This window comes from Dendrobium catenatum, unplaced genomic scaffold, assembly GCF_001605985.2.
Source record: "Dendrobium catenatum unplaced genomic scaffold, ASM160598v2 fragScaff_scaffold_1449, whole genome shotgun sequence".
Classification (NCBI taxonomy): domain Eukaryota; kingdom Viridiplantae; phylum Streptophyta; class Magnoliopsida; order Asparagales; family Orchidaceae; genus Dendrobium; species Dendrobium catenatum.
Window position 1 is genome coordinate 1,446,896 of NW_021319911.1, and position 140,288 is coordinate 1,587,183.

General features: G+C 36.1%; 13 protein-coding genes and 1 pseudogene across 16 annotated transcripts; 6 read left to right on the forward strand and 8 right to left on the reverse strand.

The window, feature by feature from the left end:
- Window positions 1-545: 545 nt before the first annotated feature.
- On the reverse strand, window positions 546-10,879 carry LOC110115646 (protein UXT homolog). 3 transcript variants are annotated; one of them, XM_028700114.1, is made up of 8 exons: window positions 10,551-10,877; window positions 10,344-10,467; window positions 10,222-10,251; window positions 10,018-10,119; window positions 8,421-8,528; window positions 6,248-6,302; window positions 697-788; window positions 546-577 (listed from the first exon to the last, which is right to left on the reverse strand). In XM_028700114.1, exons 2-7 carry the CDS (start codon window positions 10,439-10,441, stop codon window positions 744-746), a joined length of 438 nt encoding a protein of 145 aa, XP_028555947.1. In that variant the 5' UTR covers window positions 10,442-10,467; window positions 10,551-10,877; the 3' UTR covers window positions 546-577; window positions 697-743. The 3 variants fall into 3 exon arrangements, 2 of the variants coding, with proteins under 2 accessions (XP_028555947.1, XP_020704598.2); XM_020848939.2 differs by lacking the exon at window positions 546-577 and having other exon boundaries at window positions 614-788; window positions 10,551-10,876; XR_002305367.2 differs by lacking the exon at window positions 546-577 and having other exon boundaries at window positions 751-788; window positions 6,248-6,327; window positions 10,551-10,879.
- A 6,145-nt stretch (window positions 10,880-17,024) lies between these two features.
- LOC110115672 (transcription factor bHLH113) lies at window positions 17,025-18,298 on the forward strand. Its single transcript, XM_020848975.2, has 4 exons — window positions 17,025-17,531; window positions 17,628-17,693; window positions 17,824-17,889; window positions 18,065-18,298. Exons 1-4 carry the CDS (start codon window positions 17,025-17,027, stop codon window positions 18,296-18,298), a joined length of 873 nt encoding a protein of 290 aa, XP_020704634.2.
- A 3,996-nt stretch (window positions 18,299-22,294) lies between these two features.
- Window positions 22,295-23,731, forward strand: LOC110115662 (AAA-ATPase At3g50940). The gene has a single exon (XM_028700105.1). The coding sequence runs from the start codon at window positions 22,295-22,297 to the stop codon at window positions 23,729-23,731; it is 1,437 nt and encodes a 478-aa protein (XP_028555938.1).
- A 763-nt stretch (window positions 23,732-24,494) lies between these two features.
- On the reverse strand, window positions 24,495-35,671 carry LOC110115661 (isoflavone 2'-hydroxylase-like). Its single transcript, XM_020848964.2, has 2 exons — window positions 34,787-35,671; window positions 24,495-25,324 (listed from the first exon to the last, which is right to left on the reverse strand). The coding sequence occupies exons 1-2, from the start codon at window positions 35,669-35,671 to the stop codon at window positions 24,707-24,709; spliced, it is 1,503 nt and encodes a 500-aa protein (XP_020704623.1). The 3' UTR covers window positions 24,495-24,706.
- Window positions 35,672-39,451: 3,780 nt separating this feature from the next.
- Window positions 39,452-45,130, reverse strand: LOC110115676 (isoflavone 2'-hydroxylase). Its single transcript, XM_020848983.2, has 2 exons — window positions 44,216-45,130; window positions 39,452-40,291 (listed from the first exon to the last, which is right to left on the reverse strand). Exons 1-2 carry the CDS (start codon window positions 45,098-45,100, stop codon window positions 39,674-39,676), a joined length of 1,503 nt encoding a protein of 500 aa, XP_020704642.1. The 5' UTR covers window positions 45,101-45,130; the 3' UTR covers window positions 39,452-39,673.
- A 4,403-nt stretch (window positions 45,131-49,533) lies between these two features.
- On the forward strand, window positions 49,534-54,442 carry LOC110115660. The gene is made up of 4 exons (XM_020848963.1): window positions 49,534-50,856; window positions 50,969-51,983; window positions 52,275-52,889; window positions 54,342-54,442. Exons 1-4 carry the CDS (start codon window positions 49,534-49,536, stop codon window positions 54,440-54,442), a joined length of 3,054 nt encoding a protein of 1,017 aa, XP_020704622.1.
- Window positions 54,443-56,607: 2,165 nt separating this feature from the next.
- Window positions 56,608-58,773, reverse strand: LOC110115642. The gene is made up of 2 exons (XM_020848930.2): window positions 58,096-58,773; window positions 56,608-58,032 (listed from the first exon to the last, which is right to left on the reverse strand). The coding sequence occupies exons 1-2, from the start codon at window positions 58,702-58,704 to the stop codon at window positions 57,184-57,186; spliced, it is 1,458 nt and encodes a 485-aa protein (XP_020704589.1). The 5' UTR covers window positions 58,705-58,773; the 3' UTR covers window positions 56,608-57,183.
- An 11,238-nt stretch (window positions 58,774-70,011) lies between these two features.
- LOC110115641 lies at window positions 70,012-72,056 on the forward strand. Its single transcript, XM_020848929.2, has 4 exons — window positions 70,012-70,225; window positions 70,296-70,797; window positions 70,886-71,227; window positions 71,322-72,056. Exons 1-4 carry the CDS (start codon window positions 70,200-70,202, stop codon window positions 71,832-71,834), a joined length of 1,383 nt encoding a protein of 460 aa, XP_020704588.1. The 5' UTR covers window positions 70,012-70,199; the 3' UTR covers window positions 71,835-72,056.
- Window positions 72,057-82,654: 10,598 nt separating this feature from the next.
- On the reverse strand, window positions 82,655-83,964 carry LOC110115669 (3-oxo-Delta(4,5)-steroid 5-beta-reductase). The gene has a single exon (XM_020848973.2). The coding sequence runs from the start codon at window positions 83,870-83,872 to the stop codon at window positions 82,679-82,681; it is 1,194 nt and encodes a 397-aa protein (XP_020704632.2). The 5' UTR covers window positions 83,873-83,964; the 3' UTR covers window positions 82,655-82,678.
- A 1,479-nt stretch (window positions 83,965-85,443) lies between these two features.
- Window positions 85,444-90,213, reverse strand: LOC110115659 (pentatricopeptide repeat-containing protein At4g11690-like). The gene is made up of 2 exons (XM_020848961.2): window positions 90,025-90,213; window positions 85,444-86,691 (listed from the first exon to the last, which is right to left on the reverse strand). The coding sequence occupies exons 1-2, from the start codon at window positions 90,211-90,213 to the stop codon at window positions 85,444-85,446; spliced, it is 1,437 nt and encodes a 478-aa protein (XP_020704620.2).
- Window positions 90,214-91,315: 1,102 nt separating this feature from the next.
- LOC110115673 (protein TRIGALACTOSYLDIACYLGLYCEROL 5, chloroplastic) lies at window positions 91,316-98,690 on the forward strand. 2 transcript variants are annotated; one of them, XM_020848977.2, is made up of 5 exons: window positions 91,316-91,483; window positions 96,610-96,674; window positions 96,763-96,807; window positions 98,204-98,236; window positions 98,323-98,690. In XM_020848977.2, the coding sequence occupies exons 2-5, from the start codon at window positions 96,635-96,637 to the stop codon at window positions 98,484-98,486; spliced, it is 282 nt and encodes a 93-aa protein (XP_020704636.1). In that variant the 5' UTR covers window positions 91,316-91,483; window positions 96,610-96,634; the 3' UTR covers window positions 98,487-98,690. The 2 variants fall into 2 exon arrangements, with proteins under 2 accessions (XP_020704636.1, XP_020704635.1); XM_020848976.2 differs by having other exon boundaries at window positions 96,617-96,674.
- Window positions 98,691-101,249: 2,559 nt separating this feature from the next.
- LOC110115658 (probable esterase D14L) lies at window positions 101,250-107,180 on the reverse strand. Its single transcript, XM_020848960.1, has 2 exons — window positions 107,037-107,180; window positions 101,250-101,864 (listed from the first exon to the last, which is right to left on the reverse strand). The coding sequence occupies exons 1-2, from the start codon at window positions 107,178-107,180 to the stop codon at window positions 101,406-101,408; spliced, it is 603 nt and encodes a 200-aa protein (XP_020704619.1). The 3' UTR covers window positions 101,250-101,405.
- Window positions 107,181-107,282: 102 nt separating this feature from the next.
- On the forward strand, window positions 107,283-107,621 carry LOC110115657 (uncharacterized mitochondrial protein AtMg00860-like). Its single transcript, XM_020848959.1, has one exon. The coding sequence runs from the start codon at window positions 107,283-107,285 to the stop codon at window positions 107,619-107,621; it is 339 nt and encodes a 112-aa protein (XP_020704618.1).
- Window positions 107,622-133,292: 25,671 nt separating this feature from the next.
- LOC110115675 lies at window positions 133,293-135,869 on the reverse strand (annotated as a pseudogene).
- Window positions 135,870-140,288: the final 4,419 nt, after the last annotated feature.

Here is a 140,288-nt window from a genome sequence, read left to right on the forward strand (position 1 = left end):
TTAGATTTGATTGAGTGGTTCTCTTTAACTTTGTTTGTCTTAGTCAGTCTTGGTATTATTGTAAGTCTTTTTATTCCTTTTTTATCCTAATAAAATGGGCTTTGCCCCGGTTCATCCAAAAAAAAAAAATTAAAAAAAAAATTAATTAAGCAATTTAATGCCCCTTACATATACCGCATACTAAAATAATTTTATTTATTTAAAAATTATCCCGGCCTTTCATTTCATTCATTTAAACGCATGACATTTTTTTCATTTATTTAGATTAAGTGTATTTAAATGAGAGCCAATTGTTGCATTTAATTGCATTTATTTTTATGTTCAACTAGGGTTAATTAATTAATTTGTTGTCATTATTTTTTAATTAATACCTATCCTAGCAATTAATAATATAATTTTTTTTTTGGGGACATTTAGGCCATCTAAGGCAAACTCACACACACAACGCATACACATGGACTCGAACCTTGGACCTCTTAGTTGGAAGCCTAAGCTCTCAACCAATAGGCCAAGGGGAGTTGTGTTGGGTTGCCCATTAGATCGACCGGAATTTTCACTGACCTAAGGACAATGATTACTCGTGACAAAAAAAAAAAAAAAAAGAAAAAAAAAAAAAAAAAAAAGACACAGTAAAGATCTCCAGAAGTGAGAACCGTATTTAGGTGTTGTTGCATTAATGAGGAAATGAAGCAGCACCTGCAGTGTCAGAATTAGCAAACAGCACAGCGTAACACGGCTTTCTGTCACTCTGCTGGTATCTGAAGCAGCTCGCGTATGCCTTCACAAACCTGAAAACGAAGGATTGTTAATGCCATTATGACTATTAAGTTTCATAGCTAGGACCACTAATCATATCAAATAGCCCATTAAAACCCCTACAATAACGGTCATTTTAATCTAACTCGATTAAAGTTGATGCATCTTTCTTTCCTTATTGGTTAAATCTGAGGATTTATAGATGATTGCCCTTCTTAATGTCTGTTTATTTCATCTATTCTTACTTGTTCGGTGTTATTTTTGATCAGGTACTAGTTAGTATGCAGAGGCCAGCTCCCATTCACACTAAGGTTTCGTTTGGGACGACTTTTTTACTGCTTCTTAAAGCGGCTTTTTAGAAGCAGTAAAAAAGCTGCTTTAAAAAACAGTAAAAAGCCATCCAAACGAAGCATAAAGCAGTAAGCAGAAGCAGCAGCAGCAGCAACAATGTATTTATCCCAATACGTGGGGGTTGCCTACAAGAATCCTTTTTTCTCCCTTGATGTGGTACTAGCACAAGGAGTTCAGTTCAGGTGTCAAAACATACAACAACAAAAAGTGAATTACAATTACATTACTATGAAAGCTCCTAATTCTAATTATATGTTAATCCTTAAAAAATCTATTATAGTTTATATACAATATTAAGTTATATTTGCACTTTTTAAGATATGTCCTAGGTACTCGCATCCAAAAGCCAGAAAATTAATAAGAATATTTAAGAAGAGAGTTATTTCAATCAGACTCGAAGTATTAGAGGATTAGTAAATATTTAATTGTTGCCAGTCCTTTTCTGTACCTGCTCTTGGGGGCTGATTTGTAGGTGAGTAATTAAAAAATGTTTTTTATCTAAAGAAGACAGATTTGGGAGGGAATTAAAGGAGGGTTGTTTGAGTATTTGTCAATTATTGTATGCTTTAAGTAGAGGGATTTTCATAGGGTTAAGGTTATGTGTTGTTTGCTGAATTAGATTGTTCTTATTAGAGTGTTTGGGCTCTAGCTAACAGCTAGAGATTTGAGAGAGTCAGATCTTCATCTCCAATTGAAGATCCACTTATATCTTGTATTTTCTTTCATAAAACTTTCAATAAAAAAAGAGTTTTTGTGTGTTCTATTCATGATTTTCTTGTTGTTGGTTTTCTAAAATTGCTGAAATAAGATTTCAGCCAAGACTCTTTCTAAATTTTTTCAAGCACTTTGTATCATAATATTAGCAGGATAAGAGTGAAGAGAGTACTGGAGTAATGGGTTACGGATCCCATCCAACCCAGTAATGCCATAAAACTCATTCTGTCTCATCTTAAACCATTTAAATCATGTAAAAAATTCTCATTCAAATGCAAGACAAATACTGATACTTTAATCATATTGATCAACAATTAGGACCTAGGTTCTCTGATATATATTAATCAAGCCTAACACAGCTTAATAAAAGGAATTGATAAAGCAAATGATGTCCTAACTTCAAATTAGACTTTGGGCTTTAAGCAAAGGTTAATTGAGTCCCGACTTTAAAATTGAGGACTTAAATGTAATCTGATTTGAATCTTTAAGATTTTGATCAAGTTAATCAATATTTTAGATAAACATAATTAATCCAATTTTCAGGTAAACAAAAGGCAACTCAATCTTTGACTCCATATTAAAAGGAAGGTCTTCATCTTATCTCCATCATAGGGTCTCAAGTTCTCTCTTGATGTATTCTACTCTGCAAGTTGCTGTTTCCTAGAGGATGTCTCGACAATCAGCGATGAAGCAAATAATGGTGGCAATGTAGATGTGCCTTAGTAGCAAGAGCTTCAAGGCCATTTTATCATCCATCTACTTGGCCATTTATTCCTTCATGCTGTGAGAGACTCTTCAATTATTTCAAATCTCTCTGTATAGTCACAGATCACAAGTTACATAGAATTACAAATAAATAGGGCTGCAAATGAACCGAGCCGAGCCAAGTATGTTTGTGTTCATTTAATATCAGGTTGTTCAAGTTTGGTTCACGTTTGTTCAAGTTTTATTGTTTATGTTCATGTTTGGTTCATTTAAATTAATGAGTGTTCATGTTCGGTTCAAGTTCAGGTCATGTTCATTCGTTTAGTGCTTATCGAGCTTTAAACAAACAAACATGAACGAGCTATAAACGAGCTCTACTTTTAGATGTTCATGAACTTAGCAAACGAGCTTTATCGAGCTTCCTAACAAACGATTACATCAAGCATGTCCGCGAACATATCTAAATTTTTTTTTTTAACTATCAAACAAATACTTTCATGAACATATCTATGAACAAATATATTTATAATAAAAGGAATTGTCTATGGTGGATGCTCTTGCTCTTTCTCATTCTTCCCCAATGCAACCTTCTCCTATCTCTTCTAAAGTTATTATCAAAAATAGTAAATTTAAGACTCTTTGCTCAGTGGAGACTCAACCTTCCTCTGATAAATTCCCTCCCCTAAAGGTTATTATGCAACATTACAAGAAAGAAGCCAAAAGAACTAATGGAAGTAATATTTGAAGCCAAAACTTATCGTCAACACGAGCTTCAGCATTGTCGGGGCGTTGTCGGGGAGAAGGATGAGCGGAGAAATGAGAAAATTCGTTAGAGTGCCTCGACGAGAAAATAGGAAAGAAAGAAAACCTAGTTCGTTAAACAAACAAACTTGAACAAATACATTTATATTATTTATATTTAATAATTATATAATCAAATATTAATTATTTTTATCGAGCTTATTCACGAGTTTAAAATCGAACACGAATCAAACTTCTTATCGAGCTTAATTTCGAGCTTGTTCACGAACTTCAAATGATGTTGTTCGCGAACATAAATGAGTCGAACGCATTAGTGTTCAAGTTTGTTTATTTAAGAATCGAGTATCTAAAATATTGTTCAAGTTTGTTTGTTTAGTTTATTAAACGATCACAAACGAGCTTTAATCGAATCGAACAATGAGTAGCTCGTCGAACGTTAGGTTCGCTTGCAGCCCTACAAATAAAATCCTTCCAAACTTCATAATCTAGCCAAGAAAAATTTCCTACATGTTAGAATTGCAGCTCTATGCTAAAAAATATCAAGAATTGCAGTGCGGAAAACTTATTGTTTTAAAGTCCAATATGAAAATAACTAAGTCAATAAAATAGATTTATTATGGACGAATTAAGAAAGATTGGATTGATTTACTAATCTAGCAAATAGTGGAAAGACGGGGAAACCACCTTGGAATTCATGCCTAAGAGTTTGGACATGCCATTAAAGAAAGAGAGAAAAAGGACTGGGGTGGAGCCTTGGCTAAAAATTGGAGAGAGTGGCGAGGACTATACGTGATTTTAGAGGAGGAAAAATTCTACTTTGCTTCAAGTTCAATCATTTTTCTCTAAGGTCACATAAAATTATATTTATTGTCTTTTGATAAGTAAAACCCTAGATATTTATGAGGTGTTGGATAAGACACTCTTTATATCTCAATGATTATCATAATTTAATTGAAAATAAGGATACTAGAATCATATGAACAACCCCTAAATTTCCTCATTATCTCAATGCCTTTAATATGAAAATGAAGAAATCATAAATTAAATTAAGCGAACATTCCTTTGAATCTCTCCTATGTTCTAAGTTGTTCGACCACTAAGAATCAAAAGGATAAATTGGTGAAATGGACATTGAGCAGTTTTTTGTATTCTCTCCACTTGTATTTATCTCCTCCCTACTTAGCCATCACCCTCTCATTTTGAATTTAAAAATATAAATTTGCAATTTAGTCCCTTCTCTTTTAATAATTGTACTGAAAACCTCAAGACTTTTTTTTCTAAACCCAAAATTCGCAATAGCTTCTTAAACCACTCAGAAATTACAAATGCAATATTAAAAAGAGTAAGTGCATCCAGATATATTTTAAATAGAAGATTGTAGCTAGGAGAACCATAAGGTTATTAGAGTACCCTTTGATTTAAAAATTAACCAAGCTACTAAATTTTTATCAATCATAAGAGCCTCGTAGACCACTCGTGGATTTTATAATTCAATATAAAAAAGTAAGCAAATCCAAATGGATTTCAAAAAGGAGACTCGTAAACTTCTTTCAATAGCAACAACAACAACATCAAGTCTTTATCCCACTATGTGGGTCGGCGACATGAATCCTTTTTCTCCATTGTGTTTTTGTTAAATCTCAAATTCTCATTTAAATCTAATAAAGAAAAGTCGTTTCTAATATTTTCTAACCAAGTTTTTTTAAGTCTACCTCTACCTTTCTTAATAGGCCAAAATCTAATACATCTACTCTCCTAACAGGGTCATCTAAAGGCTACCGTTTTACATGACCAAACTATCTAAGGCGACACTCTCTAATCTTATATGTAACTGGAGCTAATTATCTAATTCTTTGTGTAGCCTTTGATATAAAAATTATCTAATGCTAATTACATTCAGCAATCACATCATTCATCAGTTTGTGCATAATTGAGCTCTTATTAAGATGGAAGTTTATAGATGTGTAAGAGTGCAAGGAAGCCACTCATATTTGATCTAGCCAATAGTAGTCATCTCATATATGGTATGGACATCTAAACATAAAATCCATATCAGAAAAGAAAAGAGTTCACAGGTCACATGGCATTTAAGTGAATGGAAAGATAATCTCAAAAGGATTCAAAACTAACCCAATAATCAACACCAATATGTAAAAAATAGCACAGAACATAAGACATAACAGGCGTTAAACTATTAAAAAGTCAAAATAGTGCATATCGAGTCTCAAAACACCAAAAGGTTTTTGTACCATCTGTATCTGCCACTTCTCTCTTTATTTGTGTATATGCGAGACCATATACACCATGTAAATTTTAATATTTACCACCATAATTTTTTAACACACTATAATATATCTTTAAAAGAAATGCAATTAAAAATGGCCTAAATATCACATTATGAATGATTAAAATATTTTTATTTAATTTGAATACTATCGCATCATAGCTCCTAGATTATAAAATTGCTAAATCATTCATCCATCTAGACCATTCATTAAGATGTTAGCTTCCCATGTTTGATGCATAGCTAAATCATCTCCAATATTAAAAAGTATTACTGATACTTTATTTTATGGTATAAATTTAATATAATAAGTTTTGATTTTAATATAAAATGCTGCATGTTGAAAAATACATTAAAATAAAAATTTATGAAAAAAAATGTCTTTATCTTATAGAAGGATGTTTCCAGCATATTAGAATGTCATGAATAAAAAGAAAAAGATTCGGCCATGACATGCATTATGGGTACTAAAAGTTCATAATGAAGTGAGTTTATCAGCAGACATTCAGAACAAGATCTGTTGCCTCCTAACGATATCTTAATGTTATAGGATTCAACATTAACAGCAAGAGATGTACTGACTGAAAATAACAACAAAACATAAAATTGAAATGGAACCGACTTGGCAAGGTAGCAATATATTAATGAAAACTACCAAGTCAAGAGCAAACATACCAATTTGATTTGGGCTTTCACTGTAGCAATTAGGTGGGTATACTCTTCTATTTGCCTGTTAAAAATAGAGCGGCAATGAGCTACAACAAAAAAACAAAGATATAAGTAAGATTTTCTGAATGCCAGAGAACTATAAAAAAAAGAACCTTCTAGCGAGCAGCTAATGCAAAGTTAAGGTTAGCCTGTGTTGAACACTTGCGTTAGAATACATATATAAGCATGCTGAAAAGTCCATTATTGATATCTATTTGAGTTCCAAATTTTGGCAGCAGAGCAAGTCATGGTTTAGGGTAGATCAACCCGGTTCAAAGCCCTGAAAGAGGGTCCTTATCAATGATCTTGGGAGTGATTCTGGGCCACCAAGTTCCTACACATGCCAAAAGCCCCTCCTTGTCAGACAGCCCAAAAATAGACCCCCATGATAAACTACCAAGATCTTTTCTTTTTAAAAGACTGCAATGGAATGCAAGTCAACATGCAATATGTGGGCAAACCCACATCATATTACCCCCCCCTCTAAAACAATATTGGGCAGGCTCGGTAAACTTTTTCTTATTTGAAGTATGACAATAGCAGGACTCACACCTCCACATCAATCAAAATAGCTAATAAACCAATTTACCCGTTGCCTCCTCATGTGGATTAGTCCCACATTGAGTGGGATGCTTCCCCAAATACAAAGAATTGTACTCCATTCCAAAATAAACAAAACAAAAAATCCCAATTGGACAACAAAGTGCTGACAATTTTGTTCTCGGACTACTCAAAACAGTGAACTTCAAACTCCTATTCAGTTTTCCACTTTCTGTCTCGTTTGTTGCCATCTTGACGTTGCAACAACTCATAAGAGCATGCATCATGTCTTCCCATAAAGATGAGGTTGGTGGTGCTACCTAAGCTCACCTTTCTTAGAGTGAGCAAAGAGATTTCATGAAGGTGCGTCAAGCATCACTTAAGCTTGCCTTTCCTGGCTATCTTTAGAAGGTCAACACATAGCATAGGCAGTCATACGCCACCATACGAACTTTTTTGGCATAGTTGCGATTGCTTCCCGCTTCATAAAGGTGACAAGCAAGGTTTGTTGAAATTTTCGATGAAATGCCACTTGGATGAAATGCAATGAAAACAAGAGCTATGTGCCACTCTAAATGATACAAACACGATAACATATCACTTAAGTTTGTTCCTCAAATATGAGGAACGTAATTTACCCTCCTAATTTTTCCATGCATATCTTAGCATTCTCATGTCCTCCACACTCAATTTAGTTATCAATAATTTATTAATGTTGAAACTCAAATTCATGTGTCACTTATTAATTGCAATTTTATAAAATCTAAAATTTAAGCTCCATGATATTCTCTTATTATATAATATTTCTAACACTTCCTCATTTCAACCAACAAATCTAATCTCCAAAAGTTACATTCTCTTTTATATAATAGATCTAAGATAAATCTATTGCACCTTAATATCACTTTATGTTTCAATAATATAAATTGATGCTTATTAATATCACATTAACAAACATTGCAAAGAATATACTCAATTTTTTCTACAAACTCTAAGGTCTCCATCTTCTAAATAATTTCTTTCTTATGCTAACTTCCCACCAATTTTAGTAGATGTCTCACAAATTATAATTATGTCATCTAAAAAATGTATACAACAAGATACCTCAGTTTGAATATCTTTTATAAGCACCCCCATCGATACTATAAAAAGATATGGACTCAATATTAATCATTGGTATAATCTATATTATAATTGAAGACCATTTGGTATCCAAATAAAGTACATCCACAACCAAAGGAGAGATAAGATAGCCCGATCAACTAATTTTTCTAGCCAGATTGTCTATTTAGAATAAAGGTCCTAGTTCAAATAAAACGACATTTGTGACCTATGAAAACAAATATAAATCGTATTTAAATAGACAAAATTTTCCTGATTTTGAATTGCAGATATATACAGAAATCCCACATGGATGGGATTATTTAGTATTTACCATCCCAGGGAAAAATACTTTATTTGATTTGAATATAAATATGGATGCACATTATCCCTAACCACAAACATTCTCACTTGGTTCATGCTTCAAAAACAGATTTAAATGATTGGGAAAAAAATTGAATAAAAAATTAAGTAATGTAGTCATAATTTGCATAAATACTTGGCTAATCTTGATTCTCTCACTGAAATGAATTCCAAGGCTTCAGACCAAGTAAATTCCACATGAAACCCCATTCCAATGTCAACAAAAATATGTCGTGTATCAGGCCTGCATAAATATATAATAATTAATTTAGGAAAAAAAAGTAAAACTGAGAAAAGAATATAAGACAAGAAATAGCAAGTAAAGGAAAGAATGTAGATGTAGCACGTTCTCTTTAACATATTACATCGAACAAACAATCAAATCGCTACGAAGATTGCAACTGTTGATATGTTGCAATGGTTTTGAATCTGATAAGGGGAAACTTACATGTTGCAATATTATGTGTTCCCTCAAAAAGAAAAAAAAAAGCATAAATCAATCTGATTATCAGGGCTTATTAAGATTAAAAAAACTTACTTACTATCTCCCTATGGAACACATATTTAAGGAAAAACTGAATAAATAGCATGTGCATATCTAGTAAATGACCCACAACTCAGATAATATTTAAGCTAGAACTACTAAAGAAAGGGTGTGAAAAGTTATCTAGACTCCCATCATTATGGGGACTTGGAAAATGTTAACGCACGCAATCCTGCCCCTGCAAAGTAGAGTGGCAAAATCTATGTTTGTGCCGGTGACCTACATGCCACACCAGGTAACCTAATAACTATGCAAAGGTTTATGCTAAAGCTAGATAGAGCCACCAAATGATGCTAAAACATACCATGCATGTAGTAGTAGTTTACATAAAGTTAGTTTCTCTACAGAAAAGGATGCCATATACAATTACTAACTTAAATTGAATAAACTTGATAAATAGGATTGAATAGCTACAATGAAGGTTAAACATGTGATTGTGGGTTACATTTGATACTTTCATTCTGTTAAAATGTGTTCTGTTGCAATCGAATAATCATTATTAATCTCATCAAGAGCAGAGGCTCCTTCAAGTGTGCTTCTCATGATCATTAAGAAGTGAATGTACAGTGTAGGTTTTTTTATGGCAATAAATAAAAATTGTGGCAAGCACGTTGTATGAAAACAAACACAAAATAAAAATATCACAAAATGAAGCATTAACTCACTGGTGTAAATAACATAATGAACATTTTTCCAAGATAAATGAAGCATTGATAGTTGCTTTCTAAAAGAAAGAGAAGGAAATTACATAAAGAATAAATAGGATAGAATGAGAAAGAGACTCCTGGCTCTTCTAATAAAATCATGTTGTGTAAAGTAACGCAAGGAATGTAGTTGTTTGAACAAAAATATTGTGACACAAAACTGTGTTGATTGAATGATCAAAATATATATAGCATAATTTTTAAATAATTATAACAAAATATTTGAAATGTATTTAGAATATAGTTAGATTAATTAATTAATTGATAAGCTCAAAAAGAAAAAACTATTATAAATTTTTTTCTAGGAAGCTAGCCAAAGTTTTGGTTCTTAGAAGCTATTCTTCATCTTTCATACAACTGATATTCTTCTCACAGATATTACACAAAATTAGAAAGCCATAAATAGGCACCAAAAAGCTATAGCAATGATTGTAAACCTAAGGAGATAAAATGTGGAAGAGCAATAAATCAGAACTGGTGCTTACACATCAGCTTGCATGAAAACTTCAGACCCAAGATTAACCATGGTACGGAGGGAAGTCACGCCGTTCTTCTCAAGGTACTGTATGTTCCTCCTGAGATCTTGGCTAGTGGCGGGAAGTCAAGTAACAAAACAGAAAGGACGCTCAAGGTAAAATGGAAGATAAAGAGGCGACAAAGAAACCCGAAGAAGAATTGCAGAAGGATACAAGACTTTCTGCTGCTGGAAAACCTTATCCCTGCCACAGCAAAAAAAAAAAGAAGGAAAAAATGTTGAAGTCATAAATAGTGAAGATGGGTAACTGATGCACATAAGGAGGAGAACACCTACCGCTGAGCGACAGCTTTTACAAGGTCCGGCTTGAGGCGGCGATCCACGAATTCCTCGAACTTACGCACCTTCTCTTCCCGGGAAGCGATTTCGTCCATGTCACTCACCCCTGATCAACAGTAATCTTGATAGCGTTGAACAAATTTGGCGTTAGAGCGTCTAATGTTATAGAAACAAGTAATATAGATGAAGGAGTGAACTTAATACCTATAGCCGGCCAGTTTGGTGCTCGAGAGGTGGAAGAAGCAACAATAGTTAGATCTTATACAGTGGTTTTCGAACCTAGGTCTCGTTAATTTCTGAAAAGGAGCAACTAAACGCTAGGTCCCGTTTACCACAGACAAAAATGGCACGATCTCTCTTGAGCAAACTACAGAGAGAGGAGACACGTTCATAAACAGTAAAAAGGAAGCGAAGAAATCTTCGTGAAAAACATCAGAGAGCGTTTGCCATTCCTGCTCTGGCCGCCGGCGGCCTGTCTCGCTGGGATAATGGTGTTTGAACGGGGCCACGGAGTTTTCAGGGGCTGTTTGGAACAAGTAGGTTTTAACTTGAATAATATTTACTAAATTTTGTATATTCGGATTTAGTAAATTTGTAGAAAGTTAAATATCAAAAATTATTTAAGCATTGTAATCTACGATTTAAAGCAGTTGGTTCATTTAAAAATTAAATTTAATATATTTTGAATTTAATTTGCTAGTTTATAATGATTTACTTATCAACTTAAATTTTATTTACATTTAATAAATTTAGGGTTATTTAATATAAATAAAATTAGCTTAATTATTATTAATTATTTATGTGAATTATCAAATTAGAAACTAGCTTAATTAAACCGAATTAATGAAATATTTAAGTATTAAACTAATTAAATAACAATTATAATACTAATAAATATAATAACTTCACTTATAAATATGAATTAAATTAATTTAATGATAATTATACTATTATTTAAGTTAAGTGTGGCAGAGATGAGGATGCTCAGGAGGATGAGTGGCTTTACCCTTACAGATAGGATACAAAATGAGCATATACGTGAAAAGGTTGGAGTACCTTCAGTAGAAGATAAGATTTGAGAAAGTCGCCTTAGATGGTTTGGTCGCATAAGACGGCGGCCTTGCGATGACCCGGTTAGGAGAGTAGAGGTATTAGATTTGACTTATGTTAAGAAAGGTAGGGGTAGACCTAAAAAGACTTGGTTAGAAAAATATTAGGAATGACCTTTCTTTATTAGATTTAAATGAGAATTTGACTTTAATTGGAAACAATGTAGAAAAAGGATTCATGTAGCCGACCCCACGTAGTGGGATAAAGGCTTGATGTTGTTGTTGTTGTTGTTGTTGTTGTATAATTATACTATTATTTATCATTGATACGGCATCACAAAATTATCTCGATCGGGAACGAATCTCGAGGCAAAAGCTAGTTGGAAACTTCGAAAATTAATTTTCTGAGCACCCAAAACTCCGATTTCGGCGAGCTTACTGTCAAACTGAGCGTGTCGGAAATACGAACCCAACGACACCAAATTCGACCCAATCCGAGCCCAAATGAGTCCGGATCAAGGACCCGAAGTGCTGTTGGAAGCTTCAAACCACAATTTGAGTTACCAAATGGTCTCCGATTTTGACGAGCTTATACTCGAATCGAACGGCTCGACGAGACGAATCCAACGAGCCTAAGACTGCCGAATTCCAACATCATTAAGACCTTCAAATGCCCAACGAACGGTGCATGATCAAAGGATTCGATATCGACCATCCATTCAAAACACTCCCAATTCGCCCCTGATCTCACGCCTATTTACGGGCTATGCCACTCCAGAAAAATTATAAATATAGCCCTCATTCTACACCAAGGGGGGTCAAGTGAAGAGAGAGAAGAAGAAGAGAAGAAGGAAGAAGCTCCTCCTCGACTACCGCCGGAGCTCTTCCCACAGCCCGAACACGCCTAGGGGTGTCAATCCGGGTCAACCCGTCGGGTTCGGGTCGAACCCGACCCGACCCGTATATAAACGGGAAGTTAAATATCAAAAATTATTTAAGCATTGTAATCTACGATTTAAAGCAGTTGGTTCATTTAAAAATTAAATTTAATATATTTTGAATTTAATTTGCTAGTTTATAATGATTTACTTATCAACTTAAATTTTATTTACATTTAATAAATTTAGGGTTATTTAATATAAATAAAATTAGCTTAATTATTATTAATTATTTATGTGAATTATCAAATTAGAAACTAGCTTAATTAAACCGAATTAATGAAATATTTAAGTATTAAACTAATTAAATACCAATTATAATACTAATAAATATAATAACATCACTTATAAATATGAATTAAATTAATTTAATGATAATTATACTATTATTTATCATATTAATTAAACTAATTAAAGTATTATCTAATTAAAATTTTAAGAATTAATAATATAATACTTTCCTCTTTTTTTTTCAAAAAGTCATTTTCCTATTTCTTCATTGCTTTTTGTGCAAGGAAGAGGCTTCTTTGGCTCGTGCAAGGTAGAGGCTTTGCTGGTTTGCGTGAGGTAGGGGTCTAGTTGGTTTGCATGAGGCACAGCTTCGAACAGTCGCTTGCCATTGTTTGTTTAGGATTTGCTTTTCCTTTTATGAATTTCTTCGTTGTTGTTCTGCTTTGTGAGAAGTTGAGTTCTGCAAGTATCAAAACATCTCAACCTCCTATGAAGATGTTGTTTCCATTGGATTGGAAGTTCATTGGATTTACGTAGATGTGGTAATCGGAACTATGGGGGCCTTAAAATCGGTAGGAGTGGACAAAGAAAGTGTGGGTACCTTCGATAGAAGGGTGTGGAGATGATTGAGATCGCATTGTAAAGGAATGGTGCGGTAGCAACTTAACGCTAGGAGCCACCAGGTATTCCAACTATCCTCTGTTCGCTCTCGCACTCCCCCTACCACACGATAAAATGTTAAATCCACTGAATTGTAGGATTTAGTAAATCAGGGATTTACCGCAAAAATGATGAGACAGAGGATTTATTCCGCCTTAAATCATGTTTGGCAGCAACTTCCAACGACGCCATAAAATCATGTTGGTAGGATTTAGCGTAAAACCCTGCTCGAATTGGGCATAAATTTCGTTGCCAAGCAGCCCCTTAAAGTGGAATTTTTATTCCGTCAGCTTACCTGATGTAGCTCTACGTCAGGTAGTCAATAATATGTCGCTACGTGCTCTTATTTTTTACCGCGCGGACCGACAACCCGACCCGGAACGGACCCGGGAGTTTGCGTATAGCTCGGTATTGGTCGATTTTGCTCGACAAAAATGAAAAGTATCATTATGTGAAGAGCAATACCGAGCAATATCGAGTTCTTTTAGGTATTACTCGGTATTGCTCGGTATTGCCAAGCAATACCGACTAATACCTAGCAATATCAAGCAAATACCGAGCAATACGCGAACATAGTAATCCCGGATTCGGTCTGAGTCGGGTCGTCGGGCCGCGTGGTAAAGAGTAAGAGCACGTGGCGACATATTATTGGCTACTTGACGTAGAGCTACATCAGGTAACTTGACAGAATAAAAATTCCTTAAAGTGGGGCTAGGTCTCTTTTTTGGTCACATTAATTCATTATTTTATTATTACCCGTTATTTAACATTAATTATTGTTGTATGATAAAAAATTTACAACATTGTGGAGAATATTCAACATCTTAACTATATGTGAAGATTTAGGATTCATATAAAATTATGTTATAAGAAATATCAAAATATTTACATAAACGATTTAGAAATATAAAAATCAAAGGATATGATTCTAATGAAATATTTCAATATATAAGTAGATGTGATATGTCATCAAAAAATTATCTTGATTGGGCACGAATCCGAGCCCAAATGGGTTTGAATTGAAGAACCGAAGCACTGTTGGAAGGTTCAAACCATAATTTGGGTTACCAAACGGTTTCCAAACTTGACATGCTTATAGTCGAATCAAGTGGCTCGACGAGACAAATCCAACGAGCCCAAGATCGTCGAATTCTGATATCATTAAGACCTTCAAGTGTCTGACGAACGGTTTACGATCAAGGGATTCAATATCGGTCGTCCATGCAAAACACTACATATTTGTCCTTGATCCTCCTCCTATTTACGGGTCATGCTATCCTCAAAAAACTATAAATAGCCCATCATTTCTCTTAAGAGGGGGACCCAAGCAAGAAGAAGAAGATTATATTTCCTTTTCTAAAAAAATTATAAATATATTATATTTATGCACATTTAAGGAAGATTCTAGAGACTAGGCTTATGAGACTCATTTAGTTTCATATTTGAACCTAATGTTTAGTCTATATAGTAGAATTATTTCAAGTAGGTCATGCATTGTGATTTCGCCCTTCTTATTGTTTGCATATAAAAGTTATGCGCTCTTGTAAGCCCTAATCCATTCATTAATCCAATTTCAATGGTAGTTGGGGGAAGATGTCGATTTCATATTATTAGTCTCATATTAGATCAATTATTTTTTGTTTTATGTTTCATTAATTGTTGCATGCTTTTATAGTTATATTCATAATGATAGTAATTGAATGATTACATACAAACAGTTCATACTGCCTTGAATTGATTTCAGTTGTAACTTACTGAGTTGTTAGCTTACTTTGTGATTTAGGATCCACTAGAGTGAAGCAAATATGAAAATCAAGTTTTATTTTGTTTTTATATATTTTTAGTTTTATTAGTCTGTAGTCAAGAGCTAAAAAATAGACTGGTGAATGCATTGATTAAACTCTTGACTAATGTAGATAAATTTTGGAGGATAAATATAATTTTATATTTTGATGTATATAATTTTTAGTTGCTTTTGCTTGATTGATTTATATTGATGAATTCAAAGAAGATCTGGTTGATTAATTAAGAGATTAAAATAGACAATTCTTTAAAAAAAAATTGATCTTGTGGTGTTACATAGATGGTAGATAAATCATCAAGTAAAGATTACAAGGTTGGGATAAGTGAATAATGGTAACAAATGGATTAGAAAGCCATTAAGGACATGAGCAACACAAGCTTACCATAGGTGTAGTCGCAACACATGAGATGGTTCCAAGTGATGATGGTGGAAGCAAGAGGTTATTGATAGAGCGTAAAAGCCGATGATAAGCCGGTTCAACAACCGACATTATATATTGATTTAAGTCTAAAAATATAATCAATGACAAACTGAAAATGTTGAGATTAACACAAGACTAAATGGATCATGAGATGATCTAGTACATACAACATCGAGCTTGAATACTTGAAATGTTATGTTAAAACTAAATTTATGAGATTTAACCTTGAGAAGATAATAAAAGAGTAAAATCGAGGGGAAATGGTGAACTCCATTTAGCTCATTTAATTTTGAGCTATTTTGATAAATTTTATTTAGTTTGGTCTTTTTGTATAATTGGATAATAATTTTAAAAATAGTAATTAAAGATAATAATTTACTTTATTTAAAAAAAAAACTCAAATTGAAATTATGTGAGAGTTTTTTGAAATCATTTATAAAACAACATTTTACTATTATATTTTACTAAGCAACTATTTCTTATTGTGATAGTAATATTATGAATTTTGATATAAGATTAGGCTAATTATTTTTTATTTAAAAATCAAATAACATGAGGTTTTATATAAATCTATTAAGAATTCTCACATCCTCAATCCTCAATAAAAAAAATGGTTGGTAGTTTCCATTAGCTTACAATAAAATTAAGTATATCAATGTGAGCCATAATGGTTGCATTTACATTAGGGATGTAAATGAACCAAGCATTCGACAAGCTACTCGTTGTACGATTTGATTAAAGTTTGTTTGCGATCGTTTAATTAACTAAACAAACAAATTAAAAGTGAATAGGATATATTGAAAGAGTTTACTTTCCAAACTCGTTGTCTCACACCACTGGCATTGAAGATGTATAGTACTTTCTTCTTCGCTAAAGGGAATGTCAAACCTACAAACAGAAGACGTGTACTCATTGCTTGACTCTTCTTTTGACTTATATCGTGTCACATATTCCCAAAAGTACGGCTTTCTTATTGCTTCTTAAAACATCTTTTTAGTATAAAAATTAAAATTTGTGTACTAAAAAATTACTTAAATAATCAATAAAAAGGTTATCCCAAATAAAATATTAGTTTTATTTGGGAAGACTTTTTTATGCTTCTTAAATAAATTTTGTAATATAAATTTTTAATTTTTATATTAAAAAATTATTTTAAGAAACAATAAAAAAAAATCAGCACAAATAAAATCTTAATCTATAACGATGAAAGAATTTCTTTTGAAAGCCAACCAACCAAATAGTCTTCCTAATTCCCATTTCCATGCAGATAAACAAGGCATTATTGGGCTGGGTCAGCGGCTTTGACCGGTCCGGAGAACGGCCCACCCGTACAAAGCCCATCGACCGTCCCACTCATACGATTTGAAAGGAGCGTCGGGGAAGCCTTGATCATGACAATCAATTCCTTCATCAACGGCTACCCCGTCCTCGATAAAATCGCAAATTTTATCAGCTTCGAGGCAGAAGAACAAGATAAAAACGCAGGAAAAGTAGCCGTACTTCACTCTCCGTTTCCTACCGAGATTTCCGAAGCTCGCGAGTTAACGTCGAATCAGTGCCCTCCATTCTGATTCAATGGCTAATGAAAAAATGGAGAAATGCATCGCTAGAGACGGAGGAAGAGAATCTGAGGATGCCGAAGAATTTAAAGGCAGTTTCATGGAGTTATTAATTGAGGAAGATGATAACGGAGAGGTCGTAAGCGGCAAAGCAGAGGAGTCTGGCTTTGTCTTCTTTCCGCCTAATCGTTTTCTTCCTGTTTCTTCTTCATCATCAACCGTTCGAATGCTCTGTTTTGGTGGAGAAGAAGAAGTCTGTGACAATGGAGGGGTACTTTCCATTTCGCCTACCCCGATTGATGAGAACTGCAAGCCCAGAAACAGAAGGGTATGTTCTTCTGCTGCTTCCCTTCAATTGAAAAGTTTGCTAATTTTTGTTATTGTGCAAGAGAAGAAACCAATGTCAGCCATCGAGATCGGAAGAGGAGGAGGAAGGTGTGGGAGGGTTGGTTCTGCTGTTTCGGCTTGTAGCAAGCGCAAGAAGGCAGAGTCAGAGGCTTCCCCTGTTTCCAGAGCTGTTCAGGCGAGCTTCAATTTTCTGTTTTAATTGAATTTTTAGAATACATTACTCTTGAGGAGAAAATTATCTTATTGAATGAAATGCGGAGATTGTTATCAGATGGGGAGGGAGAAGCTGGGGTCGCAGGTCAGAGCTCTGCAGCAACTTGTCTCTCCTATGGGCAAGGTGCGTGGTTTTTCATCTGCGTATTGGAAGAATTAAAAAAAAAAAATGTAATTTTTTCCTCTCTAGAGGCACAAAGATTGGAACTTTAAGCAGTACATGTTCTTAACCTTTTTTTTTTCTCTGATTTCAGTCAGATACGGCTTCTGTACTTCAGGAAACTTTCGGATACATCAGGTTTCTTCATGACCAAGTGCAGGTCTAGCTCCTTCTCTCCCTCTATCTCTGTTTCGATTCACCAGTTACTTGGCACTGTCAAGAACTAGAATAAAATAAACGAGTCCATTTAAAACGGATTCTCAATCATTCTAAAAAAAAAGTTTGTTTTGGAAGGAAATAGTCATCCGTTTCATGCTTCATGTTTTCATTGACAGCTGCTGAGCTCTGCGTACATGGAAGCAGAGACAGATTCAGCAATGGAGCCTGATTCGAGAGGAGGAGAAGGGCATTTAAGAAAGAGAGGACTTTGTTTAGTTCCTGTTTCGATCACAGTAACAATAGCGGAAAGCAACGGCGCTGACATGTGGGCACCCGCCATTTCCTTCAACACGGCTATAGCGCCGCCATATCTCCGGCGAGCTCCAAGCCCTAAGCTTCTTACAGGCTAATATTAGAACTCCCGGCCTGATCTCTTTTTTTGCCCCTCTCTGCCTCTCTCTCTCTCTCTCTCTCTCCCGTATGTGTTTTTGTTTATCTCTCGAGCTTGCATAAGCTAAAGTGCAGAGAGGTCTTCGACGGCTTCGGTTATATATAGGGGGAAGCTGCAATAGCAGACTTGTGTAAGATTATGAGTACATCAATCAGGTTTCTCTTTTTTTGTTTTAATTTGTTATTATGAGAAGATTAATAGCGGCTGGCAATTGCTTTGGATAATTTTATAAAAAAGCAAAATTTACTAAAAATAAAATTTCAAATAGTCACAATTTTTTTTTACAGCGCATATAGAGGTGTAAACGAGTCCAACTGACTCATGAGTCTGCTCAAATACGATTAGGTAACGAGTTCACTAGCTGAGTTTATCGAGTGTTGAGCTCGTTGAGTAATCAATCTCAAGTTCGATTGAGTTGTTGCTGGACTCGTTGACTCATCAAGCGGCTCGAATAGGCAGAAGGCGGAACCGCGGAAGGCAGAACCGCGAAAGCGGAAGGCGGAATCATGTCGGCCCGTTCTTCTTATGACTCACATGCTGACTTGTGAGCTCGCATCTATTGGCACGAGTTGAGCTTGAGCAGGAGCTCGCGATTTGGCCTACAACTCGAGCTTGAGTTAAGCATAACTTAATCTCAACTCGACTCGTTTAAACCTCTAAGCGGATGTAAGGATATGCTTTGACATTAATGAGACTTTCATTGTCATTGATGACTATCATGATTGTCGATGTGAGCTATCATGTAGAGGTTTAACTGAAATTTAGTGGTTGAGATTATTTTTTAATGGGAATATTATAAAATGTTATTTTAAATTATGAAATTGATGCATCCTTAAATTTTGACCCGATTAGGCCCGCTGATTATGGTTCCTCCGGCCTGCATCACCTTTTGACTACGATCCCTCTAACATTCGCCACCCGTCGACTATAGTCCTTCAGAATTCTATCGCTTGTTGACTGCGGTCCCTCTGACCACTGTCGTCTTTCACTGTCGTCTTTCGACTACGATCCTTCCGACCACCATCTCATGCCGACTATGGAACCTTTGACCTCCGTCGCCCGATGACTACGGTCACTCCAACCACCGCCGCCCTTCGAGTACGATCTCTCCAATCACTATCGCCCGTCGACTATAGTCTTTCTGTTCTCCATACATGCCTACCAACCAAATGATCATGCCAACGTTCTCTTAAAAATGGCTTCCTTATCATTAGATTCTTTCAACCCTAACAATGTAATATGCTCAATATGATACTTTGAGCCCATGCCTTCCCGTTGCGGAAGGGCACAATTTATAATCGACTACAAACACTAGTGTAATCATTTTAACTGGGTTAAATCCTACGGTTCTTCCCTTTTTCAAAATTTTTCACATAAAAATCATAGCGTGTCTTATGACTCTCACACTCCTCTCTCTTATTTGTCTGTGTTGTATATTCGTACAAAACTTGGGACGCTAAACTCTATATCTCTCTACCGCCGTAAATGTTCTAGTTCGCAACAGAAATAAAGATGATTATTTAGTTTTATTGATATCACCATACTCATGAAATTTGATGGAGTCTCGGCATTAGAAAGTTATGATAAGCTAATCAAGAACTTTCATTTAAAATAGATTTCAAAAATAGATGGCATGCAAGAGTGTTGACCGAAGAGGTGGATAATAGCTTCACTGACGAGGTGTAGTTAGGGGATCGTAGCTTCTTCTAACACCGAAGAGCTAATTTGGAGATTGTATCATAGATTGTTAGTTTTGGCATTAAAAATTTTTACATTAAAAAAAGCGCCTAATCTTGTAGAAATAATTCATAACTTAAGCAAGATCAAACAAATTCATTTTCCTTAATTCAGAGAAGTTGGGATTACAATGTTGTAAACCCTAACTTAGGGTTGCAAACGAACCGAGCCGAGCTGAGTATGTGAGTGTTCATGTTTGTGTTCATTTAATATCAGCTTGTTCAAGTTTGGTTCATGTTTGTTCGAGCTTTATTGTTTGTGTTCATGTTTGGTTCATTTAAATTAATGAGTGTTCATGTTCGGTTCATGTTCAGTTCATGTTCGTTCGTTTAGTGCTTATCGAGCTTGTTCGCGAACATATTTAACGAATTTTTTTAACTATCAAACAAATATGTTCATTAACATATTTATGAACAAACACATTTATAATAAAAGCAATAGTCTATGTAACAAAGGCAATGCTTATTTATATTTATTAATTATATAGTCAAATATTAATTAGTTTTATCGAGCTTATTCACTAGTTCAAAATCGAACATGAATCGAGCTTAATGACGAGCTTGTTCACGAACTTCAAATGATGTTGTTCGCGAAAATAAATGAGCCGAACGCATTCATGTTCAAGTTTGTTTATTTAAGAATCGAGTATTTAAAATATTGTTCAAGTTTGTTTGTTTAGTTAATTAAACGATCACAAATGAGCTTTGATCGAACCGAACAACGAGTAGCTCGTCGAACGTTTGGTTCGCTTGCAGCCCTATAACTTGATCTCGTGTGCATACAATAGAGATTGCCAGAAAGATGGTGGATGGGGATGAAGGTGGTTATGAGACGTCGACTATGCAATGATAGTTGGGTGACGGTATTGAGAAGATAGTAGTTGGATGATGGGGTGGGAGGGCATTGGTCGTTGTCAGTGATTGTTGACGTCGGAAATTACAAAGGGCTCTAGAATTATTCAGTACTCAAAACTCTTCAATTTCAAGTCAAGATTCAAGTCTTTCCCTCTTACGAACAAATAGATCCACCAGATAAATTACATATCATAATTATTGAGTTATATATAAATATAATAGTGAGAAATCAAACATTTGGAACAATGAACAGAGAATTAAAAAAAAAAAAAAAGAATAGACGACCTAATAATATAAATTACTAGCTTAGGCATAAATGAAGTGTAAGTGAGTTAAGCTGACTCATGAGTCCGATCGAGTTCCATTAGATAAATGGCTCTTGCTTGAGCCAACCCTAAAATGTTGATTTAAAACAAAGCAAATATATTAGCATTCTTAATTTTAAGTACATAATTATTAAAAATATTGAAAAATAATATCTCATTTTTTTAATACTAAGTGATTCTTTATTTTTTTATTCTATTTATTATTATTATTATCATTTTATTATAATAATTATTCTCTCACTTTTATAATATACAAGCTGAATCGTGAGCCGACTCAAACTCATAAAATAAAGCTCGAGCTCAAAATCGTTTAATTAATCAAGATCAAGTTAGAGTCATGGGTGACTCGAGCTCGACTTGATTTATTTGCACCTCTTAATAGACCCATTAACATTAGATTCGTTAATAAATCAAGCTTAAATATTACATAAAAAAAAAATAAAAAAAGCTTAAATATTACATGTTATTTTAACCTTTTCTTTAATAACCCAATAAAAAACTACTGTACAGATAAACACCGTGCTGAACAAGCAAAACTAAAATTTTATTCGTGCATGACTGAAGACTTTCTACGCCTTCAGAAATAAGCTTAGTCATTAAGAACATTAAAAGTCTTTGCACGAGACTTAGAAAAAGAAAAAAAGGGTATTGACTCATTAACGAAGCTTAGAAAAACGGAAGCCATCGGAAATTGAGAGAGCGAGAGAAGGGGGAAGACAACTCTCCTTGGCCTATTGGTTAAGAGCTTTGGCTTTCAACTAAGAGGTTCAGGGTTCGAGTCTATGTGTATGCGTTGTGTGTGTGAGTTTGTCTTAAATGACCTAAATGTCCAAAAAAAAAAAGAGAAGGGGGAAGGGCGAGGAGAGAGAAGATGAAGAGTACATGAATGGTAGTTTCCTCTGTAAATTGAGAGTGAAAGACCAGAGAGAGAGAGAGAGAGAATTCAGTTGATAACAATTACGAACTATATTGTGAAGTTTTGGTCGAACCTCTTCTTTGCTTCGGCATTCAAAATTTTCAGGGAAAAAAAAAGTTGAAATGGAATCCCAAACGAAAGCAAACGCAACATCACGCAGTTTCCTCACCATCGCTTCCTCCGTGGCGGCCTCTGCCATGATCGCCCGCACCTTCGTCAGCACCTTCTTTCCCCGCCAACTACAAACTCGAATCTCCTCTTCTCTCCTCACCCTCCGCTCCGCTCTTTCCACCGACCAAACCATCCTCATCCTCGAATCCGAACCCCATCTCTTCCTCGCATGCAAAACCTACCTCAGCTCAATCATCTCCTCCTGCACCTCCAAATTTAAAGCCACCAAACACAGAGACGCCACTACCATCACCCTCTCCCTCGTAAACGAACAGGAATTTCTCGACGTCTTCAATGGCATCGAGTTCCGGTGGCGCCTCCTTAGCCGGAACAATTTCCACACCGTCTACTTCGACGGGCAGCCGAAGCGAGTTCCTCAAAAAATCCAATTTTTCGAACTCTGTTTCCACAAGAATCACAAAAACACGGCTTTGAACTCCTATCTCCGTTATATACTGGACGAGTCCGAACGCATTCGAGCGGCTGATCGATCGCTGAAGATCTACACCAACAAAGGCTGCTACTGGCTTCTTCCGCCGGAGGAGCTGCTTCACCCTGCGACATTCGAAACATTAGCCATGGATTCTGAGTTGAAGCAGAGGATAGTGGAGGACCTCTCCAGGTTTTCGAAGAGTAAGGAGTGGTATAAAGAGAAGGGAAAGCCATGGACGCGAAGCTACTTGCTTTATGGTCCGTCTGGGACCGGTAAATCAAGCATGATTGCCGCCATGGCGAAGTTTCTCCGGCTGGACATCTATGATTTGAACATAAAGGAGCTGCAGTGGAATTCAGGGATCAAGCTGCTATTGCTGGGGATGTCAAGCCGATCAATGCTTGTTGTGGAGGACATAGATTGTTTCAGAAAACCGAGTGGTAAAGATGGCGACTTTTCTCTGTCCTGGTTTCTGGGATTTGTGGATTGGATGTGGGCGAGCACAGGGGAGGACCGGGTGCTCGTTTTCACGGCGAAGAAGAAGGACCGGGTCGACTCTGTCCTCCTTCAACCGGGCCGAGTCGACATGTGTCTGCCGATGGGCTACTGCAGGGCTTCGGGGTTCAAGATTCTGGCTTGGAACCACCATGAAATTAATGAGCATTGGAGATTTAGGGAAATTGAAGGATTATTGGAGGAGGTGAAGGTGACGCCGGCGGAAGTTGGGGAGGAGCTGATGAGAAGTGAGGATGTAGATGTGGCGTTGGATAGTTTGGTTCAGTTTTTGCATAGAAAGGGAACAGTGGAAAGTGGGGTAGAGAATGGTGGTGGGTTCTCCGGAGAGGGGAATCGGCAGCGAACGCCGTCGATGGGGGGTGGGCGAGGGGGACGGTCGTTTGGCGGGTTGCGATATGGGAGGCGGGGCGGGCGGGGCAACATCGTCCCTCAGTATTAGATGCATGGTTAATATTTTTTTTTTTTTTAATTTTTTTTCAATAAAAAGGATAGCTCTTGCAGCAATTTTAGAAGCATTGTTTGTGTTTTTTAAACTGTTGTTAGAAATTGTTGGCCTTAGGCTTCGGTTCTAAAATAATTTTTAGTAGAAAACTTTTTAGTTCAAGAAATAAATTTTAGTGCTAATTTTTTTTTTAAAAGCATAAGAAAAGCTGTCCCAAATGTAGGCTATATTTTCATTAGTTGATTTATTTGAGTTTATAAAAATCTAATATGTATTATATTATTTTAGGAATAATTTTATTACAAATGTCAAATATTCTAATTAAATCTTTTATAATTTGATATAGCAATGATTAAGATAATTTGCACATGAAACTAAAGGCAATTAAGCATCATCCATCAGATCAAACAACAGGAATAATCAGAATTACTCTTCAATAAACCCACGGTCATATCCTAATAAGGCTATAAGTAGATCAAGCAGCGTCCATCCAAATAATAAAAAGGCTTCGTTTGGGATGGATTTCTTATCACTTTTTAAAGTAGATTTCTAAAAAGCTGTTTTATGGAATAATAAGAAAATCTTCCCAAATAAAATCTCAATATTTCATCACACAACAAGAACAATAATAAGGGCAATTATTAGCTAGCTCAACCCAGCAAAAATACATGATCTTACAACCTCCTGTTTTACATTTTTCATGTTTAGAAGCTGGAACACACTTTCTTATGAAGTTCTAAAGAAGCCAACCGTAAGAAACAACTGAGTTATAGCATAAAAACATAGAAACGCAGTATTTGTTTATGATCTCATGCATAACTCCATACAATCAACACACTTAGGCTTCGTTTGGTAAGAAGCAGTAAGAAAACCGTCCCAAACAAAATCTTACACACTAGCTAGCTATCAATAAAGCTATATAGTTTATGAACACATGCATATATATGTATATTCGTCATGGAAGCTGATCGATCAAAGTTGTGATAGAACATTCATCATAACCTCCCGAGGCTTATACTTCAATTCCAAAGGAACTAACTTAGGTAGAGTAAGCCCTTCTCCTTCAGTCAAATCAACCATTTCTTCCCCAACTCTCTCCCACTCGAAACACTGAACTAGAGCTCCCAATGTCAAGCCCATCATTCTATTTGCCATAACTTCTCCCGGGCACTTTCTTCTTCCCGAACCAAATGGAAAGAATTGAAAACCTTCTGATCCTTCTCCTTCATCGAATCTCTCGGGTTTGAAACTTTCTGCTTCGTTCCATAGCTTTGGATCTCTCTGAATCGCATAAACATTTATCAGCAACATGGTTCCACTTGCAATGTTGTAGCCTTCTACAGTGCAATCTGCTGATGACTGATGCGGGATTAAGAGAGGACCAGCTGGATATAGTCTAAGTGTTTCCTTAATTATGTTTTGGAGATAGTGAAGATGAGGAAGATCTGAATCTGCGATCAAACGGTCATGGCCTACATGAAAGTCTATCTCGTCTCTTGCATTTTGTAATGTTTTGGGATGATTTAGGAGAAGGGACAGTGCCCATTCCATTGCTCCAGATGAAGAGTCAGTTCCAGCTGCAATTAGGACCTATACAAAAAATGATATAGTTAATATATAAATATTATCTTAGTGGAAAAATGAATATTATATATGTTCATAGGACAACAATCTTAAAAAAAAGAAATTCATATAAAACTATGAGAACTTTTATTTCTCTCTTAAATTCCTGAAAGTGACTTTCTGTATCCATTAGCTTTAGCTGTTTTTTTTTTTTGTAGAAAGTGAAACCATATAAATTGCAATTATTGTCTTTTGTCTGATGTGGGACTATGTGAAATTCAATATTATAGAAATTGTTTGCCTAACTTGGTGCAAGCATCATTTTCACAGAAACATTTTTCGCGTTATAAATTAGTTTTATACTGTAGAAAAAGAAATCTTCCAGCATAATCATAATTATGGGTGCTGTTCTCAATTATTATGATCTACTCTTTAGAATTTTGGGATTAGATAGAGGCTGTGATAGCTTAGTTCACAATGCTGTATTCCATTCAAGTTTCTGCTAGTCGTGATTGAAGTTGAGTGTATATAGGTGTGAATGAGTCAAGACAGTGTAATGATCATTTCTATAGCGTTAAATCTATCTGTGATGACCCGAATTGAACCAGGGAAGAACTATGGGTTCATTGAGTGCATGATAAATTCTACAAATTATATATATGTTTAGTTAGTCATGGAAGGCCGTGGTTTAAATTTGAAAGGAATATGCTAATTCGAAAAATTCCCCCTAGCAACACTGTAGTTGTAATTTTGTGGGATTGCTTTCTTTATTAGTCTATGAGCAGTGGGGAGTGCTATGGCACTGAATAGTTGGTGTTGCGACGCTGAAGTGTCTATTTGGCATTGAAATTTTATTTGGGAGCACTGTGACGCTAAGCTTTCTATCTGGGTGTTTGGAAACTTCTAGTGCGAATGCTGAAGTACTTAAAAAGGTAGCACTATGATGTTGGGTCTATAAATATCAAAATCCATTTACGAAAGTTTATTTCTCATTTTGAGGATGCCAGTTAGAGAGAGGAGAGGAATTTTAAATATATCAAGTTGAATTTGAAGGTCTTAGAGCCAATTTCGTGCGATGGGCTAGTTAAGAAAATTTTCCGACTCTAGATAGGTTACCTATATCCTACTTTAGAATTTTGTTTCATTGCTTTTGGGGTTATTTTTGTTATTTTATTTGATTTGGGTTTACACAAACACAAACTAATGAGGGTTTAGGAAGTTTCACGCTGTTACTTTTGCTATGTGATATAATATATTATTTTACTTATATTGACAAGAAAGATATAAATTTTCATCGAATATGTTAAGCTATGCATCATTTTTAAGTATTTATGTGAGTCTATTGACATTTATAAAAATTTCTACATAACAATAAATATTTTAAAATGATATTATGATTATTATTCATAAATGATTTTCTAATTTGTCATTGTTGAGTGTGTATATAAGTTTATCCCATATGCGCTACTATTTTATTGTACCTGTGAAATTTCATATACTCTTGTATCAGGTTAAATATTGCAATTACATGTTGAATACGTTGATGTTTTTATGTTCATGCGATGAGACTGATATGTTAAGTTTATTTGTTGGAGGATACATTGAGGATGAGAGGAAAGGAGGAAGTATATATAATAGTTGTACATATTTATGAGTAATATAAGCAGAGTTATAAGAATCAGGGCACACATATAATTCCTCCATCTTTGCGTTGATACGCTTGAATGGATGTGAGATGATTGAGTGGAGGTATAAATAGGAGTGGAGTCATAGAGGGCTTTGGAAAAATATGTACACGTCAATGCATATGAAGACATATGAAAAATGGGAGATATAGGTGGAATTTGAGGTATAATGAGGCATTAGGAAAATGTTAAACTATTTTGCATTAATATGTTAAATTTTATGTTATGTTATGTAGGTTATTTTTTTTATCATCTTCAAGTGAATACTCATTTTATCTTTCCTGATACATTCTTATTGTGATTTAACATATGACATAATTAGTTGTATTAATATAATTTTATTAGTGTTGCGCCCTTGAACATTCGCTGCACTAGAGAAAATAGATTTTAGCGTCCAAGTATTATATGAAGATCGCATATAGACATATAAGAGAGAGTAATATAAGAGTCATAAGAGATACAAAAATTTTTACGTGAAAAGTCCTGAAAAGGAAAATAAGCATGAGGCCTGATCCAGTTAAAATAATTTTACTAGTGTTTATAGTCGATTAAAATATACACCATATAGAGCACATTACACGATAGGAGTTAGAAAAATCAAGTGAGATTTATTACCGTTTTCCTCCCTCTCCCCTCTCCCTCCTCCTCCTCTTTCAATATCCATGAGGAAGTGCTTCTTCCTCAAGTGAAGGATCTAACATCTGGTATCAGAGCCACGGTGGTGGTGATCTCGAGGCGGAGGAGAGAAGGTTTCTTGTCTAAAGAAACGGAAGGAGGTAACATCGGCGGTGGCTTGGTGCCGTGATCGGAGGCGACTTCGGCTCGGCGTTGAGGTCGGGATCGGGTCGGAGAGTCCGATCGGATTTTTTTTGGCTCGACGAAGGGAGCGCATCCGACGGGGTTACCGGAGGCACGCAGACGGATCGGAGGGAGGCCGGTTTGCCTGATTCGGAGGCAAACAAAGCAGAAAAGCAGAATCAAGACGTACTTGGTTAGGCGTGGTTTCCACATACGGATCTTGGACGAAGGTGGTCCGGAGCAGTGCCCGTGGCTTCTTGATCGGGAGTTTGGATCGGCCGAACAGGCTGGTGAAACCTGCCGCAAGAAGGCTGGATATTTGGCTGAGGTGGACGTTCGCTCGTTTTGGCTTGCGTGAGGAGTTGAACGGAGGGGAGAGCTTAATTCGGCCAATAGCTTCTGCAGGCCGAATTACACATGGGCCTCTTGATTAGAAGGCGTGCAATTGAGTGTGAAGAGACTCTTGATCTTGGATTTGATTAAGATTATGCAAAAGGTGATGTCATGGTGACATCGGCAATTGTCTAGCAAGTTTGACGAAGGCGAACAAGAGCGGAGGCATGGAAGCTGTCGAGGCCGAATTTTTTGCTTGATCTTGAATCAAGTTTTGATCGGTCTTGACTAGCTCGGAAGTAAGACTTGTTCTTGATTTGAATATCGGTTCAGATTTTTAAAGAAGAGATTAGATCTTCTTTGTGGTGGAGTTTTGGACTTCAGGTGGAGTTCGGGATACACTGAGGTAGTGTCGGCTGTTCTTGGAGAGCAGTGTTGAAAGTGCGGGGCGCTTGGAGGTGCGAGGTCGTGCGGTGCGACAAGAGATCTGTCGGGAGGTGGAGCTAGACTGTCGGTGGACGCTTTTGGCGAAGGAGACCGACAAGCTCATTCTTTGGCTGTTCTTTAAGAACAGTTGTTATCTTTTTATTTTTGTAAATCTAGGCCCAATGTGGAGATTGTTAGATATTTGTTTCTAGATTTAGGATTGCTTTTGTTTCAGGTTTCTTGTTTTGGCATATGTGGCCATTTTGTGTTGCTTTTGTGTAGCTCGTAGGTGCCTATTATTAGGCTTTAGCTTGTATTAGGAAAGTAGCCAAGAGAAATAAAGATTTGTAGAATTTGGCTCATCTTTTTCCTCTCTCTCCCCTCTCCCTCCTCCTCCTCTTTCAAGATCCATGAGGAAGTGCTTCTTCCTCAAGTGTAGGATCTCACATTTTTTCTCAGTAGTATTTCTATTGCATAACATTAAGACATTTTTGTAATTTATGAATTGAGTTTAATTATGTTTTAATTAATGAAATGCATAAAAAAATATGTACAATCGTGAAAGAAATGTGAGATGATGTAATCTATTATTACGCCGGGCTAGTGAGAAATCGAGGTGGGATTATATTGGGACAGGGATAGTGGGTGACTGAGGTGAGATTCTGTTATGGCCAGTGGGTGGCTAAGGTGGGATTTTATTATGTCGGCGTCAATGAGAGACCGAGATGAGATTCTATTATGCTGAAGTTAGTGGGCTATATATATCAATTTTTTTAATGAATACAACGCACTTCTCTTGGAACTTTATCATATGCTTTTTCTAAATCAATAAATATCATATGTAGGTCCTCCTTATTTTCCCTATATTTCTCCATCAAACCTCTTAATAAATGTATGGCTTCCATAGTCGACCTACCCGGCATGAATCCAAATTGAATATTTTTTTTTAATGAATATGTATGAAATTTGGTCTTGAAAGCCATTATGATAATCACTATGAATTATTATATTTTATAATTTAATCAATTTCAATACAGCTTTTAAAGTTATCTAATTGCACTTAAATAATATTTGAAATTTAGTTTTAGCTTTCGTTTCAGTTTTAATTTTTTTGGAGTACTTCAGTTTATTATTGTAGCATTGTATTTTCAGTCTTTTGATTTAAATTATTAATTTGCCTACTGAGTCTTGTTAGCTCATTTTTTGTTTTGCTTTCATTTTCATTCTAGGGAAATGGTAAGGAGCAAGCTTTTGGATAGCAGGGTCAGTTTAATGCTGTAAATATGCACTTTTTGGTTAGTTTTATTTTTGCAGGCTTGGCCTTTATTTTATTTGTTGGTTATTGCCAAGTGTTGTTGTAGAGCTCGAAGGGATCATAGTTGGTGGGTGATGACGATCGTGTGATAAAATCTAATTTGAAATAAATTTTTTTATATTTAATATGATGACGATCGTGTGATGCCCTAAATCTAATTTGAAATAATTTTTTTATATTTAATATATAATAACTAGAGCTATCTAATTTTTTTCAATATAAAGCTAGTAAAAATAAAAAAAGAAATTAAAATATTAATATATACATATGTATTCATTTTCTATGTATAATATTCTAAATCTATACAATAATATCACAATTACTTTATTCTGAGTATAAAAAATAACTAAAATAATAAGAACCTAAATATGAAGATTCCTAATAATTTTCACATTTTTGCTCCCTTGCATTGACATGAAATCATTTAATCAAATATAATGAGCTTAAGTGCCTAGAAAATAATCAAATTTTATAACTAACTCAAAGCACGACAAAGAAGCAATATGAATGTCGTTGGTTAATTCGTAGCAGAAGTAGTTATATGATCTTGAATTAATGCAAAAAAAATAAAACACATATGAAGTAGTAAAGTTTATAATCAATAAAATAGTATAGTACGAAAGAAAATAAAAAAGTATAGTGGGCAAACTAGTAAATCAATACGGGTGTCAAATCAATAAAACATTTGTCGTATTAGGACTATCAATTAGTAAATAAATCATATAAAATGATAAAATCAAAGCATCAGTAAAGACTGTTAGAATCATATTGTTATAGTAAAACTCTATAATAATGTAAACATTTTATCCAGTTATTCTATATAAGTATCAAATAAGTATATTAATCATATGCTCAATATAAATACGATGAATCAATATTATTAATTAGTACAGAGAATCAATAGTAGTATCGAGTAATATTCATATCTATAGCAGTATAATTAGTAAAATCGGTGACATTAATAGTAAATTCGTACATTGGTAGTAAACTAGTAATCTATAATAGTAAAGCAGTAAAATTATGGGACAGAGGTCGGAGGGATCGTAGTCGGCTTGTGAGGGAGATCGGAGGGGCCGTAATCAAGGAGCGAAAGATATATGTCGGAGGGATAGTAGTCTGTGAGCAACAGAAGTTGGAGGGACTATAGTTGGCTGGGGACGAATGTTAGAGGGACTATAGTCAATGGACAACGGTGGTTGGAAGAACCAAAATCAAGCGATGGTGGTCAGAAGTAGACCTGACTATGGTGGCCGGATAGAGGTATGATAAATATTATAAGGTAAAGGATCAGCAGCGGTGGCCTGGTCGTGAGGGTTCGCTGGCAGTGGCGTTGGTGTGGAGCTCCGCCATGCTTTAAGTCTCATAGCTCTCTTAATCTCTAGCCTAAGGTCTAAGCTTTTAAAGGTCAAAGCCCCCCTTTCATGTGGGAAAGGGAGATTTATTTATAGATTTTTTAGAGTAGCATATTCCATAAATATATAGAAGATCAAAAGCAAATTCAGAGTGCTCCATCGGATGACTCATATTTATTCATTCAATCATAGAGTGTTTATGCAACATTTAAGTGCCTTAGTGATGTTATAATTAAGCGATCTTATGCTCATTAGATTAGTCCCAACGGGCAGCTCAATTTGAATTTAGGCATGCTATATTTGGAGATCATTTGATTATCCAATTTATGCTTTTAAGCTTTCAAAAATGCTTTGTCCCTTGATTTGGGCCCATTTGGGCTCGGTCCAAGAATTGGACCGATTTTGGTGTTGTTGGGTTCATCTCGATGACAAGTTCAATTTAATTATAAGTTTTCTAAAATTGGAGTTCGAATGGTTCCACATTTAATTTCTAAAGTTTTCAGCTTGCATATGCTTTGAGATTCATGTTTAATCAAGACCATTTTGATGACATATCAATCAGTAATTATAATGACACCTAACACATAAACCCATGTTACCATATTTAAAATTATATTTCATTTGTTCATTAAATGTTAAACCATTATGCAAATTTAATTAAAATAAATATTAAAATTTTCATAGATTTTGTGTAATACTTATTAGAGGATATACGGTTATTCATGATTTACAACTTTGCTGTTATTACAAAGATACCTGTACCTAAGGCTATATATTATAAAACCATGTAATATCTCATTAAGGAAATACAATTAGCTTTTATTCTCTCTCTGCTCTGCTTCCCGTTTCTTCTTCTTTCTCTGTTCTTTCCTTCTTTCTCTGATCTGCTTTCATGGTATCAGAGCTACTATGGGAGATCAAGACTCTGAAGAAGTTCTTCCTCCTCCCTCCCCTTCCGATCACAACTCCATCATCGCCACCACAATCCTAAAATTCATTACCAAACGACGCCTGTGCTCAGTATGTGGAAAAGAGTTGCCTATATGAAGTGAACTACCCAACCCACCAACATCAGAAGCTCTGTTCTGTCGATTTTGATCCCTCCTCTTACTGTACTCTTCGCTGCCCCAAGCTGCATTCAACTCAGCCCATATAACCTCTCCAATCCACAATGGTCGCTTCCCAGACTTTCTAATATCTGTGGTCACCATCACTCTGAATAATAGATCCAAGATATTTAAAACGTGTTACTCTTATTAATGACTTGAACGCTCAAAGTCACAATCCCCTCACTAGGTCTATTACTACTAAAATTGCACTTCATATAATTCGTTTTAGATCTACTCAATCGAAAAACTTTAGTCTCTAATGTTGAGCTCCATAATCCAAGTTTACCTTCAACTCTCTCTCTAGTTTTATCAACAAGAAGAATATCATCAACAAAAAGCATGCACCAAGGTACATCATCTAGCAAATGTCTAGTGAGAACATCCATAACTAAAGCAAAAAGATATGGACTTAAGGCTGATCCTATATGTAATCCAACCGAAATAGAAAAAAAACGAAACAAAATACCTTCCATCGGCGAAGAACGACCCTCGGCGGCGCGTGAGCAGGAAAGAGAGGATGCTCGGCGAAGTCCGGTGACCGTCGGCGATGTCAATCCACGGCGAGCGACGGACGGCGACGGGCGAAACACGCGAGGTGAGAGAACGGAAGGAAATGAATGAGCGGCCAGAGGGGCTCGGTGACGAAAAATAAGGCTTTCACCGGCGGACTTTCTGGCGGCGTAAACGCCGGTAACATTGCCGACGCAATTTGCGTGGGAAATAATTCGTTGAGTTTAAATACGCCGGCGCAATATCCGCCGGTCATTTGCGCCGGTATTTTTCCGCCATAACGTGCGACAGAAATGGTTCAACGCTCGTTTTACCGACGCATAGACCGGCGCATGGGACGCCGGAAGGTTTACGGCGTATTTTGCGCCGGAAAATGCGTCGTAAGGTTTCCGTCGCAATAATCCGCCGTTACCTGCGCCGTTCTTACCGGCGCAAAATTTTCCGCCGGAAAATCTGTGACATTAATAGTAAATTCGTACAGTGGTAGTAAACTAGTAATCTATAATAGTAAAGCAGTAAAATTATCAGACGGAGGTTGGAGGGATCGTAGTCGGCTTGTGAGGGAGATCAGAGGGGCCGTAATCAGGGAGCGAAAGATATATGTCAGAGGGATAGTAGTCTGTGAGCGACAGAAGTTGGAGGGACTATAGTTGGCTGGAGACGAATGTTAGAGGGACTATAGTCAATGGGCAACGGTGGTTGGAAGAACCAAAATCAAGCGATGGTGGTCAGAAGTAGACCCGACTATGGTAGCCGGATAGAGGTATGATAAAGATTATAAGGTAAAGGATCAGCAGCGGTGGCCTGGTCGTGAGGGTTCGCTGGCAGTGGCGTTGGGGTGGAGCTCCGCCATGCTTTAAGTCTCTACTGGCAGATTTATTTATAAATATATAGAAGATCAAAAGCAAATTCAGAGTGCTCCATCGGATGACTCATATTTATTCATTCAATCATAGAGTGTTTATGCAACATTTAAGTGCCTTAGTGAAGTTATAATTAAGCGATCTTATGCTCATTAGATTAGTCCCAACGGGCAGCTCAATTTGAATTTAGGCATGTCATATTTGGAGATCATTTGATTATCCAATTTATGCTTTTAAGCTTTCAAATATGCTTTGGTCCCTTGATTTGGGCCCATTTGGGCTCGAATTGGACCGATTTTGGTGTTGTTGGGTTCATCTCGATCGATGACACGTTCAATTTGATTATAAGTTTTCTAAAATTGGAGTTCGAATGGTCCCACATTTAATTTCGAAAGTTTTCGGCTTGAATATGCTTTGAGATTCATGCTTAGTCAAGACGATTTTGATAACGTATCAATCAGTAATTATAATGACACCTAACACATAAACCCATGTTACCTTATTTAAAATTATATTTCATTTGTTCATTAAATGTTAAACCATTATGCAAATTTAATTAAAGTAAATATTAAATTTTTCATAGATTTTGTGTAACCTACGAAGCAAGCGTTACTTATCCATACTATGCCATTTCAAGAAAGGGTAAGACCGTAGCCAAGTAAAATCAATTGATATAAGGCTTGTAGTTCAGTTTGTAGACATATTTTTCTTATAACTTTATTCTTTTGGCAATATAATGATTTTATGCTCGAGAAGCTATGTGAGAAAAGAATTATATTAGGATTTTTTTTTCCATTATTCTTTTGATTATGTGAAAAAATGAAATGAAAATATTTATATCTATTGCTATTTGATGATTTTAGACGGCTTTATGTTATCAATATCTACGAAATAAAATTATTAAATTTATTTTGAAAGGAATTTAATAAATAGTTAAAAAGTATGCTTCTTGTTTTATTTAGTTTAAAATAAATTTATGATTATAAAACTAATCATATTATATTTATCTATTTTTTTATTTTTATAGTACCAAGATCATTTTCTGATTACACATAAAATAAAAAAAATAAATTCAAATTTGAAAAACAAACACATTACCCATAACATGCCCTTAATGATCTCATCAGAATACCTCTCTGGCTCCTCTTCTTGCAAAGCTAGCATCACATCAAGTAAAGCCTTCTCCTCCGCCGCCCTTCTCCTCCTCCTCCTCCTCTCATCCACCATGTTCTGAAAACTCTCATCCACCTCCTTCCCCAATCTCATCAACCTCCTCTTCGTCCCCACCAAACCCAACCACCTAACACAGGGCACAAAATCCTCCACACACGAAGAAACACTCAGCCTAAGCGCCTCCTCTATCATTATACAGAACCTCTCCTCGTTGTACTTCCCACCAACCACCATTCTCATCATAATGTTAAAGCTTAGATTTTTTAGCTTTGTTTTCATCTCGGCTCGATTCCATTGGTCGGCCGCGGTAGAAAATAGGGAGTGGACGAAGGATCGGATTTCGTTAGCACGGATTCGAGCTAAGGAGTTGATGCGAGAAGTGGAGAGTAGCTCGATGGTGGCGATTCGACGGAGGTTGCGCCAGTGGGGGCCGTAGGGGGCGGTGCCGAGGATGGAGTTGTTAAAAGCCAGGTACTTTGTAGAAATGAGCAAAGGCCGGTCGGCGAAGATTATGTCATTGGTGGTAAGACATTCTTCGGCGGCGGAGGTGGAGGAGACGATAAGAACGGGACGGGAGCCGAAGCGGAGGAGGAGGATGGGGCCGTATGTGGAAGAGAGGAAGGCCAGCGTGCGATGGAGGGGTTGGTTGGACCGGCGGCGTAGGAGATGAAGGTGTCCGATGATGGGGAGGAAGCCGGGGATGGTGGGAGGGAGGTTGAGGTGGTGGCAGCGCCGGCGTCGGACGTAGAAGAGTAAGAGGAAGGTGATTATAAGGAGTGTTGTGAAGTAGGATTGTGGGGTGGTCTCCATTTGTTTCTTAATTCTTTGGTTCATGAGGAGATGCATATAAATAGTCAAAATATAATCTTTTATTCTTTTTACACAAAAAAAAATTAATATATTTTTGTAATTATTTTTTGGGAACGGGGTATCCACCTGCTGCCATGGCCGAAAAACACTTGGCGGCGTGATTAATCCTTAACTGACCTAGAAGAGGCACCCACCCTAGAAACCTCCTGCCCCGCACTTGATTGGGCCCCAGTTAAGAGGCACTGCAGCTCGAGGGGAATCGAGCATGGGTTGGGGGGTTCCCAACCGTACTCGCACACCAACCAAGCTAAGTTACAGTGGATTATTTTTGTAATATTTGATAATTTCACTTTCATGATATTTTGACTAAAAATAGTCATTCTATATTAAATATTCTTTATGAATGCGCAGTGTAGTTATAACGTTAGATGACCGTTGGTTTGCTATTAATGCGTTTAGCTTTCATCGGACGGGCATTTGCTATCCCAAATTTGCCAACAATGCAAAGAGTTTGCGTGAGGAATCTCTTCTAACATTAATGTCATTTGAAAACGTCATTTATTTGACTTAATGGTTTTCAAATGGTTTGATATACGATCACAAAATCTATATCAAACATATATTTTGATTTAGTATTTGATTAAAAAAGTCTTAGGATTGAATTTAGAATCATTGGTTCTTCGATTTGAGCTCATTTGGGCTCGGATTGAACTGAATTTAGTGTCATCGGGGTTGTCTTCTTGAGATAGTCAATTTGACCATAAGCTTGTTGAAATCGGAGTTTGGATGGTCCCGAATTTAATTTTAGAAAGTTATAATTTAAATTTGCATCTAGATTTATGCCCGATCAAGATGATTTTTTGGTTACAAATCAAGACTAAATGATTATCAAATCTCATTTGTTTATGGTAAAAAGAAGCTTCCCAATGGTAGGAGTGCAACAATTCCAATATCATACAATTATAAGATAATTAAGACACTTAAATATTGAATGAATAGCCCGTGATCAAATGATTTAGAACAAGCTATGCTATAAAATTGTTAGAATTTTAACTAAAATTAACAAAGTGCCACCCAAAAAGATTAAAAATAGACATCTATTTTTCCACTTGAAAGGGGGCTTAGAGCTTAGGCCTTGTTTTGAAATTATAGAGAGCTTGGAAATTCGAAAACTCTAAAGCTCCGCCTATCATTTAATATTGATGATCACCGTTAGCAGTTACTTCACACAACCTAACATTGTAATAATCAGCACCCAAATATTGTTGCCTGGCCATCATTGAATAGTCACAATCACCCAACTATAGTTTATTAACTAACATAATCTCATGACTACAGTAAGGGGGCGGGACTTCAAGAATTAAATCAGAGACCATATGAACTCCGGTTTTAGTAAACTTATAGTCGAACTGAATGTCTCAAAAATACGAACCCAACAACACCAAATTCAACTCAATCCGAACCCAAATGACTCCAAATCAAAGACCCGAAGCATATTTTGTATTACCAAACGGTTTCCAAACATGACATTCTTATAGTCGAATCGAGCGGCTAGACAAGACGAATCCAACGAGCCCAATATCGCCAAATTCTGATATCACTAAGACATTTAAATGCCCAATAAACGGTCCATGATTAAGATTGATCATCCATTCAAATCATTCCCAATTTAATTTCCTATTCATTTATTTATTTTTCTTGATTGATATTATCTTAATCCTATATTGATTCGATCTTAAAGAGATTTTATGATTTTTTTTTTGCAATGAGATTTTTAATATCACATATTTAGTTAATATATTAAACATGTTCTAGCAGAAATCAAGTGATTTGATGATTGAAGTCATTTTGTGAAGGAAGAAAATAAATTAATTCACTACCAAAGTTTTATCATTTTTAATACTGATTATATTGGTCCTAAGTCAGGATGTAAAAAGTTGAAGGAAAATTAAAAAAAAAAATTAGGCCCCCTCCTAGATATATTTTCTGGCTCCGCTACTGACTACAGTCCCCGGGCCATTTTCATATGACTACGGTCATTAGAAAACCATCTCTTGATGACTTTGTCGCTAACAACATTGGTTTTTACTATTGCTAATAGGTTGATGCACGCTTCTTAAATAAATGCTGCTACCCGCCATTCCCGACAACATTGACAAATGCTATTATTTATAAAGCTGTTGCACACCGTCGACACAAATGCCAATGGACTTAGATTTCATCGCTAGCCATGGACACCAATGTCAATGCATACCATCACATATACGAATAATGCATGCCATCGATACAATTGATGATGCCCATATAGTTTGTCTCTTATCATCGTCTATTGCATATGAAGCTGATGGATGTCATTGACACAAATTCCAATAATTGGTGAGTTTGTTGTGTCATGGCCAGCAAAATCGATGCATGCTGTTAAAACCAACTCACCTAATATAGTCTCTATTTCACAAATGAGAACAACCAAGACAAAGAATAATTCATCGAAGGTAACTCAAACATCATGGGTCTCTTCTAATTTCTACCATATAATATAATCCATCATCCAATCCACTTCATGTATACTACATCATACGAACGTCCTCCTTGATTACCCTACATAATACACTAATAAAATCATTTCAATTATGTCAAAGCTCGTGATTTTTTTCGCCGAAATTTTCATGTGGAACCTTGGTTTTTTCTGCAATTTGTTTTTTTTTTTTTTTTTTTTTTTGTTTATGTGCAAGTCCTTTGTGCCAGTTAAAATATCTCTATACATCAATAATGTCAATAATTTTTATTTCACAATCCTAACTGTTGCAAGTCCTAAAAATAAAGTAAAAAATTACTTGATTATAACTTCTAATTAAGGCTAAGCAAATCTTACGTTGATCCTTGATTGAATGTAAATCCGCAGCTTTGTCGAGTGAAAAACACTAGTAGATCACTCACAGCCGATCATTTGAGATCTCTCCATAAGCTCAACGACAAGTTTCCCAGAATTAATGGCGTAATCAGGAAGCACAAGTAGATCTTTTCAAAGCTACGTATGTTGCAGTGGATGGATGGAAGAAATGAATTTGCTAGAAGAAAAACTAAATAGTAAAGAACTTTATCTTCTTCTTACTAGAATGATTAAATATACAACCTAGTAGTAGAATATTCTAAACCTTTCTAGAAAACTATAACAAAGTAGATAAACTATTCCTAAGGTATGTTATAACTAAGATGTTCCACATCAACTTTTCTCACCTTAAAAAACAAGAGATTATTCTGTACGGTCGAACACATCTGGAAGTCAATTCGGATGCACCACATCATCCAATGCACTATGCATTGGATGACGTGATGCGTCCGAACACCGCACATAATAATTTTTCATGAGGAACACCGAGGGATTGTTCTTCCTATCACAATAACTCCTTTATACATGCTTACATTATTTGAGGTCATGTAAACCATTTATTATTCTGTGTGGAGTCTAGAGGGTGTCCGGAGACCAATAAAAATGCGCCATGTCACTCCAAAAATATATCGCGCTCGGTACCGAGCGCTTAACCGGACGATTTTTCCGTCCGGTGTCCGCACGGATTAATAGCTCAAGACACACAAGGGGAAACAGCTCCAACAAACATAAACGTTAAAAGAAAAAGAATTCAATGATCACAATCACAACAGTTTGCTTTCAAAGTTTAATAACTCTGGCACATGAAATTGCAGTTATAAATGAGTACCTTTGCCATATATTGCTAGAAGGAGCTAAGGAGATGAAGTTTGAAAGGCCTAAAACAAAGATTGATGTCTAGCTTTAATGGCAAATATATAGGCTTTCTCCAGATGATTTCAATGTTATAGATACATAGAAACACAGTATTTTTTTATATGAATACAAATAGATGTTTTATTTTTAAAACATCCAAAGATCTTAAACATAACACCATACAAGACATTTATTTAAACATCGGCCAGCTATCAATTTAGTTATATATATAATTGTTCAGCATGGCAGCTAATCAATCAAAGCTGTGATAGAACATTCATCATAACCTCCCTAGGCTTGTACTTTATTTCCAAAGGAAATAACTTAGGCAGAGTAAGCCCTTCTCCTTCTGACAAATCAACCATTTCTTCCCCAACTCTCTCCCACTCAAAACACTGAACCAAAGCTCCCAATGTCATGCCCATCATTCTATTTGCCATAACTTCTCCTGGGCACTTTCTTCTTCCCGAACCAAATGGAAAGAACTGAAAACCTTCTGATCCTTCTCCTTCGTCGAATCTCTCAGGTTTGAAACTTTCTGCTTCTTTCCATAGCTTTGGATCTCTCTGAATCGCATAAACATTTATCAGCAACATGGTTCCACCTGGAATGTTGTAGCCTTCTACAGTGCAGTCTGTTGATGAGTAGTGTGGGACTAAAAGAGGACCAGCTGGATATAATCTAAGAGTTTCTTTAATTATATTTTGCAGGTAGTGAAGATGAGGAAGATCTGAATCTGTGATCAAACGATCACGACCTACATGAAAGTCTATCTCATCTCTTGCCTTTTGTAATGTTTTGGGATGATTTAGAAGAAGGGAGAGTGCCCATTCCATTGTTCCAGAAGAAGACTCAGTTCCAGCTGCAATTAAGACCTGTTCATATAAGTGAGATTATAAACTGAATGTTAGGGATTACTGAATTTCTATATGAATGCTAATAACATGTGCAAGTCAGCCTCTGATGATAAAATATTCTATGAAGTATCTAAAATCTCTGTCAAAGTAGATTTAAAAGCATAAGTAAGAACTCTCAATTCAAGTATATATAAAATCCTAAAAAATCATATTCTGCTAGTACTTTATGCATTTTTTATAAGTTATTGAGGTTTAATTAAATTGCTATTTAATATTTTGAATGGGCATTGATATCTGTGATGGGCTAAGAAAAGAAGTATGCTAAGTTATGAAATATTTTGTAATTCAATTTTAATTATTTTGATTTATAGATTGAAAGTAATTGGATCATTATATATAAGTTTTTGATGAAATGAAAAATGTTAAGTTGTTTTTATTATATGGCTTTTAGGATCTCTAGGTGTTTTGTTGTTGAGTGATAATTGTGAGATTTAGGTATTCAATCCTTCAATTAGATCCTAGGACATTGCAAAGATGCATATCCTACAAATATTGAAAATTTTTTAAACACTCATTAGGATTACACCTATTAATTCCTTTGAATATAGATTATTATATAGCTGAGGGATTCAATTTGATTATAAATTTGTTAAAATAGAAATTTGGATGGCCCGGTGAACTTAATTATGTAAGTTTTTAATTCAAATATACGTCAACATTTGTTCTCAATCAAACCTATTTTTTCATGATGTATCAGTTTGACTTTAAATTGATGAAGAAGTTCACTTTTTTTTTTCAGAGTTTGATGTTTAAAAAAACACTGGTATATAAATTCACAAGTTTTAGGAGTATAACATTTCTCTTTTATATCTCTATAATTATTATTTTTTTATGGCCATCTATATGACAAAACATCTTTTATAAACATGAGTGTTGCACTTTCTAATTGAGTGACAAAATTTAATTTTAAGAATTAAACCATATGATTAGGGGAGTATCCTCGAGGGGAAGAGAAAGTGCAACATTAATGAACTATGTATGATCCATAAGACAACTCATGCAAGCATTTCCATCTGTTCTCTAATTGTGAAGGTTGTTCTAATCGTGGTAGGTACTCCGAATCCTATTTTTGTTGATGATTTTGAGTTTTGATTTTCTATTCCTCTAAAATTTGATTAAAATATATTATCTCTCAATTTAATGAACATTCAGTGTATAAGTTTTGATATATATAAATATATATTATTCTACACATTTTGATTTGATCATATTATATTTTTACATAGTAGTTTTACATGTATAATATTTTAACTGAACTAACAAGAATAATGGACACATGTGAATATATTAGGATTGATGCATCTATTTTATCAAGTATGATATGGCATGAATATGATATAGTTCACCTAAAATAACATGCATACTATACCGAGTACATTGGTAGGACATGTATATTGATATAATAGTGTTAAAATAATACAAATGTTAAATTGCATAAGATACACATATGATATGATATGAATTGCATATAAGATATAGCATTGGTGTGTGATGCTAAAAAGACTGGTTATTTATAGAATGATTTAGATTAGCTGGAGCAAAATATCTTTTACAGGAGGGTGGGCCAATGAGATTTCTTTTAAATTAAGAGATTTTAGTATAATACTAATAAAAGATAAGGAGTCATAAGCGGATGAGATATACAAAAGCGTAGGAGTAATGACTCTTGCAAGTTGCAAGAAGCCACTTGATGCACAATTATGATATGACAAGATAAAAGAAAATATCATATGATTTTTGATGTCCAAACATGTATTTATAAGAATATGTACATGCATATATACATGCATGATATGATGCTAGAGATAATATATGTATAAGTTATATGCTATATGAGCTATATGATACATGATATAATACACGAACATGATGCATAATGATATTGATATTGATACATATATGTGATACACTTACATATGAGATTGATACATACTGCATAAATAACATGATAAGACATAGAAATACCATTCATGATATTAACATTCATTGATAACTAAAATACCTCAATCACAAGTGTATTAGCTTACATGATTCCCATGATAATATAACTATAACATTATTCTTAATATTTTGGGATAATTCCGAGTAGGGGTGTCAATTTCGAGTCACAAGTCGGGTTTGGATTGAACCCGAAACTGACCCGGCACTATTCGGGTCAACCCAAACCCGACCTATTTTTATAAATGGATCGGTTTTTAGAACTCGAACCCGACCCGCTTCGGGTCCGGGTCAACTCAGCATCACCTGAATGACCCGGTGCCAACAAAAACTGCTAGTTTTTTGGTCCAAAAATGTGTTAATCTCCACTTTTCGGGTAAAGAACAGGTCATTCTTGAGTTGACGGGTCAAAAATAGATTTTCGGGTCAATTTCGAGTCAAAGGGTCAACCTGAACCCGACCCGATTTTTAAAACGGGTCCAATTGTTGAACCCGAACCTGACCCGTTTCGGGTTCGGGATGACCCTAACCCAGAATTTTTCGGGTCGGATTCGAGTCATGTTTTCGGGTCATGTCAAATATTGACACCCCTTGTTCCAAGTCAATGATTATTGCTCACTTTCATGATTATGATTCATATTAATTGACATTATTCATACTAGCCATTACTATTCATATTTATATATTACATGCACATGAATATATGATAACCATACTCTACTCATGATTTCAATTATTACATGGATATTATTCTACTTTTCATGCACTGGGTGCAATAAGCTTCTACTCACTATATGATTTTTCATAATTTTAGAGAAGGATAAGGACACAATCGACTGAGATAAATGAGATTATGAATATAAGTATTTTATTTGTTATTATGTTCATTTTTATAGTCATGCATTTATTTATAAAGATTGATTGGAAAAATGTATTCATGACTAATCTGAATTATTTTATCCATATGTGCGTTGAATCGTTGTACAAACTACGACGTTAAATTATCTCTATACTATTTAATTTAAGTATTCCCATATGCAAGAATCCTAACGACATTACATCATATATATCTATTTATCTAAGCATATATTGCGGGAAATTGAAAAAGAAAGTTCAGATGAAATTCCCTCGTATTATTTGATTTTCTTTAAATGATGCATCTAAATGGAAAATGAAGTTTACCTACATTTGAATTCTCTACTTTTTTTCCTTTTCATTGCCCATATGACCTATTTTATTAATTATCCTTTTAATTAATGATAATTATTTTATTTAAAAAAAAAAACCTATTTAATTTAGTATCTCCTCTTTTATAATAAATCCCAACTTTTCAATCACATTCCAACAATGACATCAAAGATGGTACTGAATTGGTGACTATTGGGTTTACATGGACCAAACAAATAACAAATCTTATCCTCCTATGTAAATCCAATGAGATTTAAAAATAGGAGTTGAAATTTTATCATGGTTGAAGAAATTTGAGCACTTTTTTTTTTCTTTTTTTTTTTAAATGGTGAACCTAAAGCCAAAAAATAGTTTGTATGTGATATCATGATATATTTGTTTCAAGATAAAATAAAAAAAAAGGTTAAAATCTTTAGATTTATTTTGAGATATGTATACTATAAATTATTGATGCATTGCACTAATCTCAAAATAGATATAATGTCTTTAAAGCTCATAAGAATATCCTGATTATTATCATTTTTTTTTCAAAAAAAGCACAAATATAAAAGATAAATATTTAAAATTAAAATAATACTTAACATATATAAACACAAAAAAAAAAAAAAAAGTAGAACAAGAGATTATTTTTTCTTTATAGAAAATGTAAATATCTTCCAATGTTAACTATTTTATCATTTGATAACCTATAATGATATAAATTATATTATAATATCATGAAACAAATCTGAATTTAAAAGTAAATAAACACATTACCCATAACATCCCCTTGATGATCTCATCAGAATATCTCTCTGGCTCCTCTTCTTGCAAAGCCAGCATCACATCAACTAAAGTCTTCTCCTCCACCACACTCCTCCTCCTCCTCCTCCGTTCATCCACCATCATCTGAAACCTCTCATCCAACTCCTTCCCTAATCTCATCATCCTCCTCTTCGTCGCCGCCACGCCAAACCAAGTAATCCAAGGAACAAAATCCTCCACACTCGAACTACCGCTCAGCTTAAACGCGTCCTCTACCATCAACCAAAATCTCTCATCGTAGTACTTTTCACCATCCACCATCCTCATCATGGTGTTTAAAGACAGATTTTTTATGCTTGTTTTCATCTCGGCGAGATTCCATCGGTCGGCGGCGGCGGTAGAGAATAGAGAGCGGAGGAGGGATCGGGTTTCTTCAGCCCGGATTCGAGCTAAGGAGACGATGCGTGATGTGGAGAGTAGCTCGATGGTGGCGATTCGACGGAGGTTACGCCAGTAAGGGCCGTAGGGGGCGGCGCCGAGGATGGAGTGGTTGAAACCGAGGTACTTTGCGGAAAGTAGTAAAGGTCGGTTAGCGAAGATTATGTCGTTGGTGGTAAGACATTCTTCGGCGGCGGAGGGGGAGGAGACGATGAGTACGGGGCGGGAGCCGAAGTGGAGGTGAAGGATGGGACCGTAGGTGGAAGAGAGGGAGGTGAGGGTGCGGTGGAGGGGTTGGTGTGGCTGGCGAAAGATAAGGTGGAGGTGGCCGATGATGGGGAGGGAGTTTGGGATCGTGGGAGGTAGGTTGAGGTGGCGGCGGCGGCGGCGGCGGTGGCCAGAGAGGAGGACGAGGAGGGTGATTGTAAGGAGTGCTATGAAGTAGTATAGAGGTGCCATTTCCGTTTGTGGTGGTACTCTTTAGAGTATAAGATTGTTTAATATGTATAGCCAAATAGTTTTATTTTTATTTTTATTTTTTTTTTGTGTGTGGTTAAAACCCACCGGCGTGGTTTCAGTGTTAATCATCAATCAAATTTATAAGATCCTTAAAGGGACATCCAGCTCTCTGATGCTCGAACGAGCTAAAAATAAATAAAAAAATACCTATAAGCCAGTGGTATCTACTAATCATAAATACAAACCTCCAAAATAAGGAACAATTATTAGGTCAGGTGATCGGACGTAGCTCTACGTTCGGACGTCAATAGCATGTCGCCACGTGCTCTTACTCTTTACTGCGTGGCCCGACGTACAACTTGACCCGGATCGGACCCCGGGATTGCTATGTTCGCGTATTGCTTGGTATTGCTCAGTATTGCTTGGTATTGCTCGGCAATAACGATAAATACCGCTCTGTTAAGACCAATACCGAGCAATTCCGAGTAATACTGAGAAAAACTTGGTATTGCTCGATATTGGTTTGCTATGTTCGCGTATTGCTCGGTATTGCTAAGTATTGCTTGGCAATAACGAGAAATATCGCTCTGTGAAGACCAATACCGAGCAATACCGAGATTTGGTAATACCGAGTAAAACTTGGTATTGCTCGGTATTGATCTTCACAGAATGGTATTTCTCGTTATTGTCGAGCAAAATCGACCAATACCTAGCAATACCGAACAATACTTAGCAATACGCGAACAAAGTAATCCCCTGTCGTTCCGGGTCGGGTTGTCAGGCCGCACGGTAAAGAGTAAGAATATGTGGCGATATTTTAGTGGTGTCCGAACGTAGAGTTACGTCAGGTCACCGGACCAAATAAAAGTTCCAAAATAAGAAGATGAAAAAATAGTGATTAAGCTGGGCCTCCTCACGAAAAAATGAACATGCTCAAGAACCAACAATTCATCGTTAACGTGCTACAGTGAAATGTAAAGAGCAGAAGTTTGTCAAGTAAAACAGGGAAAAAACCCCAAAAACTCCAACAAGATATCATTATCCATGAACATAGAATCATTGCAGTCACAATTAATAAATTTATAAAAATGTAAACTCATTAAACTCATGAATATTGGAAAGATTGCAACCATATTTAGCAAGCACATTAACACACATGTTCTCCTTACGCAAAATATGAGAAATTTTAAAGTTAATAGTGGATAGACTTTGTTTAATTTCTCTAATCAAATAGAAGTTACTAGCATTATGCAAAAAAAAAAAGGGGTCACGTAGTTGATAAGAAGCATAGCATCAGCTTCAATCCATATATTATGGAAACATAAGTTAATACAAAGGTTGATACCATAGTTAAGACCATAAAGTTCAGTCATAATCGTGAAACGAGCAAGGACAGGCCCATCATTAGTCATCACAACATTACCAAGATGATTTCTAATAATACCCCCATGCTCGACCATAGTACTCATTATCCTAGTATGAAATTCTAAGCTATCAAATAAATAAAAAATCATATTTTCTTACTTTAAAAAAAAAAAATTGTGCAAATAAAATAATATCACTGATAAATAAATAATAAGTTTAATTCACACATATATCAAATACAAAAATGATAAAAAAGTTGTCCTGAAAGAAGAATAAGAGTTTATTTGGTTTGGGACGACTTTAAATTAAGTTGTATTAAAATGATTGTAAAATTGTTAAGAAGAAAGTAACTTAAATGTTTTTTTGTTAAAAAAAACTGATTTTTATTAAAAAAATTTAGGAAAACTGTGAAAAAGCTGTCCTGAAAAAAGCTTTAATTTTTTTTAGGACAATTTAAACTTTTAAGTTATTAATTTTAGAGGTTTACTTCTTAATTATAGGTTTAAAAATATTTTTTGAAAAATAGTTTTTTAAAGGTAATAATTTAAAATAACGGTGAAAAAAATGCATCCTAAATATATTATTTTTTACTATTTATTTTTCTTACCACGAAAGCATTCAAAAGATATTCCAAAATATAGCCTAAATATAATTTTGGGATTATTAATTGCAAGGTAGATCAATTTTGTTGGACAATAATTTTTTGTTCTTTAATCTTAAATGTTGCAAAATTTAACAATTAGATATATAAAATAGGTGCATAATTTTTTATGTGAAAAATTCAGATTGTAAAAGAAAAATCAACAAAAGTGAACAAAGCGAAATTTTGATTACTTGGATTAGTGGTGATTGATTGTAAGGTTTATGAATTGGGAAACTTCTAATTCATGCTTCTTGTAAGCAAAATAATGAATAAATATATATATTCTTCATCTTTTTATTAATAAAAATCATAAGTGAACTTATGCATTTGATAAATAATTTGAATGTTGAGCTGTGATAGACAAATTTCAAGATCTAGTTTTATAATTGTTTCAGTTTCTCAGTTTCTCTTACAATATATATTTTAAACAAATAACAGACTATAAAACTACTAAACATACAAAAAACTGAAAAATAAGCTCATTCACAAAATCTTTTTCATTTTATCAAAATATATTTATAGGAACTATTCTATAATACATGACTATAATTGACTCGTCATATGATAGGATCTACACAAGAATACATTGCATAGGATTTACCCTTATGCAATGTTATATCTTATTTATAAACTTCTTCTTAGCTGCAAATGAGAGTCAAGTTGGCCATATATGATTGCAATTGAAGAACTTTATTATTCTTGTTTTATGTAATAGTTGCTTATGTGAATGCAATTTATGTATATGCCAATTTTTTTTTTTTTTTTTTTTTTTTTTTTTTTTTTTTTTTATGCTTTGTGATATTGTCTGGACTTACTGATTTTAGGCGCTTTAAAAACATAATTAAGCAATTCTATCTCTCTATAATGATAGAAGGAAGATTTGATGTGAGATTTTGAATTTGGAGAACTAAGGTGGATTTGATGTTTGCCTTTAAAATCGCATCATATTTTTTATAAATGCCTCTTAATAGGTGTCAATATTGGACCCGACCCGAACCAAAGCGTAGAAATTAACAAAAATTTTGTGTGTGTGGGGTTTCGAGAGCTCCGTTCTAGGGTTTCCTTCTAAACCCTAGATTGCGTCCCTTTGCGCCGCCTTCTCCGGCCAGGGGGCTTCCTCCCCTATGGCCGCATCTGTTTTCCCGCCTCTTTCATCCCCTGTTACTACATCGCCCACTCGCTCCGCTGTTCTTCCCCTCTAGAAGAATCTCCTCACCACCACCCCTCAAATATTCACAAATTTTTCACACTCGCTCTCTTTTGTCCCTACCAATAATTTTACCGCCAACTTCACCACCGACCAATTTGTTGCTGGAGCTCCGGAATGGGCTTTATCGCTGGTAGGATACTCCATCGGGAAGCGCCCTTTCTACGAAGCTCTTCTAGCGACGATCAAAAAGACATGGCAGCTCAAAGGAGAACTGTCTCTCCTCACCATGGATGATGGGTTCTTTTTGCTAAAGTTCACTGCCCTTGAAGACTACGAACATGCTTGGATAGGGGGCCCCTGGTTTTTCTTTGGGAAGCCGTTCATTTTGCAGAAATGGAGTCCTGATTTCGTTCCTAAGCGTGAGGAATTTCCTTCCATACCTCTCTGGGTTAAAATCTTAAACTTGCCGCTCTCACTTTGGACACCGGAAGGTATTTCTAAACTTGCTAGTTGCATTGGAATTCCTATTGCAGTAGATGCTCTTACTGCGGAAAAAACACGCCTCACGTTCGCGCGTGTTTGTGTGCAAATTACTAGCTCTTCCCCTTTACCTAAAGAAATCTTCTATTCTGTTGATGGCAAAGTCACTCCGCTTCGTGTGGCCTACGACTGGAAACCCGAACATTGCTCACAGTGCGGTTCTATTATGCACCCTCCCACGCTCTGCCCCAAAGACCCCATTTCAAAACCTCCTGTCATCACCCAGCCTCCTCCCAGACTCACTATACCCAAGCCCACTTAGCCACTCAAGGTGAACAGCTCGGTCACCACTCTCATCCCCACCCAAATCCTTACTAGCAACAATACTGCTGGCCCGATTCTCCCCAACCTGAACTCTCCTTCTGGCGATGTGCAGGAAAATCCTGAACCATCTTTCAAACCTAAAGATCCTCCTCCCATAAACACAGCCAACAAATTCCAAACCTTAATAGATCTGGATAAAACTGAGGAAGTTCAACCTCAAAGCTCTATAAATGACCCAATTCTCAATAATACGGCAAATGCCAATACCGAAAGTGCTAACCTCATCCTCAACCACAACAGTCCACCCCATACATCCCCCCGCAACCATCAACCTAACATCCCTACAACTTCAAATGACACAAGCAGCTCCACCTCCAACACCCCAAAAACCCAACATGCTAGCAACCAAAATCAAAAACAAACTAGAGGCAAGACTGGAAAAAAAGCCTCTACCCCCAACAACAAAGCCCAATGACCTTTCCCAACATTGCAACATGGAATATACGCGGGTTTAACGACCCTGTCAAAGTAAAAAGCTGCAAAACTCTTGTCCAAACCCACAATCTTGATCTCCTCTTCATCCTTGAAGCCAAAATTACCCCTAATAACCTCCACAACGATTGGTTTTTGGCCAACCATCAAATTTTCTCAATAGAAGGTAACTGTGACAATTTTCAGGTTTCCAACCCGGGCCGCATCTGGGTTAAGTGGAACAAGGGCGCTTTAAATTTTAGCCCTCTTCTTGTGACTAACCAACTCGTTCACGGTACAATTACTACTAATGCTAATGCAGCTTGCAGGATTACTGTTGTTTATGCTAGTAACTCTTATAATGAAAGGCAATCTTTATGGAAAGATATCCAAAATTTGGCTGGTTCTATCAATTCCCCTTTGGCTGTTTTGGGGGACTTTAACTGCTGCCGTGAGCTGGAAGACAAAATTGGGGGCACTCCTTTGACAGTTTCTAAAATGGGAGATTTCAATAACATGGTATTTAATGCTGGCATCCATGATTTATCCTCTGTTGGGCACTTCTTTACTTGGCACAATCAGCAGCCTCAAAATCCCATCCATATTAAACTAGATCGTGTTCTAGTTAATGACAAATGGCTCGACTACTTTCCCAATTCTTTCTACAAAATTGAGGACCCGGATTGCTCTGATCACTCCCCTCTCATTTTAGTCTGCTCTACTGACAACAAACGTGGCCACCGCTTCTTATATAAAAACTACTACACAAGGTTTCCTGAATTTTGGGCTTGCCTTTTGGAGATTTTCTCTCTTCCCAATAAGAGTAGTCCCCTAAGCTCTTTCAACTTCAAGCTCAAAACTCTTAAGAATGCTATGAAGCACAAAAGCTGGACCAATGCCAATCAGATCCAAAGAGACATTGACAATTTTAAAAATCTCCAACACTCTGTTATTTCTCAAATTCAAAGCAGCCCACTCGATTTGGCCTTGAATGGCAGGCTCAACCTAATCAATACAAATCTTGCGTTTTACCAAGATGCTCTCTCTAGATGGATTATTCAAAGAGCCAAGATTAAATGGCTCACCCATGGCGAAGACGATTTGAAATTTCTCTATTCCAAAATCAACATCACCAAAAACTACAATAGGATCAAGGCTATTTCCAATGATCAGGGCACCTACACCAAGCATGAAGATATTTCCAATGTTTTTATTAATCACTTCAAGAATCTCTTCAATTCCCCAGCTACCAACCATCTTTCTTCTGATATTTCTGCTGGGAAACGGATTCCTATTCACCTCACCTCTTCCCTTATTGCCCCGGTTACTATGGAGGAGATTAAAAACATAGTTTTTTTCTGGCAATCCTAACACTGCTCCTGGTCCTGACGGCTTCACTTTCGACTTTTATAGATCAACTTGGAATGTCTTACAGCACCAACTTTATAGAGCTGTCAATTCCTTCTTTACCACTGGTTTCATGCCTAATCAGATTAAAGCAATTGCTATTGCCCTTGTCCCTAAGCAAACTCATGCTTCCAATGTCAAAGACTATAGACCTATTGCCATATGCAATGTCATTTACAAAATCATTGCAAATAGAATGAAGATGGTGATGCCGCATATTATCCACCCTAATCAAGGTGGTTTCATTCACAAGAGAATCATTTCTGACCATATCATTCTGGCCACTGATATCCTTGGTCGGTTAAACCTTAAAGCCAACCACAAATACTTATGTGCCAAGTTTGACATCACTAAAGCATTTGACATGGTGTCTAGAGATTTTCTTTACAAAAGATTAGAAGATAAAGGCTTCCCTAGCTTGTTTACCTCTTGGATCAAAGCTTGCACTTCCAACGTACACTTCTCTATCTGCATTAATGGGGTGCTTGAAGGCTATTTTAACTCCTCTTCGGGTATCAGGCAAGGTTGCCCTCTATCTCCCTACCTCTTCTCTATCATCATGGATGGTTTGTCCTCTATTTTTGAAGGTGCTACTGCTAGCAACTCCCTTCAAGCTATCAAGGTTGAAAGGTGTGAGGTCTCTCACCTTATGTTTGCTGATGATCTTTTAGTGTTTTGCAAGGCCACTGTGAGGAATGCCCACACTATTAATTCCATTCTTAAAGAATTTACTACTGTCACCGGCCTCAATGTGAATCCGCTTAAAAGTTCTATTCTGCTTTCTAAGAACACTCAGGCTGCTGATGACATCTGTAATATCCTTAATGTTCAGCAATCTATTTTGCCCATTAAGTATCTGGGTTTACCTATTTTCTATAGGAAACTGAGACTTTGTGACTTTAATCCTTTAATCCAAAGGATTACTTCTCAGTTAGAGGGCTGGAAAGCAAAATTACTATCATTGGCTGGGCGTGTGCAGTTCATTAAATTCACTATTTCTAACACCTTGGCATATTGGATTCGTGGCTCTATCATACCTAAAGGTTGTTGTAAGCATATTTCTAGGCTATGCTCTAGATTCACTTTCTTTGGCAATATTCAAGAGAGGAAACTTGTTACTATTTCCTGGAGTAAAACTTGCTGCCCCAAAATTCATGGGGGTCTGGGCATTCCCTCTATCAATTCTCTTAAGCATAGCTATGCATGCTCTATCATTTGGAGATTCTTAAATGCTGATTCCCTTCTCTTTTCCTGATGGAGAGCTAATTATCATTCACTTTGGAAGCCTCAAACCAAAAGCAACTCTCATTATTGGAATTATTTATGTGCAAAAGCTAATGAGATCAAAAACAGTCTTGCTCTTTCTGTAAATGCCTCCAGCAATCTATCTTTCTTCTGGGATCCTTGGTGCAGGGGAATTTCGGTGGCTGACCATTTGAGGAGCATGAATAACACTTCCAGTTTTACCTCTCCCTTTGACTGTACTGTCTCCCAGCTTATTTTAGCTGATAATTGGAACCTCCCTAATTGCTTGGGCAACCAAATGGCTGCTATCATCCATTCGGTTCCTATCGATTCTTATAATGAGAACCACCTCTGGAATAACAAGCAAAACCCATCTTTTAACGATTTCAATTCTCAGTTTTATGAAAACCTGAACGTGGTTCCTTGGCATAAGTACATTTGGCACAAACACAATGCCCTTCGTTTCTCGGTCTATGCTTGGATGATGTTTAATGGGGGCTTAAAAACTGCGGATGTTCTGGCTGCTCGGGGTATTTTGGTTCCAAATACATGCTGTTTTTGTCATAATGATAGGGAGTCTATTACCCACTTATTCTATGAATGCAGCTACAGTTTTGACATTGTTAGAGCTCTTTTCCCCTGGACGCATAATCTTTTTATGAGGCCTAACTTTCACCAGGCTTATGATAGCATTTGGGAGCAAGGTTTTATTGCTAAGACTAAAAACCTCTACCTTCTCACGGCTGCTGCCTCGATTTACTTTATTTGGAGAGCAAGAAATGATAGATTATTTGGTGGCATTATTGACAGCAAAGACACTATTATAGCTAAAATCAAGAAAGCGGTGCTTTTAAAAAATCTGAGATGGAAAAAGTAAAATTTTATGGCATGGTTTCTGGGATGATTCTGTGGCTCCGGACCTTTCTTAGCTATCTTTCCTTCTGTTGCCTGGATGGTGGTTCCACTTGGTTCAGGAGGTGTTGTTCTTTATGCTGGAAGCTGGAGGCTGAAGAAATTTTGTTCGGACGATGATGATTGCTGAACCAGTTTCAGCTGCCCCTTGGATGGTCCTATGGGCAACCAGGGGCTTTGCTCATTACTAGACTCAATCGTGCTTTTGACCCTATCGAGTATTTGAGCATTTTTCTGAGTCCTTGGGTTTTTGCCCAGCTGCTTTTTGCTTCATTAATCTGTTGAACTGTATTTTCATTTCTTTAGAATCCATAATCTCTTTTTGTTGTTTGAGATTTTGGATTATAGTTTTTGATTACTTTTCTTACTTGTAATCTTCTTTAGCAATGAGATGGGCTTCTAGCCCCAAAAATTCCCCAAAAAAAAAGATAAAAGAAAAAAACATCTAAAAATAACAAATTTCCTTTTTCTTTTTTAAGAATGTAACGTCAGAAAGAAATTTAAGAACATAGAATCACCAATATAAAAGCTTTAGACTTTCGCCTTACACAGAATCAGCTAGTCTAATAAGTTGAAATATGAAAAGTTCCTAGATCCATAGAGTGGAGAGAAACACACCAGAGACAGCAGAGATAGAGAGAGGAGCAGGCAGAGTAGAGCTGCAAAAGAGTGTGTGAGAAGAGAGAGAGAGAGAGGCAGGCAGAGTAGAGCTGCAAGAGAGAGAAAGAGAGAGAGAGCTGCAAAGAGTGCATAAGACTGGGATGGCTACTCGTCAATAGCCATAGGTCAAAGTGCTTCCTAGTAAAATACAAATACATACAGACATCTGCAAACTCTGATAAAAAGATCCAAAGTACTTTATGCCAATTAGTTTTTAAGTTATCACAAATTTAAATTAAATTCCTCTTATAATTATAAATATATTTTTAAAAGCATCCACTTATGCACAAGCGTGAATCAATACAACCAAGATAGCCATTCCAAACTTCAAAGCCTTTAATGAGGGAATTAAGGAGAGCGGAAAAAAAGTAAAAGAAGCAGAGTAATTACCATTAATTAGCACTGATTCATCTTTATTAACCCACTTCCCAAAGCCAAGCAATCATGCTCAAGTGACAATATGCCTACAATAGCTCATTGCTTCGCATAGACTTCTTCCTTCCGCCCAACGCGGTCATGGCGACAAGAAGCCCATGCCCCAAAGCCTGAAATCCAATAAATGGGCCGCCTTTCTCTGTTTCCAGGATACCCCGAGAGGAAAAACGTCGCCTTTGAGAGATTTGAGAATAGCATAGCCTTCCTTATGGCTTCGGCTGTTCAGCACATTGACGTCTATGGCCGCTAGGAAAGGAAGGGCCTTAGCATAGCTTCTATGACATGGGGCTGCGTAAAAGAGCTGTGATGCTGATACTGTTTCTGCTCGTGCTCTGCTTTCTCTTCTCGGTTCAAGGGAGGAAAATAACCGAAATGGTGGAGTCCATCTCCGGCGTTTTCGACGCCGCAGCCAGCGGGGGCGGCGGCGGTTTGACGAGCACAAAGAGCTCAGGCGGTGCTCTGTTTCGTAGCAGCGTTCGGAAGGTTCCGAATGCCTCCGACCCGCTTCATAACCGTTAAAAGATTTTCTGTCTTCGCTTTTCACTCTTTTTTGGCTGGTTTTGTTCTACAAATGATAGAATTGTAGATAGATAATCCTCGTGCTCTGTTTCTACTCGACGAAATTATAGATTGTTGTAACGCTTACAGCAACCTTATTAGTGTGAGATTTTCAAAAGAGATTATTATCTGAAACTAAGATTGTATTCTGTTTCATATTTTTATACAATGCTGTGTAAATTATGTGCCATTGTGACGCCCAATACTAATCAACGGCTCTCCATCCTAGTTTACAGAGAATCAAAATTGATATTTTGTAGGGAAATGAATTCGATGAAATTCGTTCAAAAGAGAACTGTTATTTACTCCCCGTCATAATTTGCGAGTCTTCTTTAAGCCGCAGCTGGGGGGCTAAAGTGCAAAGAGATAGCACGAGCGGGGCTTTTGGAGCATGAGACGTGTTAAGAGTGTAAAAGTGCAGCAGCAAAGCAAAGCTGTGTCGCTCCTCTTTTCCTTTTTTTCTGTTTCTAAGAACTTCCTATTCTTTTAGAATGAGGAGCAGTCGAATTGCCATAATTAAAGTTCTAAGCGTGAAATTTTGTCTATTAGCTGCTGTCTTACATAATCTTTCTTTAAATATTTCGACTGATCTGAATTGCCAATTTTAAATTTTTTATCATAGATTAGTGTTTTGCTTGCTGGTTAGATCTCATGCTCTGGAAACAATAAAGAACAACTAAAAGTGTGAAAAAAAAAATATAAATGCTATGAATTATGAAGAGATTCTGGCAGGAGATGATGCAAGTTGCCGTGTTTTGAAGTAAAACTGTGGCAGATGAATCGTCCTCTTAGCTGCAGAAAGATACAGGTGAGGACGTGATTTTGAAAGAAATGACTTGAGCTACAGAAACTACTAAAGGAAATCAAGAGAGATAAATGGTGGTTTGCAGAGACCTGTGCGTCAAACTTGACATGTAAAGAAAGCCTATGGGATGAGCGCACTGTAATGCAGAGAGGTTCAAAGTGCTCAGTTGAATCATGGTGGAAGAGAGTGAAGGGGGATGGCCATAGTAATTTTAATTAAACTCAGTTTGCTTAATGACGTTATGGCAATGGGAAATTTTGTATGATTAGTGATCTTGAACGGAGTACTTAATGAGAGCTGTTAATTATGAGTTGTTGTGATAATATAGAGGTGGGTCATTAGTTTGGGTCTAAGCGGCTCTTTATTTGTAGGATCAAGGATAAAATAAGAGAGTAGAGAGATTTGTATTTATTTCTTCTTATTTTTATAGTGAATTTTTTTGATGTGGTGCGGTTCCGTGATATTTTCTCAATTTCAAATTTTTCCACGTTAAATATTGATGTTCTTTGATTTCCAATGTTTTCCTATTTTTTTATTTGTTTCGTTATAATTTTTATTTATTTATTTTTACTATTAGTTGTGGTGGTTTACTCTTCTCAATACCCAACATTAGGTCTTTCAGCATTGAGAATTGTACAAGCTTGCACCTAAATCAAGTAAAACAGGATGAAGATTAAGTTTAAATATATAAGTAAAAATAATATATAATTTAGCCAAGTGTAGTATTCTTATATGAAGAAGTTCTATCTTTATACATCCAATTAATTTTTCATAATTATAAACAATCTTGTATTGACAAAAGAAAAATTAAAATAAATATTACTTTTACAGTTATTATCAATTCTAAATTATGGTAAATGATTTCATACCTGATACATCCTCAAAAAATTATCTTGATCGGGCAAGAATCTCATGGAAAAATCAAGTTAGAAACTTTCTAAATTAAAATTGAAACCATTTGCACTTTGATTTCAGCAAATTTATAGTCAAACTGAGTGTCTCAGAAATACGAACCCAACGATACCAAATTCGACTCAATCCGAGACCAAATCGATCAAAATCAAGGTTATAAAGCGTTATTAGAGGGTTCAAACCACAATTTGGATTACCAACTAGTTTCCAAACATGACGTGCTTATAGTCGAATCAAGCGGCTCGACAAGACAAATCCAACGAGCCCAAAATCCTTGAATTTCGACATCACTAAGACATACAAATGTCCATGAAACGGTAGATGATCAAGGGATTCAATATCGGCCATCCATCCAAGCAACTCCCAATATTTAAGTAAAAGTTATATATAATTTAGCCAAGTATAGTATTCTTATATGAAGTTCTATTTTTATACATCCTATTAATTTTTCATAATTATGAATAATCTTGTAATGACTAAAGAAAAATTAAAATAAATATTATTTTTCATTTATTATCAATTCTAAATTATGGTAAATAATTTCATACCATTTCTTATCTTTAAACAACATTCACTTGACTCATTATTGGAATAAGTTTGTTTTGTGTCAATTTTGATATTTTGGCTGCCTCTCTCTCTCTCTCTCTCTCGTATTTTTAATATTTTACTGTTATAATTTTATTATAAATCATCTTTTAATCATGATCGGAGCTCATCTAACAACAACCGACTCCGGCCACCACAGTCAACTCCACCTCCTCCTCCCACTCCACCCACCTCGTCTCAAAATACCCATTCCTCACTTCATTAGGCAGATGGCTCGCCCACACCCTCACCCCCAATCTCCACCTCACCTTCTCCCCCTCCATCTCCCTCCCCACCCTCCAACTCACCACCTCCGGCAACTCATCGCCGGACAACACCACCCCTCCCGCTTTACTAAACGCCCTCTCTGACCAACCATGCCTCCTCCTCATCCCCGCCCTCATATCCGATACGGCCACCTCTGTTCCCGTCTCCCCATCACAAAGCACGCCTTCAAAAACAGCCGCAACGCCTTCCGCCTCCTGCTCCCAGCACCAGCTCCGCCGCCGCACCCTCGCCGACCACCGCGCCTTAGCCCTCACCCCCACACCCAGCCCGCCCTTCACCGTCCGGGTCGAGTCCACCACATACTCCGGGTTCCCACTCGACCGCCCCAAACTGGGCCCGACAGCGTACACAGAACCCGCCTCCGGCCCAACCCGAATTCTCACCCTTGACGGAAAGTGCCCCTCAACGGTCGTAGGGCCGTAGTCGTCGCGCTTTCCGTAAGCCAGCCTTGCCATGTGGAGGCGTATATTGTCGACACGTAGGGTGATTTTGAGAAACCGTGGGTCCCGCCCGCATATGGAGTATTCCAGCTGGACCACGAGCTCCAGCTGCTGGTGGGCGAGGGCGTAGCGGGTTGTGGCTTCCTTAATGTTGATCTTCGGGGACCCGAGAGTGGCACTGGGCCCGTCACCGGACGAGCGGGCCATCGCCGGAACTGGACAGTAACCCTTCATGATCCAGAGCCCGTGCACCTGTCGCAAGAATTTACTTCAACAATGGAAAACAAATAAATAAATTAATTAATTAAGCACAACCTCCGCCGCATATGCCGGGAAGCAGCCGACAGGTAGGCGGCGCACATCCGTACTGGCCGGAAACTGGCGGAGAATACACCACTTGGCAAGCACATACCCCACCGACCGCATAAATCGCTCCTCCCTGTCAGCGCCGGCGGCGAAAAGGAAAGCGCTCAGCGAGCGCCGGCAGTCGAGCGCGTACTCGAGCGCGGCGTCGAACGAGCGGAAGAAAAGAAAGCCGGCGTCAGCAGAGGACTCGCCTGCGCATAGCCAGAAGAGGCGGCATAGAAGCGCGAGGGATAGGAGGTTAGGGGTGTCGGGGATTGGGCCGAGCGCGAGGAGAAATCGGGCTGGGTCGGGTTTGGGGAGGTGAGGGATGATAATTTCGTGGACGAGTTGGAGGAGGAGGAGAAGATGGGTGGTGGGGGAGGAGAGGGGAATTGCGTCGGAAACCCAGAGAGTTTTAGTGGGATTGGAAGCTTGGAAGCCGTTGAAGGAGATGGAGAAAGTGAGGAGGTCGGTGGCGGTGTTGGGATCGGCGGAGAGGAGGATGGAGCGGCCGGAGGAGGAGGCAAGGGGGAGGGGAGAGGATGGAAGTTCGGCGATCCATGACCAGAGGTTGTTCATGGTTAAAGCTTGGTGCTGTGTGCCTGGATTGCATGAGGATTAGTTAAGGCTGGGCTGAGGGGAGGCAGTGGATAGGGCGTGGGTGGGCATTATTGAAGAACACGTGGTCTTGCTTTGGTGCAGAGAATGGTTGGTTACCGTTAACTGTAATTGAAGCTGCAACCGGACCTCTTGGCCTGAAAGGATTGTGTCCGATTCCATTTGAAATCAATGCACAATCAATACTATTAAATTTTAAGAATCATAATCATAATCATAATCAAATTTATTTAGAATATTGATAAATAACATAAATGATTAAAATTATTATTTTCCAAATTTGAAGAGGGCAAGATTATATGACTATGCGTGGTTGGCAGAAATATCTTAAAGTCCATATGGGATGAGAGATGTTTGGATTATTGTGGTCAATTGATGATGATTTAGCAATGTTGGTTTGATAAAAAAAGATTTAATTATGATGGTTGGGGGCACTGGTCCAAAAACAATGCTGATCGACATTGGTGTTAGAGCAGTGATAGTCTGACTATAGTGGTTGTGAAACAACAATATGACGGTAGCAGTTAGATGACAAAAGTGGTGAGATGAAGGACGTCCAACAATAGTGTTTAGGTGGTAGCTATCTAACAATGGTGGTTGGCTGCTGGCGGTTTGATAATGGTGGTTGAGCATCAATGGTTCGAAGATGATGGTTAGGCATGATAATTTGGAGATGGTGGTTTGAGCTGTGAGAATTTGATTGTGTTGACTCAATGATAGTGATGGTCTAATCATAGTGGTTGGATGACGAAAATTTGATGATTATTGCAAACGATTGTGGAGGATTGCGATGGTCTGATGGTGATGCTCGGGAGGGGTTATTGGATTCTTAAAGCTTATAAACTCTTCATTTGAATCTAAAGTCAATTTTCGCTTCATGTAGAAAATGACACTTATTTATGAATTTTTAAGAGTTGAAAGCCACGTAGATATAGAGAAAATCTAAAAAACTCAATCGGACTGTTATTATTGATTTCCTAGATCATGGACCATTCTTTTTACATTTAGGTGCCTTACTGATGTTAGAATTAAATGATCATGAGACACTCGATTTGACTGACACTCGATTTGACTGAGCATATAAAATTTGTAGATTATTGAATCCTCTAATTAATATCTTAAAATTTCAAACTATACTTCAAGTGTTTGATATTTATTCATTGAGATTCAGACTATATCACTTTTTAATATTATTGGGTTTGTCTCATGATCACTTTGACCGTAAGTTTGCTCAAACCAGAATTTGAATAATCTGTAGTTGAATTTTGAAAATTACTCCCTTCAATTTTACAATTAGATTTGTGCTTCATCAAGCTAATTTTTTTCGTGAGGCATCATTCATAATATTTAATTCATAAAATTTCATGCAATGAGATGATTTTCTTTATTCATTTGCCTCCACATCCAAATTATAATACGTTGTCATTATTAACAGACTAATTGAGTAATTGAAAATTGAAATATATCGTCATACAAAATTAATTAGTAAGGCATGTTTCAAAGTATTCTGCAACCACTAAAATCATAATATGCACGCTTGATTCCATGCACAATTGACAATATCCAATGCAATGATGGCTACGGTAATAGAGTAGACATAATTGAGTTCATTTTAAGGAAAGATTAAACATTTCAAAGATATTAATAGCTGTGTCTGATTCACTCCCCGATATAGCGAGCAACTAGCTGAGTGTCTGATTCATTAAGGTTATTGCGAGCACTTAATCTGTAAAACTTCTCAGTGTATTCACTTTTTGTCCGGTTCCCTTGGGCGCAATGCTGATATCCGACATATAACTGATGTTCATAGTTAGTCGGAAGGAAATGTCCTCTTGTTAATTGTTTCATTCAGAGTTGGCGCAAACTCCTAACAACTATCTTGCATTCTCGTCACCAATTTTGTCGAACATGTATCCACCACACACTGGCATCTCCCTTCAACCGACAAATTACATACTTAACTTGTTTTTCGAGTCTGATTTCCATATGCTCGAAGACCGTCTCGGTCGCTCTTTTTCAATCCAAATAGCCTTCAATGTGCAATCGACCTTCAAAAAATGGGATATCCAATTTGACGCGGAGCTCATTCTAATGTCTCAGATTTCTATCCCTCCACCTCCTGGTATCAATCCAATAATTCCACTAACCATCCTCCGAATCTGATGGTTGAAATGGACAAAACTGCTCCCCTTGGAGTTCTCTCCTTATGTCTACTGTGAAATGCTTAAAATCGAAAGAAAGTTTCGATATTTGTTTGGAGATGGTTTTTTGCACTACCCACTAAGCTTCGATCATCATTGGAAGCTGCCCATTGGCTAGTTTAAGCCATCGGTGCTAGCGCACTGGCTCTGATATCAATTTGATGTTATGTTCAAGCTGAAAATCCCTGCAGACACAAGAGTGACCGAGAACACAGTAACACGGACAATAAAACTGTGAAATATATTTTTCTATGTATCTCTTTTCCTCCCCATTCCTTATATACTAGTATACTTAAGAGTTCCTAATATTAGTGTAGATGAGTCTAGCTATCTTAATGCAAATAACTGTAAAATAGCTAATAATGAAAAAGAGTGATAGTGGACTAAAACAGAATGAGTAAGCGGAGCAGAACTGCATAGGAAGAAGCGTAGCGCTGATGGAATATATGTTTCTCACAGCACTCCTATTGCCGTTGAAAATAGACTAATTTCTCATGGAATGATGGAAACTATTACTTTATATTTGCTCAAAATAAAAAAATAAAAAAAAAAATTGCTCAAAAGCTGTTACTACAGAAAGCTTTTCATCAAAAGTTTGTCAATTGAAGAAAAATAAATCAGTTTTTCTTGGCAAGCAGTGAAAGTCTTAAGTGTTGGCCCGTGTAAATTGATGTGGGTTGCATTCTAGGTCGACCGGGGTTTACACTGGCCTAAGAACAGTGCTTCCTCGTCACAAAAAATAAATAAATCAGTTTAATTTTTGTTTGGAACAGTTTTTTACTGTTTTTTAAAATAGATTTTAATAAAAAAATTATTAAACAAAAAATTTTTATAACATGCAATGAGCCAATGACCTTCACATATTGCTGTTCCATACTGTAATTTTATTTTTCTAAGAAAATAAATATTATTTATTAAAAAAAGGTATTTATGGCTTCTCGAACAGTCCATGCAGACTTAGCATTAATAAATACGCCCATACGTAGAGAGTCTTCAAAATCCATAAACCTCCATACCTGCAAAAGACTAACAGAGCCTTCCTCCCCTCATTAAAGTTTCTTCCAAATTCCCAAATCTGTAGTTCGATCTAAGGCCAACTGTGCTTTCCTTATACTATGTTTATATGTACCTCAGAAGGGTTGGTGGGCGAGTACAGTTGGGGTTCGAATCCGCTCTACAATGACCTCGTCTCTTCAGTGGGGCAAAGCAAGTGTGGACCCGATGCTGGTGGGTGGCCTCGCTAGGTTCCGCCGACGGATTAGTTGTGCCGTCAAGCGCTTCTTTTGGAGCGGCAGCGGGTAGATATCCTATTCAAAAAAAAAAAATTGTAATAAATTAGCTTATAATTGCATGAAATATTTATTGATGTGGAGGCATCAGCGTATGGGTACAGAAGTAGCACCAAATGTAAGCCTAAAAATTTGAATGGTCGCCCTTTATTTTCTCGTCCAAGTTGCTTCTTCAAATTAATGGAGATGATACAGATGCCATGAATTCATTTAACATTATATAAAAAAGATAATATTTATTTATTTATTTTATAAAAAATTAAATAGGTGCAATAGACATTTACAGTATATATCTTATTAAGTTTTCTTTGTATTTATTTAATACGAACTTGTCAAAGTTATATTTATTTTATTATTATGAGTTTGGCAGCAAAGCATTTTTCTTATCATTTTTTTTCGAAGATGTATTTAATTTTTTAAATTTAGTCACGCTTCTTAACAAATGGATGCTTATAACTCAAAAATCTTATAGCAATTGTGGCGCTTTGTTTTAAACAAAAAAGGGAAATTTACATACATACCACTTTATAATATCTTATTTATATATCTAACACCCAAAAGTTTAATATTACATACATACCACCTTATATTATTTTAATATCAAATATACTTCTTATATTTCTTTCCTACCATTCATATATTTCATTTCTACCACTCATATTTGATATGAAAATAAACTATGGGTGATATGTATGTAATATTAAAGTTTTAGGTGTTAAATATGTAAATAGAATAGTATTAGATGGTATGTATGTAAATCTTAAAAAAAAAAAATGTTACTTGCTATAAAATAAGTGGTTTTATAGGCTGAAAGAAGAATTTGATGGCAGCGAGTGCTATATGGCCAAATTCAGCAAAATGAATGAGTGTATTACATTGAAACTTTCTCTCGGCCAGTAATGAAGATGACAATTATCAGAGTTGTACTGAACATAGTAGCAATGAAGAATTTACATCTAGAGTAGATGGATGCAAAAACGTCATTTTTTTTCATGTTGGCCTTAAAGAAAAGTTGTACATGGTGCAACCTCAGGAATATGTGGTCACAGGTAAAGATCTAATGTGTGTTATATTTTATATTTTTTTCCAACAAAAATTTTAACCCCACATTGATTACCACAATCAATGGCTCATGTTTAGCTAAGGAAATATTTATTACTCATGTCTAATCAATGAGGATTATTATTTTATAACGGAAATATTTATTGATGTTTTACGACTTGATTTGAAAATTTTTAAATTAATTATCATTTGTAATTAATTGTTTTAACATTCATAACTTGTAGGGGCCACCTCTAGCGTCCTATTTGTTTAGTAGATGATCCTGGAATAGGGATACTGACGAGGACATTAGTCACTTAAGCGAGGGAGATTGTGACTCCTTAAGTAAAAGAAGTTAAACTCTTAAATATCGAAACGTATTTTGGTGTAATTGTTGAAATTTCATTAAGAAACTCTGTAGATAAGCGTGCTCATCCCAAAGTAATTTTGGGATGGGTGTATTACTGGGAAGGTACACAAACAAGATAAAATCGTGAGGCTCTTAGGCCAAACAGACAATATCTCGATAGTTAATATTTTAGGCTGTTATAAGAAAGATCGTACGTAGTCTAGCGACAGAGGTCGGAAGGACCATTGTCGAGTGGAAGTCCAACAATAATTGGAAGTCGGGTGCAAGTATAGCGTTAGTGGTCAGGCAAAAGTTGGTGGTCGAGTGTAATTACATCGACAATTGTGAGCTGGGGGGAGGTCCGGCAAAAGTCCTACAATAGTCGGTAGTCGGGAAAAAGTCTGACGATATTCGGTGCCCGAGCAGAAGTCTGGCATCCATCGATGGCCTGGTTGAAGGCTGACGGCAAGCGAAAGTCTGGAATTGGGCAGGTGTCCAATGTTAGTTTATGGTCAGGCAGAAATTCGACATTAGTTTGTGGGCAGGAAGAAGTCATGCTTCAGTTGGCACCTAGGCAGAAATCCGGCATTAGTTAATGGCCGGGCAGAAATCCAGAATCAGTTTGTGGCAAGGCAAAAATCTGGCATCAGTTGGTGGCCGGACAGAAATCAGGTGTCAATTGGTGGTCGGTTAGAAATCCGTCGTCAGTTGTTGGCCGGGCAAAAATCTAACGTACGTCGGTAGTTGGGCTGAAGTCCGGTGGTGGTCGAGGAGGAGTCTGTTCGATTCGACTATAAGCATGTCACGTTTGGAAACTGTTTGATAATCCAAATTATGGTTTGAACCTTCCAAAGATGCTTTGATTCTTCGATTTGGATCTATTTGGGCTCGGATTGAGTCGGATTTGGAGTCGTTGGGTTCGTCTTTCCGAAACATACAGTTCTATTGAAATTGGAGTTCAAATGGTCCCAAATTTAATTTTTGAAATTTATAACTTGATTTTGCCTTGAGATTCCTTCCCGTTCAAGATACTTTGTTGATGAAATACCACTTATAAGTAAATTATTTTAGAGATTATTATAAAGTTATTGTGGATAAAATAATTTTTTAAAATTTACTATAAAAATAGTTTCTCAGCACAAAATTTTTTAAAAGTAACAAAAGAATATTAGTCAAATAATATTTTAATTATAATCTAAAAAGTAAATAAGTGATAAATGCAGATTACCGCATTTTGTAGTTATTCATTCTCGCAGAAAAGGTCCATTTCCCCGAGAAAGATCCCGTTAATTTAAATATAACTAACTGTTAAGCCTTAAATGAACGGCTCAGATCAATCAAGAAATATACTAATCCAAGATCTTTTCTTTCATCGTTGTCCTCCTCGACCCTACAATCAGAGCCATCCAATCCATTATTTACGGACCCAATCTTGAAGAATCAAATCAGTTACAGCGATCACAACTTTTGTTCTTTATACGTTTAAAGTTTTTTTCTTAACGCTATATTTATTTAATTATCTATTTGCATATCTTAAAAAATAAAATTAGAAAATAAGGACGGCATATATTCTATAATTATTTGAATAAAAATATTGCATATGATGTTGCAACTTGCAAGTGTACAATCGAAACTATGAGTTAAGTATTTCAGAAATAAAAATATTTAAATTAAAGTTAAAATATATAAATGCTAAAAATTAATCCTTATTATTATTTTATTTCAATTTACATATATTTTATTTTTAATGTTATTTTAATAATGATTTTTTATCATTTAGCTAAAATTATTATTGTTGCGTCCAGGAGTATTCGCGGCGGTAAAGAAATATAAAGTTCAACGTCTTAGCGTTGTATAAAAATCTGGCACGCAATCAGATAAGAGAGAGAGTTATCATCCACTAGAGACAGCAGTATTTTTACGTGAAAAACCCCTGAATATGGGAAAAACCACGGGGTCTGGCCCAGTATAAATGAATCCACTAGTATTGTAGTTGATTACAAAAGAGACCCTACTCTAGTAGAAGGCCTTAACTTGATGTACATCTTATAGAGTACATTACATTGTAAGAATACAGAGAATCACTGATGATGTGTTTGTTTGGCCAGAAGGGCTGTAGTCGGTGGGTGACGTAAGTCGGAAAGAACGTAGTCGGCGAGCGACGGATGTCGGAAGGACTGTAGTCGATGGACGATGTTAATTAGAAGGAACGTTGTCGGTGGGCGACAGAGGCAAGAAGGACCGTAGTCAGCGGGTGACGGAGGTCGGAAGGACTGTAGTCGGCGGGCGACGTTAGCCAGAAGGACCGTAGTTGGCTGGCGATGAAGGTCAGAAGGATGGCGTTAGGTAGAAGTTCAGCAATGGATAAAAATCCAGCATCAGACAGATGTCCAGCGAAAGTTCGATAACTGATAGAAGTCCGGCATCGGATAGAAACTTGGCGATGAGTGAAGGTCTGGCGTCGGGTAGAAGTCTGACGTCTGTTGGTGGCCGAGGAGAACTCCGGCATCACTTAGGCGGAGTTTCAGCGTCAGGGGGGAACTCTGTCGTTACTTGGGCAGAATTTCAGTATCCCATGGAAGTCTAAAAAAATTCTGGCGTCATTTGGAGTTCGGGCGGAACTCCGGCAGTAGTCGAGGAGTTTCTTCCCTCCTAATATTCTCTCTTCTCTTCTTCCTCTTGCTTCTTGCTTCTTGCTTGGACCCCCCACAAGAGAAATGAGGGGTCTATTTATAGATTTCTAGAGCGGCATGGCCCGTAAATAGGTGAGAGATCATGGGCGAATCGGAAGTGGTTCGAATGGACGGCCGATATTGAATCCCTTGATCATAGACCGTTCGTTAGATATTTGAAGGCCTTCATGATGTCGGAATTTGGCGATCTTGTGCTCGTTGGATTCGTCTCGTCGAGCCGCTCGATTCGACTATAAGCACATTATGTTTGAAAACCGTTTGGTAACTCAAATTAAGGTTTGAACCTTCCAACAACGCTTTGGGTCCTTGATTTGGACCTATTTGGGCTCGGATTGAGTCGAATTTGGTATCGTTGGATTTGTATTTCCAAGACGATCAGTTCGATAGTAAGTTTGCTGAAATCAGAGTTCAGATGATCCTAGAATTAATTTTCGAAGTTTCCAACTTGATTTTTGCCTCAAGATTCGTGCCCAATCAATATAATTTTATGATGACGTATCAATTATGAATCTTATTTCATGAAGATTAAAAGTTGAGCTTATTTGACTTCCACACAATAGCTTAATCTTCAGCTGATCTAACCCTAATTTTTATCTATTCTATTTGAATATTTGAATTCAACTTAAAAAAAAAATGAAAAAAAAAAAAGAATACAACTTAGGCTTTGTTTGGGATAGCTTTCTTAAAGCAAATTTTATTTTTTGTACTCGAAAAATACTTTAAGAAACAGTAAGAAAACTGTTCCAAACGAAACCTTAGGCTTCATTTAGGTTAGCTTTTTTTGTTGTTTTCTAAAATAGCTTTCTAGTACAAATTTTTTTAATTCATGAAGTTTTTATATTAGAAAACTGATTTAGAAAACAATAAAAAAAACTATCACATACGAATTCTCAGGCTTCATTTGGAATAATTTTCTCATTATTTTCTAAAACTATTTTTAATACAAAAAATCTAATTCAAAAAAATTTTTAACTAAAATATTATTTTAAAAAACATTAAGAAAATTGTCCCAAAGGAATCCTTAATTTAAATTTTATTTTAACAGGATATGACTCACTAGTTATATTAAACAATATATTAAATTAAAATTGTAATATATTAATAATAATGATTATATACTATTATGTTCTTTATATGGAGTCTTAATATAAAATTTAATATATGATTAAATTTTTATGTATGACACTTGATGATAATTTCATGTAAAATAATAATTAAATTTTTAATATGGTGAAAGAGACACTCACCAATAACCATTAGATTAAATTTTTTATTTAATAATATATTAATCTTCTAACGTATATTGACTCACTCTAAAAATTTAATATACAAACAAAAGCCAATGTAATTAATTAATTAATTAGCAGCTTCGATCTTCACGTCAAATTAAAATATCTTTAAGGCAGGCCTATTAGGTTGCCCATACTTCCTATTTTTGAAAATGAAAGTTGAGAAGCTTACATCTAAAAATATTATTTGGTTGTTCAACTAAAAAAAAATAAAATCTTTTTCTTTATTCTCTCATTATATAAAATGTAGAAATTTTTGATAATTTTTTTTTTTAATTCTAATGTATATCATTAACAAAATATACGAGTGCATATGTGATATAAAAGTACCTCTTAAATTTAGAGGAAATTTTCGAAGATGATGATGAGATCTACAACAATTTATGGCACAAAATGTTGGCCATTAAACGAGAAGCGTAAAATTAAGTGTTGTAGAAATGAGGATACTATTGTGGATGAGTGACTTTACACGTAGAGAGAGAATGTGAAATAAGTATATTTATGAAGAGTTGGTGTAGCTCCCATTATAGATAAAAATAGAAAGAGTTGCCTTAGATGTTTTGATCATTGATGTATTCTCAGATAATTATCTTGATCAAGCATGAATCTCGAGGCAAAATATAATAGGAAATTTCAAAAATTAAAATCAAGAGCATTCGAACTTCGATTTCAGCCAGCTTATAGTCAAACTGAGCGTCTCGGAAATACGAACCCAACGACACCAAATTCGACCAAATCCGAGCTCGAATGGGTCCGAATCAAGGACCCGAAGCGCTGTTGGAAGGTTCAAACCGCGATTTGAGTTACCAAACGGTCTTCGATTTTAACGAGCTTATACTCGAATCGAGCGGCTTGACGAGACAAATTCAAAGAGCCCAATATCGCCGAATTCTGACATCATAAAGACCTCCAAATGTCCAACGAACGGTGCACGATGGAAGGGTTCGATATCGGCCGTCCATTCAAACCACACCTTATTCGCCCCTGATCTCACACCTTTTCACAAGCCGTGCCACTCCAGAAAAACTATAAATAGAGCCATCATTCTTAACAAAGGGGACTGAAGTGAAGAGAGAGAAGAAAATAGAAGAAGAGGAGAAAGGAGAAAATGAGAATCCTCTCCTCCTCGACCACCGCCGGAGCTCTTCCCGCCGCTTGAATACGCCAGAACTCTGTCGGATTTTGGGGAAACGACGGGATTCTGCAGAACTTTGTAAACTTGCTTGAAAAAATGAATTGTAATCTGATTGCCCCGACTTGTGGGACGAATCAGCCATTTGTAATTTGCAAAACACTAGTTGAATTTTTCAACTGGGCGAGGCCCCGTGGCTTTTTCCCTTTTTGGGTTTTCCACGTAAAAATTATGGTGTTCATATTCTCTTTTTTGTTTGCGTGCTGAATACTCGTACAACGCTCGGACGCGAATTTATAAACTCTACCGCCACGTATATTCTAGCCCGCAACAATCATACAAAACATCGGCCTTTTGATGACCTAGTTAGGATTGTTGCCATCTTGAATACAACATATGTTAAGAAATACAAAGGACTATCTAAAAAAACTTTGTTATAAAATATTAGAGATGATTTTCTTTAATTAAATTTAAATAAAAAATTAACTCTTAATATAATACAAGGAAGAAAAATGATTCATATAATCGACCTCACATCACGAGATAAAGGCTGCTTGTGGTTTTTCTTGTAAATTATAAATAATTAATATTAATATGATATGTTTTTAGTAATATCTTATGCATTATAAATATATTATTGTATACATTATAATATTTTTTCATAATTTTGATATATACATTATACATACTATTTTATGTAAAATTAATGATTTACTATTTAATACATTACACAACACCTTTTAATTAATAATATTTAAAACATTTTAGTTTCGTTGTGTCTACTATTAACTGCCTTTTAGAGAGGCATCATGTGTCACATTTTATGTGGCTGCTCAATCAGACATCACCTTCAATAGGAGTTGGAGCTCCCACCAACCAATCAATAAGCTGATTTGTTTAAGTAAAAATTAAATTAAGCTTTTATGATTAATTACAAAATATTTTTGGATTATGTAGTTGTTTTTTTAAAATTCAAATTAATAATTAATTTAAGATTTGAAATATAATTGAGAAAATAATAATTCTAATTTATGTGAATTTTTTAACAAATTAATCATCAATGATCATGTTTAGATTAAAGATTTATTATTTTAATAATCATAATATTAATTTACGCTAAAAAATAATTTCATTGAATAAATTTAAAGAAAAAATAGATTTTTTTTTACTTATCGGATTGGATGATTTTTTTTTTTGTTAATTACGTTTCACCTCAAACGGTTATGTTTCCGACCTTTTTATTTGGTTTCCCACCCCACCTTCTGCTTCTTCCATGGCAGAGCAGAACTCTTGTCTCCTACCTCAGCCCGCACTCTCTCTCTCTCAGAACGTCTCCCGCGTTTCCAGTCCTATCCCTTTATCATCTCCTCTACTGCTGCTGCTTTACCCTGCCGGCAGTTAACATTTGGAGCTAATAAGTGACAAGGGTGATCAAATCTTCCCATGAAAAATTTCTCTTTTCATGAGCTTTGATTCAGTTAGCAATCTGTGAGTGTTTCTACTACTCCGCTTCTATCTCTCTCTACACTTTTGCGATTGTTGCTTTGTTCTTCTGAAGGGAGATGGAAAAGAAGCAGGGATTCTTCTATGCTTTGAAGCAAGAAGTGGTGAGAGGTCTATCTCCGGTCAAGTCAAGACCAATATCGCGATCTCGGTCTGAGAGCCCTGCGAGGAGCTTGTCTGAGGCTGTTGAGCTTCTTCATAATCGCCGGAGAAAGGCCCAGCTCGGCAAACGATCCATTTCAAACCTCCCAGAGTCCTTTATGGTGAGATCCTGCAGCCTTCGACCAGTCGGCGAGACACTACCGCCGCTAATGGAGGGACCGGATCCTCACGCTGACAGATACTTCGCCTGCGACTATCGGAAGGAAGGTTGGGGCAAATGGGTCCTCGGCCAACTCTCCCGCGTCCCTTCTATTTCCTCCGTTACCGCAGCGGCTGACGATGCCAACAGATCAGTGACCCGTCTCCTCCTCGGCGTCATGGGCGCCCCCCTCGCCCCCGCCTACGTTAGCTCCATCAGCGCGTTCCCGCATCTCAGCATCAAAGACACTCCAATAGTACCAATTAGCTGCTCCTCACTCGTCTTTCTCCATTACATGTAATTAATAATGGGATTATTGACTTCTGCTTTTTTACCTCCGCCAGGAAAGCTCATCGGCGCAATACATTCTCCAACAATACACGGCGGCCACCGGAGGGATCAAGCTGCAGAACTCTATACGAAATTTCTACGCGATGGGGAAGCTAAAGATGGCGGCGTCGGACTACGAGACTCCGACGAAGTTGACTAAGAACCGCAGCGCTCCGGTCGAGACCGGCGGCTTCGTCCTCTGGCAAATGCCTCCACATATGTGGTACGTTGAACTCGCCGTCGGAGGAAGCAAGGTCCACGCCGGCTCTAATGGCAAGATCGTTTGGCGCCACACTCCCTGGCTTGGCGCCCACGCCGCAAAAGGCCCTGTTCGCCCCCTTCGTCGTGCTCTCCAGGTTCAAATTCCAAAACTAAAAATCCCACCTTCTTTACAAGTAAATCGCTTCGGAAATCTATAAATTTCAACCCAAGAGCCACTCTTTTTTCCAGGGCCTTGATCCACTGACCACCGCGAGCATGTTCGCCAATGCGCACTGCACAGGAGAGAAGAAGGTCAATGGTGAGGATTGCTTCATTCTGAAACTAAGCGCTGACTCCCAAACTCTGAAGGCGAGGAGCGAAGGCACAGGGGAGATCATTCGCCATGTTCTCTTCGGTTATTTCAGTCAAAAAACTGGCCTTTTGATCTACATGGAGGATTCCCACCTAACTCGAATCCAATCAAACACTGGAACCGACGCGGTCTACTGGGAAACCACCATCAATTCCTTCATAAACGACTATCGGCCGGTCGAAGGAGTGATGATTGCGCACTCCGGCCGGTCGGTGGTCAGCCTCTTCCGGTTCGGCGAGGCAGCCATGAGCCACAGCAAGACGAGAATGGAGGAAGCATGGACCATTGAAGAAGTGGCTTTCAATGTGCCTGGGCTTTCAGTGGATTGCTTCATTCCACCTGCTGATCTAAGATTACGTGGATCTGTTACCAGTGAACCTAATCGTTGACGCAAATCATTTTGCAGAATTAAGGGGAAATTGTATGTTTATACTTAACAATCTATATTATTTATTGTAATTTTGAATCCACTAACTGAAGAGTTTAGTTTAGGTGAGTTTGGGGACTCATGGCCTGTTTGAATAGGAGCATAATCATCCTAAGTAGATGTTTGGCCTCTAAAAGTATTTACGAAATTTTGGGGTGTTAAATCCTAAAAGTTTGTTTGGTAACATTCATGATAAATCCTGTGTGACTGTTTGGTTTTAGTATTATATTCTAAAATGAGCAAATTTTTCTTCCCTGTCGCACCAATAGAGCGTTAAATCCGCCGTATTAGAGGATTTCGGAAATCCGGGATTTATCATGAAAAGTGGTAATTTTTCATCTACCGTGGCTTTCAGTTATCGTGAGATTTGATATTAAAGAAAATTGATTACTATTTTTTATGATTATCTCATTCTAGTATATTTAATTTAGAAAATTATCTCTCATCTCATAATTGTAAGAAAAACAACTAAAAAAAACTATAATAATTATTTGACCCCTCAACTAAGTGGGAGTTTGTTCATTTGCTATATGCTTTTAAGCTTTACTGACCAAATACCCAAAGCTCTGAAAGGTAAAGAGCATCATTGCCATAAGGGCATGAGCTCTTAAAGCTTCCATGTGCCCTAACATCTCTTTCAATGCTTTCAGCTGATGTATGAATGCAGACTGTTCTTCTTTCTTCCTTTATTAGAACTTTCATAAATATTCATTGGAAAATATTCTTTTTTTCTGTAGTGAATAGTGATTGTGTTGTAATTTTTAAGCTTTGTTTGGATAAGCTTTTTTAATGGTTTCTAAAGCTGATTTATAGACCCACCGCTGCTTGTCCGGGTGGTGAAGAGCCGGCTGTTCAAAGCCTAGGTCCCGGGTTCAAATACCTTGGCAAGCAGTGAAAGCCTTAAGTGTTGGTCCGTATAAATTAGTGTGGGTTGCATGCTAGGTCGACCGGGGCTTTCACTGGCCTAAGGACAGTGCTTCCTCGTCACAAAAAAAAAGCTGATTTATAGTACCAAAAATTCAAAAAAAAAAAAAAATACTGAAAAAATAAATGTTAAAAATTCATTTATATTAAATTTAAGTGCGAAGTTATGAAAAGTTATATCTCCCTTTTTTATCAAATGATAAATTATTTTTCACTCTTTTTGTCTATCTATTACAATAAATTATTAAATTATAATCATTTTCCCTTATTCAAACTCGTAAAATTGAGCTCAATCACATATTTGAACTCGATTAATTAATCAAGTTTAAGTTCGAACAAAGGATGGCTTGAGCCTGAATTATCTTATTTATACTCTTAATTGAGTGTTATTGGCTCTTAGAGATTAATTATTTGATCTCGACTCAAGCTTCATATTAGTCCGAAGTCATTTGATCAAATCTTGAGCCTAAGTTAAATCTATTTATAGGTTGAACCGATCTTATCTCGATCGAGTTAATCATGCTTTGGTAAACTAGATTCAATTCAAAAATTGATCTCATTTCTTTTAATTTTTCAATCCCTTAGACACTTTTGATGAAACATATATATGTATATATATACAAGCATGCATGCATGCATGTATAACATTCAATCTAATCCAAACTCAACTCAATTCAAGTATGATGTCCATCATACTTACTAGCCAAATCATTAAATTTGATCCAAGCACTATTTGAGCCAAAATTTAGATTTTGTTTGAGACGACTTTTTTAATGTTTTCTAAAGCAGCTTTGTAGTACAAAAATTTCTTAAACTAGAAAAATTTATACTAAAAAATTACTTTAAAAAGCCAGCCCAAACAAAGCCTTAATCTGCTTTTCATATGATCACCAATTTTCAAGTTAAATTCATAGCATTGAGAGCTTCAAACATAAAAAAGAAAATAACATGATAAAATCATAGAATTTTATAGCTATAAATGCAAAATCATATCAGCTATTATATTGGGATTTTATCATCTATAAGCATCAGCTAACACTCAATACATGCTGGCACAGGAACAATTATTACGTCCTCTGACCGGATGCAGAGGAACGTCCGGTCGGAGGTCAAATCCCGCCAAAAAACGAGTTGTACTGAGCAAATACCGAACAATACCAAACAATAATGAGGAATACCATCATTTGAAGACCCAATACCGAGTTATACTGAGCTAAATCGAGAAATACCGAGTTATACAAAAGTTGTACCGAGTTTTTCCAGAAAAACTCGGTACAACTCGGTATTTCTCGGTACAGCTTGGTATAACTCGGTATTGGTCTTCAAAGAGCAATATTTCTCGGTAATATCAAATAATACCTAGTTGTACCAAGCAAATATTGAGTTTTTTGGCGGGATTTTGGCTCCAACCGGACGTTCCTCTACGTCCTTACACCGGACGTAATAAAAGTTCCTGGCACAGGCACTGTAAACATAATCTATTTCCAAACTTGCAGAGAACTTCATTTTAAGTAGAAATTTGAACTTGTGATAGTGGAATAAGACAAACTATTGGAGAAATATACAGGGTTGCACTATTTGTCATTTTGCCCCAAAGTTATAGTGACAGCATAAGATGATATGACTGATATTCCATCTTAGCTCCTTTATGCAAAAATATGCTTGGAAATGGAGCTAATTCCTACCTTAGCTAGCTCGAAGACAATTGCTTGCAAGTAGTTTTACTCATAAGAAACAAAATGAGATTCCCTTAATCATTGAGGAGGTTTAGTAGGGTTGTGGTTTTAGAATCCCTTTGTTTTCCAACACAGCCTTGCCTGCAACTCCATTTGGCTTTGCAAGCAGAAACTAACAACATGCCAAGTGGTTATCATATTTTCTATATGCCTACAGCTACTTAAATACTATATTAGGTGTTGTCATTGTCATTCCTCTAAGAAAATCATTAGGGGTGTCAATTTCGGATCACGGGTCGGGTTCGGGTGGAACCCGGAACTGATCCAGTACTATTTGAGTCAACCTGAACCCTATCCATTTTTTGCAAACGGGTTGGTTTTTCAGATCCGAATCTGACACGCTTCGGATCTGGGTCAACCCAATACGACCCGAATGACCCGGGACCGACCAAAAATTGCTGATTTTTGGATAAAAAATGGGTCAATCTCCGATTTTTGGAACGGGTTAATCTCGAGTTTCTGGGTCAAAATTTGGTCAATTTCGAGTTACTGGGTCAATCCGAACCCGACCAAATTTTTGAAACGGGTTGATTTGTTGAACCCGACCCGTTTCAGTCTGGGTTGACCCTAACCCAAAATTTTCAGGTAGGATTCAAGTCAATTTTTCAGGTCGTCTAAAATATTGAACTTGACTTACCACTGCATTCAATTTGACTATTAATGGTTTCTATGTTGGTCTTGTCAAGTTATCTACATGACTTGGCAGGCAAATGCATTATTCGAACTTATTAAATTAGTGTAGGGCAAGTCTCTTGACAATATGAGTATATGGCCATGGTAATAGCAAGTGTTAAAAATGTGAAGATATGATATTCTCCACGTTAGATTTTCATAATGGTTGATATCTCTTAAGATAAACTTTTTACTTTGTTGTGTTGATGATCCTTTTAAAGATGTGAAGATCATGATATCCTTTTGGGGGGCTATGAATATCTTATAGTCTTTGGATATATCTTGTAATTAATTATAGGCTATTTTATCACTGCTATAAATAGAGCTTTAAGGAGAGAGATTTGGCTTCTGCCCAATGGTGATTTTTTCACTTAGCTGAATGCTGCTTAAAAGTTCAAGATTGCTTGCCATAATGGAGTAAGGATCCTTTGTGAGTGAGGTTCATGCAGTATTTACCTTATTTAACTTGGGGAACGACAGGACCACAATGGATGCTTTCTGCTAGTCATGGATGTAAGAAGCACACCACACCACACTAGACAAGTCTACTAATGGCATGCCAAACAATTCTTATATCAAGAATACTTGAATCCAAAGATAAACAACGGTTGGAGTTGCCTCGAATTTGGCTCAACCCTTGTTTGTTTATATCCTTTACCGTCATACGTTTCACAAATATGTCGGGGGTCCAAAGAGGCAACGCCCTCTAATAGGATTTGATTTTAGCTATAAGGTTTTTTTTGGAATCCTGCTTGTTTTTTGGTGCCCTGTTTTTTCCCTATAAATATGTTGTAAATGGTTTAGAGTTTGTAAGCCATTTTATACTTCCGCCTCTTCCCTATAGTGAAGTTATTCTCCCTTCTCCCCTATGGTTTTTCCCAAATTTGGGTTTTCGATGTAAATCTCTTGTGCTCTTTTGTATTTTGCAGACCGTGATTTATTATTTCTCTTTGTATTTGGTTCATCGTTCCCTAACAACATCAATAGACAAAGTCATATCTTAATTATAAATGAGAGGCAATTATTTTATATTCTCTCATAACTATTAGTTATTTGGTACTAAATTTGGTTCAATTTTTTTCATTTTAGCAAAAACTTAAATCTTACTAGGGCTTCAAAATTGTCATCCATTTGCAAAGAATATATTGGATCGTAACACTTCGAGGATAAAAAATAATCCTAGACCTTCTCCAATAAGAATCGATGTTAAAAGTTTAAGAGAAAACTCCTAAAAATTTTCTCATAGTGACATGAGATGTCAAAACAAGATTCAATATTATGATAAACTAATTTCTTATACATATAAGTTCTCATGATTAATTACATCTTTAGAACACTCCCCTAAATGTTTAAAGCACAAAGAATAGGTACCATGAAGGTTGGAGACAAGACTTGTAAGTTGTACCTCTAAATAAGGGATGCCTTCTAACCCACCTAAATGAATTTAAAGCCTCAAGTCTATGAAATGCAAGATATGTTGACCGATATGGAGGATACTGCTCTGCTTCCCAAGTTACAATAGATAAAAATTTTAGCAAAAAATGAACAACGTTGTCACATGTAGATGATATATGAAATACAGTAACTCTTCAGTATCTATAGTAAGCAATAAACATTGAACAGGTAAGAAAGAGAAAGAAAGGACAAGAAGCGTTTAAATTCTTACCTTTTAGGCATTCTATCCTACTCTTTATAGCTTGGCCCAACAGCACATATATATAGAGGCATACAAACCAAATACTTATTATATATGTGCATTCATGTTCATATAACGGAAGTTCTGATGTAGAAGGCTGTTAAAGTGCTTTATAAATTCTGTTAAATGGGCCGGAATTTATGTTATGTTCTACTCCTGATTCTAATCCCATCTACTTTATGTGGATGTGAGAGATTATTTCTAACCCATCTGTTTTATTTGGGTGTAGAAAGTTGGAGTTATAAGTAGAAGTGTAGTTATAAAGGGAATCAGGTTGGTCTTCTTCACCTACTAAGGGTTGACCTTGGAAGGCATAAATAAATGTGGAGTTATAAGCAGACAACAGGACAAGTATATCATAATTCATATATTGCATATTTTTTTTAATGAAATAAGTTTAAATGCAAAGAATATTCTGTTGAAAAATACACTGATATTTCTGCATAAGTACCCTCTGATACTAAAAGTAAAAGAAAAATCACTTTCATAAATAGCTCTAAAGAACTAAACGGGAAGTAGCAAAAATAAATAAATAAAAAATATACTGGATAGCAGATTAAGAGAAACTTACTCCAGCTGAAATGATCCAAATTGCAGCTCGAGTAACTAATTTTACATGATTCCTGAACAAAACAGTTCAACCTTCTCTATATGAAGTAAAAAAAATTCCATTTAAGCAGCATCTTACAAACGCAAGGATGGAACCACAAAAATGAGAAAAATAAAATTTTAAGACTCGAGTGAATTTATTCATAATGCACATGAACACAACTAATAACGACACTCAATTTTGGATCATTGTAAAAGCTCCCCAACGTTGAAGCCACAATGGGTATCCAATTAATAGATTTGATAGAGATATTAATGCAAGAAAAAACGGATCACAGAAAATGCATCAGACAGAGACAAATATCAGGTCATGTAAAGATTAATAAAGATTAGGGCGATTCATGGATCAATATAATAGGAAAGCAAAAAATACAACTAGATTTTCTTTAAAGCTCCATTTTATCTTATTTTCACTGTAATTTGGCTTTACAGCAAAATAAATGCAACTTAGGGTAGGATGAGCAAACATTAGCCACAGAACTGGATATGTATCCATCTGTATTTCTTTCATCGAAGTCTATGTACAATGACAAGTTCAAGGAAATGGATATACCTATTGCTTTGGAATATATCATCTATTATAATCTTATGACTCCAATAACAAGTAAAAACATTCATTATTTCAAAAGAAAATTTTACAAGTAAAATATGTGGGTTGTAGGATCTTTTGAGATAGCCCTCAATAGTCCATTAATCCAACACCAAAAGCCATTCACTATCCTGTGAGAAGACATGTTGTAATTGAAGGGCTGAATCGGTTCAACAAAACAAATTTTTTTATAAATGAAGAATCGTACGAGCAGGTGTGGGTCCTGTGGGACGAGTGGACGGCACACGGCAAGACGTGGCTCAACTAGGCCAAGCAATGCAATTTTTTCTCTTTCCGGGTTTTTCACAAATACACTTTGGTGTCTTTTGTAGTATTATTTTATCTACGTGTGTTGAATCTTCTTATAGATCTAACATGTTAAATACTCTCATTCAACTGTCGTAAATATTCTAGCGCGCAATAAATCTAATGATAATTTGTTATAATATAAAGATACGCCAATTGCAAACCTTAAATATATTAAATACAAATTTAAATTTTTCAAATATGATATGGACCTATGTATTAATTCTAAGGGTTGATACATATGATTTGTAGATTTAGCAAAAAGGTAGTTTGTGAGCCTTGGAGATCATACAAGAAGAACATAAAGATGTAGAAGCGGAAATATTTCAAGACTTGTTATGCTAGCTCGAGCTCAACTCGGTAACAGGCTCGACGAGTCGAGCTTATCAAGCTCGCGAGTCAAGCTCAAACACGATTTCGAGCTCGATAGCTTATCGAGCTCAAGCTCAAATAGACCTCCGCTCGACTCGCGAGCTCGTCGAGCAACTCGTGGAAAGCATTGCCGTCGGGAAAATGAAATTGCTGACTCGAGAAACGAGGATCTTGAGAGTAGGTTATGAGAGAGAGATGGAACGTGTAGAAAAAAGGTATGGTAAGCTTATGTGTTGGAGTTGGTAGGATGCCTCGACCAGACTGAGAAATCGAAAGAGAGTCATTGTTTCCGACTGTAATGTGATATGTACCATTGTATGATTTGGGATCGAGTAGGTTGTCGAAGTGAGGAGTGAGATGTGACGATGCTCCGGAGTCAAGATACCATTCTGTGTAAGGTAGGGTAGCTGCTACTAACGTAGTTGGATTTTGAGGTATGTAGTTTGGATTCATTCGACGCCAACCAGTAGAAGTTGAGTGACCTCGTTTGCCGCATATTTGACAGGTGATCAGAGAGGAGTTTGGGCATTTTGATGGTTGGGAGGATGTGGAGCACTATATGGTAGGTTGATTGTGACCTTTGCCTCTGTATCCTCCTCCACTAAAAACGTAGAAAGCGGGTTGAGAGTATCGTGGTGGATTCTACTGAGATGTTGATTTCTTTGATAATTAGTAGAGAGTAGATGATGTGATACGTTCAAGAATTGCACATGAAATTCATTAAGAATCACAAAGTATACCAGTATAAGATTAGAGTATCGTAGGTTAAGGTTCAAGAATTTTCCGTTGTCAAAATGTTATGATAAGCAATTACAAACTAGTTGTTTAAGCACAATTAATGATAGATCTCCAAAAGTATCACAATAAAGTAAATGCGGAAACTAATAGAATCCAATGGCTAATGTCTAGAAAGTTCACAACGAGTTACCTTGCTCACTCACACTCAAGTAGGGCTTAGCGGGAGAAGGTATTTAGCAAACTCAACGATGCCACTAAGACGGTAGCAACACCAATGGCCTTGATCCACGGAGAGGTTGACGGCGATGAGGATGGCGTGAATGCTCAAATATCGATGCTCCAATCGTAGTTTGAAAATCGTTGGTCGATGATGCTCACAAGAATCGGGACGACTCGCTCCAAATATTCTTCAACGGTGGTCTCGCCTTCAAATTCCACGTCAAAGCACGGAGATCTTAGGATGTTGATGCTTCCGTCGGCGTTGAATACAAGAACCCACTCAAGTTCGGGATCCGCCATTCAACATCGAAGTGAGGGTTGAAGGGTGTCGTCTTCTTCTTCTCTTGCTTCAAATTCCCAAGGGAGGGAGTGGAGAGAGGATCGGCCAAAGTAGGGAAGGAAGGGGGCGGGTGGACAGGATGAGGAAATTTGTGTTAGGAGGGGAAGAGAAGAGTTACACAAATCTGAAATTAACTTCAGAATTTGAGTAATTTGAAGGGAGCAAATTTGAAATTGATTTCAAATCACCAATAGAATTAAGGGGCAATTAATGGGCATTAGTGTGGCCCATTAAAGGAGAGGCCGGCGGGCTCTAGAGAGAGAGGGAGAGAGTGATTTCAAAACCAGGTTTTGAATGAAAATATGGGGGGAATTAATTTGAAATTAATTTCCAATTAGTGGGTAATCAATGCCTTAATTGGTGCATTGAATGGGGCTTCACCTAGGGTGAGGCCGGTGGCTTCATGGGGGGAAAATTGGTGTGGGAGCAATTGATTAACTTCCAAATTAGCACAGGAGTAATTAAGAGGGATTAGGATGAAATCCGTTTGAATTTGAATTTCATCATGAAAACGGATTTAAAACTTTCCTAATTTGGAAATTCCAAAATTGGAAAGTTTTTTTTTTTTTTTTAAATTCAAATTTTGAAATTTCAAAATTGGGAGTCGTGGGGAATGGGGGATGAGGCCAACGGTTGAGGTTTACCGACGGATGGTGGAAGGTGGGGTGGCCGGAGGCAAAGAGGGGCCTAGGGCCGGGGGTTGGGACAAGGAAAGGGATCGGATGATGGGGATAGACCACGAGTCGCAGACTCTTCCGATGACTGGCGGGTATTTCTTTTCGCCCTCACCTTGGGCTCTCATTCTCCTCTCTAGCTCTCCACAAGAAGAAGAAGAAAAAGATAACCAAAACAAATTTCATTCAAAATATTCATCATTAGTTCCAATACAACTAGAATGACCTATATATAGGTCACATCATAAAAGAAAAATACAAAGACTAAATTGCCCTCGGGGCTATAATCATGACTCAACTCATACTAAGGGTACAATAGGAAACTCCAAGAAATAAAAGAAAAAATGCATAAATATCTAGAAATATAAACTCTGAATCGTAGCCGTCGATCTGCGCTGTCTTCGGCGATACACATGCTTGAACCTCTGATCGATGTCCACATTAGTAGAGATATTCTAGGCTTATGGGAGTGAGCTTAGTTCGGATGGATGTTTTGAAAGCTTGATATTAAGGTGGTAAACCATTCAAGGTGTAGAGGATAATATCGTATGGATTGTAGGAGCAAACGGCCGCAATGTTGTCTACCAGTGTTTTGATGTCCGTGAGATATTCAAACATCGACAGAGTTGTCATAGAGATGTTATGAAGTTGGTTCTTGAGCTGTAATACTTTGGATTTGTTGGATGCTTGCAACAGACATTCCACACTGAGCCAAATTTCTCGGCTTGACTCGAGATGAAGAACGTATGGGAGGATGATTGCTGTGATGGTGAAGCAGAGGGGGCAGCAAGAATTTGGTCGATCAGTAGCCAATGGTTGTATGTTGGGTTGTTTTCGGAAAGACCAGAGGTGCCAATATGCAAGCGAGTGGGAGGTGTGAGAGTTCCATCCAGGTATTGAACAAACCCGTTTGCACTAAAGAGCTTTAGGATTTGGATATGCCATGCAAGGCAGTTGTCATTGGAGAGTTGAGTTGGGACAATGTGCCTGATATTAGAGATTACAAATTTGAGTGAGGAGGGTATTTGAGGTTCAATGTTTGGGAATTCGGTGACTGGATTGCCTAGGTTGCAGACCGATCCATGCATAGAGGGATGTTGTTAGGCTAGAAGGGGCTCTGATACCATAAAGAAGGATGACAACATGAGTAAGAGTGAAAGCTGAGAGTAGAAAATTTATGGAAAGAAGATAAAGCTGAGCCAATGTTTTGCTTTCCCTGAAGGATATTTCATTGCATGTTCTACTTCTATTACACTTACTGTGACAAGTATATATAAGTGAAAAAGCTGCCTAAATATATGTGATAACAGAGAAGATGGTTGTGCTTTACACATGCAAGGTAGAGATAGACTACTATATTTTGAACTAGGGGTGTTGATTTAATTTCCAGAAGGTTGCTGCTCCACTTCTTCTGAAACTGCAGATGCCGTTATTAATCTCCATAGCAAAATTGACTCCTACCCTAATCAATCCTAAGGAATGAAGCCTTGTCTCTTGGCAAGTTCAGTCTAATGGTTTAATTGTGTTGACTCCTAACCAACTAAATTGACTTAAACTTGGCCCGAGTGGTTTTGAGCATACCAGAAAAATGAACCTAAGAATAGAAAAGATAAAGTTAATCGAGATTGAATATATGCCTCTTAGCATACATTACAATATGTTTGGAAAAAGGAAGGACCTAAAAACTGTATACATCTATCAGTTCACAATAGTTCAGAAAAATATAATGAAGTTTGATGGGCTAATGAAACGATAACAACAAGCATCAAAGTCACCTTCTCGAAGCTTAGCATACCGTAACAATAACATCATAGTGGAGAGACTTCAATATTACTGCTTTCAAAAACTCCATCACTTACATAGTGGACTGTCACACCTCATACAGGGAATGTACTGAAATACAAACACAAACACGAAGAAGGTAATCTATCTCACGGAACAATCTTGTAACCCTTCATCTTATCGATCCACGAAATCAAGGAATTGCGTGTATTGCGAAACCCCAAAAACCCATGCTCCTTGCTCTTGTTCATGGTATCCAAGTGTTCCTCGTTATTCAGCATAATGTCAACGAACCACCAGTTACCCACTTCCTCCAGATTTGTCGGAACAAGATGATTCTCTTGAACAATCTTTTCCCAGAGTTCTTCCTTCCCCTTCATCGCCGCCTCCAACTTAAACCTTTCCACCTCTCCAATATACCCCACAGCCTCCAACTCAAACTGCTCTGCAAGAGTCGTCCACAAATGCTTCCACTTGAACACGTCCCCATTGCTGCAGTTAAACGCTTCATTTTTTGCATACGGATCCACAGCCGCCCAGATATGCTGCTCAGCGATCAGATCGGCGTCGGAAGCATCGCTGAAACCTTCCCAAGCGATACGACTCCCGGGCCACCGCAGCGGCTCGCCCTCGCGCTTGCATATGGTAGCGTAGACGCAAAGCGTACCAACGATGTTCATGAGACTGGTGGGTGCAAATCCAAAGATAGCGGTGGGACGATGAACAGACCAAGTGACAGCGCCATCGCGGCTGCGAAGGGAATCAAATAGGATGTCCTCTTGCGTGTAGTAGAAGTTGGGAGCAGGGAGACGAGGGAGATCCTCGTGAAATGGGGGATCGTGCGCTTTGACCTTGCCCAAAGAATCGAAGCTGCCGATGTAGTGCTTGCGACCAGTTTGAAGGCAAACATGTTGGAGATTGGGGGCAGAGGGAACAACGACATCCAGGACGTTGCGGAGCATGGCGGTGTTTGCGGCGATGTTCTCGGTCTCGGATTCACGATTGGCCCAGGCGACGTAGAAGAGGTGGGTGACGTCCGTGAGGGGAGAGAGTTTAGTTAGGGCATCGGCGGGGTCAGAGATGTCGCATAGGACGGTCTCCACGGCAAAGCCATCGGAGGGGGGAGGAAGCAAGGAGGAGCGGGGGCGGCGGGAGACGGCGTAGACCTTCCAGGGGCCACCAGGGGTGTCGGGAAGGGGTAGAATCTCGACGAGGCTCATGCCGACGATGCCAGTGGCACCGATCACGAGGCCGACGCTAGGATATTTACCGGCCGCAGCGTTAAAGTCGTCGTCGAGCTTCTTCTTGACGGCGCCAATCGCACCGGACCACCACCAGCTCATTGTCGTCGGCGATGCAGAGATCTAGATCGGAGATGAGAATTTATTATTTCTGATGGCTGATGTCGTGCGCGGTTGCATTCGTTGTGTTAGCCCCTTCTCTTGAAATAATAAAAATAATAATAATAATAATGTTTGGAAAATTCGTTTGGATTATTATTTTTTAAGTATATGACATATTTAATTACTACTGGCATATATTTTTACAATCATGATACAAGCCTGACTATTATATTTTAATTAATTCATCTATAAATCAAATTTTATATAAAAATTAAATAAAGACCAAAATGATTTTAGATTTTTTAAATTCTATTATAATGTTAGGGTTTAGAATGTGTATGATGGGGTAAGTGGGTCGGGATGAATTTTTTGTGAATGGTATCTTTGATCTCTTAATTTCTCTTTTTTATTTGAAGGGTTTTTTGATATTATAAATTCATATATTTGCTTAAAGTTTATTCAAATTGATTTGAATGAGTATTGTTGAAATTCTCAGTAAATATTTGTGCTTCTAGTCAATATATAAGACCAGCATAAGAGTGAGCTATCTCTTGGATGAATGAGTAGAAAGGTCTAAGGAGAAGAAAAAACTACGTAGTTGTCACACCTCAGGTTCAGAAGATGATACATCCTTACAATACGGGACGTGATGAAGAAATAAAATATTTTATTTTGTACTCACAACAAGAAAAAGTGCATAAATTAATAATATATATAATCAATAGAAATAAAATCAAATATTTATTTCAACAATAAGAATTCAAATAATAGTACACAAATAACAATATGACTACTACAAGTAACAAAAGTTTGAAAGAAATAACAACATGAATAAAACTACCCAACATGCAAAATCAAAATGCATAATAATTTGTTACAAATATAAAATACAAAATTTAGTCTACTGCGGATAAAGCTACTCTGGAGGTGACGGTCCACTAATCGCACTGGTAGGACCTACTATAAAGAGACAATAACGAGTGAGTTTGAGAAATCAAACATAGTAAGGGAGAAGAGAGGGATGTTTGGTGACTATAGAGAGGCAAGGGATGGAGAATAATCGATGCTCTAGCCTCCCTTTTACCTTAAACGGCGAGGTGAAGGTCAGGAACAGGAAAATCATGATACGAGGTAGGAAATTGTGCAATTAGCATGATTGGAGAGAGAGTCATGAGAGAGAGAGAGATAGAGAGAGAGAGAGAGATAGAGAGAGAGAGAGAGAGGTCAAAGGTGGTTGCTCATGCGATTCAATTCTGCTTGCGTGCGAAAGGGGGCGAGCTTGGAGGTTCACTTGGTTGGTGTTTGTGATGTAGTAGATCGTCGGAAGATGATACCTGCAAGAAGGATTTTAGGATTCCTAATCCAGAGAAGAAGAAGAAGAGAGCTTCACAAGCTTCAAAGGGATGTATATATCATTAAATGCCTTTCTTCTTCTACAAGACCTCCTACTTATGAGAGCAAAAGAGTATTCTAGAACAAAATGGATAAAGTACTCCTAAGGACTATCCTAGCTTAAAATGCACCGCATCATTCTCCCCTAGCGTAAAAAGGCTCGACTCCGTCGAGACGCATTATTGAAAAAGAGATTGTTGCAGAAAACAGATTCCCGGATCGAAGATTTTGTTCTCAATATTTCCAAAATTAGCAACTTTTCTCTCCATTGAAGCCTCGGGTATATCAGACGCAAACTTTGCCATATTGCAATTTAAATGTTGCCCAGTAGCACTGAGCAGAGCCCCCCATGCTGCTGAATGGGGGCCATCCGGACTGGAGTTGATCAAGTTCAATGCCTCTTGCAGGAGATCAGCATGGCCAAACAGATCAACCATGCAGGTGTAGTGATCAGGGCCCGGTTCAATGCCATGAACAGACCTCATAGAATTGAAGTAATGATTCCCTTCTTCAACTTTGGTACAATAGCCATATATGAGAGAACTGATAGTGAGGCCATCTGGTTCGAAGGAGCACCCAGCCAAATCTTTGAATAATTTTATGCCTTCCTCTAAAAGACCAAATATGCAATATCCGTTTATGAGGGAGTTGAGAATGCGTATATTAGGAGAGATGCCAATAATAGCCATTCTTCCAAGCAAATGCTTTGCATCTTGAAGGAACCCTTCTCTAGATAGAGCATCTATAAGAGTAGCATAAGTAACAACGGTAGGAAATAAACCATTACACTCCAGAGAATCAAATACTCTGAATGCCTCAACCAAACATCCTTCACGACACAGACCATGCATCACTGAGTTGTAGGTAGCAATATTTGGAGTGATGCCCATCTTTCTCATGTTTGAGCAAAGATATAAAGCCTTCTCAAGAGATCCTACCTTACAAAATCCATCCACAAGGATAGAATATACAACTTCATCTGCAGAAGCAGTGCTTTCTTCTGCTTCCAAGAGAAAATCAAGTGCTTCTTGAACTCTGCCCTTTTCCTTAAGAGTGTTGACAACTACTGTCAGAACACCAAGAGAAATATTTCTTTTACTCAAACCAGCTAAAAAGTGAATTGCTTCTTCCACCTTCTTTTTGCAAAGGTAGAGACAGATAATGTTTACCATCCTAGGCTCAAAAACTCTGCATGCCTTTATGACGTCACAGAAAATCATCTCAACAATCAAACCATTTCTACTATTTATGAGGCTCTTAAGGAGAATATAGTATGACTTACTCCAAACTGTCAAACCTTTCAATCTCATCAAGATGTAAACTTCCAATGCAGCTGGGAAACACTCCCTCTTGCATAAGAAGGAAACAGAATCATTGCATATGGAAGTCAGTATTTCAGGTGGCATCCTCCAGTATACTTCTTCAGCCTGTAAAAGCATTCCTCCCCTAGAAAAACCAGTGATAATCATTCTATGTAATTTGAAAAGTTTCACTAGTGTAGTTTGAGATACAAGAGGTTGATTCGTCCAACAAGTTAGGATGATCAGATTACAATGAGTTTCTTCTGTATTGAAATTCAGTTACAAAGTCGAGCAGAGTTTCGGCGTCACTAAGGGAACTGGGCAGAACTCAGATGTCGTTCGGAAGTCGTATTGAGTTTCGGTGTCGAGTAAGATCCTGGCGTCACTCGGGCGTCCGGTGGGAATCTGGCGTCGTTCTAACAACGGGAAGAACTCCGGCGATGATCGAGGAGGAGTTATTCTCTCATATCCTTCTCTTCTCTTCTTCTTGCTTGGGGTACCCTCTTATGAGAAATGAGGGGTCTATTTATATTTTTTCTAGAGTGGCATAGCCCGTAAATAGGTGTGAAATCATGGGCAAATAGGGAGTGGCCGAATGGACGACTGATATTGAATCCTTCGAACGTTCACAGTTCGTTGGACATTTGAAGGCCTTAGTGATGTCGGAATTCAGCGATCTAGGGCTCGTTGGATTCGTCTCGTCGAGTCGTTCGATTCGACTATAAGCTCGTTAAAATCGGAGACTATTTGGTGACTCAAATTGTAGTACGAGCTTTCCAACAGCACTTCGGGCGCTTGATTTGGGCTCATTTGGGCTCGGATTGAGTTGAATTTGGTGTCGTTGGGTCTGTATTTCCGAGACGTTCAGTTTGATTATAAGCTTGCTGAAATCGGAGTTCAAATGCTGCCATATTTAATTTTTGAAGTTTCCGGTTCGGTTTTGCCTCGAGATTCGTGCTTGATCAAAACAATTTTTAGAGAATATATCATAAGTTAAAGAGACTACGCAGTCATCCGAAATGAAGTATTGTTAGGATAGTTTTTTGGCACTAGCCTATCCATAAGTTACCGCTCACCTTAATAGAACTCGCTACGTACAAGCTCATTGGTCAATATCACTTGAACCCGTTATGTGAATTCTATTTACTCTTGTTGCTATTAGGACCTTTGATGCCTTCTCTTACTATTTGGACCTATACGTATTCTTGCTTGCAAGCTCCATCAAATATGGAAGTGATTGGGCTCATGAGGGGTAAGGCTTAGGTTTCGTTTGGAACGGCTTTCTTAATGTTGTTAAAAGTAACTTTCTAGTACAAAATTAAAATTTTGATGCTAAAAAATTGTTTTAATAAGCCATTAGAAAGAAGTCCCAACCGAAGCATTAATGGTGACCAATAAGGTTGACTACTAACGAAGAATAATTAATAGAAGTGGCGGCACAGTGACGGGGTGATGGGTATCCAGAAAGGAGTTATTTTTTGTTTTATTTGAATATTAAAAATACTACATGTGTAAGTAATAAATTTAATAGTAAATGTATAAATCTTAATATTTTCATTATTTATGTTTTATATTGAAAAAGTGATTTTTACATATATAACACCTAAAACTGTTGAAAATACATATTTAACACCTAAACTATTCTATTTACTAATATAACACCTAAAACACTTATTTTAAATATATTATAGTACTCCGTCTTCAGCCTGTTCGCACCGTATGTCCGTTTTGGTCGTTCTTATCAGGTAATCTCTTATTATCCCTCTTCTCAGTTCGAAGCCGTGACTTCTCGAATGATTTCGCCCTGTTCAAATGTTTCACATGCCAAGTATTTCTTAGGTCGACAATGTATGACTTTTCGGTTTTTCTTCTTCTTTCAAGTTATTTTTGTAACAGTTTAACCTCAGTTTTTACTTTTTATTGTTGATGTTTATCTTCTCTATTAGTTGTTTAGGGTTTACTTCTCATATCTTAATTTACTATGTTGTGTTTGTAAATTTAGAGATGCACAATAGGTTTTTGATGAAATACCAATGCATTATCTTTTGATAGAATATGAAATGGTGTATTTTATGAATGAATGAAATGCCAAGGCAATTGTTTACTTCTCATGTCTTCATTCCAACAAGAGCAATTTTTTTTTGAGGTGTCTTTTATGAAGGCAATCTAAAATGAGTTTGACTCGACAACGCCAATAAAAACCCAAGTAATCAAATATATTGTCATTGCTACTTACAATTTACAATATATACATCTTACCAATCAAGTAGTAGAGGAAGAAAATTCTACAGATGCTCCCGAAATATATTAGAAGATGATTGCGGTTATTTCGATAGTGTGATGAACTTAATGAATTGTCGTATGATAGTAATTACCGAAGTTCAAATGTTGTAGAAAGCAACACAATGCATGTTGTTTCAGTTAGAGCCGAACTGTTATAAATAAAAATCTTGTTGGTGATAGCGATTATTCTAAATTTTATTGTAGAGTTCATTGTAAGTAAATATTGCTGTGAGTAAATGTCACTTTGAATCAATATAATTTTTACTCAATCAATGTAAGCATGAGTAAATGTAATTTTTTTGTCAATCAATGTAACACTGAGTCAATGTAACTTTGATTTTTTGTTGTGTGAGTCAATGTAATTTTTAGTTAATCAATATATTTGGGTTTCTATATTACCATTTAGCAAAAGCATTCTATGTTATGAATTGCAGGCATGTTGCCAATTTCAAGTTTTAGTTAGCAAAAGCATTCTATGTTGTTTCAGTTGGCAAAATTATTCTATGTTCTATATAGAATTTGTGTCAACTGTCAACAAAGGCTTTCCTATTTGTGATTTGCTATCAAGTGACTTGGTCACTTCTATGGCAAAAAATCACAAATATGTTGGAATAGGATTAGCAATCCCACTTAAAAGGGTTCAATTTGCAGTTGATAATATCAATATCAAATATGAAAAAGTGGAATCTTCCTCCACCTCATAACACTAGCAGTACTCAAATTTATTGTAACTTCAACTCATATAAAGTTTTTGACTAAGAAGTAAAACAAAATGCAATATTTAAGAAGTACTATTTAAGACAATTTAATCAGGACCAGAATTATAATCAACCCGCCGAATGGGTAATTTTGAACATACATAAGTATGAATATCTTCTCACTCAAAGTTCATTGGTTCATTGCAAGTACTTCTATGATAACCAAAGAATTGCATCGACCACATAAATGTGTTGACTGTAACTTTCTAACTTCGAATGAATTTCCATCTAAACATAATGAAGCACATATTCTCCATGGACATCCACGGTATCTGTATGTAGCAATAACTATTGATTTGTAAGTAGCTTTAATCTTTATTGCAAAGTTTTCTAAAATTGCTTTGGAACAAATAGCTTATTTAAAACATAATGAATCCTCATATTGCGAACCAACACATACAATCTGTATTTATTCAACCTGGGCCGCAAAAGAACCATCACACAAACCATCTACAATTATGTCATTGTTCACTCTACTGTTTACACTTAAATCTTGCATATCGTCATATTGAATGTCATCTGCATGACCCATATCTTCTTCTGGATCTTTCACTGCAGCCACCACCTCCATTCTATTGCCATCATAGCAACCTAAAAGCATGTCCATTACATATGTATCACTCCTAATTGACATATAAATTTTAGGCGACGTGCCATTAAAATGATAGTGTAAATCGTATGTATGACCCATAAGTCACCGACAGAATGCTTTAGTTTGTTCTTTGAATAATAACAAATTGATTTGACCTCTCTTAAACTTTAAAGTTTTCTGCTTCCTCTAACATATTTCATCTTTATTTACCCCAGTCCAATATCCTCCATATTTAAAGATAATAGAGCACACATTGTTGCAGTTCATAATAGCAAGTACAATTTTAGCGTTAGAGGTAATGAACGAAACAGAGATTATATTGGGATTAAACTGACTTAAACTATATGCTTTACCCAGTATTATGTTATTAAATAACACCACTTTGAAATCATGTAGTATAAGTTTTCCTAATCAGTTGTTATCATGAATTATTCACGTCATGGTACAAAAGCTGGAGGGGAAGTTTGGGAAAATCCAAATTTCTACTATGCTTGGCATATGCTTCATAAATGTTGAAACTTTGCATAAGCTAACATTCATGGTGGATTGTGTTGTTCTTAACTAATGTTGAGGGACAAAGATGGAAAGCTTTAAATATAAGGTAAACAATGAAACATAACATTGTATAGAATAAAGCCAAATCCAAGGTAATCAACGAAACATTGGATTGAATTTTCCTGTGCATTTTCTAATGCAAAGGGTTAAGAAAATACCTAAAACCAATGGGAGCGATTCCGCGATGGCGGTGTTGCGAAAGGAAGAAGACTAGCCACATGGGAGTCTCAAAATGGAGAAGAGGAGCAGTGTGGGAATTCGCATTCGGACGATACAACTCAATTGGGATATCTTCGAGCGGCCTAGAGAAGACGAATGTGCGAGAGTGAGCAACTCCAGTATCAACGAAGAAGAGAGGAGATTTCCACGCTCTTTCGGGTTTGCCTTTGACAGGAGGGAACATAGTGTTTTTTTTTTTAATGAGGTTAAGAATTTTGAGATGACATAATAGTAAATAAATAACTTTAGATGTTAAATAAGTAAATGTTGTAATTTTAAATGTTTGGTATGCAAAAAATAAAAATATATAAATAAATAAAAAAATCCGTGTTTGTCCCCTTTCTGATTTCTGTGACCTTGCCCTAGATACTGCTCAACGTTTCCTGAGGTGTCCACTCATTTGCCGACTGCCTGGAAGCGACTACAGTGATTTTTTTGGCCGCTGGCCATCGCTTGGAGTCCGCCTCATTCACTGAGGCTCTCACGGTCGACCAAGCTCTTAGTCAAACCGGTAATGCGTTCTCCCTTTAGCCAATCGACAGCCTCCAGTTTCCTCCTCCTCGCTTTCTTCTATTTATTCCACTTCTGTAGATCCACTTCTTGTGCCTCTGTCCATGGACTTATGGACAATGATGTTTATTTCAGCCCAGTTGGGATTTTTCTAGGACATAGACAAGCAAATTCTGCCAGGAATTGGACCTGTTTGGGGATTTTATGAATAGATTGGCATTTGGCTAAACGAATTTGCTGGAAAGATTCAAATTTGAGTTGTTAGCATTTTTTTAGGGTATTATGTTTTCAGCGCCTGCTCGTTTACGTACCGTTTTGCAAATTGGTGGAATGAGGATCTATCTTGGCAGCCATTGGTATTTCTGATGCGACACACAAAATCAATTAAGTAAAGAGTGAGCAGGATCCATCTTGATAGCCATTGGTATTTCTGATACCCTTTCGAGATCATGACCATGAATCTGCATAGTTGTATAAAGTTAAAATGGGGTTGTAGAGGTTGCGTAGAGATGTTGAATATGAATCAGGTGACACTGCTAGCTACTGAATAAGTGGTGAAGCTGCATGAATAATATTTTTTACTTTGGCAAGTGAGGATATAATGTTGGTATTGAGGGAAGCAGTGGGTTTCTTCTCATGCCACCATGTTGGGTATATTGTCCCCACAATTATGAAGTTGATTACTCTGGTATTTTGTTATCCCATACACAATTACTCAAGTAAAAGGAGATCAGAGACATTTTCTTTTGCCTAGCGTAATGAAACAATAGAAACACTTTTTCTTGGAAAAAATTGTAAAGATAAATTGACGTCGACTAGTGTAATCAAACAACATTCACTATTTGCAAAAAGAATAGTACAAGAGTGATTCATCTCTAAGCTATTGGAGTGATTTTAATTCAAGATTTTTACAAAAAATTAATAAAGGAAATGTAGATGGCACAATAGTTGTTAATATTGTTGATGTATGAAATATCAGGGTTACAATGTAACTAGAAGTAATTGTAGTATAATACTAGATGAAGATGGTTGTGGCTAAGGTTTAAGTTGAGATGGCTTTGACATGTCTTGTTGGAAATGATTGTGTTGAAGGCCTTATGGGGGAAATTTTGCTTGGAGGTCTTATTTGGGATGGTTGCGGTACATTTGATGTTGTAGAGTAGATCCTAATATGATGATGTTCGCAATGTAAGTGAGGTTACAATGCAAGTCTCACTTGTTGTGATGCAAGGCTTGAGGGGGATGAATATGATGCAAGTAATTTTGTTGTGAAAGTCTTGATAAATAACCTATGATATAAGTGAGGTTGTGGTATTGATCTTAGGGTGCTAGTTGAAATACAATCAATGCTACATTGTAATTCTTGATGTGATGTTGACCACAAAGTAAATGAGGTTGTAATGTATGAAGTGGGATAAATGACTATGATGCAAACAAATTCGCAACATTATTCTTGATACAACAATGATTAGATCGAAGGGGATTATGCAAGTGAGGTTGTTGTGCAAGTCTTGATGTGATGATGACTACTAAGCAAGTAATGTTGCAGTGTGGATCTTGTAGGAGATGATTGTCGAGAAAGTGAAGTCATAGATTGCACCATCTCATGATAAAAAAACAGATGAACGATGCTCCAGACTAATTCGGGCGGTCATTGGTGGTCTAATGATAATCACCACTGACTACATCTTTGATTAATGAACTAAATATAAGACATCTTGATATCATGAGTCTAATGGAGATGATAAATTAAAGTTTTTATAATCAAATTGCATGAATAATTTCAAGAAGTTTCATCGATTAGATTTAAGGTAGTTGGAATGTTTCTCTTTAGGGGAAAACATTTGCCAAAAAAATCCCTTGTTAAACGAAGGTATGGGGAGGTTGTAATGGCTTTGATAGGTAAAAAAATTTATAACCAATTTGAAAAATAATGAGTGTGTACTGACAAAATCTGACAACGAAAATGCATTGTTCACAATGACATGTATTTGGGGGCTTGTTCTAATGGCCCCTTGGGCAACTTCAAGGGTTGCGATTAATGCAACCGAAGGCTTTGATATCAAATTGATGTAAATTTAACTAAGTTCTTAAATCAAGTAGGAGAACACTAGGTATGCAAATAAAACACTTGTTTTCAATAACACATAAACAAACACCAAATGATGCAAACTTAGCATGAAACACAAATGGGAAAATGGTTAGGAAGTCGCAAGAAAGTTAAAATAAAAAATAAAAAAAACAAAACTCATAAAATATACTACCACGAATGATCACCTCACATGCAAACACAAAGTAGGGAAGATGCTCAAAGAAAAGGACAAAACAATGATCCAACATTGAAATTATGAACCAACACAAGACTTGCTCCTCCGGCAAATACCAAAAGAACAGGGCACATCACTACTTATTACTCGTGATAGTTTAGAGAAAAAAGATACAAGTGGAAGGGGAGGGAAGAAATAGAAAGAAAACCGAGATGAAGAAGTAGCGAAGAGGTAGTAAGCTTAGAAAAAAATTCTTGGATTTAAAATGATTAACTCACAATAGTTTAGAGAAAAACGATACAGGTGGAAGGGAAACATGGAGAGAAGAAGTAGAAAGAAGACCGAGACGAAGTAATAGGGGATAGGGAGAAGACCAATTCGCAAGCTAAAAAACCCTCAGGTTTTTTAATTGATCACATTTCAAAAACTCTTCTTTGCACGAAGGAATCCAGCCCCAATTTATAAGAGAAAGAAGGGGGAATACAATTTACTAGATCATATAAATGTGCCACCAAAACAATCAATAAAAAAAAACTCAAATGAGCCCACAAGAGGAGAAGCTGAAGCATTCTGCATAGGGAGACATCAAGTGGAAAATCGAGCAGCTAACAACAGGAAATCCGAGTGGACAACAGAGAAAAAACCCTAGTATCCATCGGGAAGGAATGGGCCAAGTCCACTAAGGAAAAGAAACAACCCACAAAGAATCACCCAACCAGCCACTAAGGAGCAAGATCAACACAAGTGGAAAGACATTGGTGTGAACCAACCTGAGAGCATCGAACCCAGCATGATCATGGGTTGTTTTCCATCATAGGGCATTAAAACTATAAAATAAAATAGTGTTCCATAAAAATTAAAATACATAAAATGTAAATTCATGACTAGATCAGCGATCAAGAGAATTTTAAGTTCCTTCTCCATCATATATAGCCCTCAATTGTGCATAAAGGAGGAGAGTTGGTCCTAGTTAGGCTAGTGCTGGTCATCTTGACTTGATTTGAATCTGGCCCATCTGGGCTATGAATCATGTGATCTTAGTGTCAATGGATCGATAATGAGCTGCTCATTATGGTGATGCTTTTGTTTCCTTATGAGATCATTTGGGGATTTACTTGATTTTTTAAGAAAATTTAAACGTTAATCTCTCTTCTTTAGTTGCGTCAAGATTAATGTATTGTGCTGAAAATTGTGCTTGATCATATAAGGTTTTTTTATTTCAATAAGGGGAATCAAGCGTTTGGAGTTGAGAATTTATATTCCATTGTATGCCTGCCCACTTCATGCATAAGATGTGTCCCATATTAAAATTTAAATTGGTAGTATTCAAAGATGACCATTGGCGCATATGAGTTTGTTTTATTTTCTATTTTGTAATGCTTAGATTAGCAGTAGCTAAATATTTTACAAGTTGGAGTCACTAACGCTAATGATTGAGTAGGCACTTGAAAAGAACCTGTCATCATCATCATCATCAACATATTTGTTAGTAATATCTCTAATTGAGGTCAACTTTATGAGTGCTCCATCATCCATTCATTCTTTTTAAGTGCTTTTTGGGGTGATAAATCTATTTTGCATAAATTTTTTAGACAAAATTCTGTCATTGCTATTTTTGATTTACTTATTCTGATTTAATTCTTCCGCACGTGTGTTCAATTTTGTTTAGTTTTTTTTAATGGCGCATCATTTATCTTCCATCATACATACCAAAGCCGCAAAGTTTAGCTTCCCTCTTTTATGGACGTTGCTCTGACATTCCATTTCTCAATCTATTCTGTCTCATTTTATTACAGATTCATTTTAACATTATCATTTAAATTAAACACAACTTGGTTGTTACTAATTTTTTCTCGTCCACCTCATAGATTGGTTTAAAATAGCCAGTCTAATTGCAATTTATGAAATTCACTTCAAAATTTTCATAATAATCTCTTATTGCATGATACCTCTATTTTGAGCCCCTAATATTAATTTTTGTATAAAAGATGCTGATATTTAAACCTATCACACCTAAGTATTCCTTAATTTTCTATATTATTATTTGTATATTAACATTACAGTATATTTCTTGTTACCTAATTTTCCTAATTGTCTTGAAATTTATGTAATCATCGTGGCCATCATCATTAGCCTTATCTCATTGTTTGGAGTTGCCCTATATTTCGTCCACTCATTTCTGAATTCTGATGTGTAGTTAACATGGTCTTTAGCCCTATTCTCTATTTTTTTTATGCTTAAATTTAAGTTTTACATCTGTCAATCTATTTACTTTTCTTTCAATCTATTTATTTATTTTATTTATTGATGCATAATCTGCCCTATTCTCAAAATATCTGTGAGCCAAACTACTTTGGCTTTAGGAAACCTCATAAATGGACAAGAAGCCTGAAAAATAGTGGTTTAGAGTTGTCACCGAGTAGTTGCATGCGCCAAAGAAGTAGACGCTCTATAGAAAGGATTGTCTATTATACATCCTAAACTACATAATTTTTTTTTGACTGGTTTCTTGATAATTACACCATAAGGTAATTATATTTATATTATAAACCATATTTTTGAAAATCATACTGATCATCTCACTTAGAAAAATGATTACAGTGCTCTGATTTTTTTATATAGTGGAAAAATGATTGGCTGATCTGCTTTCCTGTTTGGATTTCCTCCTTAGCAAGCGCAAGCCACACTTATGTTCCAAGTTAATGAAAGCTTCTAGATCATTAAACAATGTTCCTTCCATCTCTCTGAACTAAATGTCAATGTTCACTCTTGATTAAATTTCATCATTATTATCGCCCATTAATACTATCATTATATTTTTGTTCATCAAATATTGATGTGGCTCAACTTTTCACCCAAGTTTTCAGTTTTCTTGATCCCAAGACATGGTGCTTACAAATTTCACTGGCCCTGGTATTGGTTTGGGTACGTATTTCAGTCAAATTATACATATTGCAAGCGTAGCACTTCTCGAATGAGGTGAATTTATGCATTGCATGTTTCTCTATAACAGGTTTTGGAATTGGTTGCGGTTTTGGAGTTGGATGGGGTTTTGGAGGCCTGTGACTTGAACTTATCTCTCTATTATTTTTGTTAGATGCAGTGTGATTTTTATAGTATGTAATTACTTAGTTATTTCCGGGTTGTGAATTTTTTTGGATAATTAGTATGTTATTAAAGTTGCATCATGTATAATACAAAATTAAATTCTGTTTAAAAATGCCTTAATGACATCATGTTGTTGTAATAATCATGCATGCAGTAACATTTCCGAATGAATAGTATTTTATGGAGGACTGCACATTTTTTATGTTAGATTTTCATTAATAAAATGAATACTTCTGAAATTGCAGGTTTTGTGTTCATGAGATACATATGTAAGAGACTACCACGTTAGTTTTTGTTTCTTTGCTTCGGTATTTTATCTTAGTGATGTGCTGAAAGGTAGAGGTAGACCTAAAAAGACTTCATTAGAAAATATTAGAAATGATCTTTCTTTATTAAATTTAAATGAGAATTTGACTTTTAACAGGACACAATGGCGAAAAAGGATTCATGTAGCCAATCCCTTGTAGTGGGACAAAGGCTTGATGTTGTTGTTGTTGTTGTTGATGATGTGCTTATGAATCATTTGACGTTATCGTGTACTTCTCCAAAGAACCATATTTCCAAGTATGAAGGCTTGTGATATGTTGATGATAATGAATTTGAAGTAATCTAGTCCTTCACCAAATAACTATATTTACTTTAGTATTTTTTTCCCTTATTAATGATACTTTGTTGATGTCATCTATTTTACACTGAATTTAAACTAGAATTAAGCTATATGATATTTCATACTTAAAGAATAAAACAATCTAGACATATTTTGAAGTTTGTGAATTCGACTAATGGATATAAATACTCTTTACAATAACAACAACATCAAGTATTTGTCCCACTACATGGGGTTGGCTACATGAATCCGTTTTCTCCATTGTGTCATGTTAAAAGTCAATTTCTCAATTAAATCTAATAAAGAAATATCATTTCTAATATTTTCTAACCAAGTCTTTTTAGTTCTATTTCTATATTTCTTAACATAAGTCAAATCTACTACCTCAACTTTCCTAACCGGGTCATCGTAAGGCCTCCATTTTATAAATACTCTTACTCCTTGAGAAAAAAAAATGCTGATGGCTTGCAATTTTCTCCCTTCAGAATCACAAATTTAGCTGTTCTATTATAAACAAATGCTGAGTTGTTATTGTTATAATGTTATATATATATTTAGAATGATAGATAGACGCCTTTTACCTTCCAAAATAGCTACAAGATAAGTTTTAGTTTTAACCATTTTTTCTAAAAATTATAATGACTTTTAGCTATTTTTTTGTTGATTCTCAGTTCTTATATGGATAGAATCTATTGGCTCTTTTTGTTGTGCTCATTTCTAATATGCTTTTGTTCTGTAGGAATGCCATTGCCTATGCTAGGTCTGGGCATAGGTAGGCGCTCCTATTCATTTAGTTATTCGCTCTTACTACGAAGGTTTTCTAAAATGACTGGACTTGCTTTCATTTGTCTTCTGAAGGTGGAGGTTGTGGAGTAGGATTTGGCCTTGGGTGGGGCTTTGGAAGTGGCTTTGGTAGCCAATATCGGAGTTCTAAAGTCATATTCGATGGCATCCAATTTGATGCCAAAGGCCAAAGTGATAAATCAACCGTTCCAGCTTCCTCAAAGGTGCTTGAGAACTGATGTGACAGCGAAAGTGCCAGGTTTTCCTGTAACATTTTGTTGGTTTGATCAACTTTCCTGTTTATCTTTTCAGTGATTAGTGTGTTACTGTGTTCTGAAGTAAGAATTTTTAAGACAATAACGAGCTATTATAACTGAATGTCAGAAAGCCTAACATTTGTTGATAATTTATAAAATGGAGTTAATTGAAGGAATTTTTCATTAGTTCTTGTTTTAAAGTCAAACAAGCTGGAAACCTGTGAGAAAACTTACGGAAATTAGTTAAAATTCTTGAAAATATATAATTTAGTTGTTTTTATTTCTAATGCTCTTGTAAAACTCTGATTTGGGTCTCCATTTGGAGCTATTATTACGTCCTTTCACCGAACACGTTCATAGACCAATAACCATGCGCCACGACACCTGAAACTTGGTATTGAGCTCTCGGTATTGCTCGGTATACATTCAGATACGTTCAGATTTGACCGGACGTAATAATTACTCCATTTGTGCCTGGTGTCATAGCCAGGCTGGAGAGCCATTCGTAAGGGACCAAAATACTACAAGGAATGCCTTAGCCTCCACACTTATTCTCTAATCCAATCCACTGTCATGGCCGAAAGTTGCACTTGGCCTCTAGTATGTCCTTTGGTAGAGGTCAAGATTGATCTTGATTGAGATGAAACATCTGTGTTCTTCATCATCACCTGATACTTTACTGCCTGCTCCTTGTTAAACATACTGCTTTCTCTGGTTTCTCGTCGCCATTTGTCAGACGTTGTGGCTGCCAAACGAAAAATTATTCTGTGCAGACATCGGACGGCGTTTGGAGATCAATCAGAACTTCCAACGTCATTTTTTGCTCGGTATTGGTGCTCGGTACCATTATGTACCATGTGACATTGCGCATTCTAATTTGTCTTTGGAGCGTCCGGTATCCGCACAGAATAATTTTTCATGAGATACTTTGATCAAATTTGAAATAATTGAGCGCTTGTTTGGTAAATATAATCAATCATGTTATATTAAATAGCAAAGTCCAAAGAAGATTTGTTTATGTGAAGCTGTGCTTTGGCCAATGCTCCAGCTAGCCTTAAAAAAAACCTTTTGCTATTTGAATCAACCAAGCATTTCTTAAACTTTTTACCTGATTGGCTTCTTACAAGTAAAATTGTGCTTGTGAGAGCTAGAATTCAAGCTTGTGAGAGCTGAATTACCACCCTAGCCGCGTCGTTGGCCCGCTATCATCAGACCACCACTAGACTGCCGTCGAACCATCGCTGCTGGTCATTGTCGTCGCCACACACTATTATTGCTCAGCCATAACCATCTATATACTTCTCATCCCAAATTGACTCCATGATATTTTTCACTAGCATCTTGTACTATTATAATCATTCTAATTTGAGAATGAGTAAATCTTTATAATTAACACTCACCTAATAAAACTATTTCAATTGAATCAAATCATGAGATTTTTTCCCTTAACAATTTTTCTATTTAAAAACTTTAACATTTTTATGCTCATTTTATTTATCTATTTATACATGAAATTTAAGAGCATATTTAAAACACAATTCTCTACTATCATAAATTTTCTTAAAAGTATTTTTTTTTTTTTTTTGAAATGCAGAATATAGTCGCCCACAGAAAAAAGCATCTTTATATTTTAGGCGAATTTAGTGAAAAAAAATAAAAAAAAAAATCTGTAACAAATCTTTTTATGGGGCTGCCGGTGAACAGGCAAGTTTGATATAAAGTCTTGACATGTGGACTAATTAAAATAAATTCACACTATCACATACACAAATCCCAAATTTAAAAGTTAAAGAGTGGCAATGATAGAATGTTAGAAGAATCAAAACAAAATAATAATAATAATAATTGCCCACCCACCCCCACTCATAATATTTTTCAGGATGTAGTACCCACCCATACCCATGCATATTAGACGTAAAAGAAATCCTGTAGAGAATTGAAAGGTAGAAGGCAATAACATAATAAATGTATTTTCATATTTCCCAAATGCCTGTAATACAAAATAAATGGTTTTATATAATGATGTAGGGGACAAGTTGTTAAAGTGCAGCACAATATGTTATATGAAGCTTGCGGTGCATTGGACTAACGTGTTAATAAGCCGCATAAGTCATCATTCTATCGGTAGAACAATTATGCCATCATCATCATCTTCATCGACGACTAAGTTAAGGCCATGGCCGTACTTGATCATGTATGCCTTCAAGTTCTCCTTGGCCTCGTCAATCTAATCAACATTGATGCCCAACCCATGCAAATGCATCTTCATGATCAGGTCGAGCATCATCGTAATGACATGGATGGGCTGGAGCACGAACTTCTCCTCGAAGATGGGCTGGATGATCTCCTTGAGGGTTTATCCACCATATTGAATACCCACCCATACCCACCCATAAGTCTATGAGCATACCCATACCCACCCATTGGGTGGGTGTGGGTATGGGTGCTCAATGCAGGGCTCTGATTTTTAAGGATACACAAAGATGAATATCATTTTCATGTTACAAAACTTCAAGCCGAATAATTTGCCAGTAAGCCATATAAAAATTCAGCTCAAGCACATAACACAGCGGTGATAACATGATAAAATCATTGCTTCGTCATTCAGTAGAATTCTCCAAACACACACCCAAAAAAAAAAAACTCTGCAAACTATTTAGAACTGAGTTTTTATTTTTATTTTTGAACAATAGCAACACTTTACAAAAATTAAAAATAAAAACTAACCAGGGAATGCAAAATGTAAAAAGTGAAAGAAGACAGGAAAGACAGGATGCAATTATTGCTTACACATATCGTCATCAGAGGATACATAATTGAAGAATTTTACAAATAATCAAATCACACACTAATCAACTGCAAGAGAATCATCATCAAAGTTTTGTGATTCAAATACAGATGTCAAGCTTCAATATCATACCTAATGTGCCTGAGAAGAACAGGAATGACAATTTCAGGAGAGCTAAGCTGTGGAAGATGGCCTTCTGATGGCATTACCTCAACAATGGACTCACCTGCAATGTTCCTGTGCAGGTACTCAGACACCACTACAGGAACAGCAAGATCTTTGGTGCTCTGAACAATGTGGCAAGGAACAGTCACAAGGCCAAGAATGTTTCTCAAGTCGCTCTGGAATATGGTCTGTGCAACGCTTAAAGCGATGTCAGGGCGGACATTGAAGAGAGTCCGGCTAAACTCTTGAACTGCGATGGAATCCATATCTCCACCTACAGCCAATGGAGCAAAGCCAGAAACCCAGGCTTTGTAATTAGCTCTAATGGCGTCAAATAGTTGGTCCAGGTCTTCCTGCTCAAACCCACCGTAGTAATCTGCATCATTCAGGTACCTATGGAAGAAATATCACAAATGGATTAATTAAACATGGAAATGTGACAGTAACAGTCGTATTTAATGTTAAAAAGACTCTTGTCGAGGATGTTACAGGATCTATGAGGCTTTCCTGAATTAATTGGGCTAAGATTTATGTTGATTACTATTTTGGACATCAGGTCTCTCACTATTAGCTCAATTATTTTGCTACAGTGCTTTAATGGGCTTTCCATTGAAGATTGTGCTAGAATAATTAAATATAATAATTATGCGAGATGTCGCAATAATTATTTAAGTATGTATATCTAATTATATAAACTATTAAGTAGCCTATATATTTGAATTATTGAAATTTAATTAATATTTTAATTATTTATGTTTAAATCCTACTGGTCAAGAAGAGATATTTTGATCAATCGTTTATGGACCGTTTCATCAAATAACTCCTATGAGCGGTTATTATACTAATTTGCAGGAAATAACTACCGGTCATCTCTCTCTCTCATTATGGGGGTTAGTTTGTTCCATAGAGAATTAACTCATGAAAGAAAGAAAGTGAAAAGAAAAAGAGAGAAAACCGTAGTTTCGAATTCAATGAATTCAGCATGAATCAAGGTACGTTTTCTTCCGATTAAATCTTGTGAAAATCATCTTGTTTAAGATCTTGTGGAATTAAGATTTTGGTAAATTCACATTTTCATTTTGATTTTTTTTTACATAATTATAATGCGAGTTCTTTTGCAAGAGTTAGAGAACTCATAATTGCATGTTGCGAGTTCTTGTAAGAATTTGAAAACTTTAATCTTATAGATTGGTCTGTTGATATCTGTTAATGGAGCTTGTCCTACATCAATAAGCCACAACTATGCTAACATAATCAAAAAGTGGGCAGAAACAGAACAAGAATGGAATTAGCTTGAGCTTGACAGGCCTAGGTTAGGCTACCCGAGGATGTTTGTTGAACTTGCAAAAATAAGAGCTCCATAAATATTTTCATCAACACTAAACACGTAAAAAAAACCATCTTTTTCTCTTTCATTCTCTCACCTAAACTGATCTCCAGGCCAACTTAGCACGGTTCCCCCTCATTTTCCTCATTATGATGGCCAATGGCATCAGCGTTGATGAGAGGGCCTCCATCCCCGCCATTCCGTCAAACAGCTTTCTTAATGCTTTCAAAAGCAACTTTCTAATACAAAATTTTTTGTACTAAAAAGTTACTTTAGAAAGCAGTAAGAAAGCATCACAAGCAAAGCCTTAATCTACAAACCATTTAAAATATCTTTTTTCTGTGTTCTTAATGTTTTATTTCCTTATTTTCATTTTCATCTTCATTTTCATTTTCATTCTAAACAACATATGGATTAGATTGGGACATATTTCGGGTTGGTTGAACTGAGCTGACTAGAGCTTTAAAGTTTTTAAATGGTAAAGAGAGATCTTGTTCATCTTCATTTAGAAGAAATTTGGCATATGCACATTATATGAAGCGAATTTTATATGCCATTCCCTTTCATACAATTCGATCATACAGTAACATTAGTTGCTTCTAATAGGCTATCAAGTTTTATAAAGCCTACCTTACAAAATGGATAAAAAAGTTTCTATGAAAATTCAAGCATCATACTAGCATTAAAACATTGTATATGCATTCGGTGATGGGAATTTACTTCAATTCATATCACCTGACAGCTCACCTAACAGCATCATCTAAGCCAAAATCCAACACATGCCAAACAAAAAGGACAATTTTGATGTAAACTTAGCAACTGCAAAGTGATAAATAAAAGAATTAACATGCCGCATAGTCTGGGATAAAAAAGGCTCAAACATTCGAAGATTCCTACTACTCAATTTGGATTTTGAGAAGAACATTGTGAGATTCAATTTTAAATTTTCAAGAGATTTATTTTACGTGACTTATAAGAGTTTATCTATGATCCGAGAAATTTAGGCTTCCCATAAATGTGATCCCATGATAAAGATAATATTCTCGATTAAGAACCTCAAATGCTCAATGTCATAGATTGACAGTTGAGGAGAATTAAGGAGAATGTGAGGTCAAACAAATCAAGACTCCACGGCTTTGTCATTTTGACTCAGCCTAGCAGATAAAATCTATCAAAGTTAACAAGTTTAGAACCGCAACTTCATAACCAAACTAGTAGCTGTAATTGCTTCCTATCAAGTATCCCGAGTATATCAAGAGGTAATTTGTCAAATGACACATCTTACCTAGCCTTGGAGATGTGGATACAAGGATTTCAATTGCCATAATGTGGGTGGCTAAGGATGTGTGAAAACCTAGCTCTAGGCCAAGAGAAGAGGTCCAACCAAGATCTTAGTTCAAACAAACCCTAACTACCAGTAGGATTTTAACTTTAGGGCTATGGCATAGAGGGTGGATTTAGGGCATGAATCTTCTTAAAAGTTGGAAAATTAGGGGGACATGATCAAGAAATTTTGGAGGAGATTCAATAGATTTAGAGTTGTTTAGTGGACACTAATACGAAGCCTAGGTCAAGGTACCTAGTTTGAGCTGTTTGGCTAGTCTTGATATATGTTATTCAGGGATTGGTCTTATGATGCATTTTAGAGTTACAAATACCCAAAAGGATTAAGAGGATCTATGAAGATATCAAATGAAGTTTTTTGTTGGGATCCAAAGAGTTTGGAGGGTGGCGGAAGGAGGAGAGCCACATTAGGTCAAGGTTGCCCTAGTTTTTGGTTGATCACTTGTAAGAGGTTCAAGGATTTTTTTTTTCTGACTATAGGAGGTGGGAAAACCTGTGAAAAAAGGCTAGGAATGTTGGGGAAGGAGTAGGAGAGGTTGGGTGAGAGCCTAATAAGAGATAGGGGGGTGCCTAAGCTTTCCAACAGAAAGAACCCAAAGAGGTCGGCCAGCAAGCACACAACCAAGGGGATTTCAACCACCAAACATAATACCCAAGAGATTTCAATCTCCACTTATTTTTCTCAAACATCAAAAGCTAAATTTCATTAATCAAAATAAATATTTAAGGAAATACATCAAGTCCTAAGAAAAGAAAATAAAAGAGAACAAAACTTTCAAAGCAACGAGGAAAGGGGAGTGGGACCACTCCAATATTGATTCCAATCAAAGAGCAAACACCCCCCTTACCTTCCAAATAATGATAAAGCAAATAAAGTAAGAGAAATTAATAAAATTATAATCTCCCCACATGAAATGGAAAGATTTAAAATTTAAAAATTCAAATAATAATAATTAATATTTGAATTTTAAATTTCAATCATGCATATAATCATAAAACTTTTCAAATTTGTACTTTCTCAAATTTTTTGTTTCGGATGAATCTCTCTTAGCCCTTGATCTCAATCCTTTGGTGAGGCCAACATGGCCCTTGATCCCCAGCTCTTTTTGGACTGGATTAAGGGTATGGATAGTTTCTTTAAGTGGTACAATATCTTTGAGGCTAGAAAGTCTGATTTTTTGAAATGAAACTCAGTGATATGGCTAGTCAATTTTGGTCAAACCTAGAGAGCCTTAGAGAATCCCGAAACGAATATCCTATCACTGATTGGCCATCGATGAAGCACGAGCTCAAGCAGAAGTACTTACCTCCCTCGTACTTTCCCAGCTCTTAGATAGGTGAAATAGGTTGACTCAGGGCAACAAACCAATCAATGATTACATAGAAGCTTTTGATGATTATCTGATTCGCTGTAAGAGGGAGACCTCTACCACCCTCGCACAAATCCTGCCCATGTTTCGTATTGGGTTGCGTGAGGATCTACGCAACGAACTGTTTGCCCGGAACATTATTACTCTATAAAATGTTTGAACCTAGTGTTAGATCTCGAGGAAACCCATCCCCAACACCCTAGTTAGCACCAAGACTCTAGGCCTTCCTACAGACCTTCCGGTAGTTCCACTACACGGCTGACCCTAGGAAACCCTGCCGGTCCACCTTCTGGTCCTCCCACACCCCGTCCCAACTTTGGAAACAACTCTCCCACTCGGGAACTAAGTGCTTTCAATGCCAGGGGTATGGGCACATCGCCTCTTAGTGTTCAAGCCTCTACAAAGTCATTATCATTGAGGAAATCACTGAGAAAGAACCTGAACTCGAGGCCGATCAGATTCACCAGGTGAAAGACGATGGTGAATTCATTGAGGATGACGACACTGCTGTCATCCACTGCATACGGAAAATAGATACCTCTCACATCTGCGTGGTGAGATGCGCACTGTCACAAGCTGTTGCCACTGATGACTGGCATAGGACTGCAATCTTTCACACATACACCAAAATAAAGGATAAGAACTGTAAAGTCTTAGTGGATAGTGGCAGTTGTATCAATGTTGTCTCCTCCAGCATGGTGTCTAAACTTGGTATGTTTGTTGTCCCTCACCCCAACCCATATAAGATAACTTGGGTTAACTCCACTGTGTTAGAGGTGAAAGAACGAAGCCTCATACCTATCTCCTTCGTTGACTCTAAGAAGAATGTTTGGTGTGATGTGATGCTTACGAATGTTGGAAAAATCCTTCTAGGTCGTCCCCAGAATATTTGACAATGATGTCCACATCTATGGGCATTCAAACACCAACGTGTTTGAACATACTGGTAAAAAGATCAAGCTTCTGCCATCATAGCCCCGGGTTAATGATGATCCTAAACCCAACCCTGTCAAATCTAAGAAGGGACTCAACCTGGTAATCTCCAATGTTCTGGACTTTGAGATAGCCCAAGGCGGACCCCGTATGCCTTGGTTGGCCGTGAAATTCTCATTGAGTCTGATAAACCAATCCTTCAGGAGGTCTAATCCATACTAAGTAAGTTTACTGATATCTTCCCTAATGATCTTTTTGATCAGTTACCTCCGCTTAGAGACATCCAACATGTTATAGATCTTGTCCCTGGAGCCTTCCTACCTAATTTGCCCCACTATCGCATGAATTCCACAAAATATGTTGAGCTTAAGAAACAAGTAGATGAGTTACTGCAGCGAGGCTTTATCAAGGAAAGTCTTAGCCCTTGCGTCATCCCAACCCTTCTTATACCAAAGAAGGATGGTTCCTGGAGAATATGTGTTGATAGCAGTATTATCAACAGTATCACCGTCAAATATCGTTTTCCTATCCCAAGGTTAGACGATATGCTTGCTATGATGACGGGAGCCACTCTATTCTCCAAGATTGACCTTAAGAGTGGGTACCATCAGATCCGGATCTGACCCGGTGATGAGTGAAAAATTTCCTTTAAGACCAAGGATAGTCTTTATAAGTGGACGGTCATGCCATTCGGGTTGAGTAACGCCCCGAACACTTTCATAAGGATCATGACCCAGCTGCTGCGCCATTTGATGAGAAAGTTTGTCGTTGTCTACTTTGACGACATCCTTATCTATATTCAATCTGTAAGTCAACACTTAAACCACTTAAGGCAAGTCTGTGAAGTCTTAATGAAGGAGCAACTTTATGCAAATCCTAAGAAGTGCACCTTCCTTGTTGAACGTGTTATCTTTTTGTGCTTTATTATTTCAGTTCAAGGGGTCTCTGCAGACTCCGAGAAGGTGAAATCCATTGTAGAATGGCCTGTTCCTCAAAACATTCGAGAAGTCCGCAGTTTCCACGGTTTAACCACCTTTTATAGAAGATTCATTAGAAATTTTAGCACAATTGTATCTCCTATCACTGACTGTCTCAAGAAAGGTGATTTTCACTGGACCCGGGCTGCCACCAAAGCCTTCGAAGATATTAAGAAAAGAATGGTGGAAGCCCCAAGTGAAGAGACTTCCTAACTTCACCAAAGTCTTCGAAGTTACCTGTGTCGCTTCGGGGGTCAGAATTGGAAGAATCCTGTCCCAGGAAGGTCACCCTATTACTCCATATATGATAAAGAGTTTTATGCGGTGATCCAATCTCTTCATTATTTGCGACACTACTTGCTCCCACAAGAGTTCATTATCTTTCAAATCATGAAGCTCTACGTTATATCAACTCCTAAAAGAAGTTGAACGCATGTTACGGTCGATGGGTAGAATTCCTTCAAGAATACACTTATACCCTTAGACACAAGGCGAGAGTTGAAAATAAAGCTGCCGATGCTCTCAGTCGTTGTATGATGGCCACCACTGAAATTAGAGCCGAAGTCATAGGATTTGAGCAAATAAAAAAGGACTATTTAGAATGCCTCGACCTCAAGGAGACTTACTCTCTTCTGGCTACAGGCAGCACAAGCCTTGTGGATGATTTTCTCCAAGAATATGGATATCTTTTCAAAGCTTAGAAGCTTTGTATCCCTAGCACGTCCCTTAGAAAATTTCTTGTTTAGGAACTCCACGCCAGAGGCCTCGCTGGGCACTTTGGTTGTGACAAGACAATAGAAGCCGTAGAGTACTATTTCTTTTGGCCCAGTTTGAAGAGGGATGTTGGTAAAATGGTTAGCAGGTGCCACACTTGCCAATTGGCCAAGCAACGCAAACAAACACCGCCCTCTACACCCCTCCACCTATTCCCAATTGTTCGCGGCAAGATGTCAGCATGGACTTCGTCCTAGGCTTGCCCAAAACTTTTCGTAGGAATGACGCCATCTGTGTTGTAGTTGATCATTTTTCCAAAATGACCCATTTCCTACCCTGCTTCAAGACATCTGACGCCTCCCATATTGCTAAAATGTACTTCAATGAGGTCGTCAAATTACATGGATTACCCAAATCATTGTATCTGACAGGGAGGTCAAGTTCATCAGTTACTTTTGAAAAACTCTCTGGATGAAATGGGCACTAAATTGCAATTCTCCATAGCCTTTCATCCTCAAACTGATGGTCAAACCGAAGTGGTCAATAGGAGTTTAGATAATTTGTTAAGGTCCCCGGTAGGTGAACACATTAAAGATTGGGATTCCAAACTCCCCACAGCCGAGTTTGCCTATAATAATTCTGTGAACCACTTGCTTAAGTCATACTGAAATTGTTTATGAGTTCAAACCCAGACATACTCTAGATCTCATACCCATGTTTTCTAGATATAGGATTTCTGAGTTTGCATCCTCATTTGCATTGCATTTACATGAATTGCATAAGAAAATTGCAAACCAAATTGAACATAGCAAAATTAACTATACATGTTGATTTAAAATGAAGATTTAAAACTTTTGAAGTTGATGATTCAGTGATGGTACAAATTCGTCCGAAACGGTTCCCACAAAGAACTGTTAAGAAGTTATATGCTAAAAGTGTTAGACCTTTCAAAATAATTAAGAAAATCAATGACAATGCTTACATGGTAGATCTGCCTGTAGAATTCAACATTAATCCCTCCTTTAACATAGAAGATTTAGTAGCTTATGAGGGTCAAGAGTTCAACCCACCAAATCCATTGCAAAATGAGCCTTGTGTGACCCATCCTATGAGAACCCAAGCCTACCTCCACTCTCAAATATTCCCAAAATATCTATAGCGGACAAGGTTGACATGATTCTAAGTGATGACATTATTTCCACAAAAGATGGTGGACGAAGAAGGTATCTGATAAGGTGGAGAGGCAAACCAGAGTCTGAGGATACATGGCTAGAACGTGATGAGCTTTAGCGGATCGACCCATATACACTAGAATTCTACGAAAGAACCTAGGACGCATACTCGACAGAGTCGAGCTCTTTCCCACCCCAGGAGAATGATGAGGACATAAGGCAGGGCCGACGATCTACGGCTACGATCACACCGATCTACTTTTGATTATTATTGTATTAGTTTTATTATTGAATTATGTTTTATGAGTTTATTGTATTTTTTTTGTTTAGGCCCTCGCTTAAGGGCCTAGTCCTATGTATGTCTTAAGGGCAATTGAGTCTTTTGTATTTTCTTTGTTTTGGGCTATTTAAAGCCTTCATTTCCTTCTTTGAGGGCTAATGAATATTTATGATAAAAAATTATGCATCCATGTGTTTGGAGAGAGTATAAGAGTTCTTGGAGATATTGAAGTCCCTAGGTGAGGGCTTCGTAATACCCACCAATCGTCCCCCCCCCCCTTTGTTATCCGCCGGCCACCCATAACCCCACCAACTCTCCCGGCCAAACCCCACCTCTACTACAACCCAACTGGCCACCCTTCTCCCAACCCTAACCGCCGGCCCATATCAAAAGCCTAACCTAGCATAGCTGCAATCCATAGCTCTTCCCCCTTGCCTCCAAAATTCAAAACATCCCATTACTACTTTCCTTTCTCCACCCAACCTCATTTGGAAAGCTTTGATTATAATTATCCAATCAATTTTAAATTTTGGAATTTTTTCTAAAATAGAATTCTGTTTTAAGAAAGTTCCAAAAATCAATACTATTTGAATTTTAAATTAGATTGGAATTAAATTAATCCTTCCTAATTTAATATTATAAATCAAGTAAACCTTAATTTCTTTCCCACAAGCCCTCTTCCCCCCCTCTTGAAGTCGCCAGTCCCCTCTCCCAATCTCTCTCTCCCCCACATTAACTCTCTTCCTTCTCAACACCTAAATGAAGTCTCTCAGTTATGAATAATTTTTCTTTCCCTCCTTGCTTGGAATTCAAATTTCAAACTCTAGTCCCCCTTCTATTCAAATTTGAAATTCAATTTCAGATTTTTGGAAAAGGCTTTTCCCTCCTATAGAGGAAAGGAAGTATTTAGAGGCATTGGTGGGTTCAATATGGTGTTGCATGACCAATAATGATGTTATATGGCATGGATTATGGAGTCGTAGGCTCCTACGTATGTGGACATCATAAAGGTCCCTTGTTTTGACATGCTAACTTAGTATGGGTCACATGAAACATAAGATGATAGAGGGAGATTTTAGGACAAGTAGTGAGAAATGGGCTATCAATTATTAGTGGACACTAGCGAGGAACAACTATAGTAGCAAGGAGACATTAGGGATATGAGGGATCACTGCACTGATACACATGTGCTGTCTCTAGCGTGGTTAAAATAGTTGTTGTATGTTAGGGAATGCATGCTCTTTTTATTAATTTAATGTTTAATTAATTGATAATTAATTATGATATTAATATATAAACTTTTAAAAAATTAATTATAATTTATAATCCACTTCTGATCCATAAGATGAAGGGTAAGAACTCCAAGCACGACACTAATTAACCTCGTTGTATAGTGGCGAGAACATGGGAATTTGTATAAGAGCCTATTACATATAAAAGTTCCATTGACGAGAAGCAAAGATCACATAAAGAAGCATATGAAGGCCAACATTTATGTGGCTCTTTATAACCTAAATACATGATATAATGAGAGAGAGATATTGCTCACCTCTGATGCACCGACACTTCGTTTTAAGAGGGTATGCAGTGTCTAACACGTGTCGGATACGGACACGCGTCCGACATGACGAGGAAACGTGTCGGACACGTCATTACTGTGTCCCATTTAAAAAAAAAATTAAACCGGACACGCGTGGCCGACTATTGTATAATTAAATAAATAAATAAATAAACCATAATCCCGCTATTTCATATTAGCTGTTTCACGTCCGAGTCTTCATCTTCGCCTTAATCCCGTATTCCTATTCGTATTCATGGTCTTCTCGAGTGATTAAGGCAAGCAGCGGATGGCTGGAGATCGCACCCTTGGTCTTCCCTTTCGGCCGTAAGCAACAGGCCATCCTCCTTAGTTTCTGCACACAGCTAAGGGAAACCGATGCCAAACCGCAGTCACTCTTACAAACCTATAAGTTGATTTCGCCGTTTTTTTTCTCCATTCGACATTTCTCTTCATTTATCAACGATTTTGTAGATTTGTGATCATAAGAGCATATTTTTTTAAAGTATTTTATTTGTTTTGGATTAAATTTACCCTAAACCCTAAATTTTATTGCGCTTTTGCTGCGCATTAACTATGCTTTTGATGCGCTTTCACTGTACTTTTACTGCGCTTTCACTCTTACAATAAAAGTGCAACAAAAGCGCACGCGTGTCGGCCCCCTGCCAGGGGCCAGCGCCCCCTTGGACCCCTGGCATAGATGCAAATTTTTAATTGTTTTACAATATGCCACCCAATTTATTAAGCCTTTATTTCTTCTACTTCACCAGTGAATTTAAAAGCAAAATGAGCTCTAGTGCTGGTGGGAGTGGTTCAAAAGAGCCATCTGTAGAAATTGATAAGCCATTATGGGTTCATGTTACAAAGTTAGGAAAAACTTTTTAAGGAGGGAATGTGTCATTCAAATGCAATTATTGCGGTGGCACCCGTGTCCTATATTATTATGGTGGCACCTTAATTTCTATATATTATATTAAAAATTTATTATGTCGTGTCCAAGTCGCACCCGTGTCCTATATTTTTAAAAAATGTCGTGTCCCGTGTCCGTGTCGTGTCCGTGTCCGTGCATCATAGTTGCTCACTATAGAGAATGAGAAATGTACAGGGTATAAAGAAGATTTATTTTTCTTATTGGTTAGCTCCAACAAGAAAATAAAGAGTAGGAAAGAGAGAGAAGACATAAGAATCACCTCCTTTATTATAAAAGGATTTCAAGTCTCAAAATGTTGCTTCATGCTCATTCTCGCTTTTTTCCGATATTATAGAGGAAAGGAAGTATTTACATGCATTGGTGGGTCCAATATGGTGTTGCATAACCAATAATGATGTTATATGGCAAGGATTGTGGGGTTGTAGGCTCCTATATATGTGGACATCATGAATGCCCCTTGTTCCGACATGCTAATGTAGTATAGGTCACATGACACATTAGATGCTAGAGAGAGATTTTATGATAAGTATTGAGCAAAGGGCTATTAATTATTAGTGGACCCTAGCGAAGAACAACTATATTGGCAAGGAGACATTAGGGATAAAAAAAAGGAGACATTAGGGATTTGAGGGATCACTTCACTGATACACATGCTACCTCTAATGTAGTTGGAATAGGTGTTGTATGTTAGGGAAGGTATGCTCTCCACTTCTTATGGGATAGTTCAAGAGATCTACAAAAAACTATGGAGATCCAATCATACATATCAATGGTGCAAAATGGCGCGGCATGGCACACGGCGTGGCGTGGCATGGCACATCAAAGTAGCGTGCGTTATTTGCGCCATGTATGGGCAATGGCGCATGGCGCAAATGACTCGCACTATTTTGTTAACAAGGTATAAATTTTAAATTATAAAATATAAATATTTTTTAAAAGGTTTATATATTAATATCACAATTAATTATCAATTAATTAAGCATCAAATTAATAAAATATAAAAAAATTAAAAGAATTTAACTTTTTTTATAGGATTTAAAGCTGTCATTTTTTTTTCGAAATATTTAGGCTAAATTATGCTTAAATTCTGCTCAAATTTATTGATGTAAGTTTCTGTAGGATTTAAAATTATCATTTTTGTTGTTTGGCTAAATATGTTTATTTAAATTTTGCTATAATCAACTTAGTGTTTATCATTTTTGGAAAGGCCATTAAATAATCAATTAATTCAATTCTGAATTAATTGAGTAATTAATTCCTAACTCCAAAAACATTGAATCTAGACACACAACCCCCTCCCTCTTGCTTGGCAGAAACTCCCAAGGGCCCACCCACTTAATTCCTTCCCAAAATTAAGTTTTTCCCCTTGGAATTAAATCCCAAATTCTGTTCTACTCTACCCGCCCCCTCTCTCTTACCCCCATATTCTATTTAAGTTATTTCCAAGCCTAAAGAATTGATTTGGAAATTAATTTTAGCTTTCCCTCCATAATAATCTTCTCAAAATCTGAACTCTATCTTCCCCTAGTCTTCCTCCTTGGCCGGACGCCCTCTCTTGCCACTTCCTACTTGGATTCTTGAAAGAAACCTCTCTCTTTCAAGGGGAAACGGCAAGGACAACAAAGGATCATCACCTTCAATACTTCAACGCTCGGGAGAGACTTCTTCCTCTCCAACTGCACCTTCAAGGGAAGCTACGATGAACTTCTTCAACATCTCGCCTACTTGTTTCCAGGTTTCGACAAAGGTGATCTTCTTCCCCTTTTTAATTACTTTCCTAATCCCTTGACCTTGAAGGTGATGACAAATCACAAGGAGCCGTGCTTCGCCTTATGCCTAAGCTTAGTAAACGAAGGATTGAGCGTGCTTTCTATGCTTCTAATCTTATTATTAGATTAGGGATTTTGGTTGAAAACTATTTACTTTGAATGTTGTTGAATTTCTAGCTTATTTTGATTTTCCAAATGCTTGGCAAGTGGCTTAGCCTAAACGTAGTCACCCCTCTCTTGTTTTCTATTGTCGTTTTGATGCTAACAGTTTTAATCTTACTTGTTTTATTCAATAAATCGTGCAAATTATTGTTCCATCCATTTAAAGTATCCTAGTCCTACATCAATAATCTCCAAAAATCAGAAAATATTCTTAGATGTGAGACTTGACTGCGGAATTCAGAATCGTATTAGTTGGGGATGATGAGGAGTAAAACATCACAAACGAGGAGTTTGGTTTTTTCATGGTAAACCTTTTATACTTAAAATTGGCACCCTAAGTTTCATCCTAAGCAAGAAAATTTCTCTTCTATAACTATTTAGATAAAAATTCATGACCTTACTTTGGCTTGATGGAACTCATAGGGTATATATATCAAGGATAATGAGCGAGGTGGGCATGCTCCTTACTATAAATTCATTAACCTCTCAAAAACCTCACCTCACCTTTTCTTGTATCTATATATAAGTTAACTACTTGGCTACGTATCCTAAAGAAATAAAAATCTCATTAGATGGAGATTAGTTTTATTTGAAGGTGTAGTATGAATAATGACCATCACCTTATGAGTATTGCAAGTCACTAGTTCATTACTTCCCCCTTTGTCCGTTAAAACCTTATGAGCAATAAGACTCCATGATAACCCCACTTCTATGGTGATTTCTTCCAAGGGCAGAAGCTCCAGTAGAAATCCTATAAGTTGAGGCTCAATCGATCCCTCTCTCATGAAAGCCAAAACACTACAAATATCCAATTTGGCTCTATTAACCCCAATTTTGTATGAGGTCATCAGTGCCTATCTAAGCTTCTACTTAGTAATCCTAGGGTTGATGTTTGTCTACTTATCATTCAAAAAGACCCCAATCAAATTTCAATCTAGCCTTCAATCCAATTCCCACCTTAGACTCTTATCCTGCATACAATTATATTATAATATGATTTTTAATTAAACCTTGGTCTTATCCAATAAACCCCTTTCATTTATTTGATTTTGATTGATTTGAATATACCAAGACTTAACTAATCAAACGAAAAATTTACCTCAAACTTAGACATTTAATTCAAAACCTAAGGCCAAGTTATTAAGTCTTAAACCCCTTTTTAGGTAAATCTTCTATCACCTAGAAATCTAGTCAAATGACCTATGATTCATGATCTATCAATTATGTATTGATTATACATGTCAATTGAGTAAACCCACCAAATTTGAACTCAATCTAAGGCTCCTAGCCTAAGAAAATAGAGTTGATTTTCAAAGGCTGCAAAACCTTCAAATATTTACATCGTATGCCACTAGACTTGTCACCTTATGAAATTTGACTTTGGAACTCTCCTCAAAACCTATAACAATTTACATCAACTCTATTATGACTTTTTGATTAGTAAACCAAATGTTTTTGGACTTAGTTTGACCCAGAGTTGACTAGAGGTCAGAATGACTAAAATGTCTTTTAAGGGGATTTTTGGACCTTTGGCCAAAATTCAACATGGTTAAACCTTGTCAACCTTTGAAACCTCCTCTAATGAATCTAAAATATCATCTGAGATCCATTGGACCAAGACTTAGTATTTAGTTTGACCTGGTTGACCAAGTCAACTATGGTTGACCAAAATAACATTTAAGGGTTTAAATACCTATTATGAACCAAATGACCCCACCAGTCCATTAGACCACCTTAATTAGTCTCCAAACATAAAAAAAAACTATTGGACCCTAACCTAGGCCCTGGGTCAACATGGTTGACCAAGTCAACCTAAGTTGACCAAATAGGCCCTTAAGGGTCCAAACATTCATTTTCACTAAAATGATCTTCCCAGGCCTTAAGACCACCTTCAATAGACTCAAAATATCAATTCAAGTCTCTTGAGCCCAATCCATTCCCCTAGGTCAACCTAGTTGACCAAGTAAACCTAGGTTGACCAAATCAAGCATGAACCCTATTTTCACTCAGTTCAATCCTAAATCAACTCCAAACTTTGACAAACTTCTTTGAATACCTCCCTTAGTAGTTTACACCTAAGTGGATAGTTTGGCCCAATTAATAGTTGACTTGGTCAATTAAACTTTGGTTTAGTCAAATCTGACCCATTTAGGTCAAATCATTTCATCTGATTAGATCAACCACTCCAAGCTTTCAACCCCAATCAAATTCATGATTCAAGTCCATACAAACTATTGAAGGGTCAAACCTTGTTAGGTTTGACCATGTCAACCCTTTGAATAAGGTTAAAATCACTTATTGTTGGTCAAATCCCCATGGCTTTGGTCAATTTATTATCCACAATCAACTAGATTCATTTCAAGCTTTAAGTTCTTATCCTTTAATTGGCTTAAATACACTCTAATCTATGAGTGGGTTGGCTTCTAGTAAATGTGACCAAGTAAACTCATCCAACTTGGTCAACCCCTCCTTCAAACTCCAAATGCTTCACTCTAAGGTTTTGGGGCTTATTTAACTAGCTCCCCATACTCTTTCCTTGCCACATCACTAGCTTTGACTAGATTAACTGGTCAAAAATAGTAAATAAAGCTTAAAATCCCTTTCAAATGGTCAATGAGATACTTGTTCGAGTTTTAATAGTCAAACCTTATAGTATGTAACCTTTTCCTCTATACTAGACAGTTTAGAGAGTTTCTTTTAATCCTAAGAGTTCTCTAACAACTCTCTAAACAAAGCACAACCCTTGGTTTAACCTAAATTAGCAATAATGGTCTCCTATCCACTCACCCGTCTAATGGAAATAACATTCTCCGAGCCTTTGGCTTTGCCCCCCAACCAGTTTGGATAGGTGTAGAGCATCCAAGGGAGGCCTCTGATGCATTAGGACCATCCAAAATCAAACCCTAGGGGCTAAGTCAATGAAAAACTCATTTGCAAAGGAATTAATCTGTCTGATCTCCCATAGCTTCTCCAGCCAAAACCCCATTTCATTTTAACTCTCCAAGCCTTTCTCCATCTTCCCATGACAAAATCCAGGCTATTGTACATCATTAGAAGCTACTTCTCCGACTAGCTAACCACCTAGTCCGTCTGAAGTTCATAGCATACAATCTGGGCATTTTTTACGGCCCTTTTCATCAGAGAAAAGATACGTGGACAATTTACAAGTTTAGAGAGTCAAAGAATGTTTAAATTCATCGGCTAAATTTGGTATTATCAAACCCTAGCCCATGACACTCTAGTTTAAATAACTTATGATTAAGTGCATTTCAAACCACTAAAGCAGGCCCATATGATTTATGATCACTAGCTTAGCCTAGGTTTAAAATTTCACTTCAACTAATCAAGCTGATATTGTGTTTAAGCTATTTCTCTGATTAGGGCATCAGTTTATGTTATTTCGATAGTATATATTATCTAGACTGTTTATCTTCTGATCAATGATTCAGATCCCACCATTTTGTGCTTTAATCTGACTACATATATGCTCCACTTCTTCATTCAGTCGTTTGGCTTGATCTGAGCCATTCGCTCAAAACCACAAGTGATCACATGATCGCGGCAAGATGTTAACTTGGTTAAGTAAAACCCCATGGGTCCCGCTACCATTTCAAACAGCTGGTAATAATTACGCGGTGGCGTAAACATTGCTACTGATTGGCCGCCGCCACTTGGTTTCAATCCCACAAATCGGAGAGCACCACATAGCTCCCGTGGTCGCCTTTTTAATTTAAATAGATTTTATTTAATTTTAATTATTTTTTACTAAAAAAAACTTAACAAAATTATAATAAATTAAATATTAATCCTAAAAATTATCATAATATATCAAAAATGTCAAAAAATTAAATCCTTTAATTTAAAATTATAATAAATTTAAAATATCTTATATATTTTAAGTTATTCTAATTATTAAATATTTGATATTTTTATTAATATTATACCATATAGCTAAACAATATCAAAAAAGATTTATTTAATTCAATGCATATAAATCATTAGGATAACATTGTAGGAGAGTCTAAATTTTTATTTTTATAATGATATAATTTGATTAAGTGTTGAGTTGTGAAAGTGCATTTGAGTTGGGATACAATTATCCAAATTTGGATTTCAGAGAGGAAATTACATCCTTCAGAGGAGGATCCTTTTTCATTTGAAAGCCCAAATTTTTTATCATTTCACTACCGAAGGTGAAAACAATAACCTCCCCTTCGGGGAAGAGTTTTCTTTTTCACTTGGGTATCTAGACATGATGAATCCAAGGAGCCTGAAGAAGATGATGATTTGGAATTAAAGACAAAGATTATCTCACTCAAAGTCATCTTGCGTCAATCCTAAGGCTTGAATCCAGGTTTATAGTTAGTGGTGCTTGGCCACGTTTAATTTATGTAAATTTTGAGTTGTAATAAATAGGAAATTTTCCAATGAACATTTATTTAATTAATTTACTTTAATTTATGTGTTAATTTAATTTAATTTTGATTAGATTTGGCTTGCTTTTTCTAGTTTTTTTAGTAATTTACATGTTGAGATTTAGTTTAGCTTGGATTCAATAGGAGGCTCGTGAGGGCATGTATAAATTTTTTTCTACTTAAAAATAAAACTAAAAACTTTTTGCCAACATAAAAAACTCCAATGATCTACAAAGTAAGCCTGGGACCGCCGGGAGTATACAAAATCATATTAGTTACTTCTCTTCTTTGTTTGGCACCTTCATGCATTCGAGTTTTGGCAGACTACCTGGCCCTTGAGGATGCAAATTATTGCAGATATGGTCTCAAGTCTTATGATTTTGATGGTAACAAACATTACTATTTTTAATTATTATGTTATCTCTTAATAATTAAAGTTCATTACATATCTATTTTCTCTATTGAATACTAATATTTCAGGTCTGCAAGCTCACTCTCAAGCCAGCTAAAGATAGGGTAGACTAGGACTGAGTCAAGTTTATAATTTTAATTTAAATACATGTTCCACCTTTACTTGAGTCAATTGTAATATGGTGGATCTTGAAGCTAAGTACACTTGCACACACACTCAAGGGAGTTAGTAAAGGGAGATAGAGAAAATTAATTTTTTTGATCAAATTGTATAGGATTATTTGGATCGTCCAAGATTTTTGCATTATTTACTCTTGATTATGTGTGTGATTGAAATATCATAATTATGTTTCTGTGAAATTATTTTGCTTCGGCCTAGGGGTAAAAGTAGTTTGTTTTAAAATATCAAAAAATCCCAAAAAGACTTTCCTTAAGAGTGGGATTCAAAATATAAAGTTATAAAAAACTTTGAATTAAAGATCCATGACTAACTTTGGTAACCGGGATGTAGTGGAAGGGTATTCCATTACTCGACCACCCTTATTTGATAAAATACCGTTTGATTTTTAAAAAACTTGCATGTCCACCTTTTGTAATCTATAGATTATCGTATGTGGATACTTATAAAAGAAGGTTATTCTACACCAACACGTGAAATTAATGGAATAAAAACTAAACTTACTTTTTTAAATGGACTTTTAATGATAGAGATCTAGCAAAACTTAATGTAAAATATTTAAACTATTTTATATGTGCACTAAAATCTGAAGATTACATACGTGTTTCAATATGTTCAACTGGTAAAGAAATTTGGATAGATAATGCACTAATTATAAAAGCACCAGTGAAGTTAAGAAATTTATGTTAAATATTTTACTTCATGACTATGAACTTTTTCACATGAAACCTAGTGAATCAATATCTAAAATGTATACTAGATTAATATAAATAGTCACCTCCCTGCATGCCTTAAGAAGAGAGCTAACAAACTATAAAAAAGTTAACAAAACTTTTAGATGTCTACCTTATTTCTTTGATGCTAAAATTACTACTATAATTTAATCCAAGGATTTGATTGTTTTTTCTATAGATAACTTACTTGGATCACTCATTACTTACAAGCAAGGAGTGAACCAAAGACAATTTGATGCATGAGAGAAAAAATAAGGATAAAATTGTAACATTAAAGGCTAATAATTCTTACACTGATAATTCATGTTCTGAGAATGATGATATTGCCTTAATTATAAGGCAATTCAAAAGCTTTTTGAGAAAGAAGCAAAAGCACCATCAGAAATGGAACAAATGTAAGAATAACAAGAATTCTAAAAGTTCTTCTAATGTGAATTTCTTTGAATGTAGGAAGTTGGTACTTGTAAAGTATGGTTTCCCTATACTTAAGGCATAAAATTGTAACATTAAAGGCTAATAATTCTTACACTGATAATTCATGTTCTGAGAATGATGATATTGCCTTAATTATAAGGCAATTCAAAAGCTTTTTGAGAAAGAAGCAAAAGCACCATCAGAAATGGAACAAATGTAAGAATAACAAGAATTCTAAAAGTTCTTCTAATGTGATTTTCTTTGAATGTAGGAAGTTGGTACTTGTAAAATATGGTTTCCCTATACTTAAGGCTCACCCAAGCAAGGAGAAGTATGAGGAGAAACCCAAGTTCAAGAAGGATAAGCTAAGAACCCAAAAAGCTTTCTAGGCGAATTCTATATCTAACTCCTCTAAAATTGAAGCTGAAGAGGAGATAACAAACTTATATTTGATAGCAGATAATCATCTTATTCACTATGACTAAGAAGATGTATGTGAAATTAGCATAAAATTAATTGCTTTAAGTTTTTGAAAAAAATCATTCATCTTATAGAAAGCATAAAAAATCACATGCTAATATGAAACTAGAATTTCTGAACTTATAAAAAGAGTATGAAGTTTTAATTATAGATCATTTTACACGATATAGGGATCATATTAGTGGATGAATTTAACTCGTTGAATGCAAAGCATTTTGATTTAACAAATGAGCATGATTCCTTGAAAAGTTTATATGTTGAGCTAAAAGATGCATATAGGGGCTTAGATACTTTTGCAATTGATTTTGATAGTAGGGAGCATGCTTTGAAAATATAAATTTTAATTCTTGAAAACACAAATAAGTTTTTAGAGGCTAAATTAATTGCTTTCAAAGAAAATAAAAAACCACCCACAATGCATGAGTTTCACAATCCATTATATCAACATGTATCATTAAGACCTAAGAAAAGGTACTATAACCTGAGTAGATTAGTAAACCCTTTTCCTAATGTTAGATGATTTTTTGTGGCATGATAGGACATATCTCCCATACTTGTAGTGTTTATTATATTACACAATAGGTGTAGAGACCTAAAGTTCAAAACTCACAGCATAGCATGCAAACATTACATTCTTCTTTCCATAAGAAGTGGCCCAAACATGTTTGGGTTTCGAAATATGACATTTGATAATTTTGTAGGAGTGCTCTCACATAAGACCTCATGAAAGCATATGGTACCTGAATAGCGAATGCTCATGCCATATAACTAGAGATGCTAATAAATTTATTTTGCTAGAGGCCAAGACTAGAGGCAAGGTCACTCTTGGACATAATACCACTAGAAAAGTGGTGGGTGCAAGTATAATCATTAACTCTAAGAACCTTTTGATTGAAAATATTTTACTTGTTGATGTCTTAAAGCATAATATGCTAAGAATAAGCCAGCTGTATGACAAAAGCTACACAATTAAATTTCTAACTGCTTGTTGCATTATAAGCTTGAATGAAACAATTATGTTGAATAGAAATGATTAATAATGTTTATATTCTAGATTTAAATTATGTTATTTCTGATAATACCCTTTGCATAAAAACTATTGTTGATGAATCTTGGTTGTGGCATATGAGATTCTGTCATGCTAGTATGAAAATAATTAGAAAAATAACCCAAAAAGACTTAGTAAGAGGGATCCCCAATCTTTAATTCACTAAGGACCACCTATGTGATGGCTGTCAATTAAGGAAATAATTCAAATCCTCTTTCCATTCTATTAAGGTCATTAACACCTCTAAACCTTTAGAAGTCATTCACATGAATTTATTTGGACCCATTAGCACTCCAAGCTTAGGGGAAAAGGTCATTAGGTTTGTACTAATCGATGACTACTCTATGTTTACTTGGACTAGATTTTTATCACATAGAAGTGATTCATTCAATGAATTTAAATCATTCTCCACTTGGATTCAAAAAAAACTAGGTTGTGATATCTTGACCATCTATAGTGACCATAATCGAAAGTTTGAAAAAGTGAGTTTTGAAACTTACTATGAGGAGCAAGGGATTAGTCACAACTCCTTAGCTCCTAGGACCCCTCAGCAGAATGGGGTAACTGAAAGAATGAACAAGAACTTAGTGGAAGATGCTAGAGCCATAATTGCTGAGTATGTACTTCCAAAATACCTTTGGGAAGAAGTGGTGAACATAACTTATTATGTGTTGAATAGGGTGAATATTAGATCCAAACTGAATAAGATACCCTATGAGATCATTAAAGGTAAAACACCTAACCTTTCTCACCTCTATATCTTTAGATGTAAGATTTTCATTCTAAATAATGGGAAATCACTCTTAAGAAAATTTGACCCAAAATCTAATGAAGGAGTGTTCTTAAGCTATTCGAGTATAGGGAAATTCTATAGAGTATTTAATTAAAGGACATTAATGGTGGTGGAGACTACTCATATAGTGTTTGATGAATCTAATTATGAGAAGTCTATGGGTAGAGGAAGGAAATGAAGTAGGTGAGATTACCCAAGGAATTTGACAATGTGTATTCATTCGTATGTATGCATGTAGACTGTTATAAAGACAGAATCAGGTTTCATTCGTATGTATTCATGTATTCGAATGTAATCACTATTTATTCTTTTCAAACTTTGCTTCCCACTAAATGGGTGTGTAACCATATCGATATTATTCTGAACAAGTTCTTTTGGAAAGGTGTTTCTAGTAACACTAAAATTGTGTGGGCCTCCTGGGATAAATACTGTGGTACTTTGAAAGAGGGTGGTCTTGGTTGTAAATCTATGAACGACCTGGCCCATGTTTTTTCTTATAAACTTTGGTTCAATTTCCTTGCTAACTTATCTTTATGGGAGAAGTTTATGTTTTCTAAGTACTATGGTATGAAACATCCATCTACCTGTTATGTTAATATCATTTAAACACTAATCTTACCTTATTCATAACTATTACACCAGAATCATTCATTTTATTCTTAAAGACCCATTCAATTCCTACTACACTCTAGATCTCAAGTCTTTCTACTAGCTCCCATACATTATGCTTAACAAGTTAGTTTAGTTCCTCTTGCATGGCTAAGATCTATAATTCCTTATAAAGGGCTTGATTAATATTAGTGGGTTCAGTCATTTAAATAAAGGTAGAATGGTTTACTTCTTTTTTAAGTCCATGCCTAATTCTAAAACCTTCAAAAAGGTCTCCTAAGATCAGTTCTTTAGGATGACTCGAAGAATATCTTCATTCTCTAGGTAACGTGTTTTGAGATTCTACCTTTTCCTCTAGATAGAAGTGGACCCTACAAAAATTAATGCCATTTGTCATTGGCCTACACCTTAATCCTTCTAACATATTTGCCAATTTCATGGTCTTCCTTCTTTTTTATACAAGATTCATAAAAGATTTTAGTTTAGTAGCTATGCTTTTGACTGAAGTCCTGAAGTCTAGTCAATTTTATTGGGATGAGGCAACACAAGTCAGCTTCATCCAATTAAAGCAAAGAATATCCAGCACATCTGTGTTAGTGTTATTTGTTGAGCTTATAAAAAAGGTGATTTGCTTTGGAAAGGGTGCAAAGTAATTGAAATTAAATTTATTTGGAAAATTTAAAATTTACTTTTAAATTTTAATTCTGAAATTAAACATCCATTGAGAATGATATACCACCTCGAGAAGTTAAAATAAGATTCCCCATTATGTTTAGATTTAGAATTACAAATTTTATCCAAAATATTATAGCCTAATCAAGAAAGAACTACAGATAACCCTCAAGGGTCAAAATGATGTTCAATAAAAAAATTAACTACGATGATCTGGATATTCTGTCGTTAATCTCATATTCAAAATCATGATAAATAATGATTTGTCTTAAAAATGGAAGATGGTATCATCTCTTATCAATTATTCAAATATGATGAAAACGATCATCGTTATCTTAATTTTTCAAAACAAGATTGATTAATTGTTTAAAATTGATATGGGGTCATCAATATCCTATGAGCGCAAGTTCTCATAATTAATTACATTGTAGAAAACTTGAGTTCCTAAAAAAACTCTCAATTAAAATAATAGCAAAAAAAATTATTTTGAGAATTCTTAAGGAGTGATATCAAAAGGAGCGAGGTTAGAATTTTCAACTAGGATTGGATCAAATTTGAGCACTTATTTCTGGAGGTGAATGGAGGAGAAGTAAGAGGCATTTTGGAATTCTAAAATGATTTAGATATGCCTCAGTCTATCTTATGTATTTGGCTTTACATTTTGAATTAAGTTGCCAATTTAATAGAATGGTGAGATTATGTTCTCAAAGTTGGGGTCTTATGATTTTGAGTCTACCCTAGGTCCTAAGTCTAATTGTTGCACTAAATAGTAGTAGCCAAAACCTAGCTAATTCACTGTAAATATAGGCTTACCCTAGACTATAATGGGGAGACAGCTATCCACCTAGGTTACTTAAAACCCATGTGTCCGATCTTTAATGAAAGGTTTAAAAATATGGGTTATAAAATGAATATGAAGCAATTTTAAAAAAAGGCTAAAAATTAGGTTTTATTCTAAAGAATTCACATCATATTCTTGATAGAACTACACCCTAATAAGCTTGGTGGTTTGCCCAAACCTGCAAGAACAGAGATGCCTAATAAGGAAGAGAGTAATTAATATGTATGCATGTGAACTTTCGGCAATCCTAAGCTTACTTCTTAAATAGTTAGAGATACTATGTGAGCCTAAAAATTTTATTTAGTTTTAAGTGGAAAAAGTTTAAAGCGCTACCTGACAAACCTTCAAACATATCTAGGCTAAAACAAAAGTGATATGTAAGAAAGAAAGCTAGAAAACAATGTAATTTCTGCTATACAATCAATGTAAATAAATCAAATAATTTAATTATTCATGTGGTAAGTGCCACTTAATTTAATAGAAATTAAAAGTGGTCAGTACCACTGATAACAACTCCGATTCTACTCCTAAAATTGACAAAAGTTACTTTGAGAATGGGATTTCTCTATTTCTTCACTTCTTTGTCCTCATGCAAACTCTTTGGATTCGTTGGGTCTAGATATCCAAATGAAAAGAAACTCCTCCCATAAGGGGTGTTTTTCTTCTCTTTGGATTTAAAAATCATTATAACTTGAATCTCCAAATAAAGAGAAATTCTCCCCTAGGGGATATTACCCTTCACTTTGAATTTAGGTTGGATAATTAATACCCCATCTCAAAGACCAACTTTTACAATATGACTTGAATAAATTACATTATAAAAAAATTAAAAATATATTTTAAAGTAACCTGCATGGTTATCCTAGACAATTATATGATCAAAAATAACATCCCAAGAAGTTTTATACATTGGTCAAATTAAATCACAACAATGCTTGGCCGTGCTCTTTTAATTTTAACGGGGCTTAACTTTTTTTGCACCTACAAAAAATTATCAGTTTATAGCTTTTAATTTTGCCCCCTTTGATTTAGCTCGATATGAGCATGACCCCCTACAAAAAATTTTGTGAGCATCAAGATCATTCATAACATATGGATAATCTATCACCCATAATAATAATTCATTCATTCCATAAATATATAAATAATCACATCAATCAAATACAATAACCAGCATATAATGAAATCCACAAAAATACAACACATAAGTAGAGAAAAAGTAAATATAGGCCTAGCCTAAAACTAGGGTTGGTTATCTTAGCAAATCATATAAGGTGTGTGGAGTAAGCCGTGTGTCTTGGATATGTTTACATTAGGAAATTAGTTGATGTTGTCTAGTGTTTTGAAGTTTGTTGTAGGCTTAAGGGGTTTTAAATTTGTGTTTGAGTATTAGTAATTTGATATTGATTTTAAGATATGTTTTACATGTTAAGTGTTGTAAATCTGGATTAAAGGATTATAATTTTGATGATAGCAAATATTTTTGGCTTTCTTGTTTATTTATTATTGTTATTACTACACATCTATTTTGGTTGCCCTGCTACTAAATGTTTAGGTCCACAAGGTTAATTGCTAATCAAGCCAACTCAAGATTGGGTAGATTAGGACTGAGTCAGTATGTAAGTATAATTCCAGTGGTATTTATTTTTCTTAAGTCAAACGTAATAAGGCAGATCCTGATGCTAAGTAACCTTGCACACACACTCAGGGGGAGAAATTCTATAAGTTTAAGGGTTTTTTATTTTTGATCATATTGTACAGAATGATCCTAAATAGTCTTGGATGATCAGTTAAAAATAAAACCCTAATTAGGGCTCCTATGTTAAGACAACTAAATTAACAAAATTGTCATAAATGAAAGGCTCAAATTAAAAAGACTCAGCCGCCAAACTCTTTTTGGTGTGATATTATTTTTAGAAATTATACAGGATGATACCATATTGTCATGGACTATTCATTATAATCATGCTTAAATTATTTAGGTGATTAATAAAAGTAATTAAGTTTTGATTGATCGATCATATCATCCTAGATGATCAGTTAGAAAAAGCTTAGTCTTCTCCTAGATCACCTGGACGTCTAGAATGATATGTTGGATGATCAGTTCAAATTCTCCCTCATCCAGGTGTATCACCTAGGCGACCAAAATGATGTGCTGGATGATAATCCCTGATTTTGAACTAATTATACGAGACAATTCAAGAATCATCCTGGACGATAAGTTATATTTCTTCATTGTCCAACATATATCTTCTGGACAATCAGAATAATGTGTTGTATGATATGTATGGTTTTGAACTAATCATATATACTGATGTCCACATCGTCCTAAATGATCAGAACAATTGAGGCTTCTAATCGTCCAGCCCACTCAGAACATCCTAGCTAAAAGGGCTGAAAATACACGGAACATATGGGATGATCTATCGATCTTCCTAGACTATCTTTGATGGAAAGTTACAATTAGGGCAAATTTTAAGCCCTTCTTTATAAGATCTCTTATTTATTTAAGAGCAGAGCTTTTGCTGGTGTCCTGACTTGAGAGAGCCAAGAGAATGAGAGGGGGAGCTTAGGAGAGAGATAGAGGATATTGAGAGGGGAGTTTGTGAGGGGTTTACAAATGTTTCTCGAAGCAAGGATCCAAGTCATCTTCTCTAGTCATCATCCCTGATTCCTTAGTGGCTTTAGGGAGGTCTTCATCAGCACAAGGTTATGATTCTCTACCTACTTCAGGAGGAAGCAAAAGGAGTCAAGTTTCTCTACCTGCTTTTGGAGGAAGCAAAGGAGTGTGGGTTCTCTACCTCACCGGGGTAGGTAAAAAGGTGTTTGTTAAGGCTTCTTCTCCTTCTTGTGGGAGAAAAAGGAAATTCACTATTGGTTTAGTGTAATATTTGGAGGAGAGGCTTCGAGGAGTGGACATAGGTCAAATTGATCGAACTACTATAAAATATGTTATGTTCTTTCTTATTAAAATTTTACATTTTAATTTTTGCATTTTATTTTTTTGTGGATGATCATATGGTTTATTATTTTAAAATATTTCAAAATGATTGTACTTTTCATTTAAGGATTTTAAAAACTATAAATTCACCCCTCTTAGCTAGCCTTAGACTAGTTCATAGGGGCTTAACAACCCTAACCAACTTTCAAGTGGTAGCAGAGCGGGATTCATAAAATCTGGTTTTTGAAAACTTTTGAACTTCGATCAATGACTCACTTTGGTAATAGAAACACCGCGGAAGGTTATTTAATTACTAGACCATCTCTTTTTGATAATATACCTTTTAATTTTTGGAAAACTCGTATGTCTACTTTCTTACTGTTTATAAATTATATCATGTCGATGCTTGTTAAAGAAGATTATTTTGTACCATCACGTGAAATCGATAACATAAAAACTAAACTTCCATTTACTTAATGAACTTTTGATGATCGAGATTTAGCATAACTTAATGCAAAAAATTTAAACTGCTTTTTCTATATACTAAAATCTGAAGATTGCATGCGTGTTTCAACTTATATAACTGGTAATGAAATCTGGGATAAATTATGTATCACTTATAAAGGTAAAATTGAGGTTAAGCAATCTAGATTGAATATCTTGCTTCACGAATATGAACTCTTTTGCATTAAACCTAGTGACTTAATATTTGAAATGTATACTAGGTTTAAAAAAATTGTCACATCCCTGCATGCCTTAGGAAGAGAACTCACTAATTATGAGAAAGTTAACAAAATCTTAAGATGTTTACCCTCTTCCTATGATGCTAAAATAATTGCTATCACTGAATTCAAGGATTTGAATAATTATTCTATTAATAACTTATTTGGATCACTCATTACTTATGATCAAGGAGTGAACCAAAAACAACTTGATGGAGCTGAGAAAAAGAACATATAGAAAACTTAAGAAATTGCATGCTAGCTTGAAATTGGATTTTTTTGAACTTGCAAAAAGAGCATGAAATTTTGATAAAAGATCATCCTACACTTGATAGCAATCACATGAAATTACTTGATGAATTTGATGAGTTAAATAAAAAGAATTTTGATTTAATCATCGTGTATAATTCATTGAAAGCATTGCATATTGAACTAGAAACTGCATATAAGGATTTGGATACTCTTGCAATTGATTTGGATAGTAAAGAGCATGCTTTTAAAATAGAAATTTATATTCTTGAAAATTCAAAAAAGTTTTTAGAAGCTTAATTGATTACTTGAAAATAAAATAAAAAATTACCCATAATGCTTGAGTTTCACAATCCATTTGATTAGCATATTTCATTCAAACTTAAGAAGAGGTACTGTAACCCGAGTAGACTAGTAAATCCTTTTTTTGATGTTAGATATTTTTCATGTGTCATATTAGGAGACATCTCACACAGTTGCACTATTCACCATAGTATACATTAGGAGTGGAGACCCAAATAACATGATTCACTGCATAACACACATTATTTGTATTCTTCTTTCCATAAGAAGGGACCAAAACTTATTTTGGTTCCTAAATATGAGATTTAATGATTTTATAGGTGTGCTCTCATCAAATACCTCGTGAGAACATATGTTACCTGGATAGTGGATGCTCACGCCACATAACTAGAGAAGCCAATCAATTCATTTAGCTAGAGGCCAGGGTTGGAGACAAGGTCACTCTTGGAGATAACACCACCTGGAAAGTGGTGAGCACATGTATAATTAGAAACTCTAAGAACCTTTTGATTGAAAATGTTTTACTTGTTGATGGCATGAAACATAGCTTGCTCAACATCAGTCAGCTTTGTGATAAGGGCTTTAAATTTTGTTAAACATATGTATCATTTGCTTGAATAAAAAAACTATTTGACAAGGAAAAAGGATGAGTAATATTTATATACTTGATTAAAATAATATTGAATGTGCTAGATTTTTTTATTTAAAAATAGTTGCTGCTGAGTCTTGGTTGTGGCATAGGAGGTTATGTCATGCTAGCATGAAAACACTTAGAAAAGTAACCCAAAAAGACTTAGTGAGAGGAATCCTCAAGCTTAAGTTCACTAAGAACCACCTGTGTGATGCTTGTAAACTAAGGAAATAAGTCAAATCCTCTTACCACTATATTATGGACATTATCTCCTCTAAACCTTTAGAAGTCTCTCATATGGATTTGTTTGGACCCATTAGCATTGCCAGCTTAGGGGGAAAAGTCATTGGATTTGTTATAGTCGATGACTACTCGAGGTTTACTTGGATTAGAATTATATTACATAAATGTACGTTATTTGATGAATTTAAATCTTTCTCTACTTGGATTTTAAAAAAGCTAGGTTGTGAGATATTGACCATCCATGGGGACCATGGTGGAGAGTTTGAAAATGAGAGATTTGAAACCTTCTATGAGGATCAAGAGATTAGTCACAACTTCTTAGCTCCTAGGACCCCTCAGCAGAATGGGATAGCTGAAAGGATGAATAGGACTTTAATAGAAGTCGCTAAAGCAATGCTTATTGAGTATTTACTTCCAAAATACTTTTGGGCTGAAGTGATAAATACAATTTATTAAGTGTTGAATAGAGTGAATGTTAGATTCAAATTGAATAAGGCATCCTATGAGAGGTAAACTTCAGCATCTGATCAAGGTTCTCTGAGTGCTTCAAAAGGAAGCAAAAGGAGTTGGGTTCTCTGCCTGCTTTAGGAGGAAGCAAAAGGAGTTGGGTTCTCTGTCTGCTAATAGAGGAAGCAAAAGGAGTTGGGTTCTTTGTCTCACCTAGGTTGGTGGAAAGGAGATTTGTTTAAGCTTCTCCGCTATGCTATGGGGGCAAAAGGAGAGACACTGAGTTTAGTGTAATACTCGGAGGGCGCCTCCAGGGAGTGGACGTAGGTCGTGTTGACCGAACCACTATAAATTTCTGTGTTCTTTATTACTGCTTCCGCATTTATTTTTCGTACTTTGATTTCTATGGTGAATTTTAGTTTTTGTTTTAAGATCATGAACTTTCAAGTGCCATCAATGCACTTTTAGAATTTACAAAATATGTGTTAATATTTTAACCTGATCTTTTTTAAAATTCATTACAAATGCATTTTATATCCATCTTGAACAATCTAACCCTCTTTGGAGTCTTTAAATAGAGCTTAAATATGGGTGAAGTTAAGTTGATCAAATGTAATGCAAGTATTTAGGACATTTGTTTGTGCCCCTTCACTTTATTTTGCATAGTCATTCCTTAGGCACTATGGGCATGCATTTGAGTTTGATTAATCAATGTTCTTGTATATATCCTCCTTAGCATAACATTACAAGGTTATTGATATGGGGAAGTATTCATTGGATGGATTTTTAAGTGATTGGTTTATGGGTTAACCCAAATATTTAAAAATTCATCATTTCTAATGCACCTAGATTTAGGTCTCATTATTAGTATTGATTGGCATTGTGTGATTAATTATGTGTATGTTAAGGTTTAGAGAACATTGATTCCAAACCTATATGACTTAGTGTCACTAAAGGATAAAAAATAAGGACAACGTCTAGGAATCTAAAAATAATTATAGAAAATTAAATATGCATCCAAAAGGGATCAAACTTCGGAACATTAATCCTAGTGACATTACATAATTTATGTTCAAATTTCAGTGATTTTATAACCCATTAAGTTAGAAAATTAATTAATTTAAAAATCAGCCTCTAAAATTAAATAAAAAAAAACAAATAATATATCAAACTGTACAAAATTCAACTCACCACCTATAAAAATTAAAAGCCCTATCAACAGACCTCTAATTTAGACTTAAGTTATTTTTCAAGAAAAAACACTAATTAGTTGAATTAATTAATTAAAAATTATTAAAAATACAAAATAAATTTAAAGAAGTTTGGAGCAAAATAATCAAAACCTCCATAATTAAATAATTAATTAATTCAATTAAATACCATAAATTTAAAAATGAGTATCTAATTCCAAAAAATTCTAAATTGAGTAAACTTAAAAGCATTGGACTCCTTTAAGGAACTAATATTTATTACAAATATCTAACTTCCATAATTCAATTTAAATAAAAAACTCAACTCTTTTGTCAACTTTAGTTTTAAAATACATCAAAACTTTAAAAAATCATAACTTAATATTAAAAATTTTAAATCAATCAAACTTAGTGTCTATTTACTCACCTTAGGGTCTAGTATTTATGAAAAATAGTAAAACTCCAGAACTTAACTTTGATTAAAAACTCAAATTTAGACCCATTAATTTAATGATTTAAAAAATTCATAAAAGTTTTAAAAATTCATTAAATGATCAAATTCTAGAAAACATCAATTTAATCAATAAAATCAGATAACCAAACCCCAAATACACAACAAACATTCCATAGATAAAGTTTTTATGATTAACTATCTTGAGCTGTAAGGCTACGTGTACTAAAGAGGATTGTTTCCTCGAGCCCATTATGACAACATCACGAATGGATTCAATGGAGTGCAAAATTTTAAAATAAATTGATTAGTAATTACCTAACCAAATTTAAATCTTAAATTCAACTACATTAATATGGTTTTTAGGATGGGCTATCATGAGCTGCGTGTCATAAGGAGGCTTGGTTCCTCAAACCAACTGTGACAACGCCATGAACTGGTTAATGGAAAACAAAATGAACTAACTTAATGATTCAAATCAACGACCAACCAATCAACTTAAAAATTATTAACCACCCTTTAATTTTAACAAATTAAATTAATTAAATAATATTGGTTACTACTAGATAACTCGTGCCTCGATGCTATTAGCTTAGCCCCAAAGAATGTGAATTAAACTTCACGATCCTGATGTAAACAAATGTAGTAATCACTTAATATTTAAAACATATATTAAAATAAACATTAAAATATTAACACTTAAATTTAAATTAAAAAACCCCTTTGACCAACAATAAATATTAAAACACTAGACAACTTTAACAGATACCCAATGTAGGACATATCCAAACAATATAGTTTGCTACACACACTTTAGATAATTTGTTAGGACAATCAATCCTAATTTTAAGCTAGGTCGGTGTTATTCTTTTCTACTATTTGTGTGCCAGGTTTTTCATGATTTTCACTCCATGCTGATTGTTATAATTGATTGATGTAATGTTTATTAATTGGTTAATTTCATTATGCTCTCTGTGAATAGATGTGATGGATGTTAGATTACCCCTATGTTTAAAAGAATTTGAATGCTCACAGAGTTTTCTACATGTAATCATGCTCATGTAGAACTATAAATCAATGTGGTAAATTAAAATTTAACTAACGAATTTTATGCATGTGCTAAAAATATTAAATTTCCCTTTAAATTAAAAGAGTATAACTAAGTGTGTTTGCGCTTACATGTGAGCAAATTAAATTATATAACTGTTTGGAAATATTTTTTATTATAATTGGTTATGATAACCATGCATGTTGTATAGTCTTTTTTTTTTCTACATGTATTTTACTTCAAAAGTGTTATGAAAGTTGAATTTTAAGATGTAATATTAAATATTCGCGATGGTAGAATGAGTAAATTTTTTATCCTAATAATGCACATATTCAACACACAAATAAATAGTTGAAGAGATAGGAAAAATACTAGAAGTTTTTTATGTGAAAAATCAAAAAAAAAAAAAAAAAAAAAAAAAAAAAAACCTCTTGGAAAGGAGTTCTTTCCATTTGGATGCTTGGACCGACAAATCATAAGAATAAAATAAGAGATTCAAGTTCTTTGCTCAAAAACTCATGAGAGAACGAAGTAAATAATGATGAATAAACACCATGGATTCGAGCAACCCAATCTACGAGCAAAAATAATGAAAAAGTGGAAAAAAGAGTAAGCCCTACATGTTAGGTAGTTACGGTAGTAGTACGCAGCAGGGTTTGGCTTGCCATACTGGATGCCTGGGTTGACGTAGTAGTGAGCATTGTTGAGCTTAGCCAGGCTCGCCTGGCCCGGTATTCCACCCTGAGTATACTGGCGCCACAACTGCTGCTCCTGCATCAGCAGCTGCTGCTTCTTCGCCATGTCACACATCTGCACATACGATGGAGGAGGAATGCTCAGGGAAGCAGCGAAGGGATCTCCTCAAATATTCTGAACTGAAGCCGTCTTATCATGGCCTGGCAAGGCCACGCTGCTCACGCTCCCAGAGGTTGTGTGATCACTTTCATGCCTCCTCACCGCCCCATGGTCATACAAGCCATTGAGCAGCAGATGATCAAAGCCACCTCCTAGTGTAGTATTATTCTTCGCAAGGTTGCTGGCTGTTTCAGCCAAAGCAAGTTCCCAATCAGCTTTTCCCTCCTTAGCTGCTGGTGTCTGCCAGGCTGAGGTCAGTTCACCTTCCCCCGAAGTTTAAATGGAGAAAAGGGCTAAAGCAAGTTTATTTCCTTGAGCATCGGCAGTGTCATCTTCCTCCCTGAGATCAACCAAGTCGCCTTGTGGCTGAGACTGGATCTGAGACTTGGGCTCCGGATTGGGCTCCTCAGGCTCCTGTTGCTCTTCCTCCTGTACAGAACTCGGAGAGCTATTTGGCATCGTTGCCCTGTTCCGCATGAATTCCTCTAACGTCTCCAGAAGTTTATCTGTTATGCGCTGCACCTCCGGATACTCAGTGGACCTCGCCAACCCTGCGTCCTTGCACGAACCATAGAATGCATTAAGCTCATCAATCTGCTTGGCTGCGTTCGCGAAAGCATCGAACGACTTCACACAGAAAGCATACTCCATGTCAAAAAAAAGGTCCAAGAGCACCTCCAGTGTCTCACAGACGTCGGCATAGAGGTGGAAACTCTCTCTAACAATTGGGTAGAGCGCAACAGTAATCATCCTGTTGTTTTTTGCCAAGCCAATGGGGCGGCAAGCCAGAAATCGATCAAACAGCTTCTGTAGTTGGTTCATCCGACACAATACTTTCTCCGGCGTCATCTCCCGGAGAGGAGTAGCTGATCTCCTCTCGTCACTCTGAGGTGGGGCGAAGTTCAAATTCGAGTTTCTCCCATGGTTGCCGCCGGCCCGCCGATGTAAGGATTGGGTTCACTGTAAGCCGAGTAGGGGTAAGACGGCTGCGACCTCTTCTGCTCAGGAGGAGAATGGAAGGATCCGCCGCCGCCGCCGCCGCCGTAGCCGGCCTGGTTGTTGTCGCGGACAATGTTCTCTAGGCGCTGGTCGAGGAAGAGAGCGTAGGTGCGGACGAAGGCGGAATGATCCCAGGAGCTGGAGTGGGCCTCGTCCCGAAAATCGGACATATTGAGGAGGCGCGTGCCACGGCGGGTGGCGTAGAGAAGCTCGTGGTGGAAGGAGGGGACGTCTTCGTTGAGGAGGCGGTGGATGAGCATAAGGCTTTTGAGGGCGACGATCCAGTCTCGAGTTTTGCCGAGGCGGCGGGAGACAGTGGAGACGCATGCGCTGGCGTAGCCTCGGGAATAAGAGGAACGGTTCAGAATCTCGCGGATGTGCTTCTCGTCGGCGGGCTCATCGTCATGGCTCGTTGCCTTCAAAACAGCTAGACACCTTGGCAAGTCCAATACTAGTCTGGTCTTTCACCGCGCTGATGGCCCTCCGGATCGTGCTCGATGACATTGTCTTCCCGTCTTCCTTTTTCTATTCTCGTCGCCTGTACAATGAATGATTTCACCTTTTAAAGTTCAGATTAACCATGAACAAAATACGTTCCACAACTGTATAAACTCGAGGAGACGGCAAACATTTATGGGATTTATCAATGACGCAAAACAGAATATTTCACTTCGGAAGACCGCAAGCAGAAGTAATTTAATGCCGAGTAAGAGAAAATAGAAGAACCGGAGCCTCTACGCAGAAGATCCACCGCCGCCGCCGCCAACAAAAACCTCCAATTTACGATGCGGCGACTAATTGCCTACAACGTTGCTAACTGAGCAAAGCGACAGGCGTATCTTCATCGGTGATGATCGGTCCAAAGCCGGCTCGGCGAGATCTAAACGAAGAAGGAAGGATCCCGGGAAAGGAGCGCCAATCTCATTATCTTTATCAGATGGACGGATTCGTCGGGGGATCGGCGGCGGAAAGCTAAATAGAAGGAGTGAGATTTGAAGGAGATTACCTGATTTCTCACTATAATTTATATGAGAGATCTGGCTTCTTTCATCCCTCCTCTCCTCGGCGACATTTTCTCAGGCGGCTGCGAGCAATCCGACGGCGGTTCCTAGTCCGAGAAACTGATCACGTCTTCCCTCCCATGCTAGGACTCTTGCATGTATATCATATATTAGACTGTGCTTCGACATTCAATTAAGAAAATTTACATCTATAATAGAGAGAAATTAGCCTCACACAAAAAAATTATTTCCCATGATAATTTACAATTATTCTTACATTATATACCAAATAATTAATATCTAATAAACACACAAGAATTAAAAAAAATTGATTTTAATAATCTAATTCATCATATCATATTAATGTTATTATGTTATTATTAATATACTTAAAAAATTAACGCATGATGATGTCATTTAAATTCTCAATATTGAAAATGATTTCAAGTCATTTTTTTATCTTATATAAAATTAGCTCATATCATCAATTCAAATGACCAAAAATAAACCCCAACGGATTTTCTAAAACCTAGCATAAGCATATCATTTAATATATATGTTTTTTCATTAAAAATATGATATAATAATTATATAAATTAAATAAATATTAGTATATATAATTTAATTTATAGAGCAATTTAATTTATTCATCTACAAAAAAAAATTTCAAAAAATAAAAAAGAGATTTAAATACAAACTACTAATTTGTTTTTGCCAATTGGACATGACATGTATTCCCAACATAAATTAGGTTTCTGAAGTAGTCTATTATTCAATCTTCCGTAGACCAATTGTTTTTGGGAAATAGGATTTCATAAAGAAAACTCTAGGTTGCATTTGCATAAGACACGTATTTGGAGAAATGAGTGGACGGTTATCATTACTTTTGTACCTGTATGATGGAAAACTAAATATTGATGCTAAATTTTCACCAACATATATTGGAGGTTGAAATTATTCTTTACAAGTGCTAACAAATATTAACTTGGAGCAACATAAGTTTAGGCTACTTCAAGCACTCAAGTATGATACATCCAAGTATATAGTAAACTTAGTGTGTTGTCTTCTGATGAGGAATGATTTCATGATATCGCATGTTGAAGATGATGATGTTTGTGAAGTTGTGTTAGCTCATTCTGCCAGAGAATTTCTTATTTTATATATGAAAGTTAAAGAGAAAGGCTTAGAAAAAAGTAAAGAAAAAAAAAATCTAATTTTCTATATTCGTGAATCAATTAACCTGGATGATGGGACGCACTACAGGAAAAACTTATATTACCAGCGGCCAAGATCCGCCGAAAATTTATTAGATGTAAAACGAGCATCAGAGAATTTTTTCGGTGGAATTTTTTCTACCGGAGATACTTTCGTCGAATTTAGCGATGGAATTTCAGTGGAATTATACAACAATATTCATCATTTGTGAAGCACTCTTCCCAACAGTTTGTCCGTAAAAAAAATTTGGTGGAAACCTACAACATGAAATACCGGCGGCTGTGACCGCTAGAAACAAATCGACATAATTTTCTGACGGATTATACAATCTTATCGTATCTCCATTTCCATCAGATATTCCACTGAAAATATGTACTTGAAAAAAAAAATAGCACTCCTTCACATGTTTTCTGCAATACAACAAACATGGATAAAATATATACAACATAGAATATTCATATTCAAACATTGAACATAAACATATTCTACATCCATATAATAACAAATTTGATCACCACATTTTATTGAACATTCTCAAAATAATTTAATAATAAATATAAAGTTCATTTGTTGCACAATTAAAAATGGACAATAAAATACACAAATCTTGGTGCATTACAATGATATCATGCATTACCTGATAAATCATCTTTATAGTATATCATGCATCCACTGACTTAATAGTATATTTTTGTATATATCAAAACAAGTTTGGACCCAACTTTTTAATGTGATATAAATATGTAGGAATTATGTTATCTGTAGGGTTGGGTTTCTTAAGCAACTCAACGAATTGTTTAAAACATTCACGGGAGATATTATATTCTATCTTGATGCTTAACACATTCATAATAATAAATAAGTTTGAGTGAATGGTGCACCCCTTTCAAATTGATTGTTGGGCAGCATGCAACAAATCATATCTCCTTATTTGTTGACTCTTTTATATATTGTTCAAATTATGCCCCATATGCTTTATAAACTAAGTCCTCAAGAGGTCGACTATTTTCTTCCTAAACTATATTAGAACTTGTAGACGGGCCACATCGAGAATCAAAATGTGGCTCATACTCACTATGAGAAGTCTAATATAAATATTCTGGCATGAACCATTTGCGATATTTATCAATAATTACATCATCTAGAGTGAGATGCACTCGATTTTCTGTTTAGAATATGAGCATCAAAACTTTTCATTTGAGATGAAGCTAGAAAGTTGACAGGCCATCTTGATGAAAAAATTCATCACATTAATGAAACTATTTGTTAACATCTTTCGTTCTAGCACCAATCGTTCTAATATCCATAATATGAAGAATTTTGAATGTATATAATATGAAGATATTAGAGATTGGAGTAACATCTATTAAAGGTAAATAAATTTAATTCAATCTAATTTGTAAATCATATGGTGTTAATTTTCATTTCAATTTAATTAGATGGTCAAAAAATTAACAACAGCATCAAATCCTTTATCCTTGTACGTGGGGTCAACTAGATATGTCCATTTTTCATATTATATTTTATTAAGAATCAAATTCTCATTTAAATCTAATAAAGAAATATTATTTGTAATATTTTTTAACTATCTTTTTTGGTCTACCTCAACCTTTCCTAACATAAGATTAATATCTTTACTTTCCTAACTAGGTCAATGGGAGGCCATCATTATATGTGACCAAAAAATCTAAGGCGACTCTCTCTCTCTCTCTCTCTAATCTAATCTTCCATAGAAGCTTCCTAACCTTTTTCACGTATATATATGCTCATTTAGTATCTTATCTCTAAGAATAAAGGCACTCATTAGCATTCTCATATATGTAAACACTTAACTTAATCTTAAGCTTCTCTTTTAATGACAAACAATTTACACCATAAAGCATTGCAGGTATCACCACACATTATTAAATTTTCTTCTAGGTTTGAGAGGAATTTTCTATCACACAATAAGTCCAATGCATTCCTCCACTTTCACCATCAAACTTGAATTATGTTAATAGTATCGACATCTATTTCACCATCACCTCCCTCTTTAGTCTTATCAACAATAAGAATATCATCAACAAAATGCATACACCATAGTACAATCTCTTGCAAATGTCTACCAAAAACATCCATGACCAAAGAAAAAAAAAAAAAAAGGGCTGACAGTAGAACAACTTACTATGGTGCCAACGATTGAGGTGATGAACGACCATGATAGAGCAGTGTACATAAAGGCGACAGATGCGACATTCAGTAAGAGGCAAATCACCCGACCAGGAGCGAAGTAGGAATGAAATGAATTGGAATATGATTACGAGCAACACTCTGAAGAAAATAAGGCATTTTCAGTGGTACTGCTATGGATTTTTTGTCGAATATATTTTTGGTTGTATTTTTGCCAGAAATATTTTGTGGTGTTTAAGTAAGCCCATGGGTTTTCCGCTAGAAGTTCCGCCAAAAATTTCTAGCACATTTTTTTGTTGGAAGTTACCACTAGCTTTAGAAAAACCGGTGGTATTTTTAGCGGATTTGCCATCGGGAAATTACCGACGATTTATTCGTTGAAAAACCCGCCGATAAGTTACGGGTGGAATATCCACCTATTACACCACCAGTACTACCGGCGGATATCATTCCACCAGAAAAGTCCTCCAGTATATCAATTTTTTCTTGTAGTGTTAGTGACACTTTAAGGTGGTTCGAGGCAAATGCCTGTGGAAGTTCCATCTATTTAGCAAGTAGCCCATTAAAACACAATCTTTGTAAGAGTTACCTTCTTAAGTGTTGTAACAGTCTTTACATAAAGATATGTCAATCTGATACAATGTTATGCAAAATAAAAGTGGATTTAATGCTTCAAGTCCTTTGATAAAATCATCTTATACGAACTTATTATGTGTTAATGAGCATACAACCACCATACTTGTTGTCAAACGAAGGTTATGAAATAATGAAAAATGGATTAGTGAGCAATCTGGTAAAATTTGTTATGACTTACTCCTTGTTTTAAAGAAGTAAGTATAGATGATCATGATGACATCAATAATATTATTATAAAATATTGTAGTAGGATTATTGACATCGAGCAAGGAATGGTTGCTAACAACGACTTCGCAACCATATGTTCAACCTTTGAGTTGGTCGAAAAATTGACCTTTAACAATAATAGTGGTATCAACTTAACAAATCAAGAATTATTGATTCTAGCTAATTTGATCGAAGGAATATTCTTCATCAAAAAAATTAACTTCCAATTTACTTTATATGGTGTTGACCTCATTTTTGTATGAGGTCACTCTTGATTCCTTCCTGAGTCCTAGATCCTAGGATCTTCCTAGCTCCTAGCCCTTAGGCCCAGTCCATATCTTAAATTCAATCCAAACCCAGAATCCTTAGGCTAAAGACTTAGGTCCTAAAGC

Excerpts from the sequence above, each read along its gene's own strand:
- LOC110115646 (XM_028700114.1), bottom strand. The coding sequence starts at position 10,441 with ATGGACGAAATCGCTTCCCGGGAAGAGAAGGTGCGTAAGTTCGAGGAA. Across the intron at positions 10,252-10,343 it reads GTAAAAGCTGTCGCTCAGCG|GGATAAGGTTTTCCAGCAGC; the intron begins GTAGGTGTTCTC and ends TTGCTGTGGCAG. Across the intron at positions 6,303-8,420 it reads AGAGAATCAAGATTAGCCAA|GCAAATAGAAGAGTATACCC; the intron begins GTATTTATGCAA and ends TATTTTTAACAG.
- LOC110115672 (XM_020848975.2), top strand. The coding sequence starts at position 17,025 with ATGGCTAATGAAAAAATGGAGAAATGCATCGCTAGAGACGGAGGAAGA. Across the intron at positions 17,532-17,627 it reads CTGTTTCCAGAGCTGTTCAG|ATGGGGAGGGAGAAGCTGGG; the intron begins GCGAGCTTCAAT and ends GATTGTTATCAG. Across the intron at positions 17,694-17,823 it reads TTGTCTCTCCTATGGGCAAG|TCAGATACGGCTTCTGTACT; the intron begins GTGCGTGGTTTT and ends CTCTGATTTCAG.
- LOC110115662 (XM_028700105.1), top strand. The coding sequence starts at position 22,295 with ATGGAATCCCAAACGAAAGCAAACGCAACATCACGCAGTTTCCTCACC.
- LOC110115661 (XM_020848964.2), bottom strand. The coding sequence starts at position 35,671 with ATGGAGACCACCCCACAATCCTACTTCACAACACTCCTTATAATCACC. Across the intron at positions 25,325-34,786 it reads TCATTAAGGGCATGTTATGG|GTCCTAATTGCAGCTGGAAC; the intron begins GTAATGTGTTTG and ends TTTTTTGTATAG.
- LOC110115676 (XM_020848983.2), bottom strand. The coding sequence starts at position 45,100 with ATGGCACCTCTATACTACTTCATAGCACTCCTTACAATCACCCTCCTC. Across the intron at positions 40,292-44,215 it reads TCATCAAGGGGATGTTATGG|GTCTTAATTGCAGCTGGAAC; the intron begins GTAATGTGTTTA and ends TTATATGAACAG.
- LOC110115660 (XM_020848963.1), top strand. The coding sequence starts at position 49,534 with ATGACCTTTCCCAACATTGCAACATGGAATATACGCGGGTTTAACGAC. Across the intron at positions 50,857-50,968 it reads CCTCTTCCCTTATTGCCCCG|CACCAACTTTATAGAGCTGT; the intron begins GTTACTATGGAG and ends AATGTCTTACAG. Across the intron at positions 52,890-54,341 it reads TGATAGCATTTGGGAGCAAG|GATACCCCGAGAGGAAAAAC; the intron begins GTTTTATTGCTA and ends CTCTGTTTCCAG.
- LOC110115642 (XM_020848930.2), bottom strand. The coding sequence starts at position 58,704 with ATGAACAACCTCTGGTCATGGATCGCCGAACTTCCATCCTCTCCCCTC. Across the intron at positions 58,033-58,095 it reads TCCCGGCATATGCGGCGGAG|GTGCACGGGCTCTGGATCAT; the intron begins GTTGTGCTTAAT and ends TTCTTGCGACAG.
- LOC110115641 (XM_020848929.2), top strand. The coding sequence starts at position 70,200 with ATGAGCTTTGATTCAGTTAGCAATCT. Across the intron at positions 70,798-70,885 it reads GCATCAAAGACACTCCAATA|GAAAGCTCATCGGCGCAATA; the intron begins GTACCAATTAGC and ends TACCTCCGCCAG. Across the intron at positions 71,228-71,321 it reads CCCTTCGTCGTGCTCTCCAG|GGCCTTGATCCACTGACCAC; the intron begins GTTCAAATTCCA and ends TCTTTTTTCCAG.
- LOC110115669 (XM_020848973.2), bottom strand. The coding sequence starts at position 83,872 with ATGAGCTGGTGGTGGTCCGGTGCGATTGGCGCCGTCAAGAAGAAGCTC.
- LOC110115659 (XM_020848961.2), bottom strand. The coding sequence starts at position 90,213 with ATGGACATGCTTTTAGGTTGCTATGATGGCAATAGAATGGAGGTGGTG. Across the intron at positions 86,692-90,024 it reads ATGGTTCTTTTGCGGCCCAG|GCTGAAGAAGTATACTGGAG; the intron begins GTTGAATAAATA and ends ATGCTTTTACAG.
- LOC110115673 (XM_020848977.2), top strand. The coding sequence starts at position 96,635 with ATGGTGCTTACAAATTTCACTGGCCCTGGTATTGGTTTGG. Across the intron at positions 96,675-96,762 it reads TGGCCCTGGTATTGGTTTGG|GTTTTGGAATTGGTTGCGGT; the intron begins GTACGTATTTCA and ends TCTCTATAACAG. Across the intron at positions 98,237-98,322 it reads TATGCTAGGTCTGGGCATAG|GTGGAGGTTGTGGAGTAGGA; the intron begins GTAGGCGCTCCT and ends TGTCTTCTGAAG.
- LOC110115658 (XM_020848960.1), bottom strand. The coding sequence starts at position 107,180 with ATGGCGCAGCAGCTGGGTCATGATCCTTATGAAAGTGTTCGGGGCGTT. Across the intron at positions 101,865-107,036 it reads GGTCAGATCCGGATCTGATG|TATTTCTTCCATAGGTACCT; the intron begins GTACCCACTCTT and ends ATCCATTTGTGA.
- LOC110115657 (XM_020848959.1), top strand. The coding sequence starts at position 107,283 with ATGAAGGAGCAACTTTATGCAAATCCTAAGAAGTGCACCTTCCTTGTT.